This window comes from Desmodus rotundus, chromosome X (genome assembly GCF_022682495.2).
Source record: "Desmodus rotundus isolate HL8 chromosome X, HLdesRot8A.1, whole genome shotgun sequence".
Lineage (NCBI taxonomy): Eukaryota > Metazoa > Chordata > Mammalia > Chiroptera > Phyllostomidae > Desmodus > Desmodus rotundus.
In genome coordinates, this window is record NC_071400.1 from 92,040,255 (window position 1) to 92,162,150 (window position 121,896).

The 121,896-nt window shown below is 42.4% G+C and overlaps 1 protein-coding gene across 4 annotated transcripts; it reads left to right on the forward strand.

Moving 5' to 3' along the window:
- The first annotated feature begins 35,005 nt into the window (after positions 1 to 35,005).
- Positions 35,006 to 114,795, forward strand: RAI2 (retinoic acid induced 2). Of its 4 annotated transcripts, XM_045203190.2 has the most exons (3): positions 53,880 to 54,268; positions 112,773 to 112,931; positions 113,148 to 114,795. In XM_045203190.2, exons 2-3 carry the CDS (start codon positions 112,797 to 112,799, stop codon positions 114,378 to 114,380), a joined length of 1,368 nt encoding a protein of 455 aa, XP_045059125.1. In that variant the 5' UTR covers positions 53,880 to 54,268; positions 112,773 to 112,796; the 3' UTR covers positions 114,381 to 114,795. The 4 variants fall into 4 exon arrangements, with proteins under 4 accessions (XP_045059124.1, XP_024425722.1, XP_045059123.1 ...); XM_045203189.2 differs by lacking the exon at positions 53,880 to 54,268 and adding an exon at positions 35,006 to 35,055 and having other exon boundaries at positions 112,773 to 114,795; XM_024569954.3 differs by lacking the exon at positions 53,880 to 54,268 and adding an exon at positions 53,458 to 53,659 and having other exon boundaries at positions 112,773 to 114,795.
- The last annotated feature ends 7,101 nt before the right edge of the window (positions 114,796 to 121,896 follow it).

A 121,896-nucleotide genomic window follows, 5' to 3' on the forward strand; every position in this document is an offset into this window, starting at 1 on the left:
TTAACATTTCATATAATAAGGGCTTGGTGATGATGAACTTCTTTAACTTGACCTTATCTGAGAAGCACTTTATCTGCCCTCCCATTCTAAATGATAGCTTTGCTGGATACAGTAATCTTGGATGTAGGTCCTTGCCTTTCATGACTTGGAATACTTCTTGCCAGCCCCTTCTTGCCTGTAAGGTCCCTTTGGAGAAATCAGCTGACAGTCTTATGGAAAGTCCTTTGTAGGTAACTGCGTCCTTCTCTCTTGCTGCTTCTAAGATTCTCTCCTTCTGTGTAATCTTGGGTAATGTAATGATGATGTGCCTTGGTGTGTTCCTCCTTGGGTCCAGCTTCTTTGGGACTCTCTGAGCTTCTTGGACTTCCTGGAAATCTATTTCCTTTGCCAGATTAGGGAAGTTCTCCTTCATTATTTATTCAAATAAGTTTTCAAGTTTTTGTTCTTCCTCTTCTCCTTCTGGCACCCCTATAATTCGGATGTTGGAACGTTTCAAGATGTCCTGGAGGTTCCTAAGCCTCTCCTCATTTTTCCGAATTCTTGTTTCTTCATTCTTTTCTGGTTGGATGTTTCTTTCTTCCTTCTGGTCCACACCATTGATTTGAGTCCCAGTTTCCTTCGCATCACTATTGGTTCCCTGTACATTTTCCTTTGTTTCTCTTAGCATAGGCTTCATTTTTTCATCTGGTTTTCGAACACATTCAACCAATTCTGTGAGCGTCTTGATAACCAGTGTTTTGAACTGTGCATCTGATAGGTTGGCTATCTCTTCCTTGCTTAGTTGTATTTTTTCTGGAGCTTTGAAGTGTTCTGTCATTTGGGCCTTTTTTTTTTTTTGTCTTGGTGCGTCTGTTACTTAAAGGGGTGGAGCCTTAGGTGTTCACCGGGGCGGGGTAACGCTGGTGGGTGCGCTCTGATGTTGTATGTGGGGGAGGGGCCGAGAGGGAGCAATGGCGCCTGCTCCACTCTCCACTGGATTTCAGTCACTCCCTCTGTTAACCACAATCAAACTGAGCCCCTCTGGTGCTGGTTCCCTAGTGGGTGGGCTTGTGCATGCCCTAGGCCCCTGTGGGTCTCTCCAATGCCCTCTCCTGTGAGGCTGGGAGTCTCTCCTGCTGCCGCCCCAACCCCCACAGGCGTTTTCTTTTTTATTTGTATTTTTATTTTTTTTATTTTTAAAATTTTTATTGTTATTCAATTACAGTTGTATGCCTTTTCTCCCCATCCCTCCACCCCACCCCAGCTGAACCCCCCTCCCTCCCCCACCTCCACCCTCCCCCTTGGTTTTGTCCATGTGTCCTTTATAGTAGTTCCTGTAATCCCCTCTTCCCACTGTCCCCTCCCCCCCCACTATTGTTAAATTGTTCTTAACTTCAATGTCTCTGGTTGTATTTTGTTTGCTTTTTTCTTCTATTGATTATGTTCCAGTTAAAGGTGAGATCATATGGTATTTGTCCCTCACCGTCTGGCTTATTTCACTTAGCATAATGCTCTCCAGTTTCATCCATGCTGTTGCAAAGGGTATAAGCTCCTTCTTTCTCTCTGCTGCATAGAATTCCATTGTGTACATATACCATAGTTTTGAGGCTTTATTTCCCCGCGCTGGAGCCCTGGGTTGCGCGGTCTGCTTCGATCCCCGCCGTTTGTCCGGTTTATCTGTGCGTGAATGTGGGGCCGTGGGGTGCTACCCGCCGCTCTGCCTGCCATGTTCTCCGCCACTCTGAGTCCGGCCCTCTTGGTTTATCTGCGCGAATGTGAACCCGCAGGGTCTGCCAGTGGACAGACTGCCTGCCCGGTTCGTCCCACACTCCGCCAGTCTCGGTCCCGCCACGGCAACACGAGTCCTGCAACGCGAGTCCTCTCCGCCCCGGCTGCCCGTCTCCGTCCCTCCTACCGGTCTGGATGAATGTTTATTTTTTATTTCCTTGGTGTCGGACTTCCTTGGCGTTCAATTTTCTGTCAGTTCTGGTTGTGCGAGGAGGCGCAGTGTGTCTACCTATGCCTCCATCTTGGTTCTCACTCTGACTTGAGTTTTTAGACTAAGCAAAGCATACTATGGCTCAAGCAAGATAAATTAAAATAAATCCACATCTAGAAAAATGTAAAACTATAGAATACTCCAGTAGAAGATAAAATCTCCAAAGAAATCAGAGAGGAAAATAAATAACTTGTGAAGGAATCATAGAAGTTATTATTCAGTCTTATGACCAAGCCAAATTGTAAAAGATGCTTGGAAATGTAATCAGGGCATGTGTCTAAGAGGAGAACAAGGTTTTTGCAGACCAGATACCATCCCTGCTACAGTACAATTATGATCTTCTGAGTGTTGAACTCAGACCTATGGGAGAACAAGGAAGGAAAGAGGATGCTCTTGGGAGATGAAGCCTTTCTCACCATCCTCAGATCACACCACACAAAGCACTAAACTTTCTTCTCTGATATTATTTTAGTTTTAAGGTTTAAATTCTGGTGAAAGAATTCTTGTAACCAGATTTAATATAACATGTTCTAGAAATGTATCTTGTCCAACTTAAACTCACAGAGAAAGGTAAGAATTTGTGTTTGTTTCTCAAACATTGAACTGGCTGCTCATAGAATAGTAAACTTACAAGAGCATATAAAGATCTCAATGAGTCACCCAGGTTAGCACCTGGCCAATGTAGCAGGAGTAATGAGAGTCTCATTTACATGTGACACATAGCAGAAACACAGCAGCAGCCTGTTGAATCCATTCATTGATTCTTTCACTCAAAATACATTTATTGGATGGCCTAACTGAGCCATTGTTCTAGATCTGCATTGTCCAAAATGGTAGCCATTAGTCATATCTGGCAAGTTAAATTTAAATTAACTAAAATGAAATAAAATTAGTCCAGTTCCTCTGTCATACTAGCCAATTTCAAGGGCTCAAAAGATACATGTGGCTAGTGACTACCGCATTGGACATCACAGATGTAGAAAGAATATCTCCGTCGTCACAGAAAATTCTATAAGATAGTGCTGTTCTAAATGCTAAAGATACAGTAGTGAACACCACGGACACATTTCCTGTGTTCATGAAGCCTAAGTGCTACATCAGGTGATTAAACCATGGAAGCAAGAATGGAAAATAGGGAGTGGAAATAGAGGGAAAGTCATTGCAATTTAAAATATGGTAGTCTGGAAGAGCCTCACTGAGAAGACAACTGTATAAGTTAATGTAATGCTAGCTGATAGAACAAATAAGCCCTGAAATATCAGTGCCTAAACACAATAGTTTATTTCTTGCCCCAATCTCTGGGTTGTGGGGAGGGACTGTGGAATCATTAGGTGAGATCTATTCTATGTAGTTAACTATTCAGGGCCACAGGCTAAGTGGGGATCTGCCATCCACAACACAGGGCTTCCAAAGTTTCTCTGGGTATTAACATCAAGCCACCATATGGGAGAAAAGAAATAATAGGGGATTGTTCAAGAGATTTCTGTGGTTATATTTTGTTTGCTTTTTTCTTTTGTTGATTATGTTCCAGTTAAAGGTGAGATCATATGGTATTTGTCCCTCACCGCCTGGCTTATTTCACTTAGCATAATGCTCTCCAGTTCCATTCATGCCGTTGCAAAGGGTATAAGCTCCTTCTTTCTCTCTGCTGTGTAAAATATAACCAGAGACATTGAAATTAAGAACATTGTAACAATAGCCACAGGGGAGTGGAGAGGGGATAGTGGGGAGAGGGGTCTATAGGAGCTACTGTGGAGGACACAAGGACAAAATCAAGGGGGAGGATAGAGGTGGGGGAGGGAGGTGGGACTGGCTGGGGTGGATGGAAGGGGAGAAAATGCAGACAATTGTAACTGAATAAAAATAAATAAATTAATTAAACAATAAATAAATAAAATTTCACTTAGTTCAAAAAAAAAAAAAGAGATTTCTGTGGTCTGTGGGTCAGGCCTAGAAATGTTGTAATCATTTTCACCAGCATTTACTTGGCCAAAACTCAGCCCAGCTGGCCATAATTTGTCTATACAAAAAAAGAAATGATGAAGATCTTGGCTAGCTCCTTTAAAATTCAGATACACAGTCTGTGGCCTTTCCCTGGTTTGAGTTGGACAGCCTTATCAAAAAGAGTTTACCAGCAGGAGCTATCAAAGCTTAAGTTTTGAGGCCCCTCGCCTGCACAGACCCATTCCGGGCCCCTGGAAGGGGCCCTAGCAACATGTCACATATCATGTATTTTTGCAATTTGCAAAAATAAGATATTCTAAGCACAATTGGTTAAGTCCTCAGTCTCAAGTACCACTTTCCCACTGTCATACTTCCCTTCAAATCCAGTGATGTTAAAATGGCTAGAACACTTTTGAGATCAGGTTGAGGAGAATTTGAGTTGGGGGTACACTTAGGTTTAGCCTTAGTGAGAGATATTTATGTGGTTCACAGTGACTTGTGTGTATAGTTCATTTATTGCTAGCAATCCCAATATGGGTGGCTATGGAATCTTCCCACTGTGCCAACACATGGCAGCATTACAACACAAAGACTCAGGACACACTATGATTCCTAGCCATACTGAGATATTAACTGGATCTATGGCACCTAAGACTGGAAATACATGGGTAGTGGAGGAGGAAGAAAGTTTAGAAAATATACAGCTTGATGTTAAGGAAAATTCTTCCCATCAATAGGCACAAGTGGACAATTTGGGTCTCACTGATGCCTAATCAAAATGGAAGGTTTCCTGGCAGGGATGTGCTGGGTTGAAGACTGTCACCAAATTCATGTCTACCTGGACCCTCAGAATGTGATCTTATTTGGAAATAGAGTCCTGGCAAATGCAACCAAGTTAAGGTGGAATCATACTGGATTTAAGTAGGACCTATCCAATGGCTGGTGTCCTTATAAGAAAAGGAGAAGACACACAGAGAAGAAGGCCATGTGAGGTTGGAGTGATACTGCCACAAGCCAAGAAATGCTAGAGCCATGAGAAGCTGGAAGGGGCAAGGAAAGATTCAACCGTCCAACCTTTGGAGGGAGCATAACCCTGTTGAACACCTTGATTTTGAATTTCTGGGCTCCATAACTTTGAGAGAATAAATTTCTGTTGTTTTTAGCCACCCCATCTGTGGCAATTTCTTACGGAAGCTCTAGGAAACCAATATACTTAATAAATGAATCATTTACGATTGTAAGCACATAATACATCTCTTTTATTAATTAGAAGAAATTGAATTCCTGTGCTTGTATGTGCAAATTTGTAGCAATACTGTAAGCAGTAAGAATGTGCCTGCAAAGTCACATGTTACATGCATCCCAACTATCAATAATAAAAAGGTGATTTTCATTGGGTCATGACAGAGATAAGGCTAAATTCTATAGAAAATTATATTATAAAATTATTGATGCATGAAGATGTGATCAAAGAGCATCCAGTCACAAAAAAAGAAGGAAAATATTTATAGATATATTTCAGGAAGCTAATTAATACAAAAATATTATTTTTATTTGTCATCTTTTTTTAAATTTACAATTTGTTGCAAGTTTTGTTTTCATTCTAAGTAAAATTCATGTTTCTACCTAATTTTGTATTTGTTATTCTTCATGTTTTTTATGATTAAAAAAATAGTTTAATAGATCACTTTTCATTGTATTTTTTCCATTACCATTTATCCTCCTTATACCTCTTCCACCTCTCCCCTACCCCCCACAATCACCAACTGTTGTCCATGTCCATGAGTTCTTTTTCTTTTTTGCTCAATCCCTCCATCCCCCAGCCACCCCCCAAGCAGTCAGCCTGCTGTCTGTTTTGTATGGTTTTTAAAAGAGCTGCCCCCACCAAATTCTATAAAGCTTCAGGCCCCACAAAACCTGTCTGTTCTTGGGCATAAAAAAACAGACTCCAAGGAAATTTTGCATTAGCATCTGTTCACAGCATGATTTTCAGAAATCTACAGGCAAGTTAAGCCCTCTGGAAGCTTATATCATAACTGAGCCCCAAAATCTCTAGATTTACAGCTCTCTTGCACAAACAGGATTTACACAACATATTGTAAGCTGCTATAAAATTGCTTGTGCTTTTTGTAGTTTCATAATAACAGTTCAAATGACATCTTGGGTGAGACAAAAGTTTGTTGTTCCAGACTGTTCCATGCACTGCAAAATGTTTGGCATCCCTGGCCCCTGCCCATTAGATGCCAGCAACAGGCTCCCATCTTTGACAATTAGCATCATCCTCAGACATCTCCAAACTTCCAGAGGGCATGCAGAGGGAAATCCACAATAGCCATGACGCTGACTGTTGAGCCCACCAGAGGAGGTGCTGCAGGGGGACAGAGTGACCCCAGGGCGGAAGACTGAACAGTAAACCCTAGGCCAGAGACCCTAGGGAGTTCCAGCTGGACTTTAACGGGATACACAGCATGTACAAGAATCAGGAGTGAGCACACTGGGCCCTGACTAGCTGGGTCCCACAGTTTGGAGAGTTACCAGCTACATACTCCAGCAGCAGAGACAGCAGGGTGATAATGGACAGGGATGTCATTGCTACTGAGGCCTGCAAGGACCTAAAGTTTGTCACGAGGAGATGGCAGATCTCTGAGTCCCTGCCTACATTGCTATCCCTTGAGGATGCTGGATCAAGTTCAGAGAGGGACTTTTCTCAAATATTCCCCACAATTTTTATTTTAAAAATTTTTAGACGTTAAGAAAAGTTAAAAGAATAATACAATTATCACCTGTAAACTCTTCACAGAGACACCTAACATCATTTCTAACATGATTCCATTATTTCTCTCTCTCTCCTTTTCCCTTGCTCCCCTTTTGCTGAAACATTTGAAAGTAGCATAATGTGTGCTGTACTCCATTCTTGTCATTAGTCTTTGTGATGGTAAGTTTTATGTACCAACTTGACTGGGCTAAGGGATGACCAGATTGCTGGCAAACCTTATTTCTGGGTGAGTTTGTGAAGGTGCTTATAGAAAAGATTAGCATTTGAATCTGTAGACTGAGTAAAGATCTACCCTCACCAATGCGGGTGGGCATCACCCAGTCTCTTCTAGGCCTGAATAGAACAAAAAAATGGAGGAAGGATTATTTGCTCTCTCTGCTTGAGATGAGACACATCTATATTTTCCTATCCTCACACATCGGCGCCCCTAGTTTCAGACTTTTGGACTCAGACCGGCACTTTCACCATGGAGCTTCTTTGGTTCTTGGGCCTTCGGACTCAAACTGAATTACACCAACAGTTTTCCTGGTTCTCCAACTTGAAGAGGGCAGGGATGGGACTTCTTAGCCTCCATAACTGCATGGACCAATTACTATAATAAATGTCTGTCTGTCTATCTATCTATCTATCTATCTATCTATCTATCTATCTATCTATCTAATCTATCTATCCCATTGGTTCCGTTTCTCTGGACAACCCTGACTAATAGGGATTTTGGTACTGAGAGTGGTTCTAGAGGAATGGAATTTTAAGGAGGGGCTTTCTAAATTGATTCTGGGGTTTCTGGAATTGGCTCTCTAATGTGATTAGATTTATAAAATGGAGTAAAAATAGCCTCTTCAACAAATGGTGTTGGGAGATATGGGCAGCTACATGCAAAAAAATGAAACTCGGTCACCAACTTACGCCATACACAAAAATAAACTCAAGATGGATAAAAGACTTAAATATAAGTCATAACACCATAAAAGTCCTAGAGGAAAACATCGGCAGGAAAATCACAGACATTCCACACAGCAACATCTTCACTGATATGTCCCCTAAAGCAAGGGACATAAAGGAAAGAATAAACAAATGGGACCTCATCAAATTAAAAAGCTTCTGCATGGCTAAAGAAAACAGTCTTAAAATGAAAAGAGAGCCAACAGTATGGGAAAACATATTTGCCAATGATACCTCAGACAAGGGTTTGATCTCCAAAATATATAAAGAACTCACACGACTCCACTCCAGGAAGAACAAAAACCCAATTAAAAAATGGGCAAAAGACTTGAACAGACACTTCTCCAAGGAGGACATACAGAGGGCCCAGAGACATATGAAAAGATGCTCAGCATCAGTAGCCATCAGAGAGATGCAAATTAAAACCACAATGAGATACCACTTCACACCAGTCAGAATGGCCATCATAAACAAATCAACAAACAAGTGCTGGAGAGGATGTGAAGAAAAGGGAACCCTAGTGCACTGTTGGTGGGAATGCAGATTGGTGCAGCCACTATGGAAAACAGTATGGAATTTCCTCAGAAAACTAAAAATGGAACTGCCTTTTGACCCGGCAATTCCACTGCTGGGATTATACCCTAAGAGTCCTAAAACACCAATCTGAAAGAACCTGTGCACTCCAATGTTCATAGCAGCACAATTTACAATAGCCAAGTGCTGGAAGCAACCTAAGTGCCCTTCAGTAAATAAGTGGATCAAAAAACTGTGGTACATTTACACAATGGAATTCTACGCAGGAGAGAGAAAGAAGGATCTTATACCCTTTTCATAATGCTCTCCGGTTCCAGCATAGATGGAACTGGAGAGCATTATGCTAAGTGAAATAAGCCAGGCGGTGAGGGACAAATACCATATGATCTCACCTTTAACTGGAACATAATCAACAAAAGAAAAAAGCAAACAAAATATAACCAGAGACATTGAAATTAAGAACAATCTAACAATAGCCAGTGGGGAGGGGGAAGGGGACAGTGGGGAGAAGGGTTTTCAGGAACTGCTATAAAGGACAAAAAGGACATGTCCTATAAAGGACATGGACAAAACCAAGGGGGAGGGTGGGAGCAACGGAGGGAGGTGTGTTTGGCTGGGGTGGGTGGGGAGTGGGGGGAGAAAATGCAGACAACTGTAATTGAACAATAATAAAGTAATTTAAAAAATAAAGATAAAACAAAAAAATAAAGTAAAGATGCTAATGACTTTATTTCCAGTAGTAAATAGAGTGAATGTAGATTACCAAGTTTCCCTCCATAGTAGCTATAACATATCTCACTTTCACCAACAATATAGGAGAGTGACTGCTTCCCCACAGCTTTGCCAACAGAGTGCTTTGTCAAGCTTTTAAATGTTTGCCTAGTGGGTAGATGAGAAATGTAGTTTCAGTGTAGTTTTCACTTATTATGAATGAATTTGAGCATATTTTCTTATATTTAAGAATCATTTGTTTATATTTTTCTGTAGACTGTTTATATTTGTCCATTTTTTATTTGGTTTTGGTCTTTTTCTTGTAGGTCTTTAGGAACTCTTTATGTATGTGAGGGAGATTAGCTTTTTAAAACTGAATTTAAAATTAGACTTTTTTAACTGAAAGGGAAGTCAAATACAGGAAAATAAGTTAGAAAGTTTTATTTCTTTATTTCCACATAGAAGTCCAATTGAACAGAGCTATGATGCACTACACGTGGCTGGAGCTTCAGGACTTCAAACTGAATGGGCTTTCCCCTGGACTTCCTGAATGTGAAACCAGCTGCTGATCTATATAGCAAATTTGCCAATCAGCTCTTCTCTTAAGAATGGGATGATGATGTGATCTCAAAAAGAATACTTTTAAAGAAGATGTATCGCTAGTTTTAAGATATATTAACCAGTGGCATGATTAGAGAATACCTATCCAAAAAGCCAGGTGTTTCATAACTAACAGTAACACTCTCTTGGCCCACATTTGAATTTTTAGGGTATGTTTAAATTAGAAAATAGGAATAGAAAAATGTGGAACTCAAACTACTGTCTCTAGATAAACAATTATAATTTGAGAATGTTCTGAGTTCAGAGAGTTTGAATACTCTCATGCAGCATCTGCACGGGCATTTTCTTTCATGGGAAATAAGAAGAGGAAAAGAAATCAGCTGCTCTAGGGGAAGGCAGCTTGATTTTCTCCTTTGAAACTTTGTGGCAGCTGAGCTCTCCTCCAAGAAAAGAGGCCTTGAGTTGGACAGGTCCTGGAGAGATTGTTTCAAGTTCCATTCTCAACCTTAGAAAGAGACAGCCACACATCTGAAGGCTGCCATGTAGGACAGCCCTTGCAGGAATACTCAGCAGGCTGCTTGAGCTGCTTCAGTCTGTAAGAGGGAAGGTCGGGGAAAATCCAGAGAGGTCATGGTGACAGCAGTATCAGTGGAGCAATGGACAAAACCTGGTTGGAGTGGGATTGAAAAAGGAGAGCAAGTGAAGATGGCAAATATAGACAATTCATGCTAGGAGTTTGGGAGTAAAGAGAGTAGAGAATTAGGGCACTAAGTGGCATCAGATATAGAGTTGAGGTAGGTGCATGGTTTTTTTTGTGTGTGTGTGTTTTAAGTTTTGAAGTTTTTACAGCGTGTTTGTAGGCTGGTACAGCTTTGTCCAATACAGAGGGGGAAGTGGTGATAGAATTGCTGGTGTAAGTCCTGGAGGAGGCAGATGGGTGGGACTAGCATCATGGGTCTGCAACCTGTGCAGGCTACCAGGCCCCACTCAGGCCCTGTGTTCAGTTTACTGCCCTCTTGTCACATTATTGAAATTCTTAATGATTTTTCCTATGTAAGTAAAGTCCAGTGGAACACAGGAGCTCATGCCAGGAGCTTGGAGCCTCAGCTCACACACAGTACTGCCTCCCCCACCTCCCTGGGACAGGTTCTTGGACATCTGCTCCCCAGCTTCCTGGTGCCTCAGGCCACACCTGGCCTCCACCCAGTCCCTGCCTCACAAGCTCACAGCCCTCTGCCCAGGATTGTGACTAGGTTGCATTTGTTGGGAGAGAGGGAGGAAAGGCCAGATTTCTGCTGTCACCCTCAGCTCCCAGTGGGGCCTGGGTATGGGATGGGGCCTCGGTACAGATGTGCACACCATGAGGATTTGGGGGGCAGGCTTTCCCCAAGGCTGGCATTGCCACAGCATGCCTAGGCAGCTTAACAAAGGCTGAATCTTGGAGAAGACAAGGCTCTCACTGACCCCAGTCTAGATACTTAGTATTCCCTGGTACAAAAGCTTGAAGGTCCTTGAGGATCATCCATCTGCCGTGTATTGGGGAGACACCCATGGGAAGCCAGACTCACTTCCTCAGAGCTCACCCCTATCTCAGTGCAGCTGGTTGGCATGGCAGTTGGTGGGAAGGGGGAACCCAGCAGCCATCAGTTCCAAGCATGTGCACTAAAATTTATGCTCATAATTGAAATTTTTTATTTTTTTCTTTGCTTATAACAACATTAAATAGCAAATTAAAGCCCCATGACGAGTTAAAAGAGAGCCTTGTCCACCACTGCCAGGATCCTCTCTGTGGGAGAGAGTAGCCCAAAGAATAGGCATCCTTTCTTTGGTCAGGGCTAGGGGCCAGTTTCATGGGCATGTGACCTATACATTCACACAGGGACCTGGCTTCAGAAAGGCACCATGCTTAGTTTAATGCTCTGCTGTGGGTGTCTTGAAATCCTTAATAATTTTTGAATAAGAGACCCCACATTTTAATTCTGTACTGGCCCCCCCCTCAAATTGTGTAGCTGGTCCTGCAATTGGGAATGGGAACCAATGCACAACTGAAGGGTTGGCCTTGTCAAAGAACAGACAGTTCATCCATAGTGGAGGAAGGGAAGGCATGGTCACAGGTAGACTGGTGGTGGGAACCAGATGGACTTCTCTCTGACTGCTTCTACCTTTCCAGTGCAATAAAATACAAGGTCAGAGTGAATAAGAGGGATAGGTGTTTGTCATTTGAAGAAACAAGATAAGGTGTGAAATAGTAGTCTATGAGGGTTGGCTGATTGGGTCCTTCCAAACATTTGGGATGATTCATGGGCCCCTCAGAGGGTAATATGTTTAAAGAATCTGAGAGGGTCAACTGGTGAGAAAGGCCTTCCATCCCACCCAAGAAATAGGATGCTGGAGCCAACCTTGACAACAGTTGTCCAGTTTGGGGGAAGAGCTTCAAAAGCAAGCCCACACGACTCAGGTGGGAGCTGATTGAGCTGTTCTAACAATCCCCACCAGTGGTCTGAAATGTAGGAGCCAAACATAAAGCACTGAAAGTTGAAACTACTCTTATCCAGGATATTAATGGCCTCCATGTTGCCAAATTTCATGGTCATTTCCTAGCCCTCTCCCTACTTGACCCATTAGCAATAATGGCACAGTTAATCACCATCTCTTCCTTAAACACTTTATTTTGTCTGTCTTGGTTTGCATTTTTCCCTTACTTGTTGCTTTTTGTCATTCTCCTTCCTTATACTTCCTTATCTTCCCAACCTCTAAGCTTTGGAGAACAGCCAAACTTGGTATTCAGGTCTTTTCTCATTCCCTCTCACTCCATAGGTGATTGTATCCAAGCCCATAGCCTGAAATGCCACCTGTATACTGATGCTGCTCAAATTTGTATCTCTAGGTCAGACCTCTCTTCTAAACTTCATACTGGTATATCCACCTACTTACTAGACATCTTAACTAGGTGATATAATACACATCTCAACTTAACATGTCTAAAATGGAACTACTAATATCACTCACAAACCTTCTGCACTTCAGACTTCTCCCTCTCAGTGAACACCAAAAGCTCTGCTACTGTTGCCTCCCCAAAAGATGGCTACTTGTCCCACCACCCACCCCTCAAACCAACTCCCCATGAAGCCTACCCGGTTCCTCCTTCAATCTTGATTTCTACAACCTAGGTCATGTGCCTGCTCCCCAGATGCAAGTGAGAATGAAGTCTAACTTTTAACTTGAGAAGGAAAATTCTCCAAACCTAGCAAGGGTTTTCAAAAGATGCTGAGTAGCCACAATGTACAATTTCCTCATATTTTGAGAGGAAACATGAGTATAGACTCTAGAGTTTTCTAATGTTCACCTAGTATTTTACACCTGAATCTAATACATCCAAACCAATGGCCTTTTTTTTTTTTACTCCCAGAAATTTGTCTTAGTAAAGTCTATACAATAACTCTCAGGATCTTTTTTCATAAATTTAGGTCATATCTAATAAGATCACTGAATTCTAATGACAACTACAAGTATAAACAGGTTTGGGAAAACATGTGTGTCACTCTTTGCCAAATACACAATCCAGTCAGTGGAAACAGTAGTATTCTGGCACCTTATAGAGTAGCCCTCTAGTCCTGAGGAGTTTCAAGCCCTGGGCATCTCTACCTTTTCCAGTAGAGAGTGTTGGTTAATTAGGTGAATCAGGTAAGCTGGCATGGGTTAGGAGAGCTTCTGCATGCTGTACTTATTACTATTATAATGGTGATGTCTTTGCATTTATTGTCTATTTCTAGTCCCTTTTGACCCTGAACACATTGGGCTCTTATGTGTCCCCTGCCCCCATACTCAGGGAAAAGCTGATTCTTTTCTCTTTCAGAACCCTTTGCAACATTAGTCTGTTTCTTCCTGAAGAAATAATTTGTACTTCTGGTCCAATCCTAAACGATCTGATTCAGGGAGAAAATTATATATATAATTAATCAGGTAACCAGGATACTTTTGAAAGTGAGTAGAGAAGGCAGTATTAAAAATTAGGGTGGGACAACAGGTATAAAAACTGAGATGTTGGGTCTTGGTAAAGTAGAACATCTGATAACCCTGATACACAGATGCTCATGCAATGGCAATCTTCTCCAAGGTTCAGAGAGAAGCTTGTTGGGATTGTCATCATGGTGAATTTTGCCTATTATCTGTTATATGGGAGATGCAGTGATTTTAGGGATTGAGATAAGTCATTTTGGCTTTGGTGCAATAGCATTCTAGAAGGATAGACTACCTGGGACAAACACACATGGATGATCCAATACTATATCGTAAATTTCTGTCCCATATCTGGAAAACCAACATCTGGTTCTGGTTCCAAACCACTGAGTTCTGGTATGTACTTAGACTGTGCCAGCTCAGAGAGTTGGAAGGTGATGGATACCACTTTGTTTATGTTTAAAAATGCCATACCCTGCACTTGCACTGTGTATTGTATAACTCCAAGATTAATGAGGTGTACCTGCACCAATGGTTTGAGTCTTCCCAGCCCAGATGCCAGACTATGTGAATGAGTGAGCTTTCAGATTTCAACCCCAGCCATCTGCATCCATCTGAGAGATCCCAGACCAAAACCTGCCCAACCAAGCTAATCTCAAGTTCCTGACCCATTGAAACTGTGAGAGATAATAATTTATTGTTATTGTTTGAAGCCACCAAGTTTGTGGGTGATTTGCTAGGCATTAATGAATATCTAGAACAGGTACCCATGTACTGTCTCAACAGAGTACCTAGTAATCAATGGCTTTTATGACTTACAACTTCAAGGGAATGCTCAATGCTGAAAACAATAGTTTGGGGAGAATCTGAAAGTACATGGCAGTTAAAGGGGCTGAAGATGAAACCAGAGGTCAATACATCCATGAAAAGGGTTGAGGAAGGACAGTCAGAGAGTTAAGCCTTGGTTTTCCAAATCCTGCTGTCTTATAGCTCTCCTCTCTCTCACTGGCCATTGCTTCTAAGTCTTTGCTGTTTTCTTCTCATTTCTCTGGCCTCTAAAGTATGGAGTCCCAGAGCTCAGATCCAGGCTGCTTCTCTCCTATATATATTACCTAGGCAATATTACCTAAACTCATGACAAAATAGTATCCATCTGCTGATGCCCCTTCACTTTAATTCTCCAGATCTAATCTCTCTTCCTAATGCACGTGTACCCAACTGCCTGATCTACATCTCCACTTGGAGGCTTACTAGGAATCTCAAACTTAACATATCCAACACCAAACTCGCAAATTTCCCTGAAACATGCTCCACTTTCAGCCTCCCCCATTCAGTAAATAATGAACCTGTCATTCAGATGGCTCAAGACAAATTTGGAGTCATGTTTGGATCCCTCCAATCATTTTTCATGTTTCATCCATTAGCAAACCCTTTTGATTCTACTTTCAAAATAGACCCAGAAAGTGCTCACTTCTCCCCATTTCCACACTCCTTCCTTAGGCAAAGTCACTATTGAATTTTATCTGGTAGATGATAATGATGAAGAGTGAGTGGTACAGCCAGAGTATAATGATTCAAGACATAAGGTTTATTTTTTATGTTTTTATTAAATTAAAATTTTTATTTAAGATAATTTTAGATTTCCATGCAGTTAAAAATAATACAGAGAGTTCTAGTGTTTTCCCCAATGGTAACACTTTGTGAAACTATAGTACAATATCACAGCATATAGACATTGATATGGTCAAGATACAGAACATTTCCATCACCACAAAGATCCCTTTATTGACCTTTTATAACCACATCCACCTTTCTTCCACCCCATACCTAACACTGGCAACCATTACTCTGTTCTCCATTTCTAAAATTTTGTCATTTCAAAAATATTATGTAAATGTTATCATAGAGTTTGTAATGTGGAGGATTGGCTTCTTTTCACTCAGCATAATTCCCTAAGGATTCACCCAAGATTTTTTTTTTCAGTATGTGTCTCAATATTTCATTCTTTTTTATTGGTGAGTAGTACCATAGCTTTTTTAACCATTCATCTGTGGTAGGACATCTGGGTTGTTTTCAGTTCAGGGCTTTTATGAATAAAGCATTTATGGATATTCATGTACAGGTTTTTGTGTGAACATATGTTTTCCTTTTTCTGAGATAAATGCTTACTAGTACAATTGTTTCATTATGTGATAGTTGCATTTTTTAAAATAATTGACAAACTATTTTACTAAGTAGCTGTGCCATTTTACATTCCCATCAATAGTTTATGTCATCCATTTTCTCTGCATCCTTGCCAGCATTTGGTGTTGTCAGTATTTTTTATATTAGCTCTTCTGAAGGTGTAGTGATATCTCATTGGGGTTTTAATTTGCATTTTCCTAATGGTTCATGATGTTGAACAGGTTTTCCTGTGTTTATTTATCATCTATCTCCTCTTCAGTAAAATGTCTGTTCAAGTCTTTTGCCCATATTCTAATTGTATTGTTTGTATTTTACTATTGACTTTTGAGAGTTCTTTATATATTCTAGATAGTAGCCCTTTGTGGGTATATAGGTTGCAAATATTTTCTCCCAGTCTGTAGCTTTCATATGCATCCTCCTGCAAGGTGCAAAATTAAGAGCAAAAGTTCTTAACTTTGATAAAGTCTAATGTATCAGCATTTCTTTTTATGGGTCATGGTTTTGGTGTCAAGTCTAATAATTTCTTGTCTAGCTGCTATGCCTTTTTCTAAAATGTCTTATAGTTTTACATTTTGCATTTAAGTTTGTAATCTAGCACCAATTCTTTAAAAAACTATCCTTCTTCTTTTGACCTGTATGTGCACCTTTGTAAAAAAAAATCATTTGGGTATATTTATGTGGATTGATTTCTGGGTTCCCTATTATGTTCCATTGATCTATGTGTCCATTTCTCTGTCAACCACACTGATCTGACAGAGTGGTTATGGTAGTTATTTAGTAAACATTAATATTATGTAGTATTCTTTCTCCCATTTTATTCTTTTCCCAGAATGTTCTAGCTATTCTAGTTCCTTCACCTTTCCATATATATCTATATCTACAAAAATCTTGCCGGGATTTTAACAGGAATTGCATTAAACCTATGTATCAATTTGGTGAGCACTGACATTTTTTCTATATTGAATTTTTCAATTCGTGGGTATGGTATGTCTCCTCATTTATGTGTATTTTTTAAATTTCTTTCATCATTGTTGTGTAGTTCTCAGCATACAAGCCCCACACATGTTTTGTTAGATTTGCACATAAGCATTTATTTTTGGGATTGTAAATGATATTGTATTTTTAATTTAAGTGTTCATATCTTCATTGCTAGTATATAGGAATGTGATTGACTTACATATTCATTTTCTATCCTGCCACCTTGCTGAGCTCACTTACTCATTCTAAGAGTATTTTGTAGATTTCTTAGGATTTTCTACATAGACAATCATGTCATCTGCAGATAGAGACACTTTCATTTCTTTCTTTTCAAGCTCTCTATGACTTTTATTTCTATTACTTTACCTATTACACTGGCTAGAAATTCCGCACTGTGTTGAATAAGAATGGTAAGAGCAAACATCCTTACCTTCTTCCTGATCATAGGGGAAAAGCAGTCAGTTTTTCATCGTTAATATAATGTTAGCTAATGTTCTTTATCAAGTTGAGGGAGTTCTCCTCTATTACCAATTCTGAGATTTTTCTTTTATTATGAATGGGTGTTGAATTTTGCCAAAGGCTTTTTCTGCATCAATCGATATGATCATAGGATTTTTATTTTTAGCCTGTTATTATGGTGGATTACATTGACTGCTTTTTGCATTTGAACAAGCCTTGCTTCCATAGAATAAGCCCAACTTAGTCACAGTGTATAATTTTTTTTTATATTGGCAAATTTATTTGCTAAGATATTGTTGAAAATTTTTGTATCTATATTTATGAGAGATATACCTTTTTGGTACTGTCTTTGTCTGGTTTTGTCTCAGGCTAGTATAGTTTAATAGCTTAAACTATAGGTTAATAAAATAAACTCAGAAGGGTTCCTGTTCTATTTTCTGGAAGAGATTGTGTACAATTGGTGTTAACTCTTCTTAAAACATTTGGCAAGATTCTCCAAGGAAACCATCTGGGCCTGGAGATTTCTTTTTAGGGAGTTTTTAAAAGTAGATTCAATTTATTTAATGGTTACAGAATTGTTCAAGTTATTTATTTCTTTTTGGGTGAGTTGTATTAGTTTTCACTTTTTGAGGACTTGGTCCATTTCATATAAGTTGTTAAATTTACGTGTGTAGAGTTTTCAACATTTTGTTGTTATCCTTTTGATACCTGCAGAGGGTGTTGTGACAACTTCTGTTTAACTCCTGATATCGGTAATTTGTGTCTTCACTCTTTTTTATTTGTCAGTCATGCTAGAGTTTGGTCAATTTTATTGATTTTTTTTCAAAAAACCAGCTTTTTGTTTCATTGATTTTTCTCTACTGTTTTTCTGTTGCCAACTTCTTTGATTTTTGTTCTTATTATTTCCTTATTTCTGCTTGCTTTGGGTTTCTTTTGCTCTTCTTTTTCTAGGTTCTTCAGGTGGGTGTTTATATTATTAATTTGAGACTTTTTGTATTTTCTAACATAAACATTTCATGCTATAAATTTCCCTCTCAGCTTTAGCCGAGTCTCACTTATTTTGATATGTATATTTTAACTTTTATTCAGTTCAATATTTTTAAAATTTCCCTTGAGACTTCCTCCTTAACACATAGATTATTTAGAAGTGTGTTTAATTTCCAACTGTTTAGAGATGTCCTGTTATCTTATAGTCATTGATTTCTAGCTTGGATACATTATGGCTGAGAATATACTCTCTGTTATCTTAATTCTTTTAAGTAAATTAAGGTTTGTTTTATGGACAGATATGGTTTATCTTGGTATATGATTTGTGGGCACTTGAAAAGAATATCTATTCTTCTGTCATTGTGTGGGGTGTTGTATAACTATACATTAGGTCTTATTGGTTGGTAGTGGTGTTGAGTTCTTCTATATCCTTCCTTATTTCCTGTCTAGATGTTCTATCAATTGTTGAAAGAGGGGTATTTTAGTCTCTCATTATCATTATGGATTTTTCTATTTCTCCTTTCAGTTATATCATGTTATTGCTTCACAGAACATGCAGCCCTGTCATTAGATGTACGCACATTTAAGATTATTATGGTGCTTGGGGGTTGACTCTTTTGTTGTTATCTAATGTCCCCCTCTGTCTCTTTGCTCTGAAGTCTACTTTATCTAATATGTTATTATAGCCACTTCTGATTTTGACTGTTTGCAATATACATATTTTTCATTATATTTAAAGTTAGTTTTTTATAGACACCAAAAGTTGTGTCTTGATTTTTAAACCACTATGCTTTCTTTCTTTTAATTGATATGTTTACACCAGTTACATTTAATGTAATTATTGCTATGGTAAGGCTTAGGCCTTCAACTTTATAATTTTGTTTTCTATTTGTTCTCTATGTTTATCATCTCTGTTTGTTTTCTCTGCTTTCCTATGGGCTAGCTGAATATTTTTTAAATTCAACTTTGAGTTATCTGCAGTGTTTTTGAGTGTATCCCTATATAGATTTTTAGTAGTTGCTCTAGGCATTACATTATATATACAGAACTTATCACAGTCTACTACATATTTTACCAATTCACTTTGGAATTCTAGTGAAGTACAGAAACCTTACCTTTCTTTACTGCCATTACTTTATAAGATAATTGTCTTAAAGATTTTCTTTGCATACATTTAGAAACACATCAAACAGTTATAATTTTTGCTACAATCAATAAAACAAAGCTTAGAAGACTGAAGAGAAGGAACACATATTTCCTATATTTTTACTCTCTCTGTTGTTCCTCCTTCCATGCTGATATTCTAAGACTCCTTTTTCATTTCTTTTCTGTTTGAAGAACTTCCTTTGGCCATTCTTTTAAGGTAGGGCTGCTGGTGACAAATTCTTTGTTTTTCTTTATCTGAGAATATCTCCATTTCTTCTTCATTCCTAAAGGATATTTTCACTGGATATAAAATTCTGGTTTGACAGTTCTTTTTTCTTGTAGCACCTAAAAAAATATTGTTCCATTTTATTCTGGCCTCTACAATTTCTGATGAGATATCTGCTGGTATTTGAATTGTTTCCACCTATAGAAAATGTTGTTTTTCTCTCTCTCTCTGCTTTCACAATTTATCTTTGACTTCAGTTTTCAGAAGTTGGACTATTATGACTTGGTATGGGTTTTTTTGTTTTGTTTTGTTTTCCTATTTGGGGTTTGCTCAGTTTTTGGAATCTGTCAGTTCATGAATTTTTACGAAATTTGCAGAATTTTCAGCCATTATTTATTTGAGCACTTTTCTAGCTGCATCCTCTTTCTTTTCTCCTGGGATCTCAAATCATATAGATATCAAATCATTTGTTATACTTCCACAGTTCCTTGAGACTGTTCATGTTTTTGAGTCTATTTTTCTCAAGTACTCAGATTGGGTAATTTTTATTGTATTTTTCTTGAAGGTCACTGATTCTGTCCTCTATCCTCTTCATTTTGATATTGAGTTGATCCTTTGATTTTTTTAAATTTTGTTATTGTATTTTCAGTTCTACAATTTCCATTTTGATTCTTCTTTATATCTTCTCTTTCTTTTGTGAGACTTCCTATTTCTTTACTGAGAATTGCTACCTTTTCATTTGTTTCAATCATGTTTGTAATAGCTCACTGAAGCATTTTAATGATGGCTGCTTTCAAATCTTTTTTTTTTAATTTATTTTTTATTGTTATTCAATTACAGTTGTATGCCTTTTCTCCCCTTCCCTCCCCCCACCCCGGCTGAACCCACCTCCCTCGACCACCCCCACCATCCCCCGTGATTTTGTCCATGTGTCCTTTATAATAGTTCCTGCAATCCCCTCTTCCCACTGTCCCCACCTCACTCCCCCCTGGTCACTGCTAGACAGTTCCCCCCCTCAATGTCTCTGGTGGTATTTTGTTTGCTTTTTTCTTTTGTTGATTATGTTCCAGTTAAAGGTGAGATCATGTGGTATTTGTCCCTCACCGCCTGGCTTATTTCACTTAGCATAATGCTCTCCAGTTTCATCCATGCTGTTGCAAAGGGTATAAGCTCCTTCTTTCTCTCTGCTGTGTACAATTCCATTGTGTAAATATACCATAGTTTTTGGATCCACTCGTTTGCTGATTGGCACTTAGGTTGCTTCCAGTACTTGGCTATTGTAAATTGTGCTGCTATGAACATTGGGGTGCACAGGCTCTTTTGGATTGGTGTTTCAGGGTTCTTAGGGTATAATCCCAGTAGTGGAATTGCTGGGTCAAAGGGCAGTTCCATTTTTAGTTTTCTGAGGAAATTCCATACTGTTTTCCACAGTGGCCTCACCAGTCTGCATTCCCACCAACAGTGACTAGGGTTCCCTTTTCTCCGCATCCTCTCCAACATTTGTTTGTGGATTTGTTTATGCTGGCCACTCTGACTGGTGTGAGATGGTACCTCGTTGTGGCTTTAATTTGCATCTCTCTGATGGCTAGTGATGCTGAGCATCTTTTCATATGTCTCTGGGCCTTCTGTATGTCTTCCTTGGAGAAGTGTCTGTTCAAGTCCTTTGCCCATTTTTTAATTGGGTTGTTTGTCTTCCTGGAGTGGAGTCGTGTGAGTTCTTTATATATTTTGGAGATCAGGCCCTTGTCTGAGGTATCATTGGCAAATATGTTTTCCCATACTGTTGGTTCTCTTTGTAATTTGGTGCTATTTTCTTTAGCCTTGCAGAAGCTTTTTATTTTGATGAGGTCCCATTTGTTTATTCTTTCCTTTATGTCCCTTGCTTTAGGGGACATGTCTGTGAGGATGTTGCTGCGTGCAATGTCTGAGATTTTCCTGCCAATGTTTTCCTCAAGGACTTTTATGGTGTTACAACTTATATTTAAGTCTTTTATCCATCTTGAGTTTATTTTTGTGTGTGGCATAAGTTGGTGATCAAGTTTCATTTTTTTGCACGTAGCTGTCCAGATCTCCCACCACCATCTGTTGAAGAGGCTGTTTTTGCTCCATTTTATGCTTCTGCCTCCTTTGTCAAATATTAATTGACCATAAAGACTTGAGTTTATTTCTGGGCTCTCTGTTCTGTTCCATTGGTCTATGTGCCTGTTTTTATGCCAGTACCAGGCTGTTTTGATTACAGTGGCCTTGTAATACAGTTTGATATCAGGTATTGTGATCCCTCCTGCTTTGTTCTTCTTTCTCAAAATTGCTGCAGCTATTCGGGGTCATTTATGCTTCCATATAAATTTCTGAAATGTTTGTTCTGTATCTGTGAAATATGTCATTGGTACTCTGATAGGGATTGCATTGAATCTATAAATTGCTTTGGGTAGTATGGCCATTTTGATGATGTTAATTCTTCCAATCCATGAGCATGGTACATGCTTCCATTTGTTTGTGTCTTCCTTAATTTCTTTCTTCAGTGTTGTGTAGTTTTCCGAGTACAGGTCTTTTACCTCCTTGGTTAGATTGATTCCTAGGTACTTTATTTTTCTTGTTGCTATATCAAATGGGATTTTTTTCCTGATTTCTGTTTCTGTAGTTTCGTTGTTGGTGTACGGGAATGCCTTTGATTTCTGACTATTGACTTTGTATCCAGCTGTTTTGCCAAATTCATTTATTACGTCGAGTAGTTTTTTGGTGGAGTCTATAGGATTTTCCATGTACACTATCATGTCATCTGCAAACAGTGACAGTTTCATTTCCTCCTTTCCAATTTGGATGCCTTTTATTGCTTTTTCTTGTCTGATTGCTGTGGCTAGGACTTCCAATACTATGTTGAATATGAGTGGTGAGAGAGGGCATCCTTGTCTTGTTCCTGATTTTAGTGGGAAAGCTCTAAGTTTTTGTCCATTGAGTGTGATGTTGGCTGTAGGTCTCTCATATATGGCCTTTATTATGTTGAGGAATGCTCCCTCTATTCCCACTTTGCTGAGTGTTTTTATCAGAAATGGGTGCTGTATCTTATCGAACGCTTTTTCCGCATCTATTGATATGATCATGTGATTTTTGTCTTTGCTGTTGTTGATGTGATGTATTATGTTTATTGATTTGCGAATATTGTACCATCCTTGCATCCCTGGGATGAATCCCACTTGGTCATGGTGGATGATCTTTTTAATGTATTGCTGGATGCGGTTTGCCAATATTTTGTTGAGAATTTTAGCGTCTATGTTCATCAGCGATATTGGCCTGAAGTTCTCTTTCTTCGTTGTGTCTTTATCTGGTTTTGGGTTTAGGATGATGCTGGCTTCATAAAAAGAGTTTGGGAGTCTTCCATCAGTTTGGATTTTTTCGAATAGTCTGTGGAGGATAGGGGTTAGCTCTTCCTTAAATGCTTTGTAGAATTCTCCTGTGAAACCATCTGGTCCAGGGCTTTTGTGTGTTGGGAGTTTTTTGATGGCTGCTTCAATTTCCTCTGCTGTTATTGGTCTGTTCAGGTTTTTTGCTTCTTCTTCATTCAGTTTTGGAAGATTATATTTGTCTAGAAATGTGTCCATTTCACCTAGGTTTTCAAATTTCTTGGCATACAGTTCTTCATAGTAATTTCTTACAATCCTTTGTTTTTCTGTGGTATCAGTTGTAATCTCTCCTCTTTCATTTTTAATTGTGTTTATTTGGATCCTCTCTCTTTTCTTCTTGATGAGGCTACTTAAAGGCTTGTCGATTTTGTTTATCTTTTCAAAGAACCAGCTCCTGGATTCATTGATCCTTACAATTGTGCTTTTAGTCTCTATGTCATTTAGTTCTGCTCTGATCTTGGTTATTTCCTTCCTTCTGCTTGCTCTGGGCTGTCTTTGTTGTTGTTCCTCCAGTTCTTGTAGGCATAGGGTTAGGTTGTTTGTTTGAACTGTTTCTATCTTCTTAAGGTAGGCCTGTATTGCTATGAACTTCCCTCTCAGGACTGCCTTTGCTGTGTCCCATAGGTTTTGGGTTGTTGTGAGTTCGTTTTCATTTGTTTCCAGAAAGTTTTTGATTTCTTCCCTAATCTCATTGTTGACCCATTCATTGTTTAATAGCATGCTATTCAGTCTCCATGATTTTGAGTGTTTTGGGTTTTGTCCTTTGGGGTTGGTTTCTAGTTTCAGCCCCTTGTGGTCAGAGAAAATGCTTGATATGATTTCAATTTTCTTGAATTTGTTGAGGCTTGCTTTGTGTCCTATCATGTGGTCTATCTTTGAGAAAGTTCCATGGACACTTGAAAAGAATGTGTATTTTGCTTCTTTGGGATGAAAAGCTCTGTATATATCAGTTAAGTCCATTTCCTCTAGGGTATTGTTAAGTGACACAATATCCTTGTTGATATTTTGTCTGGAAGACCTGTCCATTTTTGATAGTGGGGTGTTAAAGTCCCCTACTATAATTGTGTTGCTGTCAATATCTTTCTTGAAGTCCTCCAAGATTTTCTTTATGTATTTGGGTGCTCCTATGTTGGGTGCATATATATTTACAATGTGTATGTCTTCTTGGTGGATTCTTCCTTTGAGTATTATGAAGTGACCTTCTGGGTCTCTCTTTATGGCCCTTCTTTGGAAGTCTATTTTGTCTGATATGAGTATTGCTACCCCTGCTTTTTTTTCCTGTCCGTTTGCTTGGAAAATTTGTTTCCAGCCCTTCACTTTCAGTCTGTATAAGTCTTTTGTCCTGAGATGGGTCTCTTGTAGGCAGCATATGTGTGGGTCATGTTTTCTTATCCATTCAGCTATTCTATGTCTTTTCATTGGATCATTTAATCCATTTACATTTAAGTTTATTATCGATAGGAAGTTATTCATTGTCTTTCATCCTACCTGTGTTCCTCTGTCTTTCTCTTTTCCTTCCTTTCCTTAAAGCAGTCCCTTTAGCATCTCTTGCAGAGCTGGTTTGGTGGAAGTGTATTCTTTTAGACTTCTTTTGTCTGGGAAACTCTTTATTTGGCCTTCTATCTTGATTGAGAGCCTTGCTGGGTAAAGTAGCCTTGTTGCAGGCCTCTGGTGCTCATTACTTGGAATATTTTTTGCCATTCTCTTCTGGCTTGGAGCGTTTCCATTGAGAAGTCAGTTGCTAACCTTATTGGGGCTCCCTTGTACGTTACTTCCTTTTTCTCCCTTGCTGCTTTTAAGATCCTCTCTTTGTCTTGGAAATTTGCCATTTTAATGATGATGTGTCTTGCAGTGGGTCTATTTGGGTTCCTCTTGCTTGGGACTCTCTGTGTTTCCTGGATTTGGGTGGCTTTTTCTCTCCTCAGATTAGGGAAATTTTCCATCCTTACTTTTTCAAACAGGTTTTCTATTCCTTGCTCTTCTTCTTCTCCTTCTGGTATTCCTATTATACGGATATTGTTACGTTTCATGTTGTCCTGCATTTCCCTTATTGCCTCTTCATTCTTTCTGAGCCTCTTTTCCTTTTCTTGCTCCTTCTGGGTGTTTTTTTCTCCTTTGTCCTCCAGCTCGCTGATCCAATCTTCTGCTTCATCAAGTCTGCTTTTCATTCCTTCTACTGTGTTCTTCAATTCAGAAATTGTATTCTTCATTTCCTCTTGGCTCTTGTTGATAGTTTCTATTTCCTTTTTCATGTTGATATAGTTTGCAGTGAGTTCATTGTAGTTTCCCTGTAGTTTCTGGTAGTTCTCTTTGAGCTCAGAGAGCTCAGTGAGCTTCCTGATGACCATTGCTTTGAACTCAGTATCTGATAGTTGACTTGCCTCTTTTTCACTTAGCATTCTTTCTGAGACTTCCTCCTTTCCTTTCATTTGGGAATTGTTTCTTTGTCTTCCCATTGTTTGTGAGGCTCTTCTTGTTGGCCTCTGCTTCTTAAATTGCTCTATTCTGACTCCCTGGGTTTATGGTATGAACTTCTATGGTAGAATGCCAATGGGATTCGGTGGTGCTGTCTCCTTAATCTCCTATGCTCACTGGTCTTGAGCTGACGTTTATGGGTTTAACACCGTCTAACTCTGGTCTTTTCAGCACTCCAGGTTTTGTTGTCTCACCTGTGGGAAAAAGAGAAAGGGGGGAAGAAAGAAAAAAAGAAGAAGGGAAGGAGGGAAAAAGGAAATAGAAAAGGAGAAAAGGAAGGAAGGAGGGAAGAAGGAATAAAGAAAGATCGGAGGCAAGATGAGAAGGAATTTTAACAAAAATTAAAACATAGAAATAGATAAAAGAAGGCAGGAAGAAGGCATAAAAAAGGTAAAGGATGGGAGGAAGAAGGAATTAAAAAAAAAAGAAAGGAAGAAGGAATTCAGGGGGAAAGGAGGAAAGGAAAAAAAAAAATCTTCTGCTGGCTTTAAACCGGTCAGGTTAGTTCTGCTGGTCGTCCTGTCTGTGCAACAGGAGGGGGTGGTTGGAACGATTGGTTTCACTTTTCTCCCTTCCTGGGCCACACTCTTTGCTGTTGTTCAGCCTGCAGTCTTCCCTAGCCCTGCAGCTCCCCTCTGCTGGGTTTTCTGCCTTTGTCCTAGAGAGCTAGTAGGCCCTGCAGGGCTCTGTGTGCAGGTGTTAGGTAGGCGTTGTAGGTGTGGTCCCTGGCAGGCAATCAGGCCGTGGATCAGCCAATCCAGCAGGTTTGTGCTCCAGACGCGCGCAAGTGGCTTTGTGCTTGGGAAGCGCGCAGCCGGCTGATCCAGCTGCTTGGGCTTGGGAGGCGCGCAGCCAGCGGATCCAGCCGCTTTGTGCTCGGGAGGCCCATCGAGCCGCCTTGGGCTTGAGTCTCTCGGGCGGGCGGGGCGCCCTAGGACTGAATCACGCGGCACTCGGGTCTGAGGTTTTGGGCCTGTGGGTGGAGCAGCCAGCCTCTGCTCCAGATGCTCTCCCACCTGAGGTTTCAGGTGTGGGCGCCCCTCCAGGGTTTCATGTGTGGGCCCCCAGTTTGCTAATCTGCGTGCGCACAACCGGGCCTCAGGTGAATGCCGGGGCTCTGGGGCTGCTTATCCCGCGCTCGCAGTCCAAGGGGCGGAGAGGGGAGGGGCGCCAGGGGCCGCGGCTGCTGCCGAGAGTTCTCTAACTAGCCCCTGAGTGCCTCTGTTTTCTTTTTCTTTTTGAGAAATTCTTCCTATTCAAGCCCCCCTGGTCCAAACAAGCACCTGGCTGCTCACAGCTCAGCCTGGCCCTCTCCCAAGACTCCTGCAGCAGCCCCTGCGCCTGGGCTGGCGCTTCTGCCACCCCTGTACCGCGCGGGTCCCGGGTCCCGGGGACCTTATTGTCCTTAAGCACTCTTCTTACCGTCAGATCATTCAATGTCCTCTATCTTTGGTCTCTGATCTTCATATATGCTGGAATACTGTTGGCTGTTCGCTCTGCTCCTCAGATCAGCTAGGTATTTCCCTGGCGTTGAGGGGAAGTGGACTCCGCTCCCACCTATGTTGCAGCCATCTTCCCGACCCGCTTTCAAATCTTTATCATAGTATTCTAATATCTTTGCTATCTCTGTGTTGGCATCTATTGATTGTTTTTTCATTGAAAGTGAGATTTTCCAGGTTATTCGTATGATGAGTGATTTTTTATTGAGACCTTGGCACTTATGTTATGACACTCTGTCTCTTATTTAAACCTTCTCCTTTAGCTGACATCCTCTGACACTACTCTGTAAGTGAAGTAGGAGTTCTACTTTGTTTCTGCCATGTGAATATAGAAATCCAGGTTCCCCCCTCAGCCTCTATTATCATCATAAGAGAGTTCCAACACTCCACATAGCCTTTACTGACACCTGTGGTGGTTGACTTGTTACCAGTGTGTGATGTTGAAAGTCCTTACTCTCCACTAGGCCTCCACTGAAATCACCCCAGTAAGGAGTAAGAGAGGGAGAGGTGACTCATTACTGCTAGGTGGGGATGGGTATCAAGACCTCCCATATGGTGCCTACCAGCGCTGCAAGGGGAGTGTGTTCGTTACCACCCAGCAAGGATGAAAGACATGGCTCTGTACTCAGCCTCCTGTGACACCACCCTTGTGATGGGGTGGGGTGGGGTGGGGTGTTAGAGCCATGCAATGCTGTAAGTCTAGATTACAGTTCATTGTGTGGTGTTTGGCTTGAATACAGTGGTTGTTTTCTAAAGGTTCTGTCTTGCTGGCCTGTCCCTTTCCTAATACTTTGGCTGGAGAGAGCAGACTTTTGTTTGGACTTCTTTGGTGTATACCTGTTTGTATTCCAGACTGTCAGTGTCTTCAGCTCCAATTCTCTAATATATGAGGCAGCTCCAATTATGTAATATACAAGGCAAAAAGATCAGTGAATTCACCTCCCTATTGTTTCTCAGGTGCTGAGGTCCCTAACCAGTCTGCTTTCCTCGCTCCACCTTTCAGAGTCTTCTTAAGTTTGTTATATATAATATCTAGGGGTTTTAGTTGTACTTAGTGGAAGGAATACAGAAAAATACATCTACTCTATCTTTCTGAAAGTGGAAGTTCCCCAGAAGGATTTTACATAAAGGTAGAGTAACAACAGTTTGGAGGGAAGACAGGTGGGTGATGATAATAATCTCCATGAAACCCAGCTGGATAAACACCATCTGCCTAAAGGAGCTTTAGGAAGTAGAGCTTTATGGGAGAGCCAGATTACAATTAGCACTAGGTGATGGAGGAATGGCCATGCACAGGACTATTTCCTCTGTAAGAGGGTATTGGATTTCTAGTAGACACTTGTAAATGATTGGGAAGGATAGGAAGAGCAAGTGAGCTGAAAAGCTAAGCAAAAAATTCCTTGGCTGATAGTATAAGAGGAGAGAGATGACCTGTGGGGGGTGACAGAGCTGGGACAAGCAGAATCAACTGCCTTAACAGTCACAGATAAATTCGGTGCCATGTCAGAACCAAGTACACTCTTGGCCTCTTAGCAACTGGGAAATGGCTCTTGCTACAATGAAGTACAGGTAGGTAGGAGTAGGAATGGTGCCTGCAACATTTGGGCTCCATATTCTCATAGGCAGTACCAGCCCAGATACAAGTAATCTAAAATGAAAGATTTAATTTCCAAAATGTTCTGGGAGAGTGGTGGACCACTCATTAACTCAATCCCCACCTCTTAGTTTCTCATTCTAATAAGGTTCTCCAGCAAATCAGTATTATTACTTGGTATAAATTTTGGAAAATTTGAATATTGAGGTTGTCCCTTTAAAATACATGGTTGTTGCTCCTGCGGCAACAACAATAATAAATTTATTGAGTGCTTATTAGATGCCATGTACTGTTCTAAGTGCTTGACACATTTTAAGTCATTTAATCCTTACAAGTACCTTATAAGGTAGATACTAATTATTGTATTAGCTCCATTTTATGCATGAGGAAACTGGGAATGTGGAAAAAGACTTAGAAATATGTTCAAAACCTCTATTGAATTAAAAACTGGCATAACCATCTTCTCTGTTACCACATTCATCACATGAGACTCACAAAGAATGATGTTTTCCAGTGCTTTCCCAAATAATTAGTATAATACAGCTCTTGTATTTATTCCAGTTGTCGGGATAAAAAGTAATAGGTGCTAATCTCATTTATTTCATCTCTGGCAAATCGCTTGATCCATTTTCCCTACTTTTTTCTGTCTTTAAAATTGGGGCATTCGTAGCAGGACACCACTCCTCTAGCCACAGAGAACAAAAGCAATAAGATTTTATTGCAAAACATTTTGAAAAAATGAACTTTTATTAAATTATCATTCAACCCACAGGGAGCTGGATGGTAGCTAAAAAAGGAGGAAAGCAGAAAATGGGAGCAAAACCACAGAGGAAAAGAAAGGTTGCCTAGTGAGGTAGAACCCAGGAGAACAAAGGTACAGGGACATTTTGAGATGCCAGAGGTTTGTTTTCAACCATACCCATCCCCACATTGCCTCACCTTGGGGCCTCAGAGATGGCTACATCAATGTTAAATAATGGCTTGAGTCACTGAAAGTGCTTTGTTGGACTATTTCCCAAGTCTTCACTCCTATCTCTCATCTCTTCTTTCATCTACCTTTCCAAAAGTTCCCAATGGATGGTTTTAAGGTTGGCCCGTATTGATTTTGCTTCATCAGAAATGTGCCCAAGCATCTCAGAGCAGAACTCCCGGCTGATGCTCAGTGGGATGCACATGTGTGTCCTCAGAGCACAATTCTCTTGCCTGATGTAGAATCAATGTCAGATTGCATTTATCTTCACAGAAGCAAAAAAGGAAGACACTTTCAGTGTGATCTTTTTATAAACGATTTTTAAACATCGAAAAATCACCCTTAGTGATGCTCTTCCAGGGTGGGGCAAATCTGAATCTTTTCTGAGTCAAGACTATAAACAGAAAATTCCTCACTCCTGGGTTGAAGGCCACCATGAATCAACTTACTGCTTGAAAATCAGCAGATTCTCCTATCAGACTGGCACAGATTCCAAGCAGACTTGAGGATTTCCATGCTGTCACCTTTTAGGAAAACTTGAATAATGGAAGACCAAATTTCAAATTCCATTTGTTTGCCTCTGTCTTCTAATATTTCTAAGAGGAATACTGGCCCAAGCTTCTCACCAAAATTCAACCCTCCAAGAAGCACTTTTTTCCTTACTTCAGTTTAGAAAAAAAGATATATAAAATAGACTTTTAAACAATTTAAATAAATTCATAAGCTCTTACATGTCTTTTTTGCATTTATCTCTTTCCTTCTTCCCCTGCTCCACAGCATGGAATATACTACAAACAGATTAAAGTCCTAAAATAAGGTTCTCATCATGTCATGTCACTACTCAAACACATTCAATGATCCCAGTTAAATTGAACTTATTCTAAATACAAATGACTCCCAGTTAAAAATTCCAGGATAAATTCCAAAATTTTCAGACAGATCTTTACATTAATTTCTCCCACTCTTCTGTTACACAGTCCCTTCACTTCAAAATCCTAAATCTGTCTTCCACTTTTCCCAACCTTATTCTTCTTAATACTTCCTCATCTCAGCCCTTGACAGCCCTTTCCCTTCTACATATCTAAGGTCCTTCAGAGAGGTGGCTCTCAAAGTGTAGTCCCTGGACCAGCAGCATCAACATCACCTGGGAACTTGTTAGAAATGCAAATGCTCAGGTCGCACCACAGACCTACTGAATCTGAATCTCTGGGGGACCCTGCAATCTGATTTAATAGTCCAGCTCTGGAGTACATCCAAGTTTGAGAATAATTTTTAGCTCAGATGTCACCTCTTCCTGGATAATTACCTGATCACCATGACTTTGATCTTAGCTCTCATGGTGTCTTCATGATTGTCTGCTTCATTTGGCAATCACTATGTGCAGCCTTGTCTAAGGTTAGCTACCTTTGAAGGAAGTCAAGGATGATTTCTCCCCCTCTCTCCTTCCTTCCCTCCCTCCCACCCTCTCTAACCTAATACGGGCCATAGCACAATCAATCAGCAATTGTTGATTGAGATTAGATGGCTGAGCAGAGTTTATATGTTTTGGTAGTACTTTCTTAGCTTCGAAGTCTGCGAGAAAGACATAACCTTCCAAAACTTGTCCTTTGGTTCCCCTGGCAAGAACAGAATACTAGGACAAATGTCTCATGGTCCTGACTCTTCCAGCACTTCTTGAAGCTTAATACTCTAGAGACATTACAAATGATTGATACAGACAATTGATGTGTCAACCACCAATGGATAAAATGGATCCCAGAAAACTCCTGATTTAGCAAACTTTGTTGGCTCAGTTTTGGCTACCTAGAACAAAAGGTGGGTCTATTTTGGGGGGACTCCAAATGAAGGTAATTGTTAATAACATGTTTTAAATGATATCCTTGATAATTTGTATTTTTAAGTAATCTGATTAGAATTCATTACTTTATGTAATATGGCTAATACTGAGCTACTACTAGAGTGGGAGGATTGTCAGCTCTGCCATTTTTCCATACTTTCATGAGCTTGAGTTAATGTTAGTATATTGATCTGTTTTTAGAAGGATTTTTAAAGTTACTTGACAATTTTGAGAGTTATTAATTAAAACTGGATAACATAATTTGTAATGTAATCTAACCAGGAACACATCAACTGTAATGCTTTGCAATGTGCTGAAAGGAATGATCACATGAGGGATCCACTGTTAACTATTCCCCATATGGAACATTGATCCTTCTCCAGGACACCTTGAAAAACACATAGGGCATATGACCTTCTTGTATAGACTGAGAAAGGACACTGGTGGTAATCTATCTATTAAATATTATAGTAGTAAAACTGAAACTATCTATCTGTTCCTTCTAACAATTGCTCCCTATACCCCAATATATTATCTCACTCACCCCAGGTGTGATCATTGCATTTTGAAGATCACTGCTCTAAAGAATATAAGGCCACGTCTAAACAACCAAAGCCAAATGGAAGATTGGGGCCAATAAACAATACTCTATCTCACAGAGAATCACTTACCTCTGGGGCAGAGGGGATATGGTAGGGTAGGCAGTATTTCTCTGAATTGATGTTCATGAGTCCTTGAGTTCTTGAGTTCTGTGTATGAAGGAAAAAAGAGGAGATACATGCATGAAGTGTGCATGTAGAGAAATGTGGAGAAATTGGAAATGAAGACAAGAGTAGAAGGTGGGATTTTTGTTCTTGCCTGGTTTGACAGAATGGTTTTGAGCCTAAGTGGAGAAAAGTAACATTGAGATCCAACTAGAAGGAGCCATTTAATGATCCATTCTGATAAGATTGAACTCAAGTATTTTTGCTTTGGGGCTCAGGTGACAAAGAATACCACAGTGGAGAAGAGAGAGATTCTCTACACAGTGGCCCAAAAAAAAAGGTCTCATTGTTATTGCATCATGGACCATTTTAAGAGCATAGCAAGAGAGGGCACTTGGCAGAGAAGTTGGGGTTCTCACCAGGTGCAGTATCATTGGGGCTCTAAGATCGTCACTCCATTTTTAAGCAAATGACACTGACAAGGGGAAACCATTGCAGGAGAGGAGGAAAACTTGATCATAGTGGGTGAGTGGGGCCTATAGCTGCCATGCTGGCTCATGAAGTCCCTGTGAAATCCCTTCAGGGATAACCAGGAATATTTGGTTGGAATAGGCTTTTTCAGAAAGCTGTCTGTATGGGCTACTATAACAAAAATACCAGGAACTGGGAGGCTTATAAACAACAGAAATTTATTTGTCACAGTTCTGGAGGCTGAAAGTTCAAAATCAGGATGCCGACATGGTCCAGTTCTAGAGGCCCATTTCTGTGTTACAGACTTCCTACATCTCTCTGGAAGGGTAAGGGACTAGGGACCTCTCTGGGTTCTCTTATAAAAGCACTAATACCATCAGCAAGGCTCTGCTCTCATGACCTAATCACTTCCCAAAGGCCCCACTTCCTAATACCATCACGTTGGGGGTTAGGATTTCAACATAGGAATTTTAGGGAGACATAAACATTCCAACCATAGCTCTGGTGACTCTGAAATATCAGGTGGAGTTAAGAGCCAAGATTTTTGGATTAATTTGACCTCATTCATATAATCCAGGAGACATTTGGGTCATGGTAATAATTTTGGTTCTTTACTGTGAAATAGCCAAATGATTATTTAACATCAAATAATCATTTTTCCACTTTGCTTTGGTACTGCAGAGCCAACCGCACTGCAGAGAAAATAACAATGACTTTTTACCTGTTCAGTTCACATGAGGGCAGTATTGAGTATAGGGGAATATTCTGAAGCATCAGTTGATGATATGATGTTAAAAAACAAATGAGGAGAACTAATAATATTAGTGCTTCTTCTAAGCAGGTTTGTGAAGGCAGATTTCTTCCTGCTGTACTGAGTTGCAGTATTATAGATGTTAGAACTTGTCCTATAAATAATGACTGCATCACTCTTCTGGGTGAATCATTTGTACATCATATAAATGATATTTTATGACTATAATACATAGATTCTTGCAAGTTGAGTAATAATTTTTAGTGTTGGATGAATTCTTGCGCCCATAACTTATAAACCTGATCAATCCTACCCAAATCCTTGTCATTTCACCTCTTCATAGATTCATGATTTAATAGCTCAGCTTTGAGGCAAGGTCTCAAATTACCAAAGCATTGTAACTTTTACCACAAATACTCTAAGACATGTAGGAGGAAGCTAAGACCTCTGAAACCAGTTGCACCTCAGAAAGAAGTGGCAGTTAACTACAAGATGGGCACTTTAGGAAGTTTGGTTCATTTTTTCAGTATGCTAGGAAGCCATTTAATGTGCTGGAGGAAATTTTGGGGTGGGTGACATGGCATCTCAATGTCTTCAAAGTATTAAAGAGATCTTCCAAAGATACCTTAATCTATTTCCAGTGAATAGTTTCCCAAGGCTCAATATAATACGCAGTCACAGCACAATTGCACTTGCAAAAATATGTAGACTTTTTGTACTGAGTAGTGAAAGTCTAACTTTCATCCAGGATGTTCTCTGCAGTTTGGTTTCATTTGGAGGATTTTTGGGGTAAGGAGGTCTCTTATCTTGAGCTTCCTTTAAAAAATTATCTCTTTGGAAAAAAGAAAAGTAATTTATATCATATATAAGCATATGTTTTTATACATAAATCATATATAAATGTCTTTCATTAACTTTCTAAATATTGACCCTGAAAAAGGCAGGTATATAGATAACATTATGTGGAGATATCTAATGAAAGACTCAAACACATTTCATGAGAAAGTGGTTAACTTTTATCTGAAATCCTGTGTAAACTATCAGGAATGAAGGTTTAGCTTATATGGAAGTGACCATGGGCAAATGACACTCAGAGGAAAGTGACATATAAGAAATTTTTATGGATAAATTCTACAAGTCAGAAGCTTAAAGAAAGAAGTAAAAAATGGTTTCACACACTTATCCAAATGCCAGTTGTGATTTAATACTCTCCCTCTAGGAGTAAGCACTTTATTGGTTATTACCTTGAAATGAATTTATGGACATTAATTAAGCCCCCTCCAAGCAGGATGATTAAGAGACAATTAACAACAGACATTTCCTACTAATCAAATTTAGTAAATATTTGTTTCTATTGAAACCTTTTGTTCACTTTCCAGATAGGCAAAAGTTACTTGACTAATATATATATCTTCTAGCAAATGTGCCTGGAGTTTGAAAGCAATGTCCTCGGAGCCAGTGTGCTGTTACCATGGTCTTGGAATGTCATAATCCTGAATTCTGCAACCATCCTGCAGCCAAATGCCAAAGCAATTTTGGACAAGCAATCTAATGCTTCAGATCCTCTGGTTTCTAATCCCATCAAAAAACAAAAAAATAATAACCTCTCTCAGCTTCTTAACACGCTTTCTACCCTTGGCTCCAAGGCCCTTCTTAACAATCTTTCTAATCTTTCCTCTCACTTTGTTCACTCTCAGTGGCATAGCTAGTATATTTGACACCTGGAGCAGATCATTTTTTAAAATGCCCTTTATTTCTGTGCCAAAATTATTTTTTGTATCAATAACATAACCGCAATGATCTTTTTTTTCAATTATTCTTTAGTTTTAAAATAAAAAAGTAAAAATTTTAAAGAAATTTTGGTCTGGACAAGATGACTTAGACCCATTTTCTCTGCTCTCCTCTGCTAGGTACAACTGTAAACCCTGTAAAGAACTTAAAAGGCAACCAAAGGACCACTATGAAAGGTAAGGAGAGGAAGGCAAGCTGGTTTCGGATCCCAAGACAGAAAGAATGACACTGAGCAAGATGTCTTATATGCCCCTAACCAGCAAATTCCCAGACCCCCAACCTAACAACACAGGGCTGCCCAGGTAGGTTCATTCTTCTACCAGATCAAGCAGTGAGCTCTTAGACAACACCAGGTGAGCCTGACAGCACTTGCAAGGGGAATGGATCAGGAGCCCCACTAAAAACAGGCAGCTAAAGGAAGTGCTCTCCTCCTTGCCAAACCTGAGACTCCCCTCCTCTACTGGGAGACACGGAATAGCAGGCTGACACTGGCAAGAGAGATTCTGCCACACATAAGAAACTGCCTAGCCCAGGAAACAATCTTCATCCCTATGAACCAGAGACTGCTTTCTTCTCCCTAGAGACATCAGCTGGCCCTCCCTAGGGCAACCCCTTAGGCAGCATCACCAGGGACCAGTGAGAATGCCAGCAGTACCAGATAAACCAAGAACACCAAAAACTACTGCAAAAGCTCTGAAAAATAAGTTATTATCAAACCATACTACACAAAAGTAGGTTAGGACCTTCATGCTAAACCTAAACAGGTGACCACCTGTTAAAATAAAAGATTTGAATGGGACCTAGAGTCTCAAACATAATAGTAAAAATGGCGAGGATACAACTGAAAATCGAGAGCCAGGAAAATCACAACATCAGTGAAAAAACATAATAAACTGATGCCAACACAAAGATGAATCAGATGTTGGAATTACCTGACAAGGAGTTCAAAATAGCCATAACAAAAAACTTTCAACAAGCAATAACAAATTCTCTTGAAATAAATGAAAATATAGAAGAATCTCATAAAAGAAATATGAGGTATGAAAACAATGAAATGGAAATCTTCTAACCAAAGAATATAATACCCAAAATGTTAAACCTGCTCAATGGACTCAATAGTAGAGTAACTTTGTCAGCAGATAGAATCAATGAACTTGTGCACATATAAACAAAATTTAACCAATTTGAAAAAGACAGAAAATAGATTAGAAAAAAATGAACAGACTTTCTGGGTCCTGTGAAACAATAAAAGATTCTTATCATTTGAGTCCCAGAAAAAAGGAAAGAGATTGGGGCTGAGAAGATATTAGAAGAAATAATTATGTAAAACAACCCAAATTAGTCAAAAGAAAACACACAGATACATTAATTTGAGCAAAGCCCAACCAGGAAAATTCAAATAAATTCATACTAACACATCATAGTTAAACCTCTGGAAACTAAAGGCAAAGATAAAATCTTGAAATCAGCCAGAGAAAAATTATGCATTACTTATCAGGGAACATCAATTCTAATGACAATGGATTTCTCATCTGAAACCATAGAGCATAAAAGGAAGTGGTACAATATTTTACAAGTTCTGAAAGAACTGACAACCCAGAGTATCCTTTAGGTGTAGAGAGGAATCAAGATATTCATAAATGAAAAACTGAGAGAATTTGTTGCTACCAGACCTAAATATTAAGTTACATTGAGCTAAAGAAAGTTCTTAAAGCAGAAAGGAATGTATAAAAAGAAGGAATCTTGGAGCATCAACAAGGGAGAATGGCCCAAATCTGGAACACTGACAACAAATTCTGGGAGGATGTGGGGCAACAGGAACTCTCATTCATTGCTGGTGTGAATCAAAATGGTACAGTCACTTTGGAACATTGTTTGATGGTTTCTTGCAAAACTAAACATAGTCCTACCATAGGATCCAGCAATCATACTCCTTGGTATTTACCCAAAGGAGCTGTAAAGTTGTGTCCACACAAAAACCTGCACATCAATGTTTATAGCAGCTTAAAAAACTTTCAAGCAACCCTCTGGCTGGTGTAGCTCAGTGGATGGAGTGCCGGCCTGAGAACCAAAAGCTCACTGGTTCAATTCCCAGTGTGGGCACAGGCCTGGGTTGTGGACCGGGTCCCGGTGCAGGGCACAAGAGGCAACCACACATTGATGTTTCTCTCCCTCTCTTTCACCTTCCCTTCCCATCTCTCTAAAAATAATTTTTTAAAAAATACTTACAAGCAACCAAGATGCCCATCAGTAGTTGAATGGGTAAATAGTGGTACATTCAGACAATGCAATATCATTTAGCACTAAAAAGGAGTGATGTATCAGGCTATGAAAAGACATGAAGGAAGCAAATGGATATTACTAAGTGAAAGAAGCCAATCACTTCATAATTTCAACTATATGTCATTCTGGAAAAGATAAAACTATGGATATAGTAAAAAGATGAGTGGTTGCCAAAGAGTTGGTCAGAGGAGGGATAAGTGGAGCACAGAGGATTTTTAGGGCAGTGAGAATATTCTATATGATATTATAATGATAGATAGTGTCATTATACATTTGTCACACCAAGAGTGAAACCTAAGATAAACCACAGGATTTGTGTGATTATGATGTGTTAATGTAGCCTCATCAACTGTAGCAAATGCACCACTTTGATGGGGATGTTGAATATGGTGGAAGCTATACATATGTGGGGGCACTGGGTATATGGGGATAAGAAAATGTCTCCTTCCTTAGGTGATTGTGAAGATGGCCTGAGAGTAACACATGCAAAAACAGTGTATCATGAGCACTCAATATTATCTTTACTTTTGTGAAAACTTTAAGGATCCAGAAAAGCTTGGGAAACTCATAGTTCTGACACCTGATTAGGCCCTAGACAATCACAGGGATTAGTCGGTCAGGAGGTCATCACCTAGGAAGTTCTGGGACATCACTTAGGTAGAAACAGTCAGCGGCCTGGCTGAGGCAGGCGTGATCTGCAGTCTGACATGTTGGAGGGAGTCAGCAAGGTCTGAGGGCTCCTTTACCCTGTTTTATATGGCCAAGCATGGTCAAGCAGTACAGGTGCTCCAGAGCCCCAGCTGTACACTTAACAGGCAGTGTTGCTTGGTTAGGGAAGAAACTGAGGTACCTTAAAGGAAAGAATTGTATTAGCTACTTATGGGAGCAAGATCCAATAATAGCACCGCCTTACCTTTGCACAGTAGTCTACAAAGTATCATTGCCAATGTTACCTCATTTAATCCCTTGTTATGAAAAATGGGGCCAAGAAATCTTACCTCATTATCCCCATCAACAGGAGATTATAGCCACTCTGAGAGGCTGACTTGCCTGAGGGTAGACGGAAGGTAACACAATGAGTCAAAACTATTGGTGTTCAGGGTATTTGTTAAGGTAAAAGCAGCTACTTTAAAGACACCAAAATGTCAGTGACATCATACATAGGCATGTGTTTCTGGGTTCCAGAATAATCCAAAGTAGGTATCCCCTATTCACTGGGGAAATCGGGGGTCCATGTGTGGTGAGTCAGGGATCCAGGTGCTTGACACTTTGTGGCTCTAACACCAACATGTGGCTTGTCTGCATGAAGGAAAAAGAGTGTGACAGAAAACATGTGACAAGTTTCTATGAGTCAGACCTGGAAGTGCTACATACAATTTCTGCTCACTGTCTGCTGGCCAGAACTCAGAGACACCGCCACACCTAACTATAAGAGAGCCTAGAAAATGAAGACTCTCTGTGTGCCCAAGAAGAGGAGAAAGGACGTGTGGTGAACAACATTGGTCCATCTCTGCCACAGCCAGGAATCCACACCACCTGAACCCAAGCCCAGTGTTATTGCTATTAAACTAGGCTCACACAGCAACGGGTTGTTAATGAGCTGACAGATGTACATGGTGCAATTCAAGGCAGAAGGGACACCTCTGCAGACTCTAACACAAAGATGTATTGAAAGCTGGGAGAGCCCTGGCTGGTATGGCTCAGTGGATTGAGTGCCAGTCTGTGAACCAAATGGTTGCCAGTTCAATTCCCAGTCAGGGCACATGCCTGGGTTGTGGGCCAGGTCCCCAGTAGGGGATGCTCAAGAAGCAACCACACATTGATGTTTCTCTCCCTCTCTTTCTCCTTCCCTTCCCCTCTCTCTAAAAATAAATAAATTGAATCTTAAAAAAAAAAAAGAAAGTTGGGAGAATGCAGGCTAAAAACATCAGTAGCAGGTTGAAGACATGGTTATGGCCTATGCCAGCCCTGAAAGAAGGCTTCTTAGTTCCCAGGAGTTTTGGAAACACACTTATATATGATGTCAATAATGTTGGGCCAACAGGCTGAAGCAAGAGTCACAAAATTACCATAAGGTAATCTCTCTGCCTTATCACCACCTAAATTAGGACAAAATGTGAAATGATGCCATTAGGCAAGAGGTAAATAGGCTCTGGCTTTTGAGTCAAAATATCGGGTTCTAATAAGAGCTCCCTGAGGTCAAGGGCAAGGTCTTTAGTCCTTCAAACTTTAACACTTTGCACAGAGCCCAACATAAAGTAGGTTCACAATAGTTCTGTTGAGTGAATGACAGAAGGCAGAAATAAGTGAACATTTAAGTTTCTTTCGTTTCTGCATTCCATGTTATCAGACACAGCACTCCACATCTGAATCACTGAAAGCGCCTGAATTCTTACTAGTGTCAGTGAGTGGGTGCCATCCAAGTCCATTTAACAAATGACTGAGAATTAACAATGATCCTAGTCAATGGTGCTGTATCATAAAATGAACTTTTCATGTTTTAATAAGTGCAATTTAATGTGGATTATTTATTATATTTTGTGGTGCATTTTGTAAAAGTAATGAAGATTTAGCAATGTGAGTCACTGCCAGCTCTGTGCTGGTAAATGCCATTCCATGACTGTGCACTCCCTCCATCACTGACTTTCACATGCCTGACCGAGGGACGGCCATGTGCAGAGACAAAAGGAAAATACTGGAGCACAAAGACTAGACTGGCAATGTCAGAAGGAAATGACCCACCCTGAGGACTGTTTACTGTGTCAACTTCTTTTTTTTTAAATATATTTATTGATTATGCTATTACAGTTGTCCCATTCCCCCCCCACTCTACTCCATCCTGCCCACCCCCTCCCTTCCACACTCCCCACCTATAGTTCATGTCCATGGGTCATACTTATAAGTTCTTTGGCTTCTACATTTCCTACACTATTCTTACCCTCCCCCTGTCTATTTTCCACCTATCACCTATGCTACATATTCTCTGTACCTTTCCCCCCCTCTCCCCCTCCCACTCCCCTATTGACAACCCTTCATGTGATCTCCATCTCTATGGTTCTGTTCCTGTTCTAGTTGTTTGCCTAGTTTGCTTTTGTTTTTGTTTTAGGTGTGGTCGTTAATAACTGTGAGTTTGCTGTCATTTCTACTGTTCCTATTTTTGATCTTCTTTTTCTTAGATAAATCTCTTTAACATTTCATATAATAAGGGCTTGGTGATGATGAACTTTAACTTGACCTTATCTGAGAAGCACTTTATCTTCCCTTCCATTCTAAATGATAGCTTTGCTGGATACAGTAATCTTGGATGTAGGTCCTTGCGTTTAATCTTGGGTAATGTAATGATGATGTGCCTTGGTGTGTTCCTCCTTGGGCCCAGCTTCTTTGGGACTCTCTGAGCTTCCTGGACTTCCCGGAAGTCTATTTCCTTTGCCAGATGAGGGAAGTTCTCCTTCATTATTTGTTCAAATAAGTTTTCAAGTTTTTGTTCTTTCTCTTCTCCTTCTGGCACCCCTATAATTTGGATGTTGGAATGTTTCAAGATGTCCTGGAGGTTCCTAGGCCTCTCCTCATTTTTCTGAATTCTTGTTTCTTCATTCTTTTCTGGTTGGATGTTTCTTTCTTCCTTCTGGTCCACACCGTTGATTTGAGTCCCAGTTTCCTTCGCATCACTATTGGTTCCCTGTACATTTTCCTTTGTTTCTCTTAGCATAGGCTTCATTTTTTCATCTGGTTTTCGAACAGATTCAACCAATTCTGTGAGCATCTTGATAACCAGTGTTTTGAACTGTGCATCGATAGGTTGGCTATCTCTTCCTCGCTTAGTTGTATTTTTTCTGAAGCTTTGAAGTGTTCTGTCATTTGGGCCATTTTTTTTTTTTGTTTGTCTTGGCGCGTCTGTTACTTTAAGGGGCGGAGCCCTAGGTGTTCACCAGGGCGGGGTAACGCTGGTCGCTGCGCTGTGACGCTGTAGGTGGGGGAGGGGCCAAGAGGGAGCAATGGCGCCCGCTTCACTCTCCTCTGGATTTCACTCTTTCACTCCGCTACCCACAATTAAACTGGGCCCGTCTGGTGCTGGTTCCCGAGTGGGTGGGCCTGTGCACACTCTAGGCCCCTGTGGGTCTCTCCAACAACCTCTCCTGTGAGGCTGGGAGTCTCTCCTGCTGCCGCCCCAACCCCCACGGGCGTTTTCAATCAGAGGTTTGAGGCTTTATTTCCCCGAGCTGGAGCCCTGGGTTGCGTGGTCTGCTTTGCTCCCCGCCGTTTGTCCGGTTTATCTGTGCGCCAATGTGGGGCCGCAGGGTCTACCCGCTGCTCTGCCTGCCCCGTTCTCCGCCACTCTGAGTCCGGCCCTCTCGGGGTTTATCTGCGCGGATGTGTGGCCGCAGGGCCTGCTAGTGGTCAGACTTCCTGGGCCGTTCATCCCACAGTCCGCCAGTCTCGGTCCGCCACAGCCACGCGAATCCTCTCCACCCCGGTGCCAGTCTCGGCCCCTCCTACCGGTCTGGATGAATGTTTATTTTTTATTTCCTTGGTGTCGGACCCCCTCGCTGTTCGATTCTCTGTCAGTTCTGGTTGTGCGAGGAGGCGCAGTGTGTCTTCCTATGTCGCCATCTTGGTTCTCCTACTGTGTCAACTTCTACTCCACATCGTGTACCTGAAAAGTGATTTTTGTAATCTCTGTTAGTAAAAGTACAGCAGTAAAAATCTCACTAAAATGAGTCTCCTTGGAACACACCCATGGTACCTTATGGCAGGAGAATTTTTCACTAATGACTGAACTGTTTGAAAATCACAGTCTAAAAATATGAAGTCTCTTAAAAAATCAGTGCAATATATCTTATCAACAGAGTAAAGAAGAAAAAATAGAGAATTAATGTTAATTGATGCAGAAAATACATTTCACAAAATTCGACACCCATTCGTGATGAAAACTCTCTGATTTGTTCTTTATTCTCAAGTTATCTTTGGCTATTTTTGGCCTGTCGTGGTTCCATATGAATTTGAGGATTTTTTTTCTATTTCTGTGAAAAATGCCATTGGAATTTTGATAGGGATTTCACTAAATTTGCAGATAACTTTAGGTGGTATGGACATTTTAACAATATTAATTCTTCCAATCCAAGAACATAAGATATCTTTCCATTTGTGTCTTCTCCAATTTCTTTTCATCACTGTCGTACAGTTTTCAGTGTATAGATCACTCATCTCCTTGTTTAAATTTATTCCTAAGTGTTTTATTCTTTTTGATGTTATTGTAACTGGGGTCGTTTCCTTATTTTCAGATAATTCTTTGTTAGTATATAGAAACACAACTGATTTTTGTATATTGATTTTGTATCTTGCAACTTTACTAAATTTGTTTATTAGTTCTAACAGTTTTTTTGTGGAGTATTTAAGGTTTTCTATATATAGTACCATGTTATCTGCAAACCAACAATTTCTTCCTTCTGGTTTTGGATGCATTTTATTTCTTTTTTTTAAAGATTTTATTTATTTATTTTTAAAGAGAGGGGAGGGGAGGGAGAAAGAGAGGAAGAGAAATATCAATGTGTGGTTGCCTCTCACACACCCCCTACTGGGGACCTGGCCCAAAACCCAGGCAAATGCCCTGACTAAGGAATCAAATTGGCAACCCTTTGGTTCACAGGCTGGCACTCAATCCACTGAGCCACACTAGCCAGGATGTAGATGACTTTTATTTCTTTTTCTTGCCTAATTGCTCTATCTAGGACTTCTAGTACTATGTTGAATAGAAGTGGTGAGACTGGGCACCCTCATGTTGTTCCTAATCATGCACTGTTGTATATGATATTAGCTGTGTACTTGTCATACATGGCTTGTATTATGTTGATGTACATTCTTTCTATACCTAATTTGTTGAGAGAATTTATCACAAAACAATGTTAAATTTTGTAACATATTTTTCTACATTTATTGACATAACACATGGTTTTTATCCTTCATTCTGTTAATGTGATGTATCACATTTGTTGATTTCTGCATGTTGAACCACCCTTGCATTAAAGGATAAATGGATCCCAAATAGCCAAAAGGCTCCAAATAGCCAACACAATTTTGAGCAAGAAGAAGAAGGCTGGAGGCATGATACTTCATGATTTCAAACTATATTTCAAAGCTACAGTAATCAAACAGTATGATACTGGCATAAAAACACATAGACGAATGTAACTTAATAGAGAGGCCAGACATAAACCCACACATATACAGACAACTAATTTCTGACAGGGCACCAGGAATACATATGGGGAGATGATATTCTCTTCAATAAACAGTGTTGGGAAAACTGGATATCCACATGTAAAATGATAAAAATCTTACATTACACACACAACTTATCTCAAAACAGATTAAAGACTTAAATACAAGATCTGAAACTGTAAAACTTCTAGAAGAAAACATAGGGGAAAAGCTCCTTGACATTGGTTCTGTGTGCTTTCTACTTGAATACTTAAGAGAATTGGTAGTTTATTGCTTTCATTCACTTATTAATTAAATCACTGTTTGTATTTCATTCACTTATTAATTAAATCATAGTGTTTGTATTTCACTCCTCAGCAATGATTTTTTGTATGTGACATCAAAAGCACAAGCACCAAAAGCAAAAATAAACAAATGGGACTACATCAAACTAAAACATTTCTAGGCAGCAGAGAAAACAACCAATAAAATGAAAAGGCAACCTACGGAAAGGAAGAAAAATATTGCCAAACCACCTATCGAAGGTATATAATATAAGAGGTTAATATCCAAAATATATAAGGAACTCATACAACTCAATAGCAAAACCCACAAATAACCCAATTTTAAAATGGGCATAAAGATCTGAATAGGCATTTTTCCAAAGAAGACATACAACTAGCCAACAGGTATATGAAAAAATACTTAACATCACTAATCATCAGAGAAATGCAAACCAAAACCACAATGACAGCCCTGGCTGGTGTGGCTCAGTAGGTTGAGTGCTGGCCTGCAAACCAAAGGCTCATCAGTTTGATTCCCAGTCAGGGCACATGCCTGGGTTGTGGGCCAGTCCCCAGTCAGGGGTGTGTGAGAGGCAACCACACATTGATGTTTCTCCCTCTCTCTTTCTCCCTCCTCCCATGCTATAAGAATAAATAAAATCTTTTTAAAAAAACCATAATGAGATATCACCTCACATCCATTAAAACAGGTATTATAAAAAAAGAAAAGAGATAACAAATATTGGCCAGGTTGTAGGGAAAAGTGAACCCTCTATGCTGTTGGTAGGAATGTAAATTGGTAGAAAGATTATGGAGAACAGGATGGAGGTTTCTCAGAAAATTAAAAATAAAACTAGCATATGATCCAGTAATACCATTTCTGGGATTTATATGTTGCTATTATGACATTCACTTATTTTGTATTAAATAAAAGACATATAAATAAAATGCCAACACTATGATTTAATTAATAAGTGAATGAAAGCAACAAACTACCAATGCTCTTAAGTATGCAAGTAGAAAGCACACAAATAAAAATTACCTGCCTCATACAACTGTAGTTGAATAACAATAAAAATTTAAAAATAAAAGAGTGACCTGCCTATGTAAGTAATCAGTGAAATATAGTTTAATAGAAAATGAGAAATATTTTGGCCTAAGCTGATGAATATTCATAAAGCAAGTATTGTCAGAGCTCATGTTTGGAGTTGTAAGAGGGAGTTGTAAAATCAGATTGGAAACATGTAAATGTTTCTGTGTCTACCCCAGAAATACTATAGCTGTGTATTTATTTTGAGAAATAATTGTTAATGGAGAACATTAATATATACAAAGTTATGAATTGTAGAGTTTTTCACAACAGCAGAATTGGGAAATAGCCCACACTTTCAACAAGAGGGGAAAAGCTAAGTATATGGTGATGAATCCACTTAATGTAATTGTTTATTGAACCATTGAAAATGTTTATTATTATCATGTACTATTATTAAAATGCTATGGGAAGTGCTTATTACTTGAAGATATTAAGAGATAAAAGCAGGACTAAAATCATAGGTAATATTATTTCATTGGAGTAAAAGCTATAAGGAGAAAAACTTGAAGGGAATATACAGATCATTGAAAGTGGTTATGACTGAATTTTTATCATGAAGATAGAATAGCCTTTTACTCCTATATTTAATTTTTAACCAAATTTAACTATAATGAAAATCCTTTTGAAAGGAATAAATTATGTGCATTATACAGTATTTCTAAAGCAATAATGTTATAGTTTTGAAAAGGTCACCTGTATTTGCAAGTAAAATGTTTGTACTTAAGAAAAAACAGTCATTATAAACCTTCAACAAGGACCTATCATCTAATAGAAGGCATAGAAGAGATTGAAAGAGATAATCCAGGATGGCACAGGTTGGCATTTATGTAACAGTCCTGTCAAGCTTTGTGACAGTTCCTTTTTAAGGCAAGGCTTCAGTGAATGAGAAACCATGCAGACTGCAATGTGAGCTTCACAGATTGATGGAGACACTTTGGTAAGTGGGTTTAGGTGGTGGAGCTACATTTCCAAAGGAAGGAGTGAGAGCGATGAAGAGAAACAGACGCAGAACCCTACTCCTAGGGCTGGGCCAATGAAGGAGAGGGTCATGGAGAGGACAACTGGAGAATGCTATGTGGCTGAGTGATGCCTCAGGAACATGAGGACCTCTAATGGGAGAGGCCAGCTTCATCTCAGATCCAGCACATGGGTGGCCGGGCTCAGAAATTGGGCAGGGATCATCCTAGCAGTGAAAAGTATCAGGAGTCCCCTGAGAGGGGCTGAGGAAGCAGGGGCTGACAGGGAGCAGTCTCATGAGAACACTTGGATGTTGACCTGGCAAAGTGAGGCCAGACTTGCAAAGGACAGCAATAAAAACGGCTAGCCATCCTAGCAAGAGAGGTTTTGCTCATGCTCTCTTTTCCTCCTTCTATAAAGTTGTTCCAATCATAAAATTCTGAACAGATTCATAGATATAGGGAACATTTTGATGATTTCCAGATGGGAGGAGGGTTGGGGGAGAGGAGTAAAACGAATTAAAAAGTACAGATCGGTAGTTACAGAATAGTCATGGGATGTAAAGTACAGCATAGGGAATATAGTTAATAATATCCTAATAACTATCTATGGTGCCAGGTGGGTGTGAGATTTATCAGGATGATCACTTAGTAACTTATGTAATGTCTAATCACTGGGGTGTACACCTGAAATGAATATAATAATGTATGCCAAGTGAAATTGAAAATAAGAATGATTTTAAAATGGCCCCCAAAAATCTATAACTTGAGAAATTCTTTTAACTGAAGAAAACAATATGATTAATGTCCTGTTCAGAAACAGGTGACCTTGCAACTCCTCCCCCCTCTAACAGTTATGGCAAGAGAAACCTTGTCCATTACGTGAGAGAAACCTACTGCCACATGAATCAGGATGAACCTGACCCATCACCCACCCCTGAAGGTTGTGGGAACATGCAGTGCATTTTGTGACACTGACCATTTGTGAAACTGACGACCACATTCTCCTTTGTTTATACACTGTGTGCTAGCTGGATCAGTAGGGTGTATCTATGGGAGAGTTAATCATTTCCAGCAGTCCATGGGCTCGATGGCTGAGAAAGTCCTCAGCAGCTCTTCTTCTAAGAGACAACTGCAGAGATAGACTCTTGCCCTCACCCCGTGCCAGGCACAGGGGCCTGCAGTTTCGGTGATTGGGGATTTGGGGGGCCACTGCTTGTTGTCCCCTTTAACATTAAGACTCCTGCCTTGGAGTGTCTCCGCAGCTATTTTTAATGTTTGTTTGGGATAACATTCTCATTGTCACTGCTGATTACTCCAGGGCCTATTTGTGAATGAATTTTTAAGAGAGGAAAAAGTAACACTGACACCGGGAAAGAGAACAAGACTCGATATGTGTAGGTGTGTGTGTGTGTATGTGTGTCTGTGTGTGCGCGCGTGCGCGTGTGTGTGCGGTTCTTGTGCCTGCCCCTCTGTGAGCATCATTTTCCCTGTTGGAAGGCAGGGTAGTAGGGGGTCGTCTCTGAGCGAGCCTGTCCTTGGTCCTTGCTGTGCCTGTATTTCAACCACAGTGACGCCATAGGCGGCAAAATAATTCACCTCTCCAAAACCAAATTCGGGTCTATTTTCCACTTAGCCCAAACCCACTGCCTTATTATTTCATGCCCCTGACTCCAAATCTGTCTCCCAGATATAATTTTTGTTTCTAGTCCTTTCTTGGTGAGCTGTATGGACTCGACTCTGTTTCATGCAGCCTGGCTTCTTGCTGGGCTTGTGCAAGGCTCTCCATTGAATTGGTTAAAGCCTGATAGCCTCAGGCGGCAGTCACATGGCTCCAACCCCAAACCCCCTCTGTCCCCATCCTCCCTCCACAGAGAAAAGGAAGGTGTGTTTCATGGTTATAAGACTTGGGCAAGATAAGGGATATTGAAGCTCCTCTGGAGTAAGAGACCACAGATGTGAGGGCCGATAATCGTGAATTCCACCATTAGTTACTGAGGGCAGGTTCTGTGGGAGATGTACAACCCGGTACAGTCAAGTCAGAAAGGCTAGACATGACATCGGGGGAAGATGGCTGCTGCTGGGATAAGGGTTCCAAGTCCACAGAGAGAAAGAGCTGGTTCAAAGCCACTCAGACAGAGCAGTGAGACAGCAGGAGACAAAGATAAATGCCCCTGACTCTGGACCCTGTCAGAGGCAGGAGTGTGCCTCTAAGGTGCTGATCCAGTGACAACTGCCACGTGCACAGTGGCCTCCAGATTCAGCCCAACCACGTGCTAGTTTAGATGATTTCCTTCACTTGTCTCTAAAGTCAGATTAAAATACCAGTCCCTGACCTTCCTCCCCTCAACTTGTTTTTGTTACATCTGTTGACTCCAGAAGGCCCTCACTCCATCTGGGACTAAAACCAAAACAAAACAAAAAAGCAATCATGCAACTGCACATACGTCTTAGGATACTTTCAATTGCAAGCAGTAGAGACTTGACTTGAAGAAGTTTAACTTATAAAGCAATGCAATAATTTATGTAACAGGAAGTGCAAGTTCAGGTGGTTTCAGAAGTGATTGGTTGTTCTATCAATTCAGTAACATCATCAGAATTCCAGGTGCTTTGTCTATTTTTGTTGTGCTGCCTTGAGAGCATCAGGTTCCTCCTAGGCCTGGCTGCTAGCATAATAGTTATCATCCATCCTGGTTTGCTGAAAGACCCAGTTTATGGCTTAGGCCCTTACATAATTAGTAAAAGCAATCCCTTTCACCATCAATAGTGTTCCAGTTTCGATAATCAAGTGTAAGGGCAGCTACATTGTGTTTTTACTGCCAGTTCCAAATGTGATTTCATTATCTTCATGTTCATTGGGAAAAGTAGGGAGGTTCTCCTGGAAGAGTAAGAACTTACTCTTAATGCCCCCAGCAAATCTCTCCTCTCATCTATATGGTCCAAATTATAGCAGGAGAGATGCATCTGCTTCAGATCAGATAGATTCAACCCTAAAACTAGGATCAAATTCTAAGGCCTATGGTTTTATAGGAAAGGGATGGATACCTGAACGTTGTGGTTCTTCTGTTAGGGAAGAGAAATGCAGAATGCAGAATGGAGCAGCCACAGGAAGAGCCCTTTATAATGAGCCCACTTCTGACTCTTGACAATTTCTCAGTTGTCAAGTGTAGGTCCGGGCCGGTACTTTATTACCCTGTGTGTTCTAGCATGTAGCTTACTACTGTAAAGTAATAGCTGCTTGGGATATGCTTGTTGATTGCCTAACTGAAGGACTAACTCACATATCCTTTGATTCAGTCTTGCTAAAATTAGCAAAGATTTCATATGAATTCTATTATGCCCTTTGGATAAAATCAGGGCATAATATAGTTCATATGAAACCTCTAAAGAAGAATACAGAAGCCCCCATGCCAACCACATCAGAAAAACTGGGACAACTGTAATACCAAAAACAATGAAATATAGTTTAAAAATAAAATAAAAAAGAAGTCTCTGTTCTATCAAAATAGTTAAAACCTTTCCCTTACCCCATGGACTCTGACTATTACTTAGCTAAAAATGTTATTCTTGCTGGACTGTTTCTCTGAATGGTTTCCATCCTCTTCCCCTGAGCCTAGGTTTGATCTCAGTCCTGTGTACTTTAATTACGCCTTGCGTTTTTTCCCTTGTATATATCCCTTTTCACTGTGATTATGTTTTTAAGTGCCCAGCTGCATTCAGTCACTCAATCATCTATAAATATGATTGACCACAACATTTTGAAAAAAGTTTCCATTTTCAATACATTATTCAACTTCAGTCAAATATAGATTCCTTAAGGCTTTTGTGAAAGCAATGGACCCTTTTCCCCAGATACATTCTGGCATTACAACTTCTGGGCTTTCAGGAACTCCTGGAGAAATTCACAATGATGTTTATGCACATCGGATCAGATAAAATCACATTGGCTTGGTAAAGGGTGATGAGCTCAGGCATCAACTTAAGTCACATGTGTGTTCTGCAGAGCTCATCAACACCCACTGGTTCAACCAACATCTAGGTCCCAACAGCTACCAAATCTAGGTCTCCAGGTTCACTTTTGAATTCCAGACCTGCTCTTGCAAATGCCTACTGGACTTCTCTGTGGCTAACCAACAGATACTTCCAACTCAAGATGTCCAACCAGAACTCTCTGTTGTAGACACTGACAGTGCTCCACCCATGTCCCTTGGGTACTACCATTTCAATGTACTCTGCAGACATCTAAGCTGCCAGCCAGTATCCTTTCCCTAAACCTCAGAAGGACCCTCTGCCAATGTTGGGTGGCAGGTTGAAATTGTCAGAAAATCATCATCTCTGAGTGGGACAATTTTGAAGTGGGTGTTTTGTATCACATCCAAGAGTTTGCCTGCAGTATTAAGCTCCACTTGCCCATGGTAGTAATTGGCCTTGATTACATACCTCCTATTGGGTGTCAGCCCTCTGTTTCCCTCCCACACACCCCTGGTAGTGTTTCCTTCACCTTTCAAATTAACTTTCTGCACTCGAATCCTTGTCTCAGGATCTGCTTCTGAGGTACCTATAGCATTCATCATTTCCAGCTACAAATCTGACTCTCTTCCCAGGGACCTGTATCTCACTGACCACACCCCCCCCACCTTGTCACCTGAATCAGAAAGTGAGGTGTCAGTCACCATAACTCCTTATTGTTTCCTCCATTATCAAGTCCTGTCAATTCTATGTTCTGAGTACCACTTGACTCAAGTTCCAACTCTTCCTCTCTGCTGGCACTACCCTGACTCAAACTCTGAGCCTCGCCAGTCTCTCTCACCTGGTTTTCATGCTGCCAATCTCACCCCTCTCCAATCAGTGCTTCACACCCACCATTGTAGTGATCATTCCTCAACCCAAATGTTCCCTGGTCACTCACTCGCTTGCTTCAAGTCCTTTAATGGCTCCTCATTGACTACAAAACGCTTCTTTACAGGACAGACAGGGACCTCAACTTACCCCTACCTTCTTTCTGCCCCCTTCTTCCACTATTCTTCACCGACTCTACGCTAGGCTCACAAAATACTTGCAGCATCATTTATATCCAAGCTTTGATGCCTGCTATTGCCTTCACTTGTAATGCCTTTACTTTGAAAAACTCCTATTCATCTCTCAGTGTGCAGCTCTTGTCACCCTCTCCGCTCAATCTTTTCTGCTGCCCTGCCCCATGCCATTCCCTACTCCTTCCCAGGACAGGGATAGGCCCCTCCTTTGGTGTTCACCTGGCCCATTTTATAACTCCTCATATACCACAGTGTCACACTGTATTATTAACACTTTACTTACTGGCCTATGAGCTCCTTAGGGTCACCAACCCTCCATTAACCATCTCTCTAACCACAGTCCTTAGCTCAGTGACTGCCATACAGCAGGTGCCTAAAGGATGTTCATTGGGTAAATGAGTGAATCGCCCATCTGGTAGTATATGAAAACTAGATTATGAGGAGATGCTGTATTAGAGAAGCAGGATAGAGATAAAATAATCAGACCTGAGATAGGCAATTTTTTCAGTCCTTATTTAAAATCACCAAATATTAGAATTACAGATCTCGAAAATCATCCTGAGCAACTCTGGGAAATTTTGGGTTTGTGGTTTTTTTTTTTTTTCATTCTTTCCTTCTGTTGGGCATGTCCTTTCTTACCTCCATTTTCTTAGCCATCCCTTTAACTGTATGAACATAATTCTTCCATATTAATGCCTTATTTCTGTCCCAAAAGATCTCCTCCATTCCAATCTAGACCTTCTCTTTCTGAACTCCTCTTTTTCTTTTCTCTCTGCAAGGGCAGCCACAATGAAAATACAAAGGGGTGCCACTATATATTTATTTGGGAATGGGGATCATGATGACTGTTTATTATGCATCATTCTGAATCAATTTAGTTTTTCCTGAAAATATAAGCACTTCAAAGGACAGCAAATATGACTCACAATTGCCATTGAGGATCAAACATTAACCCAGAGTTGTGATGAGGCCAAGAAAAGAAATAGTCTAGCAATTCCCTTCCAGGATATCAATCCCTACCTTGTACACACATATCCCCTCAATACACACAAAACCTTTATGGACCTTTCATCTATGAACTTGCCCCATTATAATTGCCCAGCTGGATCTTTAGTTGTATTCAGGCTATGTCCTGGTAACTGAGCTCTCACATACCTGATGAGAACAGTTATGGGATTCATAGAGGAAGTCTTTGGTTACTGAAGTGGTTAAAGACATATTCACGGACAAATATCTCCACAGGTGTCATTAGTTACTCAGAGTTCATTTAAAACTCAAGAGCTTGATTGAAACAAATAAGAACTGGTCCTTTCTGTTGATATTCATTATTATCAAATCTTAAACTTGCACTATGTGTCTTTCTGCCCTTATATTGATTGGGTACTTCTTAATTTAACTCTTTATTTTGAAAAGAGGAAATTCAGTATTAAGGAATGGTACCATCAGGGCTGACTTCTCTGTTAGGGGCAGTAGGCACAGTGCCTGGAGCCCACAATACTTTTAGGGGCCCATGGAAATGTTTTAATTTCTTTTAAAAATCAGAAGAAAAAGTGATCTTTTAGGTTGAAGAAAATTTTCAATATATAATATTAATATATTCATCTTTATACCAAAGCAATTGAAAAAATGTAATTCTTACCATTTTTTATGAAGGGGTCCACAAAGGCAAAGTGTCCATGAAAGTCTTAGTGTGGCCCTGCTTTCTACCACATTATGCTTGTAACACAAGGTTAGAATACAGCCTTTCAATTCCCACGCTAATTATAAACTTGCCAGGCTGCTGTCTATGTATTTCTGTTTGACCACCCCAAATTCTGCAAGAGGTTAAATCATGGTTACTATTCACAGTGTTGAGACAAGAGGAGGTTTGAACATACAAAGGACAGTCAAGTTCAGACTGCTCTCTGCTGTAATTAAAGTTATTTCTGCTCTGCCATTCTGTCTCAAATATCTTCACCCTGTTTTGATGAGCAGAAAAAAAATCTTTACACCTTTAGGGATTAATTAAACCAATGTAGTTGCTTCCTTTGCACTCTTAAAAAAAATTTATACTATTTAGGTTTTTTATTTTGTTTTAAAATGATCAACAGTGCTGCTGATACCAGTTATATATATACAGGTTAGTAACCATATATTCATCATCTCTGTAACTCCAGTTCTTAGCCCAGTGTCTGGCAAACACTAGGTGCTTAAAAAATGTTAGATTAATAAATGAATCACCTCTCGAGCAATTACGTGGAAATGAAATGAAATTATGTCCTTGGACTATTTTTGTCTTTAATAATTTCACACCTAGTGAGAAGGATCTTCGACATGGATCACAGTTGGCATTTTAGAAGGTGATTGCTGGGCCCTTCCCACCTCTCCCACCTCCATCAGCCTGTCACTTCCTCCTGGGCTCTGTTCTCTCTCCTCTCCATCCTGGGGTCTGGAATGGTCCCTAGCCTGCCGGGAGGCGGCAGGGTCCCCGCTCCGCTGGCCCTCCGAGGCGTCCTACAACCGACCACCACACTACGCTCTGGGTGCCCCTTTCTGCGGCTAGCCCGCGCCACCCACTGCCACGCCCTCCCCGTGGGCGAGATCACCTGTCCCTCCTCCGCTGCTGGCTCCCTGGGTACCCTTTCGCCTCCCTCCTGATCCCCCTCCTCTGCCACCTCCCCCAAGCCCTCCCCTTCCCCGCCTCCTCCCACCCCTTGGTGTATATAGTAAAGCCCCGGCGCCGCACGCAGTCACACACTCGCCCGGACAGAGGCGCACACACGCTCACGCACGACCGGCAGTGGCGGCGGCGACAGCAGCTGGGTGACAGCGGCGACAGCGGCTCCCACCGCTTTACACCCCCCTTCTGGAGGCCGGCGGCGAGGCCAAACTGAGAGTTCCCACAACCCGCGACCACCCCGCGGCTTCCTGGAGGCGGCGGCTGCGATTGCGAGGTAGCGGGCGCGGCGCCCCCGTGCGGGCCGGGGTCCCCCCACCCGCCCTCTCGGTGCTGACCTGCCACGGGACGCAGGGGGCGCGCCGGGCTGGGAGCGCCTGGCGGGGCTTGGAGCCCGAGGAGGGGCCTGCTCCCGGGGGCAGGACGGCGCCCTGCAGCCAGGGCCAGGGGGAAGGGCCGGACGGGGGCGGGGACGCTGGCGGGGGAAGCTGGCGGAGGCCGCTACTAGTGCGGCGTCTCCGGGCCCCGCTCTCGCTCCGGCTCCTGGCGCCGTGCACTTGCCGAAGGAGCCGGGGACTGCCCAGGAGGCGGCGCCGGCCAGCGGGGCTGGGGCCCCGAAGTGGGTTTCGGGCCGCCGGCGGCGCTGGCACCCGGCGCAGAGGGCGGCGCGCGGCAGACTCCGCGCCTAGGCACCGCGCGGGGCTGCCTCTGGCTCTGTCTCTCTGCCCCGGCCCGGAAAACCCGGCGCCTTCCAGGCCCTTCGAAAGATGGATTCTGTTGACGTATCTGGAGGCCCTGGCGAGCCGGGTGGAAAGTTGGGTTTTGCCAGATTGCGCTGGGTTCGCCTTTGTGACGCTTGGCCAGCCCCGCATCCTCCCGGAGCCGGGTGAGTGTGCGTCGGCGTCCCGAGAGCCCTCTTGCCCCCCAATGCCCACACTCCGGGTGGCCGCACCGGCTCGGGCTTTCTGCCATGTTAGGTACCGAGCAGCGTTCTCGCTGCATTTTTCCGTGCGTTTCCGTGGTGCCTTTTGCTGCGGAGGGAGTTATTGCTTCTCGCCTTGTTGGGTTTTTCGGGGTTGGGGTTGTGCTCTGTGTGTTCGCTTGTTTGCCGTTTAAAGCCCGACTATTGTTCCGGATAAGCTCCGCCTGGGTGGGGAAATGGCATCCCACCACAGTTGCCGGCGAGGGGTAGAAATGTTGCCAAACAGCTGCTGCTTTGTGTTTTCCTATCAGAAGTCCCTGGAGTAGGTTTTGGGTACGACGGATGGATGGAGAGAGGGATGGGGCAGGGAGGAAGAAGGTGGCTTTGGAGGAACGAATTGTCACCCACCCCGTGGCATGCAGTCAGCTTCCTTTTCTGCCTGCCAAACTTTTATGAATATTCCTTTTGTGGCATGGGGAAGCTTAATGAATTCAGCCCAGTTTTCCAGGGAAAAGCAACTCGGCTTTAACAATGGTTTGAGAACTTAATCAATAAGAAAGGCAGAGGGAGGACCGGGAGGTACTGACACCACCTCGAGGATGCGGCTGCTTCTTGCAGAGTCAGGTGGGGGAGAGGTGGGCAGGGCAGGGCGCAGCGCTGGGGTCCCTGTTCCGGGAACTGTCCATAGCTCCTACCTGTGCCCGCAGGAACCATCCTCCCTCGTGCCCCCAGTTCACCGTCTTCCAAACTCGGCGACGGGGCGGCCTGCGGCGGTGCGTAGGCTGGCCCCCCTCATCTGGCATTTTTAAGGATGTGTAAATATTTTGCTGGGGATAAGTGACATCAACAGAATGATATTCCGCAGAGCCCGGGTGTGCAGCGATGATAAATAGATACGGTCAAAGTTTTGATAACCGCGGATTCTCGTGGCCCGCTCTGTTTCATCTGGGTCTTTGTTTTTGTTGGTTTAGCATTCTCTCTCATCCTCTGGTGTGATCCCTTTATTTAGCTGATTCTTGGAGGCTTCTCCTTAGAACAGAGAGAAAAGCAGCCAGCAGGGAGACGATTCTTAGCATTGCATGCACAGGGCAAGGTTTGCTGTGCTTTGCTTTGCCGAGGGAATCTTTCCCACCGTTTTCTGGATGCCTGTCTTCCTCCCTTTGAGTCATCAGAATCGTTTGTTGATTAAGCAAGACGAGACTTCTGATAACTTTGAAAATGCGTGGTGATTTGCCTTTGTTACAGTAGAGGAGTGGCAATGTGGGAGGAAGACAGTGGGGAGGCTAGTGGGTGGGAGCCTGCTCACTAGAGCAGCGTTATGCCCTCGCCCAATTTTGTCCTTAGCGTTTCTTCTGAAAGGGTAATGTAGGGAGTTGTGCCACCTTCAAAACCTGGGGGTAGGCTAGAATGCACAGATTCATAAGCCTGGTGTCATCCCAGTTCTGCCCCTTAGAAGCCCAAAGAAGCCACCCACCCACCACCAAACCTACACCTACCCTACCACGCCCCCCACACACACACAATATCCTGCAAATAGTCACTTGTGTCTCATCCTGACAGATGCCCACTTAGAGGCATCCACAAGGTGGCCAGGGCACTGTGAACCAAGTCAGACTGGAACTTAGGGTACTGGCTGCTTTGATACCAGCACCAATCAGCCATCCTGGGAGGGTCCTTACAGTGCAAAGAAGCCCCAGACCTCCAGCAGCGAGGCTCTGCCTGGGATTAAAAGCAAAAACAGCTTTCCAGGTGATGCCAGTTGCCGCCGTGAGAACTTGGTTGGTGGGCAGTTAGGTAAGAATTGTAAAATTAAAAAAATCTTGTAGTCAGAAAGCAAAGCCTCTGAGACAGGGCCTCTGAAAGACAAGAAACAAAAAGAAAAGGATGGGAAGTGTGTGACCAGGTGTTGATGAGAATGCTATAGCACCTGAAGACAGATACAGCCCTACTTACAATGGTCTCCCCCAATCCACTGGACCCCAGAACGGAGGTATTCTGAATGTGGAGGTACTCATATGTAGTGTGCTGTGAATCGCCAGTCAGAAAATACCAAGTTTCTGTTCTCTGGCTCCTTCCCTAACCTTAGATTTTGGGGAGGAGGGTAGTGGAGGGAAATAAATTGGAAAAGGAATTGACATGTGTTGTTGCCCTGTCTGCCAAGCACTTCACATGTGGGAATCTATGACATGACAGAGACATTATTTTACAGATAAGGAATATGAGGTTCAGAGAAATTTCCAGTTGCATGTCTGATTCCAGGCTTTAGTGGTTATGATTTAAAGGGGCAACATGTGCCTCTACCTCTCTCCCAAGTCTCTTATTTATTTCTCCCAAAGGCCAGAGTTCTCAGATCCTACGCTTTCACAAAATATGGTACCTAAGGATGAGGGGAGACTACCAGTGATGCAGCCCAGTCTTATGTCTTAAGAAGACATATGTCATATGTCTTCTTATGTCATATGTCTTATGTCTTATGTCTTATGTCCCAGTCTTAAGGACCCAGGGCTTATGTGTCAAGTAGATAGACCCCAAATAGTCCCTAACTATTTCAGGTGGAAAGACTGTGCCTTTACATCTTGGAATACCCAATACTCTATTGTTGCTTAATAAATGAGAGTTGAGTGACTAAATGATGGAGCTGTTGGAGTGAATGGTGTTGGGGAGGGAGCTGTAAGTCATTGTCAAGGGAGACCCAATCTAGAGCTATGAATGTTTGGTTGAGGACTCAGAGTTCCTGGTGCCATGCTCCAGTTGTAGCCTGGAGCAGTTCTAAGCTGACAAACCCACATGAGATGGGCAATAGCATTCCCACCTTGTGGATGATGAAACTAAGGTTGAGGTTAAGTAATTATCCAAGGCCCCTTGTGGGACCAAAGGGTGGGTAGGTATTTCTGACTCTTAACTGTCTCAGATAAATAAACTCTAAATAAAAATGAGCTGGGATCTTGCTATGCAAATGCATTGTCAAAGCTAGTCCCCTAGCCCATTCCAACCAGATTTCGACCTTAACCCCTAGAAATTCTGGAGCCATTGGGAGAGCAAGGATTTGAATCCATATATGAGGTGTTTTTGACTCTGCTGCCTTCTTTATCAGAATCTGAGGAAGACCTCAGAGAAGGAGGCTCTCAAGGGGAGAGGGAAACGGCTAATTGCACTCTGCCCTGCACACAAAAAAACCTGTGTGGGATTCTGAAGTAAGCTTGATTTAGGGATCAGGGTGACATCTTTGCTGTATAGTTGGCAGCTCTTGTTTTTGGAGAATGCCTCACATTATCACTCCTTTTTTCCGCCTGATTGTTTGCCTAGATGCCCATCATCTTATTCTTTCTAGACTCAGGGCATTTCCTTCATGGCTCACAATTTTTGATGAGCCCCTTGATGCTACTGCTCTCCTGTGTTCTTACAACCACTGATGAGGAGGTGATTTTGGTGTCCATGTTAGTGCTTCTGTATTTCTCCCATGACTCTCCTCTCTCCAGCCAAGAACACACACATGCATGCTCAGACACAGATGTACATAATTTGATCATGTTTCTGTATCTGCTTCACCAAATTAGATTGCAAACCCAGAATTGTTATTGAAAGAACATACTTGACTGTGGTGATTTTCTGTCCCATTCCCTGCCTTAAACAGATTGGAAGAGCTAAGATGGAGGCAGCTCAACCAGCTTCAGTAATGACTATACTCACCATGCAAGCAAGCATGGGACCTAGGCCTTTCTAAAAGCTCATTTTATTCTCCACTTAGTGGTCGGGCTAGTGTCTCCTAGAACATCAAAATCCTCGCAGTTCCCATTTCTGCTATAATTCTTAGCTCCAATAACTCTACAGTGCATCCTGCTGTCACCTGTCACTCTTCTTACCACAGATGGTTTGGTCTTTTAGCACAGCACTATCTAATTAAACTTTCTATGATGATAGAAATGTTCTATGTCTGCTGTTCCATACAGTAGCCACTAGTCACATATGGCTATTGAGCAGTTGAAAGGTGGTTAGTCCAAAGTAGGATGAGGTATAAAGATAATATATGCATGGAATTTCTATGATTTAGTACAACAAAGCAATGCAGAATACCTCATTGATAGTTTCTATATCAATTGCATGGTGAAATGATAATACTTTGAATATATTGGTTTTTAAAAATATTTTATTTATTGATTTTTAGAGAGAGGGGAAGGGAGGGAGAAAGAGAGGGAGAGAAACATCAATGTGTTGTTGCCTCTTGAGCACCCCCTACTGGGGACCTAGCCTGCAACCCAGGCACGTGCCCTGATGGGAATCGAACTGGCAACCCTTTGGTTCGCAGGCCGGTGCTCAATCCACTGAGCCACACCAGCTGGGGCTGAATATATTGTTTAAATAAGCCATAATATTAAATTTAATGCCACCTGTTTCTTTTAATCAATCCTTTTTAATATGTCTGCTAGAAATTTTTAAATTACATATGTATTTCTACTACACACAGCACTGCTCCAGAGTAAACTATCAACCCGTGCCTTCAACTTCACAGCACCTCCAGATGTTTGGGGGGGGCATAAATTCACTCCATCTCTATGGCAGATGTGAGACATGGGGCTGATGTAGTAGCCACAGCAGGCTGTCATCAGGCAACTTAGAGTTTTGATAGCTAAGGTGCCATTTTGGAAGTTCCCCATCAAGCCTTCCAATGAGCATGTTTGCTCAGTCAAGTTCAGTTAGAAATGTGGGCTCCTGAAACTTAATGGAGACCAGAGAGCAAGGTGGGGGTGGGGATAGGGCTGGCTTGGAACAAAGTGACCCCTTTCCTTCCCCCAGGCCCATGTCCTTGTCCATTGAAGAGTTGTCTCCTACCTGAGCAACTGATTTCCCTGATATCTGATCAAGTAATGTCCCTCCCAGAGATTTGTGCTTGGAGAATACTGTCCCAGGTAGACACTTTAATACTGAGAGTGGGTTATTTGGGGCTGGAGCCAATCTTAAAGAAGAGAAAGGGAAAAAGGGACACATAGTCATCTGACAGCTTGATGAAAGCAAGAGCAAGGAGATAAATATAGTTTCTGTGAGAGAGACATGCAAGGAAGCCCAATTTCACACGTTGTGGTACTGAAGATGAGGAAACCTGTCCAAGGAACAGTTCAGGGGGTGTGGCAGTGGCACTGTGGGTCTCCCTGGGCCCTTCCCTGGTCCTGGGTATGGCCCAAGTAGAGAAAAAGAGAGCTAGAATAATGAATTCAGGGCTGTGGTGATTTATAGATTAGGTGCCTGTGTCTCTGGCTCCTAAGGGGGCTGCTCCCACAGGGGAACCCTTGGCTGACCTCCTTGAGCTCCTCGGAAGGAGATGGTTTTGTTTCCCATGGCAAAAGCAGACTGTTTACTGGAGCACAGGAAGAATCCGACATTCCGGCAAAAAATAATTCATTAACAGCCAGGGTATTACCAGTCCCCTGGAAAAGCTCCTCCAGCTGCACTGTAGCAACTGTTCCTTTTCAGAAGCAGAATCAGGCCTTGCTGGCAGCCAAGACTGGGTGTGTTGGGCATTTTGTTGTTGTTTTTATTTTTGTCTTTGTATGTATGGCAACTTTGGCTATGTAATTCAGAGAAAGGAACGGTGGCCTGGAAGAGCCAAAATGGTATAGTGTTAGCCATTCTTTCCTTAGCCTGGAAGCTCTAGGCTGACTCCAGGTATATACGTTTTTCCTCGCCAAAGCCCATCCTCATGCTGGGGACACTGCAGAGCCACACAGAATGTTCTAGGACTAAAGAAATTTTAGAGAATCTCAATACCTGCTCTTAAGACTGTGTGCAAACAACTGGCTGAAGGACTCCCCCCCACCCCGCACACACAGACACCTCCCCTACAGGCACTCACACACTCAAACATACACACATGTACACACACCAGGCAGAAAGTCTTGTGTAGCTGTGTGGAATTCTTTGCTTACTATTAATGGGACAGTAGGGGCCAAGGTATGTGATTCATCATCCCCGTTTTGAGGGCATTTGGAAAGCCAGGCAGGCATAACCAAGAGAATGGGCTGCATCTTTTGCTCACTAAAGACTGATTGAATCTACAGTAAATAAAATGGAATGGTTCAGGAAGCCTTTTATGCTCTGGAAAAATCTGCTTTAAAAAAAGGTTTTTGTCTGCTTGTTTGTGTTTTAATGCTTCTTGCTCAGAAAAGTGTACCCAGCTAGCAAGAAATGGGAAAGAATGGCATTTCCTTGTTTTAGTTTTCTTTTTTTGAACTCTAATTGCAGGTTAAGTAAGATACAATGTATTGATTTTGGTTTTGTATGGAACATAAGTAGATACTCATTTTATTTTGTGAGATATTAATTTCCATCCATTTAGGCTGATGAAATATGCATTTCAAATGTATGTTACCTACCCCCACCATTGTCACAGTGTTTCTTTAATGTTCCTAGATTCAGATTGAGACCCTATTTCATTTATTCTGAAAGGAGTAAATATGTTCTTAGTTGACATATATGTAAGCCAACCTTAGATTTCAAAGACAATTGGATCTTCTGCCTTTGATAACTGCCAATGATAAGAATATTAAAGGCCAAGCATACTTGGCTTTATCTAGAGTAAAATGGGGAAAATTTTTTCCCATTTTTTTCCCCTGTACATTCATTGTAAGATGTTTAGCAGCATCCTTGGCCTGTACCCAATGGATGCCAGTAGCATCACCCCTCCACCCTAGTTGTGACTACCAGAAATGTCTCCAGACCTTGCCAAATGTCCCTTCTGGGACAAAATCACCCCTGATTGAGATCTACTGGTCTAGACCAAGATTTAATAAGTAAGTTGTGGTTTTTGGGAAATTCAATTTAAAATAATAAAAGACACAAATTCTCCCTCTGACTTTTATATATACAGTTCATGGGGGTTATTAATTAACATTTGGAAGTGGGTTATGTGTCTGATTTAATTCTAAGGTTGGTGGAAGGGTGGTTAAGATTGTATGAACAGAGTCTTTTTTTAAAGGCAGACATGGAGTAGGTAATAGGTAATTGGGGGGGTGCATTGTAATAACAAATGGCTTCTCTGGTTTTTCATAAAGAGGACAGGTTTATTCCTCCCTAATTTCTTTTTGATATGTACCTTATCCCGGGCATGCTTTCAGAGCCACGAGGCATCTTCCTCCACCTCTGCCCTCTCTCCACTATCATTTTTTCCTGTAGCTTCTTAAACTTGAGCCAATTAATCTAGACCCTTAATGTACTTGAGAGCACTCTGCTCATAACACTGGAATAAACTAATTTCAGAATGTGGGAGCCCACTACCCACCACTAATTTCAGTACTGTTGAGAAAGAAATTCAATGGTGGCTAAATGAAGTAGTTTTCAAAATGACTGAAAATTCAAATTCAGGTGGTCTCTACCACCCTCCCGATTTTTACCCCTCTTACACACATTTGTGTCCTTGCAGTAATTCTCCTTGGGAGAGATAATGTCAGCAGGGCTTCCTCAGGCACCTCAAACTTGATAATGCCTGCAATCTGCAGCAACAGATGAAATGGTGCCATCAAGACGCTCTCCCAACCATCTTCTTTCTGATTGTCCCTGGAAAAGCAGGAAAGGAGGGGCATGCATTCACTGGGCAGGTGTCACGGGGGTGAACCCTACCCTGCCCATTTATGGAAATGAGATGGGCACTTAGGGGACAGAGGGAGAACAGAGAGGTAGATCACTCATTACACAGGACAGTGTCCTGAGGTCAACCCTGCCCTGCCAGTCTTTGGAGTGGGATGGGCTGTTTAGGTGTGCTTGAGTGTATGGGATATTCAATGCACACAACAGTTGGGGCGCAGATATTCAATGCACACAACAGTTGGGGCCACTTCATTTTGTAGCTTTCCAAGGCAGGTGGGTCTTTTCCCCAAAGAGTGATTTGGAGTTCGGAGTGTCATGTGTAGAAAAATTCCTTTGCAAGCTTTGCAGTGAGAAAAGATGAAAAGGTGAATGTGTAGGGGTTTGCCAAGCCTTCATTGGCAAGCACTAGCCTCATTTGAAGAGTAATTTGACCCTTTCTTGTCATCGGGAAGAAGAGGCAATGAGCTGGTAGACATCCACTGTGTGCTGGGTCCAGTCAGATAAATAATTGATTTGCTGCATGTGACGCTTGGTCATTCTAAGTTGCTAGCCCCTTGCAGGCCAGGATTTGGATGATGTTTGCAACACTGAGAGAGAAAACAGGACCATAAATCTAGTCTTTGGAGTCCAGTTTCGTGATGCAGAGGCCATTGGGGCCACTTCTGTGTGCTGCAGAAACAAACAGACAGGTCCTCGTTGTATGTTGTTCCTCAGAATAATGACAATGGAAATGGCTGTGAAAAACATTTAGACCCTTGTCATAAAAAGGCAGTCTTCCTGCTGTAGGGAAAAGCTAAATAAACTGTATTGCAGCTGTATTAAGTAGAAACAGATTTGAAAATTGGGTGTTTTTTTTTCCCTAAGACACTTATTTATAGCAGGTTGGGCAAAGGCTGCCACTATCTTTTGCGACTCCGGAAGTGTTTTCCAGATGGTCCTTGCTGTTTTTCTCTTTATTAAGCTTAGCTGAACTTGGCCTTGCTTGGAAAGGTTCATAGAAATGGGTGCTATTTTTTTCAGACTACAGTGGCCATTGATTGGCTAACAAATCAATGGATGGGAATAGATTGAGCCTGTGCTGATGAATTTCCTTTCGCATGTTAGAAATAAGAAAAATGTCAAGTAGAGCTCAAAATAAGGGTGCTTTTTCTCAGACCATATACATCAAAGCTTTGAAAACCATACGGAGCCACATTTTCTATTCATTTACATTTAAAAAACATAATGTCCTTCTCTTTGCTAAACTCTACAATGTTACTGTTTCCTTTCCAACATCTAAACAATGTCCAGATACATTTCAGATTGAACAATTAGCTCTGGTTGCATTTTCCTCTTATGAAAAAATCACTAACCCACTAGACTAAATATGAAATTATTGAATGCAAATATATCAATATGAGACCATTTGTTCTAGGATCCTTTGTGACTTATCACTTGCATTTTAAGAAGACTAGTACAGACTGATTGTGCCCTGCCTTTCCATGTTAGACACACCCCTCAATCCAGAAACCTCAGCTTTGTTTTTGCTCTTAGAAGCTGGCAGTTGGATTCGGGGTCATCAGTGCTGCTTCTGACAGCCTAAACCACACAGTGAACTGTTTTGGAATGTCACATAAACCAGTGGTCCTCACAGACCAGGTTTGCAGACCCCTGCCTGCATGGGACAAAATTTCTATGTATTCACAGTGAAATGGAAGACAAGTGAAAATGTAGTGAGTTTCTTTAAGCTAAACCTTTTCCATTTTGCAGAACTGCCCTTTATTCTAAAATGGGCTTTCCTAAGTCTCTTTTCTGAATGATTGAGATAGAACATGTCATTTGTAGTTTCACCTCTTTTTTGGACAAAGTCAGAAAATGGAGGCTCCAACAGAGCCTCCATTTAAAAAAAAATGTTACTCATCTAGAACATTAGAAAGTCTGGGGTTCACCTGGAAGGTCTGAGTGGATCAGGAGGGGGAGCCTTTGTTATGATTCCTAAGCCAGAAATACCAACATGAGAGGTCTTACTTCAAGTCCCTTACCTGACTCTTCTGACCCATCACCCACAGACAGCTGACTTTGTCTAAAGCCCATGTGAAGAATGGAATTGCTTCAGCAGAGGACTTTGAAGAGGAAAGCTGACCTCTTGGACGTGTCTGAAAATGCAGCCTCAGTGCTGGGAGCCTGGACTCTTTATCCCTGGCTCCATTGTCAACTCTGCTGACAGTTCACATAGGCTTGACCCCCCTTCCTCATGTGCTCACCTCTGCCCACTGCCACCATTAACGTAGGCCTCAGCAGGGCTCACGTGGGTGTTGCCCAAGTCTTCTCACTGCTCTGTCTAACTCCTGCCCTTGCTCCCCCGGGCTGCTATTTCTCTCAATAAAGCAGTCACCCTAGCTCAAGAACATTCAATGACTCCCTATTTCTTAATTAGTTAGAATGAAACACAGCACACGAAGCCTTCTTCCCTTTTCCCCTTTATGACTGCTCTTCAATAGGGAGGATGTCTCCACGTACCATTGCTCTGGGCTAGATTTTGTTTTCTTATATGGGAGAAGGTTTGCAAGAAGGTTATAACATCTCTTGGATCTTGGATGTTAAGATCTCTTGGATCTTTCTAGATGAAGAACACTGAAGAGTTGAGTCTAATGTAATGGACCATCCCAGCGATTATGACAGTTGTGTTTAAAAAAAAAAAAGGAATCACCCCCCGCCCACCATAATGCTCTCTGACTTCAAGAATTGCAGTCTTATTACAAGTGTTTTACATTCTGCTTCTGGATTAGGATGCTACCTTTCTGGCCTGTTAGCAAATGGATATTGCTTTGGGATGGCACTGCTGGCTTGTCCTGTTGAAAATAAAACCACTTACATAAGCTCTGGAAATTTGTAATTGAGATGTAGTAGAAGGAGTCCATCCTAGCCAATGCAGACTGTCCATTTCATTAGAAAATGTCTCCGATGGTTGTTCATAAAATCATAATAGCAGTAATATTACCTATCATTTATCAACCCCCTGCTATAGTCTGGAGAGTGATACCCAGTAATTACACTTACTATTTTTTATTTCCAGCTCTATAACAATCATACAAGATAGATGTATGTTATGAGATGCAGTTCATAAAGGAGGAATCGGGCTCAGAGAGAGTTAGTAACTTACACAATGTCACACAGCTCATAGAAGGTGGAACAGGGATTCTAAACAGCCTGGTTCAATAGAACTTTGTGCAAATATAGAAATGTCTAACTCTGTCCAATATGATAGCCACTAGCTATAAGTCTCTAATGAGCTCTAGAAATGTGACTAGTGTGAATGAGGTCTGACTTTTAAATTTTATTTTTAATTAATTTATTAAAAATTTTTTTCTTATGTTCCAGTTAAAGGTGAGATCATATGGTATTTGTTCCTCACCACCTGGCTTATTTCACTTAGCATAATGCTCTCCAGTTCCATCCATGCTGTTGCAAAGGGTATAAGCTCCTTCTTTCTCTCTGCTGTGTAGTATTCCATTGTGTCTATAGGAGCTACTATAAAGGACACAAGGACAAAATCAAGGGGGAGGGTAGAGGTGGGGGAGGGAGGTGGGACTGGCTGGGGTGGGGTGGAGAGATGGGGAGAAAATGCAGACAATTGTAACTGAATAAAAAATAAATAAATAAAACTAAAAAAATTTTTTTCTTAATCATATTAACTGTACACTTCAGTGGTATTAAGTACATTCACATTGTTGTGCAACCATCACCATTTATCTCTGAAACTGTTTTTATCTTGTAAACTGAATCTCTGTGCCCATTGAAAAATAACCTTGCACTCTCCCCCCAGTCCCTGGCAGCCACCCTTCTACTTTACTTTTTCTCTCTTTTTAAAAATGTCCCCATTCCCCCCATATCCCAACCTCCATTCTACTCTCAGTTACTATGAGTTTGGCTTTTTAAAAATTCCACATTAAGGTAAGATTATATAATATTTGTCTTTTTATTTTTAATTTTAAATGCACATTGCCACATGTAGCTGTAGAACACACTTGTTTCCCTGTGCTATTCTGCTTCTGTGCTCCCAGCTTTATATACACCTCCCCTATAACGCCCATCAGCTTGGCATCTCTCTTTTTCCCTCCTAGCCCAACACAACTCCTCCTTTTCTCAGAGGCCTATAGACTGGGTGGTTCTCAAGCTTTTAATGTGCATTAGTATCACCTGGAGGGCTTGTTAAACTACAGATTCCTGGGACCCACCCCTAAGGCAGGTCTGGAGTGGCATCCAAGAATTGATATATCTAACAAGTTCCCAGGTGGTGTTGGTGCTAGGACCTTTGGTTAACCATTAATCTCCCTGGGTTTAAGGACTAATTTCTGCATCTTCAAGTAGTGTGGCCTGGGGTTCGCTGTTACCTCCTGGTACACAGAGAGCAGTGATCACTGGCTCACTTCAGCTGGGAGAAGCTTCCTTCCTGGGGACCTGCACAGTTCCACATTTATTTGGGCCACAGTTACATTTGGTCACTCCCTTAGCAATTGTTCTGGAATGCATTTAAAGTTGGGGTGCCTTGAGAAGGGATGGAGATACAGGCAGGGTAAAGAAAGAGGCACAATCTCTAGGAATTGTCTGACCACCCTGGTGATGTACAACAGGCCCAGACAGAGAGGCCCATTTGTTGTCTGATCTGCTGTTCTCTGCGATTAAACGGTGGCAGAAAAGTTAACTAGGAAAGAAAAAAAGGCAAAGCACATGAGGCAGACATATAAGGAAGCTGCATCCACTGCCTGCCCCCCTCCCCCCTGTGTATTCACCATAATTAAAGTCTTTGTCCTTTTGTAGAGCACAGGACAGATGCCCTGGGCCAGGATTGGAGGCATAGGGGTAGAGTGGCAAGGGGGCCTGGAGAAGGCCTTGGAAAGGGAACTGTTATGTTGGCCACCTTGACTTTTGATCTACCTTTCTTTCATCAGTGCTGAGAATGTTTGTTCTTTTTTTGTTTGAATGGCAGTGTAAAGAAGTAGCTGAGGTTACTCATGAAAGTGGCTATAACGTAGTTTTTCTTATGAATATTTCTAAATTAAAAGAGTGATGTGGAATCATTTTTCCTAACGGTGCACAAACCTGTGTTTTCTTCCATAGAACCTGTGCCTTTTTGTTGTCTCTTTCTGGCTGTTACTCCCATTTTGGTTTTTGTTTGTTTATTTGTTTGGTTTCTTTTTTTTGAGAGTGGAAATCATGTGTCTTTTTTTTTTTATGGCTTGCTCAAAAATCAGCATTCATTCTCCTGAGCCAGGCAGCCCTTCCTAAAGTTCATTTGGATCACCATCTATAACAACCCAGACCTCCTTGGCTCCTGGCAGTATGCTCTGTAGCACTTAGATGCTGATAATATAATATGTTTAATAAAAAGTACAAACACACACATTTTTCCCAGTTTCTCTGTTTCCAAAAGCAAATCTTCAAAGGCATGAACTCAAGGCCTCATTCTTGTTTTTACATAGGTTCCACCCCCAGTAATAAATGGTAAAATGTCACATTCTAGTGTTTTGTGTATTTCCATCTTTCCACTTAAGCTTTGTGCCCTCCAACCACGACAGAGCTCAGCAAATCTGAGCACACCAGTGGGACCCCACCCCTGTCCCTCTCATCTCTGTCACCAGCACTCATCAGGGGATGAGACCCATCTTCCCCTAATCAACCAGACCCACTTTCAATTCCATCTCAGATGTTTAGACACGAAGCTCTTCATCTCTCATCCATGTGGGATACTTCAAATCTGTTGATTGCCCCCCTCTCTCTGTAATTTTCAGTGCCAAATGCCTGACCCTTTTTACCACTTCTGTGCATGGGTGAAGCACTCCAAGTTCTCCAAATTCACGATGGAGCTGAAGCACCTGGCCAGGAATTTAATATATGTGCTCTCACTTAAACCCACAGTAATGTTTGGAAACAGCTATTAAGCCTTGATAAAGAACTTGGACTTTATCCTAAAGCCAGTGACATTATCTACTTTATGTGTTTGTTTTTTCCCCTAGGGGAGAATGAGCTGGGGCAGGAGTGAAGGAAGACCAAAACAGGCTTTGTTGCAGTAATCCAGGGAGAGCGACGAACTTTAACTGAAGCACCATAGTGGATGGGGAGTCAAGTGGTTGGATTCAAGAAGTATTTAGGAGACTGACTGTGTAGGATTTGGTAATGAAGGAGAGATGGGATACTCGGGCCCCACCTTCCCTTTGCAGCCAAGGTTGAGGCAGCCCAGAATTAGATGAGTGATCAGAAAATCTTGGCACTGGCCCATATAATCATCTGAGACCCACTTTCGGAAAGGAGTGTGATGAAAACAATGAATGGGCCAGAAAAAAGGGGGGAGGGAGAAAACCTAACTGATATATTTAACAGCCAGGAGCATCTTCAGTCAGCAGCTTTAAATACATTTTCCAAATTCATATACTTTAAATAGCTCTGAATTTGTAAGTAGCAGAAGGCATGGAGTAATCCTGGTGCTTCAGGCCTTGACTGGGCCCAGCTAGAGGAAAGGGATTTGGCTGTTGGCCTGCCACTGGGGTGACCAACTGTTCTGGTTTGGCTGGGATTGAGGGTGCGGGGTCCTGAGACAAGGAACATTCAGTTTTAAAACCCAGGAAGCCCTGGGCAAACAGAGATGAGATGGTCACCCCACCTGCCAGGGCAGGTGTCGCAACATGCACAAGTGGGCTGGTTGGGGTCAAATCAGTGGAGACTCCAGTTCAGCCTGGGAACTCAGTACAGTGATGCTACCACAGAGCAGAAGGGGAGCTTGGGAATGGAAAAAAAAAAAAGAACATATTCCAAGCCCTTTCAGATAGCTGTTCTGGGTCCGATGACATGCTTTTCTTAAAATAAGGGTCTGAGAACTCCATTCTGTTTCCTGGAAACTGACGTGTACCACATCCTCTTGCTCATCTGAGGGAGTCACCTGGATATTTCGGGTGAATTTCAAGTTAGTGAATGAATTATTTGGTCTTGCTGGCATCTGGAACCTGCAAGTCCTTAACCAGACATGGGAATATTTTACATTGGGTGTTAGATGAGCAAAACAGTTTCTTTACACAATGTGTTCCTACATCCTTGAAAGCATGGTTAGAGAACAGCAAAATGCAGACTCGTTTATAGCAGTACACCATTTAGATCTTAATTTGCAAAGCAACCCTAGCCCTCCATTATTGTAACTCTTTCAAATCAAATGTTTTGTCTTCAAAAGCTTCCCTTCCCCACCCCCACTCCAACTATTTGTCTTGCAAAATCAACCTCAGTAAATAAGCAGACAGTATGTTGTAAGTGGTAGGACAGAGGAGCCCTGGAATGTTTCTTATGAAGACCTGGCCTGGCCTAGCACAAACTTCAGGTACATTCAGAAATCCAGACAGAAATAGAGGGTGAAGTGACAGATTCCTTTGACACCAGTGACACCAGTGACACCAGTGATAGAAAAAAGTATCAGTCCATTCTCATGCAGCAGCAGGAATAAGGAAGAATTCAGTGTGGGGAAGTAAAAGAGAAAGGGAAAAATAGAGGAAGATGTGAAAAACTGTGAGGATGGGATTCCTCTGGCCATATGGTTCAGATAGTGAAAGAGCAAGAAAGACCCCAAGTGGTCTTTCCAAATATCCAACTCCTATCAAGAGTCCAAGAGTGAAAATGAGCTATGTCATTTCTCTGTGTTCTATCACATTATGATGAATGGATATTAGTTGTAGCAAAATTGCCTACAGTATATTCTTTCTCAAGTATAAAGGGCATGGTGGCTAACACTTAAATAATAGTATCAGCATTTACTATTTTACATACACTTTCAATAGGTGAGAAGTTTTAAGTGGATATAATTTATTCTTTTCTTGTTTCTGTTTGATTATTAAAGCCAGATTACATGGGTGGGAGGAGTACTAGAAATTACCCACTATGGAGTTTTATTTTCAGATTTTGGTCTAAAATCCTAACATACATACAGAAAGGTACACACATTATTAAGTGTATAACTTGAAAAAATTTCACAAATGCCACACCCATGTCATCAGCACCCTGATGGAGACAAGGGCCACACCAGCCTTCCTCCCTGTATCGTCTTCATCACCCCTAGCAACAGTAACCATTATCTTCCAACGGCATGGATTAGTTGTGTCTCACACAAGAATTTTTCAGTTGTAGCCTTATGTATAAGTACCCCCAAAAAAGCCCTTGTGATTTTTTTTTTACAGAGGAGGGCAGAGATTTTGTAATGATTTCCTTTCCCTGGCTGCTCTGAGTTAGGCCTGTTAAACAGGAAGTTTCCACTGGTGCAGGGTTTGGGAAAGGCTGGTCTCTGCTGCCTAGAACGATGCCCAGACTATGAGCCAGTAGCCTGCCTTAGGCACCATCTCTGCCAAAAGCAGCCACCAAGCTGGCTATATCCACCTCATTAAACTCTCTGTTAGATCTTGCAAAGACACATGTCCTGAAGCATTGACAACAGGACAACAAAATGGCTGAGAGTCCCCTAAAAGTATTGGCCTTCTAGAAAGGAAGGCCAGGTACCACCACTAAAACAGCATATCCAGGGTGCTCATTTCCCCCAGCTTCCAAATGAGAACATGATTGATTAGTATCACTTCCTAGTGGGTTTGGTCACAGTTTTTGATGTGCTTTCTGCCCTCTTTCCATGTTGCTACAGGAGGCAAACATGGCAAATGCGGGAATAAAGCTATGGAACATACATCGTAATGTGTCTGGAAAGGCATCAGAAAAGGACTTATTTGTTCTCCTGGGCTGTGTAGTGCCGAGTGATTGAATGCTAGCCAAGCTGTCAGTTTTATGAAACAAATTCTCTAACCCCCTTGGCCCAGAGCTTTGCTCAGCCTGAGATGGAAAAGAAATAACTTTTAATAGAAAACTCATTGCTAAAATCTAAGATAAGATTTCAGAGTTACTTCTCTCCTAAGAATAAAATAAAATACTGAAGAAAGCATTTGTTAGGGGACTCTTACAGAACCTTATTTCTCAGATCTTGGTTAAAAAAGACTGTGTTAATAAAAATATTTAGACCTTCATGAGGCATAATGCATTTTTATTCCTAGTGAGCTGGCCTGTTTGTACACACAGATGTTTCCTGTAGTCCTTCTATCATTGCTTCTACTTTTTCTGAAACAATATTTCTAGCAGGAAACAGAATCTTATGTTAAGAACCCTAAATCCTTCACAGACCCTGTTAATTTGAGTGAGGGTATCTCCATTTTTAGATTTGATGCATGATGGGGGAGGGGTGGGGGCAATGTTCTCTTATTGAAAAACACAGAAAATACTTTTAATAAAAAATAATGCAATGCATCCACTATATCAAAATGTTATTAGACAATTTTTCCTTGGCTTCTAAATGAGACCTGGCCAATTCATTGGGGCACATTTATTGCCGAAGGGCTGGACTGCTTTTCAGTCTTCATTCTCACTGTCAAAGCCACTGTAAGTAATGGCTGCCCTTTCATACAAACGTTAGGTGTGTTCCACTGGGTTTTACGGATTTTCCAAAGCATTGTTCTCACAGAGCTATGTTTCCTTTCCAGCACCAGGAACACTGTACCAGCGTAGTTCACCATCCTAGTTTCTCTGCCACTGTTAGTAGCTCATAGAAATCAATTAAAAATAAAATCCATAGGCCAGTGTGCTAAGGAAGGAAATGAGGTTTTACACATCAGCACTTTTCCAAAAAAAAAATAAATAAATAAAGATGAAACTGTCTTAATTGAAACATGGCACAATGCCCTGATGAAAAATTAAGCTTCATAATTCAGTCCCTAATATCTCAGTGATGAGTGTAAATTTCCTCCTGTGGCTACACCTTTGAGTGAATTTTTAAATAATCAAGCAGTGTGTTGAAATAAGATATCACTCGGCATGAGTAGAGGAGCGAGGCATTGCCCTGACTGGCTGACTTGTCGGTTACCACCTAAATGCCAGGAGAGGAAGAATCTGGTTGTGTGGAGCTTTAGTTTCTATAACATTTTAGTAAATTTTGTTTATTTATGATTATAAGAGTAATACACACTTATTTTAGAAAATTTACAAATATGGAAAGGTAATAAGAAGAGAATAAACACCATTTGTAGTCCTGCCACCCAAAGACTGCCATTATCAATGTGTTTGGTTCATGTCCTTAAGAGTATTTATATATGTATATGTGTGTGTGTATACATGTATATATATACACACATATGTGTGTGTGTGTATATAGTCCTTTATCTTCTCCAGACTTGGAAGCCATATTCCACAATTGAATGTCTCCTTGTGCTTAAATTGACTCCCTTCCCCCCAAATCTCTAGGATATATTTCTCTAATTATCAACATCAAGCATGAAAAGGCATCTACTTTGTTACTTCTCATGTGTAACAAAAATTTGGGGCATATTTACTTCTCACTCTCATACTGCACCCCTTTCCCATCCTGTTCACTGCTGTATCACCAGCACCTAGAACAGCACCTGGCATGTAGCCATTGCTTAATAAATAGTGTTGAATCTATGAATGAGTGGTGAGAGTCTCTTGTCACATTACTTCCAGGAGGTAAGCACTGATTTCTGAGGCCAACCTCTTTCCCCCTTCTTTTGCTGCCTCTCACAAGCAGTTTGATTAAGGCATAGGTCCCACCACTGTCTGCTAGGTCTACTTCCCCCTGATCTTTCATGTGGAAAGGTAGTGGGGGTGGCAGTGAAAAGTGCCCAGTCTTTGGGGTCAAACAGACCAAATTCCCAGGCCTGCAGATAATGGGGCAAGTATCTGAATTTCTCTGTGTCTCAGAAATGCCATCTGTAAAGTGGGCGGTAGTGATACCTGCCTGACAATGACAACATAAATAAAGAGCCCTCAGGGCTCCAGAGCATTGTCTTTCTTTTTAGAAACCGTCTTCCAGTCGGTCGGTTCATCTAATGAGTATAGGAGACTTTCTGGGGAGTTACTTTATGCTTTTATGCCAAGTGAATCAGGAATAGCAAAGAATCAGTGGCCTTTCTTAATAATCTGCCCTTCCCCAGAATGGGAAGCATGGGTCTTGTTGCATTGTAACTGTTTGTCCAGTAGCTCATTCCCTCACTAGACAGGAAACAGGCCTTCCATCTTGGTATTCTCAAAGTCGGATCCACTGTAATTGAAGAATCACTCAAAATATATTATATCTATTGAATGAATGAATAAATGAATAATATCATGTTGGACACATCTTGTCTTATCCCAACCATACCTTTGGGCTTTCTGCAATCTTCTGAATGACAAAACAAACCAAACTATAGAATTTAATTTCTAGCCCTCTGGCTCTATAATGTAAACTTCTGACAGATACATAAGTATTTGTTGTGCAGAGTACCCAATTAAGGAAAAAATCATATTTTCTCTTAATTCCCATGATTAAGTCCATGGATTTGCTGGCCAGCTTTTCTGCAATTTCTAGCAATTTTCTGCAGCTTTTTTTCTGACTTATATGTGTGTTGGCATCTCTTACACACAGAATCTGGTGAGTTGGCATTTATTTTTGACAGCATCTCAAATCTTGTGAAAGTCAAAGCTGGAGCTGGTATTTTTTGGTAATATCTCAGATGGTGGGCAAGACAACCTTGATAATAAAAAAGAGTGATTGAGTTCTTTCAGAAAACTAAAAGTTCAGCAAAGAATTGCTTTGGAACTTCCCACAGCTTTGCCTTTTTGCAGACTGGACACAAAATAAACACACAAACATACAGTCACAGGGATGTGTGTTTCTTCTATAATTCACTGTGGCAGCAATTGCTGGTCAGTCCTTCAAACCTGTTTTGTTTATCTTTCCAGGCACCCAGCCAGACTACATTTCCCGGTCTCCCTTACAGTCAATGTAACTGAGTTCTGACCAGTAGGAGGTGCGTGGAAATGACAAGTGCACCTCTGATCCAATCATAAAAGCTTTCCAGGTTTTCATTTACACTCTTTTCTCATTCACTGGCTCTCAGGGGTGGAGCAAAGTCCCAGGGTAACCTTGGAAGATGGCAGGGACTTCTCTGCCTTGGGAGGATAACTTCATGAAACAGAAGTGTTTGGTCTGGAGCCCCCACCCTAGACTATTACATAAACAAGAAATAAACTTCCATTAGTGAGCCATTACAAGTATAATTTCTTAGGCATCCTGTCCTACCTTAACTAAGTCATACTCTTCAGGTGTTTTAAAAAAAGTAGCTGACAGTTTTCAAAGGCCTTTTTTATGTGCCACAAATTGTTTACATTAAAACTAATCCCTACAGTCAGCCTGCAAAGTTACCCCCATTTTACAGCTGTAAATACAGCTCCAAGTAGGAAATGGATATTTTGTCTTGTCCACCATGATGGCCTCCAGGGTTGGCACAGAGGGTGGCATTGAATAGGCTCTCAGTGAGGCTTGTTGATAATGGAGGAAAGGAAGGAAACAAAGTCACAAGCCCGGGGCCCACAGCTGGAAAATGGTGGACCTACTATTTATCCAGGTCTGCCTGAGTTAAAGGACCAGCTGCCTCTGAGTATCTGTAACCCACAGCTTTAAAAAGAATGGGTAGGGAGCCAATGATGTGCCCTTAGAAAAAATAACGCACATTTAAAAACAAAAACATAGACATCCAAAACAAAGAAAGGAATGACCCTCTGTAATCTTATCAGAGGAAACTGGCACAAGCTTGCTTTTATTCTTTATGTTCTTAAAATATACACACATTCTATAAAAATTACTTTACTTTGTGTATGCAAAATCTATATTCTCTGCCACCACATGACATTTTTGCATGTGAAGACATACCAATCTGTGTCATCCTTTGCAATAACTGGTAATAGTCTACGTTACAATATGCAATAATTAACCAGTTTCCCCTTGGTCGTCACTTAGGTTGTTCTCAATCTTTACAACACAAGAGAGCCGTGACAAATGTGCTTGTGCCTTTCCCTTTGGGATAGAGTCCTAAGAGGGAAATTGTGAGAACACTGACAGGCATGTTTCCCTGTATTCCACATGTGGAGACTTATTGTCATATAACGTCCAGACGGTCAACAGATATTGAATTGGACTAGATGGACTTAGTTCTACAAGTTAAGATAACAATGAACAGTAGAAAAAAGGGTTTTTAGGATCATGGAATGATGCAGGTATGCTCCAAGCCAGTGGCAAAGTTAACAATGAGAAGGCACTGTTATTCCAACTCAGCAAGGTGACACTGTCACACTGTTGGCTGGTTTCTCTGCAGCTACCTGGTAATAAGATCAGTGTTGTCCGGAAGGCTGGGGCTGATCTGGGCTCCAGGGAAAGTGCTGTCCCTCACTAAGAAGTGAAGCAACGCTTCCTTTTAGAGGGGTGGGCAGTGGCCAGTAGGCCAGAAAGAAAGCAGGGAGAAGGGTGTACACCCGTTGCCCCAAGGTTCCTGCTGGGGCTGAGCTGAAGGCTGCAGGACTCTCACTCCTCAGGACCAGGCATAAATCTGATGTTCCTGGACAGCTTTCGGGGTGAGCAGGCAGCTGCAGGCAGATGTCTTTGTGGGCACAGCTGTGTGCTCTCTGAGATGTCCTGTCCATGAAGGATGTTTCTGGAATGATTGCAATGATAATGATGATGGCAGTGTCTTTGGTTGGCAGGAGGAGGGAGATGATCGCCCAGACAGTGCTAGAACACTAAGAGCTGAGTCTTCCAGGAGGCCTACCTCCCCTGTATGTGTGTGTGTTATGAGCATCACCTGTGTTTGTGTATGTGTATCTGCAGCGTGATGTGATTTTGTATGTGAATGTGATGTTTATGTGTGGTATGTAGTGAATGTATGCAGTGCTCTGTGTGTGTGTGACTGTATGTGAATAATTGGCATGTCACAGTGGTAGTATGTGAGTGTACTGTGTGTGGATATGTTTGAGGGAACACCAGTTAAATCCTCTGAGGCACTTATGTGGCCTACCAAAGGCTCCACGCTGCTCACTTTGAGTTTTTCCTCCTGTGTCCCCTGCTTCCTGTGGCAAAAGTGCCATCCTCACCCAAGAGAAGCCTCTAGACCATATTCTCCCTTAGGAAGCTAAGCTCTGGGGAGGCATTTATGTTTCTGCTCATTACCTGGCAGAGATAGAGAGAGGAAGGCAGTGTTCTCTAGAGCTATCTTATTTTGTTTTATTATTCCTTAAAAATATTACTCTATTTTACCTTTTTGTTGAGGTATATATAACAATACAGTAAAGTACATGCACTATACAAATCTTAAGTGCTGATGGATTTTTACATGTATGTATACCCATGTAACCACCCCTCAGATCCAAATTGAATCAATTTCCAGCACCACATAAAGCTCCCTTGAGCCCTTTCCCAGTCAATATCCCTCAAAGGCAACCATGATTCTGACTTCTTTCTCCATAGATTAATTTTATGTGTTCTACAATTTCATAGGGATGGAATCAGGCAGTATATAGTCTTTTGTGTCTGGCTGCTTTCACTTAGCACACTGCTTTTAAGATCCATCCATGTTGCCACATGTATCAGCAGTCCATGTCTTCTTATTGCAGTGTAGTATCTTATTATACAGATGCATCTGAGTTTGTTTATCTGTTCTCCTGCTATCGGACATGTGGGTGGTTTCCAGTTTGGGGCTATTGGAAATAAAGCTGCTACAAACATTCTTCAGCATGTCTTTTCGTGCTCATATGTAGAGTTGTCTTAATGTTGTCTGTGATAGCATTTGACAAAGCTAGAACTTGCAAAAATCAAGCAACAGCAAAGCCACCAATTTACTCCAGCAGGTTTCCCAAGAAGAATGAAGCAGTTGACTTGCATGTGGCTTGTCTTGAATCTGACTATTTCTCTGCCTTTGGAAGAAGAGAGTGTCACATGGGAGAGTGGCAGGTTCTCTGGTACTCAGATCTACTGCGAAACAGGTATCATCTAGGAGGATTACAGTGTTTATAGAACCAGGTTTCCCACTGTAAAAATTACTCCTTGGGGTATACTGGGGTTTTTGGAAGGGCCACGGGCTGCTGCAGTCTCTGTGGGCTATCATTTGGGCTCCAATGCCAAGGTTTTCTCATTGGGAGCCCCTGTAGGGCCTGAGTTCAGCCAACTCCTAAAGATTCCCAGCTTGCTTTCAGAGAGCTCAGACCTTGAGAAAATCCAGCCTGTTACCTGACCCTGGACACCAGGAGGAATTTCAGGGAATAAAGAGGAATACCAGGCTTGCACCAGCACAGTGGTCGTTTTCAGTTATTTTAGTGTCTGCAGCACCTAAACCCTTGATGCTCTCTCTACAGAATGGAGCTTCTTTGTCCCTGGCACTCATTCCACCTACCTGTGAGCTCACTATCACCCCCTTTGGCTCTTGGCAACAAGACTTCTGTGATAGCCATGGCAGCATATTTGACTCGGTGTTGGGCAAACAGAGGCGCTAAAGTTAGTGCTGGCAGGCAGCCCCAAACCAATGCTGCAATGCAATTAGGAGATAGACTCCAGAGCTTTTTCTCTGCCCCACCTGGGACTGTGGGGGATACCACTGAGGTTAACTCCCATAAGAAGTGAAGCACCTTGGGAGGTCTGTGTACCTTTTCAGGCTCACATCCACACCCCCACACCAGAGCACTCTGGGACCTCCCACAAAACTGTCTGCATTTGAGTGTTGCCTTGAGGCCTGCTTTGGCTGGGGGTGAGAGGGAGGGTAGGGAGGGGTAATCCCAAATGAAACATACCCCACCCTAAGACAAAATTATCTCTGGGAAACTCAAATAGTAATTTGAAAGAACATATACACCTCTATGTTTATGCAGCATTATTTATAATACCAAGATATGAAGCAACCCAAACGCTCATCAATAGATAAAAAAAGATGTGGTACATAATACAATGGGATATTACTTGGCCATAAAAAAGAAAGATATATTACTATTTGTGACAGCATGGATGGACCTAGAGGTTATACAGAGAAAGACAATACCATATGATTTCACTTACATGTAGACTCTAAAGACCGAAAGAAATGAACAACCAAGATAGAAACAGACTCATAGATACAGAGAACAGACTGATGGTTGCCAGAGGGGAGGGGGGTTGGGTGACTGAGTGAACAAGTTGAAGGGATTAAGAAGTACAAATTGGTAGTTACAGGATAGTCATGGGGATGTCAAGTACAACATAGGGAATATAGTCAATAATATTGTAATAACTATGTATGGACGTTTCCAGCTAGGTACTGGAAATATCAGGGGACAACACTTTATAAAGTACCATTTTTGCCATGTATAATGCGCACTTTTTTGCCCAAATTTTTGACGGAAAAATAAGGATGCACATTATACATGGGTAGTGCCTGAAATACCTTGTATTTGTTCTTGTGTTTTGTAATTCTTTGTTACATAAAATTTCTTGTACCATAATATGTTCCAAAATAAATGTTAAACTTCCTTTATAATACAAAAAACAAGTATATTTATATACATAAATAAAAATTGAATTAAAAAATTAAAATGAAACATTTTTTTCCTGAAAGTTTGGGCCCAAAACATGGGTACACATTAATACATGGCAAAATATGGTATATGGTTTTCTAACCACTATGTTGTACACCTGAAACTACTACAAAATAATACTGAATGTAAACTATAATTGAAAAACAAATTAAAAAAAAATGCTCTCTGCCAAATACATTAACTTTGTCTGGGAATTTTGCACATTCCATGCACCATCTGCATCACCCACTCTGGGGTTCATCCAAGCCACTGAAGGTATGTTTGCTGTGAAGTTTGAGATCAGTGGCTGACCCAAGGGAGGACTGTAATAAATAGTGTTTAATTTTCAAGCTGCAGTAAAGGCATACATCCTTCGTTCCATTGCTCTCTCCCTGTCAGCATCACTCTCAATACTGTGCACGATGGATGTAACAGTGCAGAAAGGTGTGGGTAAATGGAATCATTTAAAGCACGCACTGTGGTGGAGACGTATGGGGGTTGGGAAGTAGAATGGGGGTGGGTGTTGCTTTTGGAATTCTTAGTCAAATTATGGAATGGGGGAGAGTGGTGGAGGGAAAATGGAGACATCTGTAATTGAACAACAATACAAAAAAAGATGGAAAAAATAAAAATAAAATAAAATTAGAATTTATTTGTAGAGAATAATCACAAAAAATAATTTTAAGACTAATGCGTTTGGGGAGAAAAATCATAATGCACAAAGCAGTTTGTCTAGTTTCTTTCTAATCTTTTCTTGGAAGGGTATTTTTCCACATAACTGAAGAAAGGGAACAGGAAGGAAGGTGGAGTTTGAAGCAGAGAGCTATGTGTATGATTTGATATAATATTGGATGACTTGAGTGTGAGTTTGAGTTTGCAGTTCTGGACGAATAAATACACGGACCTGTGTCCATGGAGCTGGGATGATCTGGAGACATTAGGGAGAGCAGGGTGTTACACTGCAGACACAGATAACAGTTCATGTGTGGGAGGACATGGAGCAGCAAGGGGGGGTATGTGGGAGGGGATTTGAGGGCACAGATACACTCACTACAAGGGGGGATCTGGTCGGGCTGATGGAGGAGAACATGTTCTTGGTTCTGAAGGACTCCCTATTGTCTGGTTCTTGCCATCCCCCGCATCTTCAGAAGAAGCATGAAAGCTGTTTAAGTTGCATTCTATTAACCTTTTCCCAGGGCTATATTTGTCTGGGTTGATCTGGCACAACAACACACACATTTTCTAATCATTTTGCTGTTTCACTGATTGCAGAATTAGAAGCTCCCCTTTCTGGCAAGTGTAGGTCAGGGAGGTTACTCTGCCACACTGCTAATAGATTTCTGAATGACAGTGTAGGGGTGTCTGGGTGTGACTTTTGAGCAGAACAGTGGAGATCACTCACTGACAGTTTTGAGTGTGAGTCACCCTTTTGTCTTACATGAGCACATACATGTGGGTGAGGCCTCACAGATACAGGTGCTGGTGAAAAGTAAAGGAGGCATGAACTGTTCCTTTGAAAGCCTGTAAGTGCTTTTATCAGGGCTTTATCTCTCCAGTCTCCTCTCCTCAGCTTGTGGCTCTCTGCCATTTCCCTTTTCCATCACCACTCTCCTCCCTGAAGCAGCAGCACCAATCAGCACCAATCATTTTTCTGTAACTCCTTCTGTGGAATGGCCTTAACGCACAGTATTTCCCTCCATTGACCCTCCTTCCCCTCCTGCAAGCTGCCTTGGTAGGGCCAACTCACCTTCCTTCTTTATCCTCTTGGTATTCAGGCTCTTCCCATATGATTCCAGCTTTAGGATACTGTTGGCTGCACAGAAACCATAGAAAATGAAACTGTGCAGACTTATAATAAAATAGTTAAGCCTTTAGGTTGCCTCCAGGAAAAAGTAATTTGAATCAAATTTTAAAGACCTAGACATTCTGAAATTTGCTAGTGGAGCATTGCTACTGTCGAATAATTTAGATGGGGCATGCTGTGGGTGTCATTTTGCTCGCTTTCTCTTATTTCTCTTTTTTTATTTTTCACACGAATAATTTTTGTTTAAGCCACTTCTTCTAGGTCTAGACAATGACAGTCATAACCCTTTTTGATCAAAACATATTGTCAGTGTGCATTTATTTTTTAATTTGAAAAATGACAACAGTGATTTCTTTGAAGTCTCATACTCACCCAAAGCTACCCCACCATTGGCTGCTTTAGAATCCAGAATTTCCTAGAGGAAGAGAAAGAATAAATCAACATAAAATGATGTAATAAAATCCTCTTAAATAACAACCAGGTAGTAAATTAACATATACACGACCTTTGAAATAGTCATGTAGAGAGAAGTCGAATCCAGCAAACAGCTGGTTGGGTGCCTGCCCTTGACTAATAGGCTGAGAGATACAGCTGCTGGAAAGATATTTGAGAGTGAGTCCTAAATGCTGAAAGCTGTCTTTTATTAAAGAAAAGAAAAAAAATCAGATCCTTAGTTTAACAAACCCTAATTTCATTGAGATTGACAGTGTTGCCTTTGTCGAGCATACATTTAACAAATGAGAGTGAACAACCACCCCACTCGGTTTCATCTAATTTAATTTGACAGCCAAAGCAGGTGGGTAGAAGAATGTATTTACAGAGTAGGTAAGAAAGCTTCCCGGGGGTTAAATGACACTGCTTGCTAGATCACATGTCAGTGAGTATTTCTCTTCCTTTGCTCTTGTATTTTGTTTTTTGGTTTTATTTTAGTTTGTTTTGTTTGCTTTTAGTTTTTAGCTTTTGGAGGATGGTTTTATATAATAGGGACTAAATTGGCAGAAATGGGATACATAGTCACAAATCATTTGCTCTTTTTCCCAAATGTCTTCTTTTATTATTGTTATTCTATTACGGTTGTCCCAATATTCCCCTTTGCCTTCCTCTGTCCGGCCCACCCTGTTTTAGTTTTTTAATTTACATATGAAGTATATTAATTGATCCTACCATAAATGTATAGCTTCATAAATGTTTGCCATTATATAGATTTGAATAGCCACCATCCAAATCCAGATGTAGACCATTTCCGTTCCTGCAAAGAGTTCACTTCCCAATCAGTATAACACCCCTCTCCTGCCCTCAATGTAGCCACTACCCTGACTTTTATCAGTTTTTGAAAATCATCACCTGTTTTTGAATGTCATACAATGTCCTTTGGTGTCTGTTTTCTTTCACTCAATGTGAAATTCCTCCAGGTTGTTGCATGTTTTGGTAATTCATTCTCTGTTATTGCTGTGTAATGTTCCATTATGACAATATAGCACAGTTTATGCCCTTGCCTTCAGTTTTAACTTATATCTCTAAATAGTTTATAGATGAGCATCTGAGAGCAGGAATGGTATGTCCCTGGGTGAACTTCTTCCAAACTGATGGCAAAATCCACTCACCATCGCATAAGCAAGTGTGTTATATATCCTGAAGGCCAGGACTGTCTTAGGTTATCTTTTCCCTAAAAATAAAGCCAGCTCCATGTTCTCTTTTGCATCCCCCACAGAATTGTGGGAGAAATAAGCTGCTTCATTGCCTCACCTCCTTTAAGCCTGAGATAGAAGAGAGGGAGGTGAGCAGGGTCTCAGCCAGTTATATGGAGATAGCTTAGCAAACAGATTGGAAGGTGGGCCTCAGGGTGGACTTAACAGCAGGTAGGAGTGGAGCTGTTTCTCATCTAGAGTGCCTGTGCGTCTGGCACCACACCCCTCTTTGGGTAGACTTAGGGATGTAGATGAAATTGGGGCATCATTCCTGATCATTCTGACACCTTCCCATTTTTTGAATCTGGGAAATAAAGAAACTTATTATCATCTATCATAAAGACTGACCAGGCAGCACAGCTAGGGTAGGCATTTGTCACTGGGCAGAAAAGGGGCACAAAAGCATGTCGTCTTAGAAGGCTTCCTCCAGCTGATGGGTAAGTCAAGCAGCTGCACATATAGGTTTGGCAGGGTTGGGAACTCCCGGGAGGGATAGGTCTACAGGCTGGAAACAGAGAGGGTAAGCCATTTAATGGTCCTGGTTTGCCTGGGACTGTTGCCAGATGAGCACAGAAAGTTTGAGGTCCTGGGAAGCCCCCTGGCCCAGGACAGCTGATCACCCTAGCTTTTCACTCACTTTTTTATGCATTCAGTTAACAAATATTATTGAACTTCTTACATATCATGCACCTTGCAAGGTTTTGGGGGATAGAGTGGTAACCAACAAGGCACAAGTGATCCCTTCCCCCTTCCAGACTGCTTCCTCTAGAGAGAAAGGTGGGGTTTAAAGAAATGATTACAATACAGAGCAACAGCTTGTTTTGATAGAGAAAAGGCAATGAGTGCTTTGGGAAATTACCAGAGATGAAGCAGGTGGGGAACAATGCACTACCGGTTCTTTATGTCCTTAGCATATCAACAGAGTTCTAGAGCTGCTCAGAAAAGCAATTTACATCAAACTCCGGTGCAACAACGCCAGTGGGCATGGGGATTGCAAGAAAGTAGACAGATTTAGTTAGGTCTACTGATGGAATCCTCTGTGGTGCTCAGACCCCCAGTTATGCCTTCTACTCAGAAGGCAAACCAGGAGGTGGTATGAAGCAGCTAGTGTGGGGTGAGCAGAACATCTTGGAGTTGTCTGCGCCCATGAATTCATATTTATAAGCATGCCCTGGCAAATCTTCTGCACTTTTTGGGTCATGTAGATAAAATGTGGTAGGGGAGGCAGAGCTGATGTACCGGGGTTAATAGTGCAGTATGTTTGTAAATAGGGCTCTAGGAGCAAAAGTTAGTGCCAGATTCTCTGATGTGTTACAACAGAACAGCATGTACTCCTAAAGGATCTAAAACTAATGGGCATGTGTTCTTGCCTAAGAGGCCCAGTTATTGTTAAAAGAAAAACTCATTTAATGCATTAGAAATATATGGCAGCTGTTGTAAGATCTGAAAGACTAACCCAATGCAGTTTCTTTTTTTCTTTCTTTTCTTTTCATTTCTTTCTTTCTCTCTTTCTTTTCTTTTCTTTTCTTTTCTTTTCTTTTCTTTTCTTTTCTTTTCTTTTCTTTCTTCTTTCTTTCCACATATCTATTATATGCCCGTGAATATTTTACTTTCTGCCCAGCCATCACATAGATCAAACAAAACAAAATAAATCCTCCCAAACTAAAGTGCTTATCTTTGTGGGATGATCGAAACATATAGTCCAGTATCGAAGACAGCCAAGTAGTATGGGTCTTGCATTTTAGAGTCTCTTTTGTAGAGTCATGCACTGCTTAATGACAGGGATACATACTGAGAAATGTGTCAATAGGTGATCTCATTACTGTGTGAACATCATACAGTGCACTTACACATACCTTGATGGTATGTAGCCTACTGCACACCTAGGCTTTGTGGTACAGACTGTTGCTCCTAGACTACAAGTGTATACAGCATGTTACTCTACTGAATACTGTAGGCAACTGTAACACAAGGGTAAGTATTTCTATAATGCATTGTGCTATGACATCACTATATGATAGGAATTTTTCAGCTGCATTATAATCTCATCATGTATTACAAACAGCATACAAATGTTGGGTTAGAGTTTTCTTTGTTTATTTGTTTTTTGTTTCTTCTTTCCCTACTTGTGCCATTGTACAATTAAAACAGAGATCCTTTGGGGGAATCACTTCGTAAAGTATGTGATTGTCTAACCACTATTCTGTACACCTGAAACTGATACAAAATAGTATTGAATGTAAACTGCAATTGAAAAAAAAAAAAGGAGATCCTTCCAAATCATTCTTTTTCTGCCACATGGGAAGCAACATACCCGCTACCTGCTCTCAGTACTGACCCTTTGGGCTTCCCAATTATCATGCAGCTCTTTCCAGTCTAGATTGTGAAAATTTAGGGAGGGACGATGACACCCTCCCCTAGATGAGCTCTGAGTTTTCTTTTGCAAGGAAGCAATAACAGAGACTTAGCCATGAGGAACGAAGTGCCTCTTCCCTTTTTCAGTTTGACGATGCTTTCCTTTGTAGCTTGTTCAGCAAGCTAGTCCTGATTTATGATTTTTTGCCATCTGCTTTATTTCTCTTGTTGTTTTGTATTGTTTTAAATATGCTCAAGGCCATCTTTCAGTCTTTTCTTTTAAAAAAAAACAAATTAAAAAAAGCAAATCATGTGAGTGTCATTTGAAGGTTAAGGATGAAAGCAAAGTTTAAATAGGACTGGGATCTTCCCTGTGAAGTTCAGTAACTAAAAATAAAGTTCTTTTTTACTTTGTTGATTACATAACAAAACATGTTTTCAGATGTGAATGCTGTGGAATATCTCAGTTGTTCAGAGAATTCTTGTTTGGGTTTTCATAAAAGGAGGGGCCAGACTTTTATCAAATAGTTTGAATTCATTCTGTTAGTGATTGAGCACCTACTGCATGCTAGCCACTATTAATGAATCTTTGTGATGTCAAGGAGTTTTAATCTGAGAGCAGGGCTTGCTTTTCACTTGGTCTAAACTCAGTTTTCATTCTTTTAAGCCAGGCCACACTTTCTAAAGAATACTTTGGGAGAAGGGAGTGGGGAGGGAGTCCTTTTGTAGAAGCAAAGGGTGGAGATGTGTGTGGGCAGTCTTTGTTTTAAAAAAAGAAGGTAAAGTGAGGGGATTAAACAAAAAAAAAACCCTCAAAGACACAGACAACAGGATGGTGATGACCAGAGGGAAATCGGGTGGGGGAGGTAGGAGAGAGTAAAGAGGGGTAAGTGGTGATGGAAGAAGACTTGATTTGGGGTGGTGAACACACAGTACAATATATAGATAATGTGTTTGTAGAATTGTGCACCTGAAGCCTATATAATTTAACCAATGTCACCCCAATACATTGAATAAAAAAATAAAAGTAAAAATAAAATTAAAAAAGAGAGGGTACTCTGGGTGCTGTGCTGTCTCTGTTCTGGGAAGTCATGAAATCTCAGTGACCTGGATAACTGTGTTTAAACCATGTTCTTATTAAAACCAGCAGTTCTGGCTTTCCCAGTCAAAGAAATTCTGAAACACTTTTGGAAATACATTCACAAGAGTGGAATTCACAAATGGAACTGTACAGCCATCCGCTGCACTGTTTAGACATAAAGTTGGATGAGCAGAGGGGGGCTTTTTACAAGTAAGGATTGAAAGTGTTTAAATGAACTTGCCTAATTGGTAGTACTGATGTAGAGCATCTTGCTGGGAGGAAAACAAATCTCATATCTAGAAAACCTTCTCTTAGATGTAAAAGCAAAAGTAGCTTCAAACAATGCTTGAGAAATATCTTGGTTAAGGATTTTGGGAACGATTTAAGGATCATGGGTTAGTGCATGGTACTTGGTAAATTGCTCCACACAATTTAAAAACCTCATCAAGATGTTCCTAAATGCAATCTGGCTGACCTTAAGAGCGCTTGAGGAGAGTTCGGAACCTGCAGGGTCCTGGACCCCATCAAATATATTGGGTCAGGTTTTGGGGGGTCTGACAGAAACTGTATGCTGAGAGAGCTCACCTTCAGGATTTTGATGATTAACTCAGTTTGAGAACTGCTGGCCTGGTCCATTTCTCTGGACCGGATTTTATCCATACCATCCCAGATAATTCTTTTGCCAAACAGATGGCCATCAAATAGAATTTTGGCAAATGCCATGCACTCTAGATTATATGTTTATTCATTAGCTGAAGCCCAATTTTAAAATCCAATGAACTACATGATTCCCTCAAATGCCTTCAAATTAGGTCACATGCAGTTCTTCTGAAGCTTTATTCTTTGGAGTGTTCAGGACATCTGACTGCTCCTGGGTTGGTGGGCTACAGACATAAATAGCTTCTGGATCCTTTACAGCATCCTCTGCTTACCCTTACAATACTTTTATGGGGATGTTGCACACCCCATTTCAGAAGTGGGAGAGGTATAGCATTTATCCCAGGTCACAGAGCTTAGGTCTTCAGAATTTACCATGTTACCTACTCTCTTCTACCATAAGTCAGATCCTGAGTTTTCTTCTTAACATGTACAAAGGGCATTTTAAACTTTCTTGGGCACTGCTCTGGGGTCTAGCTTGGAGATCTAGTTCAGCCACAGCTTGGCTCATCAAGGTCCATTTGCTTGTACAGAGACCTCCATAATCTCTTTGGAGGAGCAGTACCTTTCTGTTCTGATCTGGCATGTTTGAGAGCAATCAAAGGTAAAATCATTCATTTCTGAGTTACATACACATAGGTTTCCCTTATCTCTAGAATGTAATCAACAAAGAAGGCTCGAGGAATACCAAATTCTAAGCCAAGGCTCTTATGAAGCTGCCAAAGGAAGTGGGTATTAAGTAGCCTCTGCTGTGTGCCATGTGGGCCAAGGGCTGCTATTAGCTTCCGGGCAGGAAGGAGTGGCTGTGGTGCCAGGAGACAGCAGAGAGAGGCTGGCAAGCAGGAAGGATTCTACCCTTCAGGTTTTATAAAGGTTAAGCAGGATCCAGGTTGGCCTTTCTCATGAATTCCTGGATGGCCCTTATTTTGCTGGCCTTACTACCATTTTCATTAATTTTCTGAAAGGTGGTGGTGTCTGGACTACCAGGGTTACTCACTCTTAGCACCATTGACATTTGGGGTGGGATCATCCTTTGTCAGCAGTGTTCTGTGTACTGTAGGATGTTTAGCAGCACCCCTGGCCTATGCTTACTAGATGACCATAGAACCTCTATCCCCAACTCATGACAACAAAATATATTCCCACACATGGCCAAATGTCCCCTTGGAAACAGGGACAGAATGGCACCAGGTTGATAACCACTGGCCTAAACCTATAGTAGATACAGGAAAGGGAAAGAGATCTGTTGCAGGGTAGAAAATGCTGGCAAGGTCCCCATACTTCCCCCTCCCCATCTTCCCTCAGGTATATAAAGTGTGGGAGACTTCACCATCCAGGGCCCAGCTTTCCTCTTTTCCCTTTTTCCATGTTGCCGTCCCTCCTGCCTCACCTTGGTACACAGTGCTGCAGCCCAAGTTCAAATCCCAGCTCTGCCACCACCAAGTAGCAAGTACCCTATTCTTTTCATGTCTCAGTTTCCTTATCTGTAAACTGGTGATGATAATAGCATCCCCCTTGTAGGGTTGTTTGTGAGGACTGAATATTTGTAAACATTTAGAAGAATACCAGCATCAGCACATAATAAACACTTTACATAAGTGTTTTGTGAATAAAACATCAATTGTCTGAATGAAGAACCTCTGTTGAATACAGCTACTAAACAAATGTTTCCTGGGTGCTGAACAAGGCCCTACCCATACCTTCCACTTGCTCTGAGTTTGGCCTGCAAGGGCAGGATGGGAGGATGAGGGCAGTGCTCCCTTCCTTTCTCTCCGCTCTAGGCAGCACTGTGGTGGCAGAGCCTACTGCCCTGGCAGTGCTGCCCTATCTAATCACCAGGGAAGGTCCTCAGTATCCCAATGGGCATGCCCTCAGGCCTTAGGGCCCATGCAGTGCTTCTTACCCATCCAAAGTTGAACACTACTTCATCGTGCATCAGCTTAACATCTCATTGATAGCAGCTGAACTCTATATGGCCTCAGCTATTCAATATATCTGAAATCAATGGAACCATTATTCAAAATTTAGGGGTACTTCTCTGAGGAATTTGAGCTATGCCAGTCATTGGGCACACTAGTTGGGAACACTGTCTTTCTTCCTTCTGTCTCTCTCTCTCCCTCCCTCTCTCTGTCTCTCTCTCTCTCTCGCTTCTCCTCCTTCTGTCCTCCCTTCTTTCATCCAAATGAATAATCTTCTTTAAGAAGCCTGCTTTGATTTGAAACTTTTAAAGGCTTGAGAAGGAACCAGCTACAGGAAGGACATTCCAAGCTGAGGAAACAGCCTGTGCAAAGGCCCTGAGGCAGGAAAAAGTGAGGTAACTTCTAGGAAAGCAAGTATTCTGATGGAGGAAGAAAGTAATAGGAGACAAGATTGGAGGGGTTAAAGTGGGGCAGGTCCCATAGAGCTTACCATTGGAGAGGTTTATGCAGCTGAGTGAAACAATTTGATTTATTGTTTGGAGAGAAGGAAGGAATGGTCAACTGTTTGGAACAGTGTTGCGATGAGTAATATGAGGGCCAACAGACTCTCTCAGTGGATCTGGCCATGTGGACGTCAACATAGCCTAAACCATAGCCATTGCAGTGGAGAAGGACACAGCAGCTGAGCTCTCTGTCTTTTTGTTTTAGAACATACAGTGTCACCAAGCAATGGGTGTTCACATTTGAAGGGATCAATAATTCAATAATATTTTTAAACACTACTTTGGTCAGTTTTGAGGGAATTGGTTTTATTCTGTCTTTAGTAAGAGACTTACTGCAATGGTCACAGTGAGGGTGTTGGTGATGATGTTACCCTTGGTATCTAAGATATCGCTGCATGCCCACTATTAACCTTTTGGTGATTTTCCAGTTGTAGGACAGTGCTGGCCCAGCCACATGCAGCCCCTGGGCCTCCATGCAATTCATGACCCGTGCACATTACAGTATGGGCAACCAAGACTGGGACAGCCTATGACATGGGAGAACTACCCAGGCCCCTTCTAAGTGGGCCATGCAGGGCTCAAAGGGGTGACCTCAGTGTCCTTAGTGCCATGTTCTGTCCTCTGTGTATCCTTTCACGTCCAAAGTCCACCCACCTCCTTAACCTTGCCTGAACTTTTAAGCCCAAGAATGATAGGAAATCCCTCAGAATAAATCCTTAAAGAAGCATTCAACAAAGCATATATAAAGTCACACTCAGTGAAAAGTGTAGAAAAAAGTATGTTTAACAGAAGCTTAAATATTACTGTGCTTTTTATGCGGGCTCCCACAGCATTTTGGAGCCCTGACATTTTTCCTGACTGATCGTTCCCTTTGATTTTTTTCCCCCTCTACTGCTTTGATTTTGTAACACAAGAATAATATTTTCTCTGGACTAAACTTCTTATAAGTGGTCTTACTCAGGGAATGTTTTTAAATTTAAAGATGAGTCTTTTTTCTCTTAAGGAGTACATATACGTGCAAACCCATTTAAAAGCTTCAGATGGGATAATTTTACTTTTTTAAAGGCATACTTGCAAAAATTGTTCTTCTTGATTCCAGCCACTTCATTCAAAGCTCCATCATTTTAATGCTGTTGCATACCCAGTGGAGAAGGCCCCCCATCACCTGCTAGGGACAGAACTGAAGGGTAGGCCTTTGTTTTTGATAAATGGATTCACCCTGATATATAGTGCCTTCAAGATGGACTCAAAGGCAAATTTATCCCATTCTCAGAAAAGGAAGGTAGTTAACTTCCCCAAGTTAAATACTCATCTTTAGTGTGTTGGCATAATGCCTTTGTTCACAGCCCCTGACAGGATTGAGTCACCACATTCACTACCTGAAAGCACAGTTTGCAGTTTACTTATCCTGGGTGGGGAGATTGATAGAGGGTTGCTCTGCTCAAAACCAGACATCAGACCCTGCCTTACTACGATTCTTTTAATGGCTTAGGTCACTGGTTGTTAGGACCCTCCTATAATTTTTCACCTATCTAGTAAAGTCTCTTTTGTGCTTAGGCTGCTGAACTCTGAGGTCTAAGCTGAGTTCTTATCTGCAATTCTGTGCAAATCTCAAACCTTAATGGGAGAAACAAAAAAAATTGGCCTTGTCTGAGGGTGCCCTTGTTTCACCCACAGATCTCTCTTTAATCAGAACTGCAGGCACTCGGGAGAAAATCCAGCCAGGGCCTGCATTACCTTGAGGCAATTCCAAGAAGTGGATTTTCTTGGTCATTGGGTATGAATCCTTTTAAGTTGTCCTCCAGAAAGTTTTTAACCAATTTTACTTCCATATCAGCAGACATTTGCTATGGTGCTGTATTCATTCATCATTCATTCATTCATTCATTCATTCATCCATGTGTCTATTCATTCACTTATTGATTCAGAACCAAGACTATCAAAGGCACTAGGGACACATAAAACAAATCCTTATCAATTCTTGCCCTGGTTGAGGATTCATGGGTTTCTCTGTCCCTATGAAGAGGATTGAAACTGTATGTCTGGGCCTCTTGAGCACCAACTGGAATAAGCACTCATTCATGTCGGGAAGAGGGGTATCCAGACCTGGAGCTAGGAGGGTGGGGAGTCATACACTGCAGTCACCCAAGGAGCTTTAATAAATCCTGATGCCCATGCAACCATGAAAAATTCTGATTTCATTGATGTCAGTGTGGCCTGGGTATCTGGATCTCTCAAAGTGCCCCAGCTGAGTCTCTGATGCAACCTGAGCTGAATGTCCATTCTACCCTTTATCCTGAGGAGTCTGGCCTAATAAAAACCTTCCACTAGGTTCCCACTGCCTCAGTTCTTGACCTTAACTTGTCACTTCAGATTTGATGGCAGTTGTTTTTCCCCTGTGCACCTTGCCCACTGTGGGCCATGGAAGGCCAGTGCCAAGCCAGGCTTAAAACAACTGAAAGGAAAAACCATCTCCTTTTCATCTTATTTGTTGCATTTTTATAGTTTAAAATGAAATTCACACCTTATTTATTTACTGTTTCACAGTGACTGTCCTTTAGCTCCCTATATTACAATAACAGTAGCTAACCCCTATGGAGTGCTTAACTGTGTGCCAGGAATTATTCTAAGTGTTTTTGATGTTACCTCATTCCCCTTAACAACCCTGCAGCATGTACAAGGTCTGTCTAGAAAAAGTCCAACTATTGCTAATACAACAAGAACAGTTTGCATGACATGGATGTAACCTGGCAGCCAAGGAGAGGGGACTGGAATGCACATGTGTGAACAATGACAACTTCACTATAGTAGATAGTGGGGACGGTAGACACTGTTGAGTGAGCATGTGTACTGTGTGGCTGTCGCACTCAAAATGACAGAGCAACTAGATTGACAAATCTGCATCCAATTTTGCTGTAAGCTTGAACATTCCTTTATGGAAACAATTTGGATGATTCAGAAGGCTGCAGCTGTGGGCAACTGGTGACTGGCAGCTTCATCACAACAATGCGCCCACTCATGCATCATGTCTAGTGCCAAGTGTTTTGTTGAAACATCAAATCACCCAGGTGACTCAGCCCCGCTGCAGCCCAGATTTGGTGTCCTGTGACTTCTGGCTTTTTCCAAAACTAAAATCACCTTTGAAAGGGGAGAGATTTCAGACCATCGATGAAAGTCAGAAAAATATGACAGGACAGCTGCTGGCAATGGGAGAACTGTGTGAGGTCCCAAGGTGCCTACTTTGAAGGGGACTGAGGCATCATTGTCCTATGTACAATGTTTCTTGTACCTTGTATCTTCTTCAATAAATGTCTCTATTTTTCATAGTATATGACTGGATACCTTCTGGACAGACCTTGTATACTGCTATCGTCCCCATTGTACAGATGAAGACACCAATGCATAGAGAGGTTAAGGAACTTGCTCCTGTTCCAACAGCCAGTCCGTGGCTGAGCTGAGCATGTATTTCACTAAGTAGGGCTCTTTTCTACAAGTCAGAAGGGTTTGTCTTGGATTTGTTCTGCTCCTGCCTTGTATTTTTTTTCTCAGGTTAGAACTACGGGCTGTGAGTGAGGGTGCACCTGTGAGCTCTACCAGGCCCTATTACTTTCACAATGGCAAAGAATGGCTTAAGATAGAGAGCTTAGCAAAGGAATCTGTCAACAGCTTCTCAGCCAACAGTTGCAGTCACTTTAGTTACATGCACTGGACCAAGTTGTCTTGGTCTTGTGGAGACATAGTTTCAGTAACTAAAAGCAGACGGTTCTTACCTGCGCCAAGAGATGTCAGGCTTCTATGCCATTGACATTGCTATATCTGTACACTTTCGGAAGTCTCGTCTCAAGAAAAATGAGAGGCGGAGAAAAGCCTGGGTGTGATTCAGGAACAGCCTGACTTCATCTCTTTGAAAATCCATAGAACTTTTTATCTGCTTATTCTCCTGGGAGAATCAGAGGCTCTCAGAAGTCAGCGATTGTGACCTCTCAAGTCATTTCTGCAGTTGTATCAGAGCTTGTTGTGGGGATGAAGATGCAAACAGCACGTGACTCTGTGGCCATAGAGGAGGTGCAGAGTAGAGGGCTGAAATCTCCTCCTGGAAGGAAGGGATTAGCCAATCAAGGAGGAAAACAGATTTGAGAAATTCATTTACCTGGTTTGAGAGGGAATGCAGGTCAGTTACTCCAGTGTCTTTCCACATTCTCCTGGTTTTACCTTGTACCCAGCTCAGTGTTTCAAAGAAAGGAGGGGATAGGTGAGCCTTTAAACCCCAACCTTAACATTTCTGTGCACATTATTAGCAGTAAGTATTCTTGTCATTTATTGAACTGAAGGAATGGCATTAAAATGTGTGTAAAATTATTAATCTACTACTTGTATATTTCTAAGTTATTTGTAGGTTATTAAGAAAAGTTCTTGCTTCTGTTTATATCATCATAGCACCCAACTCAAATTTCAAAGAATGTCACTAGCATATCCTTGATTTTTCTCTTGAGAATAAATATCACCCATGATCAGAAAATAACTTGGAAATATTCACATAGATTTTCACATGGCTGTAGGGCCATTAAAGAATGTTAGAATCCTAAACAGTCTTTAAATAATCTTTTTGTTTGCTAGAAAGAACTTCTGCTTGGAGGAACACCATTCCAATATACTATTTGTCACCTCAGTACTTGAAAGCCACTTGGAAGCATTCTGTGGAAATCTAAACATTTGAGGGCCCGGGAGCAGCACATTGTTATGGAAGATATACACAGCCTTGAACAAAGCAGCCTTGAACAAAGGAGAATCGTAACCAGAATCTGCCCCTAACTAGATGCTAGCCTGGGGCAAATCGTTTTTTCTGAGCCTTTGTTTCCTCGTCTGAAAAATGGATTATCCTAGATGGTGTTTATAAACTGAAAAATAGGAGGCCATGTGGCTGTAGTCCCCTGCCTTTCTTTTCTGAAGGGGCAGAGCCAGGGTCTGTGGCCAGCTTCATTCGCAAGCCCATGCCAGTGCCAGAACCTCATAAAGCAGCCCTGGGCTGTTTTGGGGCTGAATAGGGTGAATGGGTGGGACTGCCAGACCTCTTACTAGGAAAATATAAGATTCCTGTCGACCCTGCAAAATAGGAGACCTTTGCCCTTAAGGAACTTTGAACTTCTGCTCCAGCTGGGGCTTTCCTAGGTTCCCCACCCCAGTGACCCACTGAGGAGGTCTCAGTAGCAGCACTTTGAAGCCGCCCCCTCAGGGCCCCTTAGTTAGGCAGCAGTTGTCCAAAGACCAATGCATTTTGGCTCTTACTGCCCTTAATACTCCCTCCCCTTTCCCAAACACAAAAATATTGCCATTTCCTGGAAAGTGGTTTTGGCTCAAAGCCTGATAGCTATCCCACACGCTTGGGCCAGCTTTCCTTGGGGCCTCTCTTTTTTATTTCATTGAGGGTTTGTTTGTTTGGGGGCTGACTGTGCTGCCTTCTTCATTTGTAGCTGAGGTAAAGGGTCCCTGGCAGGTGCCCTGACTCCCTCAACTCCAGCAGCCCTCTGCTTCCATCTCCCTTCCGTCCACTGCACTCAGAATTGATCACAGTTCACAATACAGGCACACAACCACTTGGGTATTTTCTTTTTTGCAGTTTGATAATATTTTCAATGTCTCTTTTTCTTAAATCAGGGGATAATTAACAAAATCAAATGATCCTTAAGTGGTCAGATGGATCAGTTTTGACAATTGTGTGCACCTGTGTAAGCACCACCTGAAAGAGGCAATAAAAGATTCCGGTCACCCCCAGAAAAGTCCTTTCCTGCCCCCTCCTCAGAGCAACCATTCTGTGATTTTTATCATTATATATTTCTTGGCCTATTTCTGGATTTTTGCCTCAATGAAATCTTATAGCATGTATACTTTTGTATCTGGCTTCTTTCATTTAATACAATGTTTTCGAGACTCATCTGTGTCATTGCATGTGGCAGAAGTTCACTGCTTTTTATTGCTGAGTAGAAGTCCACTCATTGGTGGGTGTCACACAGCATGTTAGCTGTTCACCTGTTGACAGACATTTGGGTTGTTTCCAGTTTGTGGCTCTTAAGACCAGATTGCTATGAACACCTGTGTACAAGTTTTTGTGAATATATTTTCATTTCTCTTGGGAAGATACCTAGGAGTGGAATTGCTGAGCTACAGGCTTGGCAGTTGTTTAACTTCATTGGAAACTACCAGACAAGTCCCCTTTTCACCAGCAGTGTACCAGCAAGGGTTCCAGTTGTTCCACATACTCGCTGACTTTTGCTGTTATAGTCTTTTTAATTTTAGTCCTAATGGGTGTGATGTGATGCCTTACTTTTTTTATTTTAAAGACATTTATAAGAATTTTCAAGCATGTCAGTCAATGCCAGCTGAGACACTAAAAAGGTCCTATAGGAGAGGAAGCCAAGTGTTACATTTTTCCAGACAAAAGGTTTCTGCTCATCTTCCTATCCCCGAAGTAGAGTCTTTGCAGCCCCTAGGGCTGTCTACGGATTGCTTCAGGGCAACCTCAAAGCCAGAGCCCCAGAGGGCTCAGGCTGAGCAGGAGAAGGAGGCAGGCCAGAGCCTCAGAGTGGAGAGGGGAGGGGCTTCTCCTGCATGGGAAGATCAAAATCACACTGACAGCCAGTCTCAGGGCAAATTGTGGTGCACACTTGCAGACATGGCTAAAAATCTGACATGTAAGTAGCCAGCAGGCACAGACCAGTTCACAGGCCTGTGCTAAGATAGGGAGTTCCAGCCTGCTGTCCTTTCAGCTGCTCTGACAACACATGGTATGAAAGTTCCCCTCAACACAGATATGCCAATGTTTCCAAGGCAGAATTTTGCTACCTCCTAGTTGACATAGGCAACCAGAGATCCTCCAAAACCAGTTAGTTGCCAGGCATGGGACCAGTTAGGTGGCAAGTTTTGAAATGATCCTTGGGCTGCTTACTACAGGCCTTCCTGGATTCTCCAACCCTATGCATACAAAATGGGGAGTACCTCTAAAATATTTTAGCTATCAACATATCTTGAGTATTGTTAATTTTACCCATTTCTTATAGTCATTGTGCTAATTAGCAAGCCACCCATTTCATTACCCAAAGAACATTTATGATATTCCCCGTGTTCTGTAGCCAAGCCTCAAGTATTGAAGGAAATGAAGTGACAACTGGAGGTCCGCTGGCTAGGGGGTTAGAGCTTCACCTAAGGCATGGGCAGGAAATGTTCCCACTATAGGTGCTAGCGCCCCTACTATGTATTAAGTGTTGTGATCAATTCACTCCAATTAAGCAATGACCCAAAGTCTTTAGATGGATTGGTGTTTTGGAAAGGAACCCAGAAAGAGAGCAATAATATTGGACACAAGGCAAGAGCTTGCTTGTGGTGAAATTTCAGTGGTTGGTGGAAGGGGAGGATACTATTGAATGGGCAGTTCTTTGCCTGGAAAATTAATTATGTAGGGCACCAAGGGAAAGCTGGCCCAGGCTCTTGAGCCATAGGTGGTGAGCTCCCCCAAGGGAAAATCCACAAGGACTGTTCCTAGGAAGACTCCAGTGTGGCTGAGTAAAGGGCAGAAATCCCAGGCCTCCCTGCAAAACAAGAAAATATCCAAGGATATAAAGAGAGAGGGCGGTGTTCTGGTCCTAGAAGTTTCCTCTGGCCAGATGCCAGGCATGCCAGCTCTCCAGGTTCTATTTGCCTGTATTGTCCCAGGGCTGCTTCTCCCTCAAGCACCCCCACCCACTCACAGGGATGAGGGCCACCTGCAGAGCTCTGGAGGGGGAAGAGGAGGCTGCTGGCAGGCCTGCCTCCTCCTGTTCTGTGAAAGCAGCTCCACACCCTCTGCACTCTCCCAACCCTGCCAGGTCTAAATGATGATGAAATAGACTCAGTGGATATTTATGCAGGAACCAAGAGAATGATCTTGAACCTGCATTAATAAATCCATTGAAGTCAGAAGGAACAGCCAAGGATGTCAGTGCTTTCAGTGCAAAGAAGTTAGCACATGGAAGCTAAGAATTGGGCTCTGGGCACTTGCAGTGCTAATGCAGTCTAGTTTTTAGCTGGTGGGGTGCAGGATGCTCTGAGGCTGCAAGTCAGTGTGCCCCAGCACTCACTTTGCACAGTGTGTCAGTTAAGGTAATGCCAGCTGCTGTTGCAAACAAATCGGAAGTGTACCACAGCTCAAAAGCAATGGAAGTTTATTCTTCATTCACATAAAGCCCAAAATGGGTGTTCCTGATGGCCAGTGACTCTCCTTCACACCATGATGAGGCATGTAGGCCTTTCCCTCTTGTGGCTATACTGTCTCCAACAGGTGGCTTTCAAGAGGTCTCTGTGCATCAAGGTGAGGGAAGAGTAGATTAGAATACCATGGAAGGAAGGTTTGTAGGAGCCAGGCCTGGACGAGGTGCACATCATTTCCATCCACACTCTGTTGTTAGAATTCAGGCACATGGCCACCACTAACGGCAAGGGAGGCTGGGAAGTGTAGTGCAGGCAGGAGAGGAAATACGAATGTTGAATAGGAAGCCAGACAGCCACAGATCAAATATAGAGTGTGGCAAAAGTGGGTTTACAGTTGTGAGTATGTGAAACAGAGTTTATTCCTGTATTATTATTCATTAATTATTGTACTATTTTCCATACCAACAACTGTAAACCTACCTTTGCCCTACTCTGTATATTCCTGGGACTGCTGGGAGGGAAGCCCTGACTGGGATACAAACTGGTCTGGAGGAGTAGGAAGGGAGACATGGGCTCCACAAAGAAATGAGAATACTCGTGTCCTTCCAGGAGAATTAATGGCTGGCTGCAATAATGATGGAGGGGGAAGTTCAGGGCTAGGCCTGCCCCAGGTGCACAAGGTCAAGGAATTCTAGGCTCTAGTCAGAGGTGAGAAGACACTTACTCCTCCTTCCTCCCTTCCTGCCTTCCCCATCCCCACCTGCCCCCACGTATAGAGCCAGGAACCTTTGCCCTATCTTTTCCTCACCTCCCCCAGACCTGCCTTCCCTGCACTGAATGTTGTTCACATTCTAGAAAACTCTTTTCCTCCCTCCCACTAAAACAAGCACTCCCTGGGGACTCACAGCTCTGTTCCTGGAAAAAGAGAAGAACAAAAACCCAACAAACCAATTCACAGCAAGATGGTACTTAGCTGCTGGGGGTCGCCGAGAAACCGAGATGAGAAAATGAATGTAAAATACCTAGCAGGGTGCCTGGCACATAATAAGTAAATCTTAATAAATAGTTTATTAATATCATCTGGTGAGTATGTGAGAAAGATAGAGAATGGGGAGCTAGCACAGCCCTGCCAATTAATGTCCTTTCTCTTCCTCCCAACCTTCCTTAGTACTGTCTCCTGACCTCCTTAGGGCCTGTGAAGACATCAAGATTGTGTTGGTTGAGTTTTCTATTCTTTGGGGCACAAGTTTCACTGTTGGGGGGCACCTTTTAACACACTTTGGAAGGCCCAGACACCCCTCTAATATTCACAGCACCCTGTCTCTCCCTCAAGCTCCCCCAAGCCCTGTGCTCCAGCTGCCTAGCCTGCTGGCCAGTCCCCACACCTTTCCTCTTGTGCCTTTCCTCCTGCACTTCTGCACCTCCCCCGTTCCATCATCTCTGCTGAAATCCCCGCCCATGTGGCCAGGCCAAGTTCACATGTCACTTCTAAGATTAAAGGTTTAATGACTGAACCCAGAGGTAGAGCAGGTGATGACAAAGGAGAATCACCATGAATCTTGCTTTGGGGATCTGCCTTGAGTGTTACAGGGACACGAGGTGGCCTCCTTTCTGCTCACCCACCATAGGGGGGCAGTGTGTGTGTGTGTATGTAAACACACAAATTCCAGGAGAACTCTTGGAATTCCCCCTAAAAAATAGGAAATAGCACCTATATCTTCATTGTCAACTAGCCAGATGTTACACAGCAGTTTTTCCTTGCCCCACCTCAGCCTTGCACTATTTGTGCTGTATTAGCTGCAACCACCATACTTGCTTTAAGATAATAAATATAGTGAATTTATTGGACTTCAAAAGACTCACCGACCTTAAGATTCTTCAGAGTACATTGTTCTGCTTTTGAAAAAGCTCGCCTCCAGGCAGAGGGGTAATTTTGACAAAACAATTCCAGAAAGCAGGCTCCCTGTTTCAAAGATGAGCACTCTCCACCCGCTTCTTCCTGCATCATCTAGTACTACTTGGGTCAAGGTGATTATTGTTATTATTTTTAGGTGGTATACAGCTGATGAAGCGAAGTGGCATTTGTTTATTTATTGTTTTTTGGCCCCTGAGTTGGAACACAAGATCACCAGAAGAGAAACTCTGTGAGTCATCCCAGGAACATCTTGCATTCCAGTCAGCACAAATATGATTAAAAGAACTTTCTCGAAGCCCCAGTTACAGTGTAGCAAAGGAACACAATAGCCAAGCTTCCTACCTCCAGACCATTTTGCTTTTGGAAACAGAACCATCCCTGGCCTTTTTATGTGCCTGGCTGTTTATGAGATCTCAAGGCTTACTTCTTGTGAGCTGATTCCTCTCTTCACACACCAGGAACCTCAGGAGTATGTGCCTCCCGAGTGCAGAGATTTTAGCAGTATCCAGAATTGTCCTTACGTCATGGTACTTCATGCTCCTTACTTACCCTGTTACTGAACCAGCTGCCTCCTGCGACTCTGGTTTCTGCCTTAACAGATTTCTATGCAGAAGTTAGGGGCTTTCAAAGGATTGCGCACCCCCTGCCCCATTCTCCATGCACAACGAGCTATTGCAGTGCTACAGCCACAATGCAAATTTAATGACCATCACCAATAGTGGTAGACATGGTGAGGTGGGTAAAAGAGGGAAGCTTGTTTTTTTGTGAACCCAACTGGCTAGTTATTTTAGTGGGGTTCACCCCAAAACAGACTGATTTGACTGAAAGTAGTTTATCTGGGAGAAGATCGCAGAAAACAGCAGTGGAGGAGTGATGCATCGAGACAGGAAAAGGGCTCGGTTCCACTGGGGATGTTGGGAGACAGTGGAGAACAAATGCCTTGGAGTTGGCATGTTTATTCACCAACCCTCATCCATTACTGATCAAGGGCCACTCCTGGAATGTGTGTTAATTCCTTAGCATTTCCAGCTAGCCCCACATGCAGGCCCAGTGTGCTTCTGAGAAAAAAATGTTCTCAGTGAGAGTCACAGGTATTTGCAGTAAACAGTCTTTGGGATATAGAGGCCAGCCAGTCTGATGGGACATAGGGGCAGAGCACCAACCATGTCTGCTTTACACCAGTCATGCACTGCAAAGTTCCAGTGCTTATTATGTGAAGACACAATATCATGAATTTAGGGCACCATGACCAGGTGTTTCCCCAACAGATGACACTGTCAATGACCCCTATGAAGAAGACATTCTGTTATTATAATCTCCAAGCCTGGTAAGACAGAAACCAGAGTCGCAGGAGGCAGGCAGTTCAGTAACAAGGTAAGTAAGGAGCATGAAGTACCATGACGTAAGGACAATTCTGGATACTGCTAAAATCTCTGCACCCGGGAGGCACATACTCCTGAGGTTCCTGGTGTGTGAACAGTGTTTGTGGATTGAGTCTATAAGGAATGAAGAACTGACTTGTATTCACTTCCTCTTCTAGCTGTGAGTGCTTAAATGTTGAGGCTATGTCCCACCCCCATTTTGAACCTCAGTGCCTTTTAAGAGAGCCAACCAACTTGATCATAATTTTAGACTCTTGTCTGTATGGAGAGATTTCAAAACAATTAGGAAGGTCCCTCCCCATAATGGGTATGTGAAATTCCTCAATTAGAGTTTCATTTTTATGTCTATAGCTTTATCACTGACTGAATTATGTTTATTATACCAATAAAGGAAACATAATTCTCAAACCTGTCAGTCAGAGGCCTCAGTGAGTGAGTTTTTCAGCTTCTTTACTGAAAACCCAATTTTGATGGGAGAAACCCAATTTTAACTGCCCAAAGAGGGGTGAGAGGTAAACAAAAATGAAGATTAGTCACCAAAAGAAGATAAATCTATGTTTTTTTTCCTAGAACTGACAGCATAACCAAGTCACAAGTGAATGTGCTTGGTGGTTTTAAAGCTTGGATGGGGGACGCTTTCCTCAACTTTGTATCATCTTCCTTGTTCACGAGTACTAGAGGTATCTTTTCCACATTCTCATTGTGCTAGGAAGCTCCAGTCCCACCTTTCTTTCCACCACAGTGCGCTGTAACCAAGCTGTTGTAGGTCAGCAGCGTCCCATTGTGGCCATCTCAATAATGCTCATTGGATGCTTTCCTGTTTCTGGTTTATCAGTTGCAGCTAAGCAGCCTCTTCCTCATAGTTTTTCATTTTCTCCCCACCCTTTCTTTCCTTCAACTCCTGCCCAGTTATATTAGAAAATCTCTTTGCTTTCTGTCTCCCTCTTTTATTCATCTTCCTCTCCTCTTCTGTCCCTCCCTTGTTTTTGTTCCTCTTGCGAGTGAAAAAATGACCCTAATCCCACTGCTGAGCAGGAGAGGAGAGCTACTTAGTCTCTTGTGCCAACAACCAGAAGGAAAACTGTAGGATCTGAAGTGAAATTATATATCATATCCAATCAGCAGTAAGGATACTGCTGAACCTCATAAATGCTTATGGAGGTGGAAAAATGCTTTCTCTTCAACCCTTAGAAGTTCTTCTGGCTGGTCTAATAATCAAATTAACATGAGACAGATTAACAGGAGAAAATGACCAATTTTTATTACATATGTGCATATGTGGGTTCCCTAAGGATATGGGACCCCAGGATGCATTAGGTAGTTGAGGCTTATATGCCATTCTGCAGTAAAGAGAAGGAGCAGGGGTCTTGGACTTCAAAGGGAAAGTAGACAATTCTAGAAACAGCAAACATTTGGGACACAAATTCTTGCCTGGCCGCCCAGAAACAATGGTGCACAGGGGAATCTCTAACAAACAGACTTGCTTGGGCCCTCCCTGTCTGCCACACTTAGTTCCTATGTGCTGAGGTGAATATGCTGAGGTTCCCTTCCTGAAACTGGCTCTCCTGTCTGAATTCTTTAGGCAAGTAAAGGGGGAGGGAGAAAACCTCTTCTTGAGTTTGTTGGGCATTAATTATTGTCAGCACAAAATAATTCACAGTGGCACATTCTGGGGAGACTTGTTCTGGACCCCTACATGTTCATGAGTCTGTATTCAAAATATGAAAGGCTCTGGTCACCTCTTCTTAGTGCTCAGCCTTTTCAGCCCAAATGAGAAATAGATGTATTTAATTGTTTTCCCATTGTCTTTCATTTCCAATACTGCAACAGCATGGCTTTCTATATTCAGTTTGAGTATTTCAGCCATGTTGGGGGTTAAGTGAGTTTTTGTGGAAACCTCACCATCAGGTGTAACATTAATTCTCTGGTAAATGCCTTCCCAGTTCTTAGCAGCTGATTTTAAAATGAATCTTTGAACAAACAGGGTTTTAACTTGGAAACTGAATGTACAAACCTATTGGGAGCATTTGTAATGCTACTTAAGATGCTCAGAGGAAATTAGAGTAGTGGATCTGATAATGATGACAGTGACTCTGGTGACAAGATGACAACAATGATTATGATGATGGTGGTAGTAACAATGGTCATGTTTTATTGAGCACTTTCCATGTGCTAGGCACTGTGCCAAATAGTTTACATGGATTATTTTCTACAATTGTTGTAACCATCCCAGGTCTTTTTTAAATCCCCATTTTGCACAGAGGGAAACTGAAGCTTAGAACCAGCTTGTCCAAGGTCACACAGCTAGTAAAGGTAGACAGAGCTTAAATTTGAACTTAGGCCTGTCTGAGTTCAAAGCTAGTACTTCTGACCACTCTCACAGGGTACCCAGTACCCAGGGTGAGGCTGGTACTGTTTCTGTGCCAGTGATTGGTGAGGGGCCCACATGCACTAGGAGAAAGGGAAAATCTGAACTCCAGTCCTTTATACTTCACAAATCTATACCCCTTCCTTCCAGTGACCCTTTAGAGGGTCTATTTCTGGCACACTAGTCTCTGGAAAATGTCCTGCTAATGACATGGGATTATAAACAACCCTTTTCCCAGAACAAAAATTTAACCTTTGTATCTCAATCTAATTAGAAGTATTTTCTTGTCCAGAGGCAGGTTTCACCCTACTCTTTGTTCCATATTTAAGAGGTTTCCTTTTTGCCAGAAAAAAAAATCACCAAAAACCATAGTTTTTTTAACATGACAGACCTTCGCCTGAGACCTTAAACATGACTTGTGCTCCTGTACAAGATAGCTGCTCCGGCAGCACCACCTGATGATGTTTGGGGTTCTGTGTGTGCAGCAGAAGGCTGTGGGGCCTTGGCTGGACACAGAGACAGATCCTCACTGACTCTCATAGCCCACTGCCACCAACAGCAGTTCTTCATAATTTTCTCCTATGATTCTCAGGTGTGCTTCTCACCTTCCACCGAGGTTCACCAGGACTTGAGGAGGGCACTTCTTTCCTCTTCATTTCAGAGGCAGTTCTCTCAAGAGAATAAGCATTTCTTCTCTACTTTAGAGAGGTCCTTAGCACCAACATCTTTTTCCACTGCTGCCTAGGGACTGACATTCTTCTTTAAAGACTTATTCCTTTATCTCTGCAAGAAATGTGGGTCTTGAAGGAGCCCTGTTAGAAGCAGATAACCCTGGCAGAATATCAATTGGTTAATCATTTGGGAATTGAACCAAGAGAGAAGGCAACAGTGCCTATGGAGAAAACAGTGCCAGGGTGGAGGGATAGGAAGTGCCTTCTTGGCACACAGTAGGTGCTCAGATAGGGGTTTTTTTAATCCTCACCCCAGGACATTTTTTTCATTGCTTTTAGAGAGAAAGGAAAGGAGATAAAGAAATATTAATGCAAGACAGAAACATGAGTCAGTTGCCTCCCATACATGCTCGGACTAGGGATTGTATGTGCCCCAACCAGGGATTGAACCCGTAACCTAGATATGTGCCCCGACCAGGAATCAAACCTACAACTTTTTGACTATGGGATGATGCTCCAACCAACTGAACCACACCGACCAGGGCTCAGATAGTTTTCGAAAGAATAAATACATGAGTGGATGTAAACATGGTTCCCTGTTCCAGCCCTGCACCCAGGTTTACAAGGCTCTGGAGCTGCCATAGGTCCTTTGTGGGCAGGCCGGAGGTGACAAGGAATATAAATAAGCTCAAAAGTGCAAAGACAGCTGACACTCTCCACCTGGGTGAGAAAGGAGGCAGGACAGTCTCCCAGATCCCTCTTGTGCTCTGGTGGAACCCAGTCAAAGCCACCAACAGAAAACCGAGCCTGTGAGCTATTGATTCTAGTCATGAAGTTTTCCCTGTATTCTTCAGATTTGTCCAGATTTACTATCTGTCTTTTCAAACAGGTTTGTACAAACGTGTTTACTTGGTGAGGCCCAGCTCTAACCTGAGACCCAGCAGGGACCACATAGTAGGCATGTTTGGCACATAGTGGGTTCTTTGCCAGTGTTCTGATATCTTTAATCCACAGAGACTGTCCTGCTATAGGAAGTTGAGTCCCAAGAGAAATAAACCATGGTCAGACTGAAGCTGAAGAGGTTTTCTTACCTTCTCCCTTCCTGTCAGACTTTACTCCCCCTGGCCTGGTTTAAAGATGAACCAGAATTCCCAGAAGAACCTACCTCGGCTCTCAATGTCTCCCTTTTCACAATTCCTGCTCCCTCCCTCCAAGGTGCTCCCCTCATCCCCCTGTGGCCTTATCTTTAGAGTTGGGAGGGTGGGGAATGGAGTCTTTTCAATGGTCATGGGAGTGACCCAGCCAGACCCACCCCAGTTTTGCCCTATCCCCCACCCCTTTGTGCCCTTTCCTTCTTCCTTCCAATTCTCCCAGAAGCCCACAATTACCCATCCTTCATGGCCCGCAGCAATTACTAGGCCAGGTTTGACTCCTCAGTGGACACTACTCACTCCTGAGAAGCCTGAATTAACTTTCCACCCCACAATGAGAGTGGGGCAGTACCCCCAGGTTACAGAAGAAGAAACTGATTCCCAGGGACACAAAATGTCTTTCCCACTGTCATAAAAAGTTCATGTGTATTTGTGTCTTGAATTTGATCTCTTCAGTTTCAATCACTTGTATGTTAGGTATCACAGACTCAAAGGTTTGTTTCATCTTTTTTTTAAATCAAGAATCTCACCCATCAAACTCTGTTTGACATTTTGATGGTTGAATCAGACCATCTCACATACTTTGGTGTTCAATGCTGGTAAAGATAGAGATGTAGCAAGGGACCCCTTAGGCACATGTGAAATTTGAAACCAAATCCATGGGTGAGGGACTGGGCTTTTGAAGGAACACAGGTCTGGGAGTTGGTGAACTTCACAACCTTTGAGCCTCACTTAGCCTCTGAACCTTGGTTTCCTGCTCTAAAAAATGGGGGGAGGGTGAATTGGGCCAGTGACCCTAAGACTTGTTCAGGCAGAGGGACCCTGGAATTCTCAATGGGGCTTTAGAGCGTCATTTCCCCAGCTGAGTCAAAACTTTTTCATTCCTGTACTCTTATCAGAAAAAAACGTTGAACATACCCTCAACACACACACATTATTATGTCTTCCTGTATTTATTACATATGCTACAAAATAGAAAATGAGAATAAAAAGAATAAGATGATAAAATGAACATAACTAAGTTTTATAGCACCCCCTGACTACCTTACCCCACTCTCTGGGAAGACCTTGGTGTTCCCTGGTGTCGATGGCTAGTTTATGACACTCAGGCCCACCACTTCCTCTGTCTGACTTGCCCACCTTTTCCATTTTCCATCAATATCATATCAAAGCTAAGATTTACACTCTGTTCTCTCTGGCAGAACTTCCCTACAGCCACTATCCATCTTCATGAAGGTCAGACTCAATCATAAACTGCCTGGCCACCATTGTTTTAATATATTAAGTAACATGTTGGAGAGCTCATTTTCAAAGCTAACCTGGGTAGTCGTATTCCTTTTGGAAGGCTGTGTTGATGTTTGAGTGTAAAAGGCAATTGGCCATAAGATGGGTGACTGTTTTGTGTATTCTTTGTATTTTAAACAATTTAGGGAGACATTCGTGTGGTAATTATGTTCACAGCTTCAGCAGAAAGGCCCTGTGCTGATGTTTAAAGCTCAGAAAATTTAATCACTGGCGCAAGTGATTAACAATTATTATACCCTATCAGGAGAGGAAAACCATGTTTTACCCAGTCGGAATTACCTCTTATATATTTAGTTCATATCAGGTCCTGAATGATGAAGCAATCTCCATGTTGTACTAAAGGATAAAATGTATGTTCTGCTTGTTTAACTAGTAAGTGGTTGGTGATTTTTATATTGAATTAGATCAGTCGTTGAGGGTATGGCTGAACTAACTACTGGATGGAAAACATCCTCAGAATAGGGTGCATCTGGAAGGGGTTAGGTTTCTTAGCAGAGAGTCCCTGGGAAGTCAGCCTTGAAGAAAGAAAGACATCTCATCTTGTCCTGGGGGTGGAGGAACATGGGGAGACACTGTGAGGCTGCGGGGAAGTTCGGGGTTCGTGCCTTTTGCCTCTTCTGTGAAGCAAGAAACAAGGTCAGCCACAAAGAAGGTTGGCTGACCAGCGGCCTTATTCTCTGGCCCTTCGATGAAGGGTTACCAACTTGACTACACATTACAATCACCCAGAGAATTTTTAAAAACCCCAATGCTCAAAAAAACTCCAATGCCCCAGTTGCACCCCAGACCAATTAAATCAGAGTCTTGGTGGTGGGCCCAAGCATCAGCATTTTTTAAAGTTCCCAGACAATTCTAATGTGCAGCCAAGTTTGAGAACTCTAAGCCAGTACTCGTTAGATTTTAACTTGCACACAAATCACCTGGAGCTTGTTGAGATGCAGATTCTGATTCAGGAGGTTTGGGCGGGGCCTGAGAATCCCTGTGTTTAGCCAGCTCTCAGGAGATGCTGCTGCTCATACAAGGACCCCACTTTGAGCCACAAGGACACAGACCATCCGGTTTTGACATGGAAAGATTGATAACTGCCTACAGGCTCCACAAAAAGCAAAGCTGTCAAGAATCTACAGTTGGGAAACACATTACTTCAAAGAATTATCAGAATTTTTTTTTAAATGAATGCTTTGAGGAAGAAATTTATCTTGCTAGGTACAATGTACATGAGGCTTATTTCACTGGAAAAGGAAAGCAGGCCACATCTACAGGCCACTGGTGCTGAAGGGGACATGCCCAGGAGCAGGTCCTATACCCTAGTCTTTCCAGATTCCAGCATTGAGACAGAGGCCGGAGGAGGCTGCAAAGCTCCTACTGGAGCAGCTGGGTCCTGAGGTGGAATCTGTCCAGTGTAGCCCAAATCACTAAGATGGCTTCCGTTGAGGCTGAGTTCACCTTCCAGAGACCTGACTCTGGTAGTCATATGGTCCTCACAGGGCTCCCAAGGAGGCAATGGCCCCTGCCTTGAGTTGCTATGAGGTAACTAACCCCTGCCCACCATACCAAGTACCCAGTCCTAAAACATTTGCTCAGGAGCATTTGGTGCTGTAGACCAGGGGCCTTCTGATTCATCTTGATAGCTGCTTCTGTGGTGAAAATGCATTCAATTAACAAAATAAAATCAAGCCCCTCTCCATAACTCGATCTGGGCCTCTGAGAAAGGCTCCCAACATGCCCCAGGGCTATTGTCCATATTTCTGGCTCAAAAACCAGGTTTTGCTTCAGGTAGTCTCAGGGACACTGCCCTGGGTCAGTGTGGGGTTCACAGTCACATTCTGATCTTCCTTCGGTTTGAGTTGGTACATTCACTTCAGGCAACCCCGTGGGATCATTTAAGATGTGGCTGAGGGTCTTAGGAATGAGGGTATTAGGTTATTTGTGAGTGTGTATGTGACTTAGACAGTGTTAAATGCCCACAGCAAGAAAATAGATGGATTCTAGCACCTGGACAGTAGTCTAAATTATCTGAGTGCTCAAGTGTTTTCACTTTTTAAATTACACTATAAGTGAATCCTCATTACAAAAACATGCATTTGTATGGAGGTCCATAGGGTGAAGTGAGTGTTTTGTACAATGCTCTGGAGGCCAGAAGCCTGAGAGACAGGCACAGAGGGCGAAGGTGACTGGTGGGGCACAGAAGAAGGCGGGTCACTGCAGTGAGGCCCCAGGTGGCTTCTTCACAAATGTAACTGCTTATAAGGAAAATAGCACACATGCAGCTTTTCTTGGTTTTCTTTTTTCTGGGTGCGTCAGAGGAACACAGGAGCTCAAGATAGATTCATTCACGCTCATCCCCATAGGACTTCTCTGTCCACAAAGTGCTTTTGCATCTAATGTCCTGTTGGAGGCTCCCACTGGCTGGTGAGGGTGGGTGGCTGCCATGTTACCCTCCATGGCACCTGTGGGGCCTGACCCTCTGCCCTTTCCACAGTGAGAGTGGGGTGATATCTCTAATAAAGGACCTCAGGCGAGTTTTAGTTAGCCTTTCTAGGTCACAGTTTCCTTGGCTATAAAGAGAGTCAGGGAGAAGATACAGATGTAAGCTTTAATGTCCCTTTCAGCCTTAACACACCATGATTTATCAATGGTGGGGCTGTGACAAGAGGCTGGGCATGAGAACACAAGGCCCAGAAAGATTTAGATACTCTTTCATGTTCTCCTTCATTCTGAAAGTATTTACTGAGTATCTGCTATTGAGAGATACAGATATGAAGATGAGGTGGTGACACAGTTCTTTCCTCCTGAAGATGAGTAAAATAGGCAATGCAAGTATGAGAGAAGAATCGGGACTAGACAAGAGTAAATCATGGTCCCATGGGAGCTCAGTGCGGTGTGGGGGGTTCTCAGAGGATGAGACCCCAAAGTCTAACAGGTGAGCAGGAGTTTGTTGGCTGAGGGCAAAAGCCTAAGAAGACTGCAGACTGAGGGGCTGATCCTAAAAGAATCTGTGCCTGGTGCACTCAGTTCTTTATGATAGTAAGATGAGGAGTTCAGAGTTCAGATAACAAGTTTGTGACCTCACAGGTTTCTGAGTCCAACTGCTGCCCCAGACAGTCCCTCCCCACCTCCCCATCTGCCCTGGGCCCTGAGGCTTTTCCCCAGAGTCTCCATCCATAGGTAGTAGGCATAGACACATGGCCTACACCAGGCTGGACCCCAAATTCCAGTTCCCAGCCCTCCAACCCCAGCCAAGGGCCAAGAGGGTGAGGGTTTCCTACAACCCACAGGCCCACATCTCCCACTTTGCACTGGCCACACTGCCTTATTTACTGACCTGCCCCATACCCCCAGTAATGATGGCTGCAGGGGAATGGGTTGGTAACCTCATTTAAATATATTTGCAAACAATGTTTCAAAAACCCAAACAAAAAGTTCCTTGTGGCCTCTGAAAAAAACCACTGCCCCCTCTGCTGGAGCACTAGTTGGTGTCTCCTGAGATACTGCTGCATTTGACTAAGTTCTCAGTGCACCCTTCACTCCATGCCAACCAGGAGGAGGACAGGCCTCCTCCTTCTCTCTAGTCATTATCTGATTTCATGGGTCATCCTGAGGGAGAGAGACTTACCCTTTGAACCCTCATCCCTGAGCTGATTGTTACTTTCAGGGCATGCTCTACCCACACTGGGTGCACTCAGGCTCCCCAACTGCTCACCTGTAGTTAAGGTGCCTGCTGGCAGGGTGAATGACAGGGGTGGTGGAGGAGAGAGAGAAAGAGAGGGAGAGCCTTTCTGGATGGTGGGAGGAGGGTACATGACAAAGGCAGGTTCCTGCTTCCTTTGCTGGTTTAGCCCCAGTGCCACCTGGTACCTGGTGGAGAGCTGGGACTCAGTGTTGGAGGAAAGGCAGTCTCAGCAGGTGGTGGCTCTGTAGGGAAGGAGCTGGGGTGTTTACAGGGCCTTCATTGGCTGAGGCATCAGGCAGGACCAAAGCTGTCATGTGGGAGGAAGTGGAAGTGAGATTTTGGGCCTTTGCCCCTGATATGCTGTACACAGCTCACCCCCCACTGCATCATGCCCTGTTCTGCATCCTATCTGGTGCAGCCCTGTGTACAGAGACTTGAGGCCCCAGCAGAGGGTCTGATGGCCTCCCTGTGACTCATGAGTGCTGATGTGCCCTCCCACCCACAAGACCTCTGTCTTAGTAAGGGTGGGGTAGGTGGGGAACTGGAAAGAGGCTGAGAGGATAGAGGCCTCCTACCCGTCTAGTAACAGAACCAAAGCCACTTTGGGCTGCACTTACTCCCAAAGGATAGGAACTCTGGGGACCCCTTCAACTCTTTCCCTGGTGAAAGGGACAGAGAAGGTGCCTGGTTGAAAAAATAGAATGAGCAAATAGTTCAATGACTTTCTGGAAAGGACCTGGCCAGCACTTTGAAGAAATGTTATTCTCAACACTCCCACACACACCTCTGCAGGCCCCTTGCACTCAGTGTTGAACAGGAGTCTGTAGTGGTCTCTCTGCCAAGTAATGAAATGCATGGAGAGGTGTTTGTGGCCTTTACAGCTCCCACAGGGAGGAGCCTGGGAGTGACCCTGAACTCTAACCCCAGCCTCCATGTATCCTTAACCTATTTATCTAACCTTCCTGTGGAATCATCATCAATGAAATGGGCATAATTATTGAACCCATCTCATAGGGTTGTTCTAAGGATTAAATGAGGCAATACATGGAAAGTTCTCAGCTTTCTCAGCGGATGGCCTGGCTGATAGCAAATGCTCAGTGAATTTGAGCTCTACCATCTGTGAGAAGACCAGGGGCCTGTGGGAGGTGCCCTGCCCTGGTGAGGTCCTCTCTTCACACTCTGAGCAGGAAGGTTCCAAGGGAGTACCAGGCCTAGAACCAGGGCCAGGCAGGGAGAGGAGTGAGGTTTTGCAGGAAGAGATCAGAGCTGGCACTTAACCTGAAGCTATGTTCCAGGAGCAGGGGCAGGAGGCATTGAGGAGTTTGCCATCTCTTCCTCAGTAGGGGGAAAGGGTGTTGAGGGACACAGACAGGGAGGGAGGCCACCATGTCTGGAAGCGTGGACAGGTACAGCCCATTATGAGAAAAACAGTCTCATTGCTGGATAATCCTGAACCCACAGGAAGCACAGAACATGACTTCTCCCAGTGACTTGCCTTGCAGGCCATCAGAAGCTACCTCAGATGGGTGACCATGGGTACCTTCTCTGATTGTTGCTGTCCTTGTCCTCACCAGCCCCACCCCAGCTTCCTGTCAGCCTTTTCTCATGGCTCCCTGAGAGTTCTGGCCAGTAAGAGGAACAAGGCAGACCCTTCTGGAGGAGGCCTTAGGTTCTCAGGGCTTTCACAGGGTTGCTAGCAAGTAGCCAACAAAACTTTGTTCTGCTGATGTTGCTGCCACTTGTGGCATAACTTGGATGCCCTCTCATGCTAGCGAATCTCTGTCCAATCAAAGGCATGTGCTCATACTAGACTATAATCTCCTTGAAAGCAGGAACCTTGTCTGGCCCATGACAGCATCTCTAGCCCCCAGCAAAGTGCTTGCATATAGTAGGCATTCAGCAAATTAATTGGTTGGATGAATGAATGAATGAATACCTGCATGCAGGAACAAATGAATGATATATTGGGTGTATGGTGTTTTTTGTACTAAATCAGGGAGTGTTCTTCTCAGGAAAAATCCAGGCCCTGCAGTTAGGGCAAGCCCCCTCAGATTCCTGGGGGCAGGCTGCCTCCCTGCTCTGCCCCAAGGGCATTATTGACCAGCATGCTGGGTCACCTCATGGTTTCCAGAGGGCACCCTGGCCCTAGGGAGCCAGTCTCTGGAGCCCTCTCTCAGAGGCAATACAGTGCATACTGCCAAGGACATCACCCACCAGTCTTCATGCACAAAGTGATGCTTTGCACAGCATCCTTCCTCTTGCCCCCCCCTCCTGCTTCAGAGAAACTCCTTGTTTCATGCATTTGACACATCTGAATTATCTAGAAATATCACAGAGTTGCTCATTTGTTAAAGCTGCCTTCCTCTAGCAATGTGTCATTTGTTTATTTCTAATCCCATGGAGTGCTGGCCCATCTGTCTTGCTTGTTTTGGAGGCTGTGTTGATAATTTGGTGGTGAGCAGAGGAGGACTAGATGACCACAGGACTAAAGTCTAGACAGCTCAGACAGGTGAGGTCAAGAATCAGAGATGCCCAGCAAGACTGAGGATTATTGAATTATTATTGATCCCAACCAGACCGCAGGGCTGCACAGATCCTGGAGTTAGACAGGGTGCCTGCCTTCTCCATGGTAACCAGGCTAAATATGGATACGTTTCCATGGAGAGCCATATTGGCAGCTGCAGTCCTGCTTCCTCCAGGAAGCACCTGTGCTGGGTTCCTTTGGCCTCTCTAAAGGTGGCCAGAGGTTTCGTGGACATCAAGAGAGGGTATCTCACCTTTGAGGATGCCTGTTTCCAACAAGTGCTCCATTTTCCCAGCCCTAGAATGACCAGCATCCCCTTCTCTTGACACTTAGAAATTTGAAGTACTCACTGGTGTGGCTCAGTGGATTGAACACAGGCTGCGAACCAAAGGGTCGCCGGTTTGATTCCCAGTCAGGGCGCATGCCTGGGTTGCAGGCCAGGTTCCCAGTGGGGGCCATGTGAGAGGCAACAACACATTGATGTTTCTCTCCTCTTTCTTCCTCCCTTCCCCTTTCTCTAAAAATAAATAAATAACATCTTTTTTTTTAAAAAAAAGAAATTTGGAGAGGTCACAGGTCAGACAGATGAGCTGATTGGAGGAAGTGACACTGGACCCAATAAGCATTCATGGAAGTGATTGCATCTGCACTGGTAGAGAGCTGGGAGGAAAGGGAATGCAACTGTTTGGAGGGAGACAGTGAAACAACTGTAATGACCACCTTGTGTAAATGCACTGCTGTTCCTGTTATCAAGTCTCTTTCAGAAGAATTATTACTAGACAGTTTTTTGTTTTAATTTAAAATTTTTTTTTTCAATCGCAGTTTGGGGAATGGCCCCTTTCCATTTTCATAGACTATTCTAATGTGACAGGTTTTTTTTTTTTTTCTAAAAGGAAAGTTTCTGCTGCCTAGTTGAATGTGAACGAGTCAAATCTCTGCATATCTTAACTGTCTGATATAGCACTGTGGAATGAATCTTTGTGTCTGTTGAAGTCTAAACACATAAGCTGAGTATTAGGCTTAAAAATACTGTTTAATCCCACTTGGCTATTTAGTCATTACATCATCTGTGTTTATATCAAAATCATCTGTTAAATTGGGGCTCTTCATGCACAGCTGATCACATGGGTGTGGTCGTATATATTAGGAAATGTCTGTAATGTGTATGTGTACATAGAGAGATGGGTGTGCTCCCTGGTTAACTAAGATATAGAAACTTTAAAAAGATGTGGAGAGAGCTCTTAAGGCGATTATAAATTGTCTCCAAAGGAAGATTCATGTTGTGTGTTCTATGTTGCAGGTTGAGTGGCATCAGAGGCGAGTGATGGACGATCTGCAGTCACAGAACCTCTCCATGGACATGACCAACTCCTCTCCTGCCTTGCCCAACAACAGACTGGAGAATGGTATGGCCCAGCTGATCACCACGGAGGCCTGGAACATCAACTCCACAGACCTGGTAAAGAAGGCCCTGGTGACGGTGCCAGCCCCATCCATTCTGAACCCCCCAGCCGAGTCCCAGAGCGGCATGGCTCTAAAGGTGGCTGCCACTGTGTTGCAGCCCCTGTGCCTTGGGGAGAGCCCAGTGGTGATGCCCATTCACATGCAGGTGGAGGGAAGCTCCGCACCTGAGCTCAGCCCTAACAGCAATGCCACCTATGTTATGACCACGCAGGGCCCCGTGCAGCTGCCTGTGGTGCTGGAGCAGCATGTCTTTCAGCACCTCAACTCCCCTTTGGTCCTGCCGCAGGAGGCTCCATGCTCCTCCAATGCCATCCACAACAACCTCTTCCAGGCAGCCGAGGACCCCGAGACCCAGCCCCAGCTCCTGGACTTGCGCATCCCCAGCCAGCCACAGGAGCCAACGTTGCCATTTGAAGCTGTGCTCCAGAATTTGTTTCCTGCACAGGGCACTCTTGGCCCTCCACCCTGTCAGCCTCCTCCTGGATATGCCCCTGTGCCCCCTCAGCCCTTTAACTCCCCCTTGTCCCCCCTGGTCCCGCCAGCCACCCTCTTGGTACCCTACCCTGTGATTGTCCCTTTGCCTGTGCCCATCCCAATTCCCATCCCCATCCCAGTGCCTCAGAGTTCTGAGTCCAAGTTCAGCCCCAGTTTATCCAAGCCACCATCTTCCTTTGGCCTACACCCCTTTAAAGGCACCCACACCCCTCTGGAGAAGGAGGAACTGAAGCCCTTCGACATCCTCCAGCCCAAGGAGTATTTCCAGCTCAGCCGCCACACAGTCATAAAGATGGGGGGTGAGAATGAGGCTCTGGATCTCTCCATGAAGTCGGTGCCCTGGCTCAAGGCTAGAGAAGTCAGTCCCCCAATCTGCCAGGAGGATACAGCTCTTGACCTATCGCTGGCAGCCCACCGGAAATCTGAGCCTTCCCCTGAGACTCTGTATAACAGCAGCAGGTCAGTGGACAGCCCACGTCACATGGTGACAGACAAACTGCCCAGAGGCATGGAAATGCCCTTTGCCCCTGCCACGCCCTATGAGGCCTCAGCCATGATGGATAGCCACAAAGGCAGCAATGCTGCTCAGCTGCCCAGCCAGCCCAGCCAGCCCAGTGGTGAGGTCAAGGCTGAAAATAACATTGAGATGGTGAGCAACTCTCAGGCGGCCAAGGTGATTGTCTCCGTGGAAGACGCCATGCCAACAATCTTCTGTGGCAAGATCAAAGGTCTCTCGGGTGTGTCCACCAAAAACTTCTCCTTCAAAAGAGAAGACTCGGTGTTTCAGGGCTATGACATCAACAGCCAAGAAGAATCCATGGGAAACACAGAGCTCCTTAGGAAACCTGTCAAAAGCCGAAACATAAAGTTCAAGAAAGTGAACTCCCAGGAAATACACATGCTCCCAATCAAAAAACAACGGCTGGCCACCTTTTTTCCGAGAAAATAAATAATGGCTTTTTAAAAATTTTATGATTATAATATGAGGAAAGGTGCATTGGTTTTATAAAAAGGCATTTAAAACAAATTATCTTTGTTAATTATTTTGGGGAGTAGTTAGAAAGCAGGAAGGTGAATTGGCTCTAGAGGCCCTGTAAGCTAGTATCATTTTCTTTTTTAATTTTTGACTTTTCACAAATGAGTAAATAAGAGCAACCTATTTTTCAAGCAGATTGCACATTTTTTGCAGCTTTAATGGAATATTGGGTGAATCAGAGGGGTAAAAAAGCTATTTTCATTGCCACAAAGTGCTTTGATGATGTAATACCTAATAAAGGGTAGGATGAATATTTCACAATAAATGTTTGTTTGCACTAATTGATTGCAGCATTCTATCATTCTTAAAATTTGTATTCCTTAACTGGCATGGTTTAGCCCAAACTGTCACTTGTAAAGCACTACAAATTCTCTGTGTTTAGAAACCTAAGCTCTTCAGGCATATTGGGCAAAGAATAATTCTATTGGCCAAATAGAATTCAGAATATGTATGACCTTAAGCAAGTCACTTCCCCCTCTAGGTCTCTAGGTTTCTTCATTTGTAAAAATGTGGCAAAGGGGGTAGGGTGGGAGGAGATGAGTTTCAAGTACCCTAGGCCTAGATTTCAGTTCACAGAGACACTAGTGTGTAGAATTCTGTGTCTGAACTTTCCATAGACTAAAACAAATATCTTTAAAAGGATGATTTACCTGCTTCCTCTCTGCCTCCATCCCAGAATTTAGCTGGAAAGGATCTTATTTTCACTGGTAATAAGTTCTGAATAATTGAAAGTCTTACAAATCAAAAGTATTACCAAAGACCACTCAGAAAGAGAAGAAAGTTTGTTGCTTGTGGATGGGGAGATGTCTGTCTTGTCAGTGTTACAGGCCCTGGGTAAATATCTGGAAGTGGGGTCTGGGAGGGAAGAGAAAGACATTTCTTAATGAATTTAGCACAGTGGTTCTCACCTAGGAGTGATCACGCCCCCCAGAGAACATCTGGCAATGCCTGGAAACACTTTGGGTTGTCACAGCTAGGGGAGATGCTACTGGCATCTGGTGGGTAGCATCCCACAATGCACAGGACAGCACCCACCAGAGAGAGAGCAATCCAGCTCAAATGTCACTAGTGCTGAGGCTGAGAACTACTGCGTACGCCACATCTGGATGGATGGAAGGGATGTACCTGGGAGGAGGGAACAGTGCACTGCTCTCCTTGGACAGCCACACAAGTGAAGAACTGCGAGTGTGCATTTTAAACAGACCTGCTAGGTGCCACCTCACACTTGTGTCTGAAACCATGCTGGTGAGAGATTGATCATGGCCTGCCTGCTTTTAAACTTAGAGCTCTTTCTTTCGCTTCTCACAATTAGTATGTATCCAGCTGTTACTGTGAACACGAACAGGAGGCGAAGCAGTTGTGAGATTGTTCTTTTATTACCAGGCCCTCTGTGTATAAGATTATAACTTCAGCTGGTCCTGTACCATACACCCAGAATGGCTTTTCTTTCTCCTGCTCTTTTCCTGTGTTGTTAACACTTCTTTTTCAAAGTGGAACACAATGGTAAATAACCAAATAGCTGTTTCTTGTTAGGCTAACTAGTTGGTTCTTTTGCCCTAGCCAGACTCTATCCTTCAGCTTTGACATGGTGCAGACTTTTTCCATTTTTACTACCACTGTGGATTTCCTGAGCATGGCATGTGTATTCTAGTTTCAAATACAACCAACACAAGTGTGCCTAGGGACTAGCACTTCCCATCCACCCGAGATCTTTTATCACCATGTTGCAGTTGTTTCTGCTGCCCCCATCGCAGGGCCCCTGGCTTCACAGAGTACTGGCAAGAATTGCTTCTCCTCCAGATTCGAGGGAAGAGAATTCCCAATTTGCCCTTTAGAAGCATGTGCTTAAAGCTGAGTGACATACAGGTGGAAAGGAAGGCATTGGTAGGTTGTAATTACATTATAAAACTTCAAGCTACAGATTTCTCTTTGTTGTATCTGGCAATGCCCTCTTCTGTTCAGTTGTCAGCTCTGGTTGGGTGAGAAATGTTGGCTCCAGAGCCAAACCTGGCTGTTGAGCCACTGTGGGTTATCCCCCAGCCCTGGGACTGGTTCCTGCTACAGGCCTCCACACCAACCCCAGCTGCGTCCATCCATAGCCCTTGGCATTTATCTCTGGGGGCCTTAGGAGAGAGGCTTTTGTGGCGGGGACCAGCTGTAGCATTGGGAGACTTGTCCTTTGAGATCTGTGAAGGCTACATTCATAGTATTGAGTTGGGAGCAGGGTTGTGCTACTGAGGTAGGGACATCCTCTGACCCCCCTTCCCAGCATTTAATGGAAACTGGAATCCACTTGGCTGCATGCAGGCCAGGGATCAGGAGAAGGGCAAAGGCTTGGTGTGGCCAGAGTGAGCCTAGAGTTCCCTGATGGTTCGATGCCATTCTCCTACCTCATTCAGAAATTTGTAGCCTTTCCACATAAACCCAAAGTAAGAACCATCAGCCTGGCAACTTGGTGCCTGGTCTGAGGCACGTGGTTCCCACATGGCTCACAGAGTGGGCCACTAGCAAACTCTCAGGAGCCATCATTTTTTCTGCTTGATGCAGGCAGCTGTAGTGACTCATATGTCCCCACCCCTCACAACTGTCTCCAGCTAATCCACTTGCAGGTTTTAGTTATGCAGGATTTCCATCAGGCTTTTTCTCATGACTTGATTTCCCATCTTGTTACAAAAGAGAAATGTTTGTGCCAACTAACCTAAAGAACAGCCTTTCATAGTCATTTAGAAAATAGGATTAGTCTCCAGGAATGTTGATATTTGTTCAGACTTGTCAAGATGGCTTTAGCTGGCTTCAGTTCAGAAATGATTAAAAAATTAGAACTTACAAAGATCCATATTTAGGGGTACTGATCTTCTTGATAAAGTAAAAACTAGTTGATCTAGAGGAAAAAAAGATTTAAAGTGAATACAGTAAGCCCTGGCTGGTGTGGCTCAGTGGATTGAGTGCCAGCCTGTGAACCAAAACATTGCTGGTTCAATTCCTGGTCAGAGCACATGCCTGGGTTGTGGGCCAGGTCCCAGGTTGGGAGCTTGTGAGAAGCAACTAACCCATGTTTCTCTTGCACATCAATGTTTCCCTCCCTCTCTTCCTCTCTCTCCAAAAATAAAAAAGAAATAAATAAAGAAGATACAGTTAATGTCCTAACCAAAGAAATCCTTGACAGTGAGTAGAAAATTCTAAAGCGAAGTCAAAAATTTGTTTATATTCAAAGGCAAAACTCTCATATTTTAAGCATGAAAATATATGTCCTCAGTGGTGAAGACTCTAAACAAAAGGAAGAAGGGAGGGAGGAGGGTGAGGGAGGGAGGGGAGAGGAAGGTAGCCAGTTACAGACTATGTCAATATGGTCATGAATAGTCATAAATAGCATAATTAATAAAAGAACAGGAAAGGATTTAGAGTCTATTTTACAAGTGAGGAAATTGAGGCTCAGAAGAGTTTTCTGCTTTCAGTTTTTAAGCATCAACAACTCAAAAGTATGTACTTTGCAATGATTCTTAAATATTGGGTTTGAAGCCCAATGAACCCACAGGAATTTGTGTCCTTTAGGGGCAAAAGCCAGTATAAATTAGTGAAGAGTCTGAATTACAGATTTTTTTCAATTATCTTCAAGACCATTCTAGTTAACTAGAATGCCCACAGCACTTGGCACAATGGTAAAGGGGGGATTTCAAGCTGGAGGATGGGGGTGCCAGGCCTCTAAAAGCCACACTCGAGAGCTGCTAAGCTGAAAACTTGAACAGCAGGGAAAAAGCATTGAGGTCATTAAATAAAAAAGGTAATTTTCCAGAACAGCTCACGATCACCAGGTCAAATAACTGACCTCCCACATCAGCGAAACAAAATAGGGTATATTTGAGAACCTTAGGGTGCCATTTTTATAAATTGGTATTTGATTTTAATTGATATATTGGTTGATTTTATAGTAAGCAGTATATATGAGTGCTTGAAATACTAGTTCCAAAATATTGCAAATAATACGTCTGCAACTGTTATTAAACCAGAGGATTTCTAAGCAAAGTGAGATTTTAGCAATGCACTGCTGAAATTACAAACAAGTTCAAGTTAAAGGAAATGAACTGTGGAGGTGTACTATATAATCCCAAGTAGTAGGTTATTTTCCACTCAACTATAGTCTATATATACATTCAAATAAAAGTGTAGGCTCACTCTTCTGATAAAGATGATAAAGCTCACTTCATGCTGCCCTCCCCTCTGCTAAATTTTTTTTAAATCTAAGGTTTGATAACCCAGTCTATTAGAAAGAATGTAATGAGCCCCTTTACATGGAGAGCAGCATGCTATCAGTCCCAAATGGTATTGGGAAATTTGATTTTAGGTATAGTTGCTTCACATATGGAATCTGAAGTCTCTTTTTCAATGCAGAAATTTTCAGTGCTCACATTTCAAGCCATATTAGGAAACACCACAATGAGCAGACCAAATTCTTTGAGAGCAGGGACTGAATCTTAATTTTTTTATCTCAAGGTTTCTCCACCTCAACACTATTGACAGTTGGGACTAAATGATTCTCTGTTGAGGGGCACTGTCCTGTGCACTTGTAGGCAGGTTGTGAGATGTTTAACAGCATCTCTGGATTCTACCCATGGTATGCCAGGAGCAATCTCTACAACCGATTGTGATTGTGAACAAAGATGTCTCCAGACATTGCCAACAGTCCACTGGGAGGGGCAAAGTCACCCTGGGTTAAGAACCACTGCTTTATCTCTAGGGTCTCTCTCATACCTGGCCCACAACAGGAGTTCAAAATTCTTTGAAGAATGAATGTAATCAAGAAATAATCAGGGAGACAGATCTATAGCTGTGGTCTCTAGTGCCCCTGACGTATTTTCTGGTTTACTTTCACAAGGCTGATGTGACCAGGAAAATATTATTTGGAACTGTATTCATCCATCCAGAGAGCCATCACTCATCTAGCATGTAACAGGGCTCTCTAGAAGCTTCTTCCTGGTAAATGGGGTTCAGAAGGACTACACCTCATCAAAGGGCAGGCACTTAGCCAGTTCTGAAGGGATGCCTCATCATTTACCAACACTGAAATCTGAAGAACCCATTATTCAAAACTCACCCCGTGATAACTGTTCATCAGTCTTATTTCCAAGGGCAGTATAACCCAGGAATTTACAAATATTGCCAGGAAGTTGAGTGTTTTTCCCCCTCATGTTTTACCTAAATCCTCTTGCTGTAATTGAGCCCAGTTTTTTGTTTGTCCTTAATGGAAACATAGGCCAAATCTCCTCCTTTTAGTAGTTCCCTATTTTAAACACCAGATCTTTCCAGAACCCCCTTCCCTAGGACTCAAGAGTCCCACCTCCTCTTGTGCCCTCTGAGCTCCTAGTTTATAGTCCTCTCGTCATCTTGGTTGCTCTTTCCCCAATTTCTACATTTACTCTGTAGAATCAAGAACCCCAGGTAGGTGATGATAATGCTTTTAAATTGGTTATAGTGATGGTTGTACAACTCTGTGAATATACTAAAAAATACTTTACATGGGTAAATTGTACATGTGAATTATATCTCAATAAAGCTGTTACTTTTAAAAAATAATAAAAGAATCCCAGATAGAAATTGAGAAATGACTGTGGGTTCTAGCAAAGCCTGTTAGAACTGAGTACTTACTTCCTATCTTTGATCAGTTATATCCCTGTTAGTATATACCCACTTCCCATTGGGCCCCTCCCTCTTTGCCTAGTTATATACCTGTTAATACATCCTAAATTCCCTTTGGACCCCACCTATCTGAGTTTCTCAGGTTTCTCTTTATGGTCCAAAATTTGCTTGAAATATCGTCCCCCATATCTCATTTCTTAGAATCTGGAAACTCTCCCTCCAAGTGGCTTGCCCTGAACAGGCGTCCCCAGACCTTCAGGTTTGGTCCTCACCATTTCTCTACCAGGGTTCAAACTATATTTGGCCACAGGCCTCTTAATTCAAACAAAATCACACAAATGACCAGTGTATTAAAAAAGTCACAGAAAAGCAGCTGCTCTGGTCTGGAGTCCGACCTAACTGTCCCCTCGTCCTACAGGGCTTACACGCATGGCTGTCAAAAGCTACTGCATAATGGTGGCACCAAACATGCCCCAGCAATGCAGCTTTTGCCATCCCACTCAACACCTTCTCTATCAGGACTCTGGATACTGGGGTATTGTGCCTTCTACTATTTTATCTTAAATTTTATCCAGCATAAAGGGAGCATTCAGGGCACATACCGTCTAATGACCCCTGAACTCAGAATTAGGTGACTAGGTTCCCAATCATCATTCCCTCCTTCAGAAGTGGGGCTGGGTCCCAGGGCAGAGAAACAGGATGTAAGCTCTGTCCTCACAAAACAAAGACTCAGCCCCTGATTACAGGATGTCAGCAAGTATCAGTCCCCAAGGTGGCCACAATGGCAATGGAGACTACTGAAATGCTCTGGGCAATTCAGTCTTCCTGGAGGCAAGACCAGCACACAATGTTAACTGGTTTTGCTATTGTCGTTGTTGTAAGAAATGGTTTTTATGCAGCTTTATGATTTCAAGTACTTTACTAGAAACTAGCTAACAAGGTCTTGTCTGGCAGCAGTCCTTGGCGAAATGGTGGTGACTCAGGGATTACATTACTTGTAAAGAGGGCATCAGCTGTTTATAAGTGAATAGGTGCTCCAAGGGTACTTGAGGGTGGATAAGAACTGTCTACTTGCTTTGTATGGCTGGGGAATGTGACTAGGCAGGCAGTGGGAGAGCCAGGGTAATTCTTTAACCTCTGAGACCTTTCATTGCAACAATTTTCAGTGGGAATCTTTTCAAAATGCATTAAGTATCTCACCAGAGAAAACCTTTCCTTGAGTCTGTCATCACAACAGGCATTGGTGGCTGGCCTGGGCTGGAATGACGTGATGCCCTGCAGGCCATCCAGAGAAAGGGGGGCTGTTTGTCTCTAGGTAGTGTGGGCTCTCCTATCTCTAGTGCCCACTCCATACTGATACCTCTCTTCTTCTTCTCCTCTTCCTCCTTTCTCCTCCTCCTTTCTCCTTCTCCTTCCTCTTCTCCTCTTCCTTTCTCCTTCCTCTTCTCCTTCCCCACCTCCCCTTCCCCTTCCCCTCCTCCTCTTCCTTCTTCTTGTCTTCTTCGAAAAATCTCTTCCAATTGTGTCCCTTCTCAGCTTCCATGACAGCAGGGCATGCCTGGACAGCCATCGCTGGCCAACTCTCTTTTATCCATAACCTAACCGAGTAGAGGAAATGGTACCCACTCCCCTGGCAAGGGCCTCCTCAGTACCCTGCAAGGCTCAGCTCCAGTGCCACCTCTGGGAACATCCTCCCCAGCTCCTTTCCTCCTGCAGGGGAGTGATGCTGCTATCAAAGGCCTCTCCCATCTTATTGAGTGAGTCTCCAGTGCTTCTGCTGGAAGCTCTCTGAGAC

Excerpts from the sequence above, each read along its gene's own strand:
- RAI2 (XM_045203189.2), top strand. The coding sequence starts at position 112,797 with ATGGACGATCTGCAGTCACAGAACCTCTCCATGGACATGACCAACTCC.